The following is a 141480-nucleotide window of genomic DNA, read 5'->3' on the forward strand; positions in this document are numbered from 1 at the left end:
CAGGATAGTTCGCTATTTCTGCACATTCCAGTCAATATGAAATGTAGCAAACAGGAGTCTTTTCTTCTGGTTTTTTAGTGAAATCAGCGGTTTCTTTGCAGGGCGTTGAGAAAACAATCCGGCTTCAACAGCACGTCCTCTGATTGTTCGGTCCGAAACAGGCAGCTCTAATTGCTTTTGAATCTCGACTGATGATGATGATGATATATATATATATATATATATATATATATATATATATATATATATATATATATATATATATATATATATATATATATATATATATATATATATATAGTATTATCATATCTATGTTGGTTTCGTCATTCAAAGAGGTAAACTTGCTGGAATTTATCCTGGGTGGCAGGATAAATGTATGTGGCGTTACCGAAATACGTTCACGCAATTTGTGTATCCACAATAAAGTGATATTTCATCGTTTCCTTCTCCTGACGTAAAACACTACTTAGATTGGGTAAGATGGAATGTTCTTTTCTTCACATTGCAGACTAGTTCGTATACTCTTGTATCATGATAAAATAGTAATACTTTTATGTAAAAATTGATCATTAACAGGTTTTTATCAGATATTAGTATTACTTATGACCAAATATCACATCTGGCACCAAAATGTTACTTTCCATCACTATTTTTCTTTGGTATATAAAACAAAAACAGAAAGATTGTAAGATGATTGAAAATCTGCGATTGATGGTATTCTTTATGATATATATATATATATATATATATATATATATATATATATATATATATATATATATATATATATATATATACATATATATAAGATTAGTAGCACCACTCATTCTTTTTTTATAAGAATGAGTGGTGCTACTAATCTTATATATATAAGATTAGTAGCACCACTCATTCTTTTTTTATAAGAATGAGTGGTGCTACTAATCTTAGTGGAAGGAAAAGAGAAAGCGGCACTCATGATTTTTACACTTATTTACCACAGAAATGTAAAAGTATTGTGGGGGATAAAGAATTGAGAGTTTGTGGTTTTGAAGTATGTAGAAAAAATACAACGAATTTAACTACTCACCTTAGAACAAGTCATCCAGAAGTTTATAAAAAATTCAAAATAAGTGATGATGAAAGGAGAAATAACAACTTAGCAAAGAAACAGAAACAAAGTGATTTAGTTCGTGGTGGTGCGAAAGTACGTACATTATGGGAGTTTATTGACAAGAGAGCCGGTCAATGGTCTACAGATTCTGTATAGTATAATAACCGAGTTCGCGCAGTTCATGCATGGATATAATATCTGGCTGTCCAATGCAATATGTGAATATCCCTGAATTTTCCTATCATCTGCCAGTGACAAAAGATTTCTAGTTCCAGGTGAGAAGCATTAATGGTATTTGATTTTATGTAAAGCTGTAAAAACATAGAACAATATTTATTAACAAACACAAAGTAACAAGACAACAAGTGATTTAAATATACATTACAATTATACAAGTTTTGTGTAATTGCACTGTACATTTACAATAACACAGATTATCCAATTGAGAAAAATTAAAATAAAACTTGAAATACACTTTACAATTGGATTTAGCTAGTTTATTTAATTTTTTTTCTTGCTTAATTTAGGGTCAGCCACACTAAACAAACAGCTTGTTAAGAAATTTGAAGATGGCAACGCGCTAATAAAAGACAAATTAAAACATGTAAGAAAAATAACGCTATGTATAAACTGCTGGTCAAAAAAGAGACTAAGTTCTTTTTATTTGGGTATATTGGCAAGCTCCTTGACCTTTCTAATGACTCAACATGGCATGCAACTCAGGACGTCATAGAAATGCCTCATTTCCATACAAAACAAGGCATTTCCAAACTTGTTATGAAGTTCTTTAATGAATGGGATTTGTTGGATAAAATACTTTTGATTGTATCAGATAATGGGGCTAATATGACCAAAGCTGTGCGTATTACGCAAGAAAAAACAATACATCAAGATGAAGCTTTGCAGAGTGAAGAGTTAGAAAGACAAGATGATGAAAAAGCTACATAAAGACCCACAGCAAGAATATCTATAATGAAGACAGCTTAGATGAATATGGTGATGAAAGTGTAATAGAGAATGAAGATAACTCTATTGAAAATAAAAGTAGTGAACAGAAAGGCAATACAGATTAAATTTTGTCATTTTCTCAAATGCCTTATTAACATATGCCATGTCTTGCAAACAATATTCAATTATTAGTTAGCCCAGTGTAAAAGAACCATTATTCGACCATTTTAAGTAATGCAAGAAAATTGGTGAATATTGTCAGGAAAAGTTTAGTGATTACTCAAGAATTATTTCGAATGAGTGGCAAAACTTTGATTGTCAAATGCCCAACACTTTGGAACAGTTTATTTCGTATGCTAAGACGTTTACTAGAAATTCGGCAGGAAGTTGAAAAGATATTGACTTCTCATAAGCACGATAAAATACTGGAATTAGCTTCATCGCTAGAACCATTTTCTCAGCAGATAAATATTTTGCAAACCGATTGCAGGTCTTTGTCTCGTATTGTGCCTGCTCTTTTTGTCTTGGAGGATCACATATAACAATTTTCAGTCAAGCCTGTCTCACAATCACTTCTTGATTACATTCTACATCCTGGTATGTCTGGATTTAATCCACTTCCAGCTGCAGCATCATTTTTAGATCCATCAGTAGCAGGTAATAATTAATCAATTATTTATTGATTAGCGGAAAGTAGAAACCTTGATGGCTTTTATTCTTTGAATGAAGCACTTTCATCATTTATGTGGTTTATGCCTATTATTATTATTACACATTTGTAAGCATTGTGCAATTTACCATATTATTATTGATAAAGCATAACGAATTAGTTGTGATTTTTATAGTTATCTTCCTGACACCTGATCTACCAGCTCTGAAAGGAGAAGCCATTTGTTTTATTGTCAGCATGACAGCATTGAGCAGGAGAAACCTTGGTGATAATGGTTCAGTAATGGTTCTGCAACCAGTCCTATTACTGGCAGTAGTGTTGGTGGGGTTGCTAAGAAAATGGTTTCATTTTATTCAGATGAAACAATTTCCACATTTATTTAACAGGGTAACAGAATTCCAGAACATGAAACTGACAGCAAGTAGCTCTACTACTACTAGCACAACACTCATTGATGTGCAAGGAGAAATTAACGTATATGTTAGCGAGATAAAAGACATTTATGTTAAAGATTCATTTGCTTTCTGGAAGAATTGAAGGGCATCATATGCAGAGTTGTTTCCTACAGCTGAAGATCTACTGGCTGCTCCAGCAAGCAAAGCGTATGTTAAGAGAATTTTTTTGTTAACAGGTTACCTTACATCATCTAGACGCAGCCGCATGTCAAAATCGTTGCGTCTTCTTGAAATTGAATAACGTACTGCTGGTGCACCAATGAACTGCGTTACTACGTGAGGCTGTCTTATTCTAACACTTGACAAAGTTATAGTTTTATGCCTGCCTTGCTATAAAACTTTTTGAGACATACTAGTTATGTCTCTTTACACCTGCTCTGCTTAGAGTAACACTGTATTTAGTTGCTTAGTTTTTTAGCATGTACTAGTCAGTGACTGCACTTCTCTTAAACTGAATATAAGGCTTCAGTGTGGGAAATAAAATAAAAAGCGATATCTTTTTTTGAAATTGAAACAAAATAGAAACTGAAATTAATATTCAAAAACGAAATAAAAACAAAAACTAAAATTAGCTATAAAACGAAAACAAAACTAAAACTGAAATGAGATAAGCAAAAACGAAATAAAAACATAACTGATTTAAAATCATAAAACAAAATTATCACAGTATATATATATATATATATATATATATATATATATATACAGCGGAGAAAATAGAATTAGCCTCACCTTTATTTTTTGTTCTAATTTAACAAAAATTATGAAATCTACTTTATTTCTTGTTACTTCTACTACAACTAAAAAGTTTATAAATTGGTATGTTTAATTAATTCCAAATGGAAAAAAAAATTAAAAATATTCAATTTGTGGAGAAAATAGAATTAGCCTCATTAGCGTTATATACAAAAAATAAAGAAAATATTTTGTTTTTTCGCTCATTTAGTATTTAGTATAGCTTCCTGAATTTTTAATGACTTCAAATATGCGGTTTGACATACTAGTCACAAGATTTTGGATAGTTTCTATAAATATTTCATTCCAAGCTTCTCTGATACGAGTTTTCAGCTCCAAGGTGCATTCAAATTGCTTACCATTTTCATAAACCTTTCTAGAAAGTATTCCCCATAGATTTTCAATTGGGTTAAGGTCTGGACTACGTGCAGGCCATTCCATTACGTGAATATTTTTTTCTCTAAACCAAGCTTTTGTAAGCTTTGAATTATGGATAGTAGCATTATCTTGTTGGAAAGTGAAAGTTTCACCCATCAATTCCTCACCATGTTCAAGTAAACTTATTTCTAATAAGTCAATGTAGTCCTGTGAATTCATTTTTGTTGAAATCCATGCCAGTGGAAGTTTTCCAGCAAAGGAAAAAGCCCCCCAAACCATAACATTTCCACCCCCAAAGTTACGACTCATCCGAGTTTCTTTCTCTTTTCGAAGATCGTGCCAGTAATATTGATAGCCATCAGGACCATCTAGATTGAACTTTTTTTCATCACTAAAGAGAACTTGATACCACTCTTCTTGCCAAGACATGTGTTCTTTCGCAAATTGTAATCTAACTTTTTTATGACGAGCAGTAAGTTTTGGTTTTGGTTTACGCTTTTTCCAAACTGTGTTTGGATCTTCATGTAAGATTTGTCTCACACGTTGAACAGATACAGGTAATTGTAAATCAGCACGAATTTGAGATGCAGTCATGTGCTGAGCAGCAGCACGACGTACAATAACTCGTTTAGTACGATTATCAATTTTACGTTTGCCACCACTTCCCTTATAGGCTCCATAATTAACGCCAATCTTGAAGTAATTGTTAACCACTTTTGGAGATCTTTTAATTTTCTTTGCAATTTCCCGATTAGATAAGCCTGTATCTTTGTATGCTTTGATTACTGCTAATTCTTCATTCGTTAAACGCTTACCACGTCCCATTTCAAATAAAGGTATCAAAAACCAAATGTTAAAAACTTTATGAGCACTGATTTCACAGTCTTTGTTTAACTTACAAATAATAATAAAAAACTAACTCACAAATGCGTATCACCAGATCAAAATATACAAGTAAACTGAAAATAAGTATTGATGAGGCTAATTCTATTTGTTACCGCAAATATCAAGTATTATACATTTTATGGTTTTATCAAATGTTCCGCAATTTAATTATGCTATATTATAATCTAAAAAGTTGTTGTTTGTAACAGTAATTATATGTGTGTGGATACAAAAGTTGTACCGCACAAACTTGTTTACAGATTTACAAAATATTGGATCAGCACATGGTGAGGCTAATTCTATTTTCTCCGCTGCATATATATATATATATATATATATATATATATATATATATATATATATATATATATATATATATATATATATATATATATATATATATATATATATATATATATGTATATATATATATAATAAAAGGTAGATTTATTTAATAACATGACTTAGAGCTTCGCACGATCTTCAGATGTTTTATAAACTGTAAAAAACGCAGCGACAAAAATAAATACAAAAAATACTTTGGAGTGTCCGCTAAGTTCATATCAAACTTTTTAACTAGAGTTTTTTTTTTCGGTACTTTCACTTACCAACAAGAAGAGGGACATTAGTACATCGGACCTATCAAGAAAAACTTCAAAGATAGATTTAACGAGGATTTAAAACCTTTACGTGGTATATTCTTGATCAAACGGAGCCATTTAAAACTGGTGGTAAATCTTGTAATTTATGAACAGTTGAAGCTTACTTAACAAACTAAGCGAGCAAAGGTCTAAGCATCAACACTTAAATATCCAGTTTCCTATTTCTTATTTTTCACGTAAGTGAATCTTTAATGAATCTGTTTGTTTAATATGTATTTTTTTAGGAAGTTTGCCCAGGTTCCAATCAAATAAATTTTTAACTCTTAATATCTAATTAACAACTTTTATAAAAATAAAAGTCGAGAGTTATAAAAATAAAAGTCGACAGCTAAAAAAATAAAAGTCAACAGTTATAAAATAAAAGTCGACAGTTAAAAAAATAAAAGGCGACAGTTATAAAAACTAAAGTCGATATGTTATACTTCCCCTGTTTTGCATGATAATTACGGAAAGGTTTAAGTAGGGATGTTAGTTTGTTATCAGAAATTTTCTTTAAATTTATTCGTTCAAAAAAAAATCTTTCAAACAAAAAACCGAAAAAGCTATAGCTTTTCAATGGTTTTGTGTTTTCCTTTTCTTTTTTTTTTTTTCAAAACCTCATTTGCTAAAGTGAAACGGCACTGGAAATTTTTCCGGAACAAATTAGAACTACAAATCATGACAAATAATCGCAAAAATCCAGTTATATATAAAAATATATAGCCGGTTTAAATAAATATGTAACCGGTTTTGTTTTTTAGAAATCCTTCATTAGTAGCACCAATCAATTTTCTAAGATGAAAGATGATTGAATGATGATCTCTCCGATATAATTTTTGAAACTATAAGGAAAAATAAAATTTCTTTCATTTGAAATAGAAGGCATTAGATTGATTATTGACGAACACAACATCGTGTCAAAGAGCAGATCTTTTCAAGTAATTTTATCAAAACAGAATATACATTTATTTAAAAAAAAAAAAAGCTTTTCTCATTAAGGGCCTGTTTACATGGAAAGCTTACGTTTATATGAATAAACGAACTGGCCCGGATAGCGATCCGGGCTAGTTCGTTTATTCATATAAACGTAAAATAAAATTAAGTTGAAATAAGGACGACGTCGAGATCTCGGCAAACGGGCTGGCTCGTTTGCCGAGCCAGCCCGCTTTCCATATAAACAGGCCCTTAGGAATAAACTTTATGCGAAATATTGTTGCGTAATTTAGATGCTACGATTGGTCCGACATAAATAAAATTTTTACTTGGGACCATTCCAACTAGCTTTTTAAATGAAAGCATTGAAGCAACTATATGCATTTCAGAATTTTTTTTTTTTTTCCTTGATAGTTTTAAAATTTTCACATCGAAGAAAACCTTGAATATATATAGACAGTTAACAAAAAAATGCAAAATTGCATCATTTGTTAAAAATTGTGTTGAAAGCAAAAGAATAAATATTTTAAAGTTATATTCAAGTTTTTGTTGATAAATAAAAGTTGATAAAATACATTAGGAATGTTAAAAAATTTTGTATAATGTTTATTTTTGGTTAGGGAGAACCTCAATGAATGGGGCAGTTATAGCAAAATGAATTTTAAACGTAGATAAAATTGTTTAATATATATATATGTATTAAAATATATTTCAAAGTAGAACTTTCTCATTTTAGAATTTCATATTTAGTGATTTTTATTTAAGTAAAATATTGCAGTATAAAAGTGTGTAAATAATACTTATTACCCATGGGGGTAAAAGAAAGGGACTACAGTATTCCCCTGCTGAGCTGTAAATAATACCTTATTAAATTCATTTAATAAGTAGTATTTTGTCCCATTCAATATGCGCATCACTTTATCTAAAAATGATTTGTCACACCATAAACACCATTATTTAAGCTTGAATGTTTTACACACTGTAGTACTAGAGACCGCTATCTATTTAAGCATGGAATTTAATTTTTCATAACTTCAAAAATTACAAAAACAAAAATATTTTTAAAAATTACTTTTTACATTCGAAAACACAATAACATCCAATGTCATTACGGTCATTGCGCAATAGGAAGGATGAGTCGGTCAGTTGAATTCTTGTTTCTATCACTCTTTGTTACAGGAGTTTGAATATCCTTACATCGATGCTTCTATAACAATCTGAGTTCATTAAGGTTCTCCCCTACTTTAAAGGCGATTTGATTGGTTTTTTTTTTAGTGTTTATATTAATTATGATTTACTGACCATTCCCTATGAGATCTAATAAGTTTATTGTTAAGAAAGGTTAATTCTTATAAGTTAAGTATCTTTAGGATTTCTTCTAAATTCTTAAAACTACTTTTTTCAAAATGATATTCATATTTACTTAAAATAATTTTTCGTTTAATTTTGAGAAATACCTAAATTAGTAAGAGTGACGTAAAAGGATATGTTGTTAGCATTACTCAGAAGGACTTCGTGCAATCACCAATGTGCATAACTGAGCTATTATCTATCAAATTTAAGAAAACCATGAGTGCCTTTTAAAGACAACCTGCTGATTTATATATAAATGTTGAAATGTTGAAATGTTGCTGTCAACGTTTTGGCTGCAGTTTGAAAAGTTTTTTACTTTTTTTTTTTTTTTTTTTTTTCTTAACGTTTTAATTGTTTAAAAAAAGTTGTATATTTGATGTTAACTTAAAAACTTTTTTAACCTTCTAAGAAATTTTTAGAAAAAAAATTTTCTGGCCCCTTCCATCGCTTTTGCAGTTAGCTGCAGTTTCTAAGAACCTTGTTGATTTGCAAACAAGCAGTCTGAACATTTTTTTAACAAAATGATGTTAGCTCCACCTTATCATTAACTAATTTAAATGTAGACGAAGTTGTGTATCTATTGCTCTTATCTTCACTTTAACATTAAATAGATTTGGTGAGTGTGATTAAATTAGATCTAAAGTTACACGTCACCGAATCTGATCTTTATGCAAAATACGTCTTAATGCTCTCTATTTGATAACATTCATAATACTTTAAAATTCTTTAGAAAATAAGCTACAGAGAGCTGAAAAATATATCATTAAATAACCGTGTTCGAGTACTCATATTTAAAAATAGATTGAATTTCCTGCAATACTCTTCCAGATCCTTTTTTTATATTGGATGAGTGGTGAGTTATTTGGATAATTGGAGTTAAGAAATAGCTCAATGGATAAAATTTAGTTTACTGAAAAAATTTCTATAATACGTTTGGGATTTAAGTTTTTATAATTCCCATCAGATACTATTCTATAAAGAATTTAATACTGTTTTGTTCAAAATGAATCATCCAATGAAAATTACTTAACAATCATAAGTTATCTCTAATGCAAAATAGGATTTTAAATTGTTATATACGACTAAAAGAGTTTATTGACGCTTTAACATACTTTCTGCGTACAAGAAATCCATTCAAAACCTTATAAAGGATCGATATTTATAAAAATGTGTTTTTTAAATTTTTTTAATTGTTTTTTTTGTGATTTTTATATATTCGTTTACTTTTATTCATTTGTTACACGATTATGGTAGCTATTATTATTACTATCATTATTATCATTATTATCATTATTATTATTTTTTTTGTTATTATTATTTTTGTTATTATTATTATTATTATTATTATTATTATTATTATTATTATTATTATTATTATTATTATTATTATTATTATTATTATTATTATTATTATTATTACTATTATTATTATTATTATTATTATTATTATTATTATTATTATTATTATTATTATTATTATTATTATTATTATTATTATTATTATTATTATTATTATTATTATTATTATTATTATTATTATTATTATTATTATTATTATTATTAATATTACTATTTTTATTATCATTGCCATTATTATTATCATCATCATTACTATCATCATCATTATTACCGTCATTATTATTCTTTTTATCTTTTTATTATCATCATTGTATATAATTTTTATTATCATCATTATATATACTATTAGTATCATTATTACTATTGCTATTATTGTTATTATCATTATCAATATTTTTGTTAATACTGTTATTATTATACTATTAACTTTTGCGTAGAAAACATGTTTCCGATCATGGATGTTTTTTCAATGCGTTTTAAAAAATTTACTCAAATAATATTAATAACGATTTACTCAAATAATATTAATAACGAATTTCAAACGTTTCCTGACCAAGAATAGGAAATTAGAGTATGTTACGGGAAATATGCTAGTTGAAGTTTTGAGTAACATTCGAAACTCCAAGTTCAATGCTTTGAAAACGTTGTAATTTTTTTATTGTCTGCATATCATTAGTTGGATTGTAACAAATCATAAAAATTGTTTTTAATCCGTTAAATAATTAGTTTTAAAGGTTTTTTTCTTACTTATCTTGTTGCAAAATTTAAAAAATAAAAAATGACCTAAATAAAACTGAAAATTGAGTCAGTAGTTGTAACCTCCTGTAGCTCCACTCATGCTAAATCGTTTTAGCATACTCAAGAAGAGATTAAAATTTATCGGAGATAAACTTTATTCATTTCAATGTGCTCTTTCTCTTCTTCGAACAGACATCACTTACCTTCATTACGCGTCAATGTGTGAAGAACGCCCATTTAAGCGTTAATTACTTCAAACAATGATCCTTTTTTGTACTTCAAAACAAAGTATTTTAAATTTTGAAAATAATCACTTTATTAGCTTAGGTAAATCAGTGTTATATAAAGGTGAACGAACCCCCTTCGTTACTTGTGCTAAATATATGTATTATTCAACGTAAATCTTTCTCATCAAAACATTTGATGTTTATAATATTATTATTTTTTTAATGTTAACTATATAACTGTTTAATAAACTTAATCAGAAAATTTCTGTCTTATAACTATAGAGATTAGTAATTCTTTTTTGTGTTCCAAAATTGAATTATAAGAGATGTCAGTTTTAAAATGAATAGAACTACATAAGTAAAGACATTCGGAATAAACGAATATCAACTTTTTTTTTATTATCAAGGTTAAAACATCTTGAACTACAGAGAATCAAAAAAAAAATTTGGGGATATGCATTTTCAAGACTTTCCAACAAAAATACAGGTAACTCATTTGTAACACTTTATTTGAATTTTTAGCTCTAAATGCATTTGTAAAGATTTTGGTTTTTTTTTTTTTTTGAAAGCTGTATATTTTAAACACTTCTTTTTCAAAGCTTCAGAATTTTTAATTTATAAAATCTTGTTTTGGGTGTTGAATCCGTTTATTTTGTAGTTGGTTTTTTTAAACAACCCTTTTTATAAATATTTTTTGAAATGTGAACGATATTAAGTTTTTGTCAGTACCTTTGCTTCGAATTATTTAAAATTAAACAGTTTTATTAGTAAAACTTAACATTTAATGCAACGTTTACATACGCGGCTTCTTGTTTTATTTTAAAAACAATTTTCATACAGCGTTTTAGGTTTTTCTTGGGCTCAAGCAGAGCATGCTTAAAGTTACTAGTAAAAATAAATTTAATTCCTTCGGTATTTATATAGTTAATATAATTAAGTATAGTTTAATTTTACAGGAATTATCTCTCTTTAAACTTACAATTCAAAAAGTAATCTGTTAAGAGATTTTCATAAACCTTAAACCAACCCTTTCAACATTTTTTATTTATTTATTTTGATTTAAAAATGGCTGTACTTCTAAAATCTCCAGGTTTTTCTCACTTATAATAAAATTTAAAGCTTTAACAAGTTTTAGCTGTTTGTTGTAAGTGAAAAATCTAATTAGTGGTCTCATGGTGATAGCGCGCAAAATAAAGTTTCTTTACAAATTCTTCTTTTTTTTTTATTAAGCTACTTGTTAATAAACTTAAATATTTTTATAAGTACCCAAAAAATTTATTATAGTAGTAATGTCGCCGTTTTATTTATGAAAATACAATTTTAATTTATTATATAGTTTTATTACATAGTTTTTAAATAAAAATGATAATGATAATAATAATAGTAATAATAAAAATAATAATAATAATAGTTGTAGCAATAATAATAATAAAAATAATAATAATAATAGTAATAATAATAATAATAGTAGTAATAATAATAATAATAATAATAATAATAATAATAATAATAATAATAATAATAATAATAATAATAATAATAATAATAATAATAATAATAATGATAATAATAGTTATAGTAATAATAATTATAATAACAATAATAATAGTAATAATAATGATAATAATAATAATAATATTAATAATAATAATGAAAATAATAATAATAATAATAATAGTAAAAGTAGTGGTAGTAGAGTAGTAGTAGTAGTAGTAGTAGTAGTAGTAGTAGTAGTAGTAGTAGTAGTAGTAGTAGTAGTAGTAGTAGTAGTAGTAGTAGTAGTAGTAGTAGTAGTAGTAGTAGTAGTAGTAGTAGTAGTAGTAGTAGTAGTAGTAGTAGTAGTAGCAGTAGTAGTAGTAATAATAATAATGATAAGCAATAGTAATATTAATTTTGATCTTTTTAACTTTACATTTCTAAGAAATATTATTTATGTTACTCACAATTTAGATGAATTTTTCTCAAAATTTAATTTTGTTGTGGGCCTTTTAAATTGGGTTTTCATCTTTTTTTTTCGACAGTTTTAGACCTATTACTAATTAAGGTATAACTAACCTAAGTAAATTAACCAAAAGACTAATATTCGTTTAACTAACGATCGACGATGTATTTATTTTGATGGGTCAGCAAACGTAATACTTCCCAAAGAGGCTTGTAACTACTTTACAACTACAAATTAGCTGTCATATGTTTCGACACTTTAATTGTAATGATAAGAATCATTAGGATGAAATAATAACTGAAAAGAAATGTTTATACAAAAAAAATTGAACAAAGCTAGAAAGTGAAAAACATTCCTGTTATTTCAAGTTTGATGATGGTAATAGGAACTCGTGGAAAATAATTTTCCGATAAAAGTGCAAGTACATAGTTTTAGCCGGTGTCCTCGGCGTGACGGTTTTAACCGGTGTCCTCGGCGTGACGATTTTAACCGGTTCCTCGGCGTGACGGTTTTTGAGTTGAAACTTATCCTCCACATGACACATGATAAACTCTGTTCCGTTAATTTAGCTGATTTATCCTTCTTTTTAGATTTTCATAGCAACTAAACGCTGCGTAATACCTTCCGATTTTTCTCGATAGGGTTTTGAAAAAACTAATAAATCCTGAAAAAAAAATAAAAAAATTACAAACTTTTACGTTTTCATTTGTTGCTGCTAATATTGGTTTTTATGGATGTTAATAATAGATAAAAGTTTATTTACATAAACCGTTTCTTAGCACTAGGATACTGACGCATTCCGCGAAGACAAATCAAATCTTTTAATTCTAAACAAAGATCTTTGAGGATTAAACGTTTCTTTATCTCTGAACCTTGAAATGTTGAAGTTGAAAATTGCTTCGTGGTTTTTGTGGATACTTTCGTGTTTGGTTTATGAGCAAGGGATAAGTTTTTTATGAGATACAGCATAAAAGTTTTTTTTGAAGCTAAAAGTTTATCTTATAATATTCTAAAAATTTTTCTCATAACTTAATACAATATTATTATAATATCTTAAATACATTTAAGATTTTTTGTAGAAACGTTTTGTTTTTAGTATTTTAGAAGTTTAGACTAAAAAGATGATGACTGATCTCGTAATTCTAATAGAAACCTCGAAAAAGGCATTTTAAATTTGTATGCTTGCTTTTCTGAGCATCATACTCTCTTAAGAAAATGATATTTTTCGTTTAAAACTATAAATTTTTCGATTAAATGCATAATAGTCATCAATAAAAAATAAAAAATCTGTTTACAATAAACAGCAAAACAAACCCCGCGACTAAACAGCAAAATGTAAAAAGCTTTTAATTTGCAATCAAGAAATTTTTATCAGCACTTTTTTTGTAATCGTTTAATGTTTGAAAATACTGACATAAATTAGCACAATTGGAAATGACATTTTATTCTTAAAAGTTTGTGTATTGTAATAGAGTTGGATGCCATCTTCATCATTTCTAAAACGTATGTCCTGAAGGTATGTTAAACGCTTCTTTCAAAATCATTTCTTATAACTATTAACTTCTTTAGATGACGTCTTAAAACATATCTTATATGATAGCTGTATGATGGATGACAGCTTGTTGACACCAGTAAACATTAATCTACTTAAAACATGCAAAATTATTTTTCTTGAGATGTTGAGCCTGAGAAAACGCCATAGATGATCTGCATAATAACTGTGGCATTATATAGCCGTTTTAATTGACCTGGAAATAGTCTGTGGTGACTTTGCAATGCACACAAGCATTTTCAAATGTTCAGCGCTTTAAGTTGATGGTCGCAGACATGATATTACAATATTAGTAATTGACTTTGTCTATAACACAAGAGCATCTTAGCTGCAAATTCAAATTTTGATAGCTTTTACTTGATTAGTTCTAATCATAGACTATAAACTATTTATTGGATTAAAGTTCTATAGCCTCTTTTTTGCATTAACACTTAAAGGATTAACAATACGTTAAGCAATTTCTATCTTCCCTTAAAACGTTTTGCAAAGATTTTTTTGAACGCATTCCTCATGTAAAAAATGACTTCCAAAGTTTCGGTTTTTGTTGCGGACTTTGTTTCGTGACCTAAAAATTTAGATTTGGTCATAATTAACTTAAAAAACCTTTAGTAACTACAGCATGTCGGTAGTAAAAGCATGTCAGTAGTGGAGTCTTTGCAACTCATTGTGAAGAAAGATTACTTAAAAAAAAAATAGATTGATGTTCGAGGTTTAAAAAAAGTCTTATCAACAGTGATTTAGAGATTTTATTAGAACGTTATTGAAGGGGCTTTTGTTGGAGCATGAGAACTTCTGAAAGTCTAATTAACTTTATTATGCCCTTCTTTTTTTCATAGCGGCTTTTTAAGAAATATTATTTTAGTATAAACCTGTTTGCCTATCGAAACGTGAAATTCTTTTTGCTGTGTTTTGGTGTTTATAGCGTAAGAGTGTTGTGATTTAACGAATTCATGCAGACATTTTGATAAAAGTCAAGTGCAATTAAAAATATTTCTTGAGATGTTTTTATTAAAGCAATTTGGAATTTTTCACACAGCTTTGTCCTGTGCAAAAAAAGCCACCGACGGTCCACAAAAGAACTTTCAGTGAATCAAAAAGGACATCACATCTTGTTGAGATTTAAAACCTGTTACTAATTTTAACTTACAATCTACAGTAAAACTGAAGCTTAAAATAATTTATCTTTATTTGTTAAACGTATATTTCCACAGGTCGGAAATTAATTCTTTTAAGCAAAGTGACACAAGTTACAAAATTTGCTGTTATCTCAGTTGAACTAATTGCCTGAAAATTAAACTGTTGACCATACGAAAATTAAACTGTTGACCATATCCGACACGACGTTATCAAAAATTATCATGTTAACTTTTGATAAGGTTTCATTTCTTTTTTTTTTTTTTTCCATTTTACGCGGCTTACTTGGAGAACATCTATATTGAAAGCGAATAAATACAGAGTAGAGTAAAGAGTAAAGTAATAAAATAAGAATAGAGTACATAATTGACTAACTCATTGTTTTAAATACGAATTTTTACTGTTTGACCAAGTCAAACATGTTTAAAATTCATATTTAAAAAAATATCTATGTATAACAATGTATGCAAGCCTGTAAACTCTTTAAAAGTAATTTGTATTATCTTCTTAAAAAACTGAAAAAACTCGGCCAATATCTTTATTAAATATATTATTGAAATTATTATAAACTATTAGATAAATTTGTGAGAAAAAAAATTTATCTTTACAAACTGATAGTTTTTCATTTTAAAATTCGTGATATTATTCTTCAGCAATACTTCAAAATTCTCTTTGTAATTTTAGATATAGTAAAATACTTTGAAAATTCTGGCTCGAACTTTTTAACAAATAAAAAGTGTTTTGTATATAAGCGGTGCTTTGTATCACACCGAATTACTTTTTCAAACCTTTCGTTAAAAAGTGTTTACATGTGATCACACTTAAGAGAAAATAAAACACCGCTTTTTATTGGAAAATGAGTTTCATATTTATATATATATATATATTTTTTATGTAGGCGCCAAAGTCTTATCTTCTGCCTTAAAATCTTTTTGTGCTTTATCATTTGTTTTAATATAACCAATTTCTAACAAATATTTTATTTATATAGTGGAGTGTGGAGAGATCTGTTCGAGTTCTCCCCATCTTGCCCTACATCTCAACGATTTATTAAATAGTTGAAGAGAAGTTAGAAAGCTTTAGAAATGAGGTTCCATTTCGAAAAAACTAATTGTAAAACTCGTTCTCGTCTTCTTAATACAGGGAAACTTAAAATGGATATCAAGACAAACGATTTTTTTTAAATGAAAGTTTTTAAATTTGACCTCGATAAGCTTTAATATTTAAAGAATCTTATCCAACTTTTCCTTTAAATTTTTTTTTGTGAAAAATTTATTTTATGCAACGAATATTATTTTGCTTTCAGTTTTTGATAATGTGCGCTATGTTTTGGAGCCTCTTAAATTAGCCAGATAAATGATCAGTTCTATTATAAAAAAAGATTAAATAATCGGATCCACACTAAAGTTTTCGCATGGGACTGAAAATTCCAGCGCTAGAGACCTAAATTTGTTAGCGTCTGTGTTAATTTCATCGTTGTGGTTATTGGTGTTATACTTATTCTTATATTGTATTTTTATTTGTGCTACTTTTTTATTCCTATTTTTCCATTCGCTTTTTATTTTGAACATATTTTGTTCTTTACGTTAATACGGGTTCATTGTTTGTTTTAAAATAGAAAAAAAACCGTCAAATTGCGATTAAGCAGTTGTGAATTAATATTTAATAAATATTGTATCCAACATCGATCAAAGCATTTATATTGTCAAGTACACGCAGCGTGAAGCACTTTTTAAAGTTGTTTTTTCGTTTACATTTTTCTTATATAATATTTTATAATTTTAAAACGTAAGCTTTGGAAAAAGTTAAAAAAGAAAACCCAAATAAAGAAATTAAATGAATTTGTTATAATTGGAAAGGAATGAAAATGAAAAGAATACGGCACTCGACAAATTCAATTATTACAAACGGTTTAAAGTGATGTAAAGGAGGGCTTTATTGCCGTAAGCATTTTTTTAGACTTATTCAAAGCTTACTCGTAACCAACTAGTTCGCTGGACCTATAGTTTGCATGGGATAGCTGTTTACAAGAGCATAACCATTGCCAAAAAAGGATTTTCCATAAAATAAATGCGCAACAAAGGTTAGACACAGCAAGCAATAAAAAGTAAGTGGTTTTTGTCATACTTCAAATACATGCACCAACACGATACTTCAGTGGAAAGATTTTTATCTATTCGTTCAGATGCTAATCTTAGATCAATAACTTTGTGGTATGACAATAACAGACTATTCTTTAAACGCTCAAACATTATTGTCCTCTTGTTTACTTGGGTTATTTTAAAAGAATAATCCTATCATTATATCATCATCTAGGGTGCTAAGCTTTATTCAATGTTTTTCATTAAATTTAACATATCTCTCCCCCTTAATTCTCTTAAGTATTGAAGTAATTACATCAGTTTAGGAAAAATGATGGAGGTAAAGGCTTCAGATACCATGCAGAAGTTTAATTATGATATAGAATCTTAATATTATAGCTGGCAAAAATTTGATTTCGCACAAATTGTCTACAGCTTATTTGTATTGAAACGTTTTATGAGATTAACTAAAAGATGTCACCCTAAAATCTAATGATAAGTTATAACTGAATTGAATATTAAAAAAGATATAGATACACGCTTTTAACATAATTAGATATATTTATGAATATTAGTTGAACTTAAAATGAAAAAAGCAGAGCGTCGAAATAGATCGCTAAGGGCGAAAACATTTAGCGGAATATCGAGTGATACTTTACAGCAAGTAGGAGATCTGGGGGTAAGTCACGTGTTCATGTTTGCATGAAAAACTTGGCATTTTATGAAAAATAGAATTTTTTTTGGAAAATTAGAAGAAAGGTTTTCATAGCTGACTAAATGAATTCATTCTTTAGGTTACAGATGCCGATGAAAGAGCATACAGTTCCGATGGAGATATGTCTTCTCCCGAAACTACACCAGAGCCAGACAATAGAGTAGATCAAAAAGAGTCTAAAAAATTAAAGAAAGTTAAAAAAAGCAGACAACAAAGAGTGACTAAGGCTGATGACCAAGTAAAAGATGTAAAAGCGGCACTAAATCCTAATATGATACTCGGGACACCAACACTTGCACCCCAAAAATTAGAGAAATCGAGCAGTTTCAAAAGGAAAGATAAACTGCCTAACTTAGATGTTAAAAATAATAAAGAAAATCTAGAAGAAAGAAAAGAAAGTGGTCATAAGCGCACAAATAGTAGAAACATACCAACGCCTGACAGGTTTACAGAATGCAATATAGTTTTACTTGGCGATTTGGGTGTAGGAAAAACCGGTACCGTACTTTTTGTAAACATTTTTTAAATCTATCTTTAAATTTAGAGAATTTGGGCAATTAAGATCTTTAAAGAAAAAACGTCTTCTTTTTTTTCTTAATTTTAAAAATTAAGTTTAGAACTTAAAAATTGCAGGAGTACGACACAAATAAGACGATAACCTGTTTTAATAGTTATATTTAATCACGATTAAAGTTATCATAATTAACATAATTACAATTTTAGTATTTTTGTAATTTAGCACTCGCCGTGAGATTCGTAACAAGACGCTACCTTCATGAATATGATTCAAAGTTAGGTAATAACTTTTTTCCTATTTCCTCGTTATCATTTCATAAAACTTATAAAAATGTATAAGAATCTAAACTTTTTTCAACAAGTGGAAAGGGGTAAAAGGGCGTGAACATGTAAAACATTGATTTCTCGCACATTTGGTTAAAAGTGAATTTTCTCGTACAATTAGATTGGTTACAAAAAAAAATGTTTTTAAAGAAAGACCTTTTTGTTTTTTATGCCACTTTTGACATTTGATAAAGTTTTGAAATGTTTAAAAATATTCAAGCCGAGTGCGCTTCATTACTGATAAACACAGAATGATTCATCTAAGGAATTCTCGTTTCTATTGTTCTACATAAAAATAAAGCTTTACGTTCTTACATCACTTCAAAAGGATTTTTAAAATTCTATGATAGGAATGCTATTAAATCAGAGAAGATGTGCAATACCGACAAATCAAAAACTTTGTGGGATGGCCAGATTATTTACTAGTTAAAGTAATTCTTTAAATTTTTCTGCAAAAGTATAATAATTTAAATATAATCGATTAACACAGGCAATTGAAGTCTTGACGTTTTTAAGCTTAGAAAACTGAGAAAAACTTAGAAACTGAGTTAGAGTACCATGACTTTACAGGTATAATGTATTGGTGATGACGTAGCAACTGTCTCTGTAAAATCATTTGAGCAATATCATTATTTCAATCATTACTATTATTTCTTACAATTTTTATTATTAATTTTGACAATTATAATTTCTAGTTGAACTTTGAAATAGGCACTTATATAGTTAAAGATAAAAGTCTTTGTGATTAAAAGCATCTACTGATATGCATATTTATTAAAATTTTCATTAAAATTTTTCCTTAAAAATATTTTTAGAACGCTCCTATGAAAAATCTTTACAGTGCTCTGGAGAGCAAATTACTGTGAGGTTATGGGATACAGTGACAAAGGTATTTTTTTTTTTTTGCTTATAGCAGGTGTGGTTTTTTTCTATTATTATTGTATTCTTTATATATATATATATATATATATATATATATATATATATATATATATATATATATATATATATATATATATATATATATATATATATATATATATATATATAATATTATATTCTCTCATTTTCTATAGACTTGGAGCAACTACACTGATCAAGCTGATGCCTTTCTTGTCATGTATTCTGTGACATCAGAGAACAGTGCAGTTAACGCTCAAAACATCATTAACTCAATACGTTCTTCTCCTTCTACAAGAAACATTCCAATAATGCTAGGTGGTAATAAATTTGAACTTGACCATGCCAGAAAAGTATCGCGAAAAGATGTTGAGAATTTTGCTTCAAATAATGGCTGTTTGCATAAAGAATTCTCAGTAGCTAATACATTAAATGTAGATCCTATTATCAAGTTATTGATTAAAGAAGTCACAACTCAAGAAGGTGGTCGTACAACTCCTTCTAACCTTTCCAATGATCCAGTTGAAAAAACTATATTAGGTAGAAAAGCCAGCAATACAAAACAAAATAAAATGAAAAGATTCTTATCCAAGAAATCTTCTTAAATACTCATGAATAATTTCTTAAAGGGCTTTTCAAAGTTTACAGAAAACAGGCTGATTAGCTATCAAATAGTCTCCTCTATCACGACAATAAAAATTCATAATAACAGCATAAATTGTGTCTGGAGCAATTATTTAAATTTACTTTGTCATTTGCCTAGACTAAATTGTAGCATGCAGAACTTGGAATAATGATGTTCTTGTTGAGTGTTGAGTCTATAGCTCTTAAAGCTGTGTTCTTAAATATTAACAGCTTTTTTGAGCTTATTGCACCAGCCAAGTTTATCTTCGATATGAAGGCTCCCAAATGAGTATAATTTTTGGACTTGCAAAATGTTCAAATAAGTATTGTGGAATATTGAGGAAAGGTTTTGTTTGTTTCATCGACTTTGTAAAATATGAATTTTATATGTATGTATGTATGTATGTATGTATGTATGTATGTATGTATGTATGTATGTATGTATGTATGTATGTATGTATGTATGTATGTATAAATGTATGTATGTACTGGTGTTAGAGACAAGTCTTGATTAATTTTTATTACAAAATACAAAATCTCTATGAGAAGTTGCAATCATTATTTTAATAACAACCAGATTTTACAGTTAAAGATCCAAATTTTATTCCTTTGAGCAGTCACCCATTTACTGTCTTTAAGGTAAAAACTCATTACTATTGCCTTTAAATTTCAACGTTAGGTAGTAATATTGTTCATTTTAAATATATGATGCCGGATAAGAAAGAAGAATTATAAACAGAAAAAAAATTTTTACAAAACATTTGTTTATAAGCAAAATAATTTTTTTTTTTAATATATATAAATATATATATAACCTAATTGTACCATTAATGTAACTTTTTTACTGTTCTTTTCTCTATTAATGGTCATTAGTTGAAGAATTTAGGTTCTTGAACATTAAATTTCTGTCTTTTTAGTCGAATGTTCCATGCAACAGATTTGAATTGTTCTAAGATTTTCGTGCTCATTTAAGATTTTCGTGCACCAAAGTTAGTGAATCATTGTTTTGTGTGGCTACTAAATAAATTTAAATTTTAGCTTCGTTAAACTTGGTTAAAAAAGTGAAACTAATCATGCAAATAGAGATCGTAAAATTTTGTTTTTTTTATCCCTCTACGACGTCATTTGAAACAATGATTCGGCTGTGTTAAAAGATAAGAATTAATAGGTTGACCATCTTTCTTAAATGATGATCCAATGTTACTGTCATCTATGAAAAATATCAATCAACGCACTAACATATCTTTAGCCGAACCGTTGTCTAAAAGAAGAACAGGTGTCTAAAAGCTCATGGTATTCTTAGACTTGCCTTGGTTCGTTAATTTGATCGAGGATATTCATAAGACTCCTTAATTGTACGAATTCTAAGCTACACGAATACTAAATCACTTGTGTTTAAATTAAAGTTCAGAATCACAAAAATTTTTTTTTGGTTTCGTTTTTTCATTATAAAAAATGTTGGGTACCTAAATATTTTTTGCGTGGTCACTTGTGCCAAATAATAACTATTCAGTATATTTAAATTCACGTCAGTGATGTGTAATCTTGCAACTAAGTAAAAAATGAATCATAATTTAATTCCCATTCTTCATTTAGTTAATAAATGCATGCTGGTAAATGAAATAAATCTAGCAGATCAACCTGATTGAAATGGCAAATCAACAAAGTTACTAGAATTCATTCGATATAGGAAAATTCTATTACCGAAATCCGACAAACAATACATTTGTTTGAAATTGCTCAAATCACATCGCTTTTCACATATATTTTCCATCTGTGGAGGTGACACAACGACTTGAAGAAAAAAAAGAAAATGAAAAAACAGCAACTGATGTGATTGATGATGATGATGATGACGACGACGACGATGATGATGATGATGATGATGATGATGATGATGATGATGATGATGATGATGATGATGATGATGATGATGATGATGATGATGATGATGATGATGATGATGATGATGATGATGATGATGATGATGATGATGATGATGATGATGATGATGATGATGATGATGATGATGATGATGATGATGATGATGATGATGATGATAACAACCCCGCTTAAATTTCCTGTGCAAGGAAATCGAACTTCGAAGTCTAAGGATTTATCAAACAGGTTTTTTTAAAGTTAAAAAAAGCAGCACCATTTAAATCTAAAAATTATTCAGCATAAACATTAAAACAAGTTGAAAAAGTTAAAACTGAAAGGAGTTGTCACTTAGCAATCCAACTTGTTTCCAGTCTACCTTCAAGAGATATGTTTGCAGTTGGAGTTTTCATTATTCTAGTATCACTGGACGAAAATATCATCGAGTAATATAACTAAAAAAAAATTTTTGAAACTGTTCTAAAACTATTTCAGTTATTTGCTATTTTAATGTTTTACGCGTGTAATAACGAAGTTCATGGAACGTATATCGGAATATACGGTATATTTAGTGGTATTAACAGGTTTGCAGATATTTAAAAGATTATGTTTAAACTCAGGATCTATTAAACATTAAAGTTGCAAAAGTCTGACTAACCTTTATGCTTAACTGGAGTTGAAATCGTATTTGCTGGCATTGTGGTTGAACTGCTGGTAGCTGGTTTGTTTAATTACTTTTTAGCAGCTGAAGCAAGCTTAAAGGACGGCCTTCACTGATAATTTCAATGTAACCACTTGTTCCTAACTTAAGAGATTAAATTATAAATCAAACGAATCAAAGCTTTTGCAAACAAATATAAATGTTTGCATGTATGTACGTAAGTACAGTATTGGACAAAACATTTGCAACCAAATAATGCTAATTTAGTTTCTTTATATAAAAGTGCTGCATTTTTTCAATTTAGAGAAATAACTATGTAACTTTTTAGAGATAAAGCTTTTCAAGTTTTACTCATCACAAAATTCATTATTTGTACACGAAAATTAATCAATTAATCAAAAGTATAAAAACGGTCTTATGGCAGTAACGTAAATCGAGGCGTTTTCCGGCCGGTCGACGTACATGGCAAATGCCATCGCTCCTAATGATGTTGAACTTCGATTCATCACTGAACAGGGCAGTTCGCTATTTCTGCACATTCCAGTCAATATGAGATGTAGCAAACAGGAGTCTTTTCTTCTGGTTTTTTAGTGAAATCAGCGGTTTCTTTGCAGGGCGTCGAGTTAACAATCCGGCTTCAACAGCACATCGTCTGATTGTTCGGTCCGATACAGGCAGCTCTAATTGCTTTTGTATCTCGACTGATGATATCCAGGGATCCTTCTTGACGGACCTGACGATCATAGAATCCTCTCTAGAAGTGGTGGAACGCGGTCTTCCACCTTTGCTATCTGCTGCCAACTTCCCTGTAGAACGATATTTGGAACATAGTCTTGATACGGTCCATTTTTTCACGCGATATTTATCAGAAATACTTTTTTGTGACATTCCACTTACGTAATCGCCGATAATTTTCTTTCTTAGTTCCAATCCAAGACTGTCGGGAGCCATTTTTGCACTTGAAGTCATAAAAATAATAAATATTTCTGGATGCTACTGGATGTTTCCAGATGCTTCTTCTGGAAACTTCTGGAAGCTTCTGCATGCTTCTGGAAACTTCTGGATACTTCCTTTAATTATTAAAAAACTTCCGTGACGCTGACACGGACCAGACTTAAGAAAATGAAACAAACCAAAAAAGTCGCACTTGTTTTGCCCGCTGCAAAATGGCACTTGTCAACGAAATTCTGCCTGTGTGCTGTCATCTGTCAGCTGATTGCTCATGTCATGGCATGCTATGACTCCAGACTTTTGAACTGTTTGCTGTGGTAGTATAGTTCGTTTCGTTTTTAAGACATGTAAAATTAGGAACACTTTTTAGCATTGTTTGATGTTGGTTGCAAATATTTTGTCCAATACTGTATGTATGTATGTATGTATGTATGTATGTATGTATGTATGTATGTATGTATGTATGTATGTATGTATGTATGTATGTATGTATGTATGTATGTATGTATGTATGTATGTATGTATGTATGTATGTATGTATGTATGTATGTATGTATGTATGTATGTATGTATGTATGTATGTATGTATGTATGTATGTATGTATGTATGTATGTATGTATGTATGTATGTATGTATGTATGTATGTATTTATGTGTGTATGTATGTATGTATGTATTTTCTGTACAAGCATATCGAATTTCAATCGAAAAATTAACGTTAGTTTAAACTTGAACTTTATAGTTTTTTGAAAGTTGAAAAATGCCATACTGTTATTTTTTGTTGTTTTTTTTTTCTTCTTATAGAAATAGAACTTAAAATGCATAAGTCTTCTTTTTTTATGTTTTTTTAATCTTTTCTTAGATATTAATAAAAAGTTATTATAAAAAATAAAAATACTTTAGGATTAATTTTTTTGCTCACTCTAAGTTTTCGCTATAAACCAAATTAAATCTAAAGTGCAGTTTCAAGACTTGGGGTCCTGGGGGGGCTGGGGTCCTGGGTTTTAATTAACATGATTCTAAGTTCTTTATTGAATATTCATTTTATATGATGATAATAATTGTAACGATGATAGGTTTACAATAATAAACCAGAAGACTATTAGAAGCGTCAATTGGTTTATGTGCAACTCTAGTGATATATATGGAAATAAAAAACAACAAAAAAAAACAATATTTCGTACCCAGTAAAACATTTTTAAAATCAGGCCTAATCACTCGTATATCCAATGTCAGTGACACGAACTTCGGTGATACAATACATGCCAAAACAATTTCAATAACTGCATTTCTCATTACAACAAGTTAAAAACTTTTTTTTTTTTTAAATATTTTGCAAATATATATAATTAGATATAGGGGAAAGGTGCCTATGATGGCGTACTTAACTTTAACGTTGCTCTAAGTCATTACCTGAAAACTTAAAAAAAAATTTTTGACATGAGTGTACTCCTTCTAGCATGCAGAATAATAATGAACCTCAGAATTTATACTATTTGGCTTTTTTTATAAGTTTATACCATTAAAAAAATACAAGTATGCCATGATAGGAAACTAACTGTTCCTATGATGGCACACTTTAAAGAAATTAGACAAACAAGAATTTTTTTTGTTTTTTATTAATGGAAACACAATTTATCAAAAAAACAAAATTAAAAATAAATATTTGGTCTATAAGCATAGTTCACATAGAAATTTTTTTCTATTTCTCTTTATGCCTGCACATAAACAATGACACCAAGATCTGCATTTTTGACAACAAATCCATGGTTCTTTAGAGCAAGACAGCGATTAAAGTTCATAACAATACAAAAATGCTGTGTCAGATTCGAAATTCATTTTATTATTACTTCCTTTAATCTCCTCACAACAGTCGTCTTTCTTTTTGTTTTTCTAACAAATTTTTCTTTTTCTTTGTTATCTTTTTCTTTTGCCTTATCTTTTAATTCTTGAATATCCCGTGTGGTATTCAGAGGTCCAATTTTCCCACGTTTTCGTCCCCTTTTAAATTCGATTTAAGGGGTTGCTAAAGGCACCGGACACAACTTTTGCATACTAGATGATCTCATCCTTTCGTTGAAACAGAAGATCCAATGCATATGGAAGCTTCTGATGAGGGAAATCTCATTTCCAAATGTATTGGTTTCTCAACCTGTTGTATTTCATCTTTGTTCTTAGCCTGATCACCTTTTTATGCGCATTAAAATTTATTTCAGGCATTTTTTTCAATTCATTTTGCAGAATTTCCTATGATGGTAACTCCTCGGTATGCCATCATAGGAAAGAGTCACCATATTTATTAAAATAAACTGTGTCTACCTTATTCTATACATAGCATTAAAATAAGTATTCTAATAAATGTACAAAGCCGGCAGATGAAATGCATGAAAATTTTACTTCTGTATGATGTATAATAAAATCGTAATCCTAAATATATGATTACGCATTAAAATTACAACACCACATGTTAAAATTTATGTTTGTTGATTACAAAAGTACTATTTATGTCTGAGGGACGAATTTTTACCAGAAGTAATGATTTTCTTACATACACATGTTGATCTAATCACTTATGCACCAAAACTAATATTTTTGGAAATATGACCAGTATGCCATCATAGGCGCTATGCCATCATAGGCACCTTTCCCCTATAATTACTTGAGCGTTTCGTTCGGTAAGAGCAAACAAAAATATTTTCTATTCAAGTAAAAAGCCAAAACGCACTCATTGAACGTAAAGCTTCTTCTTTTAAAGTAAAAAAGTCTTCAAAGCATTTATAAATTTTTCCTAATTCAAAACGATGACGCTTGTCACGACGCATTTAGTTTTTAGTCTCCATGATTTTTGTCTTAGTTCGCGCTAAATTTTCTAAATGTTACATCCACGCATTTGTAAATCAGTTGTTGATACATCACAAGTGCTTGAAAAAAAGAAAGAAAGTAAGGAGAGACTATGGCTTTCTTCTGTCATTAAATTTAACAAATCCGTTCAAGTGTGTCAAACGGACGTATCAAAAATCTTCAATCAAACTAATATGAGTGAATCTTTTATGTTTCAAATCTTCTAATAATAGGTGATAATTAAATAAATGTTATTGATGCCGCTACTTATCCTATATTTTATTCGGAAAGCGACAGTTTTTCTATAGTAACTGAGTTAAAATATTACAATAAGTATTCTAAAAAATATCAGAAGTATTTGTATCATTATTATTTAAAATGACAGTAAAAGCTAACATGATATTCGGGCAATCTTACCTTAAAATCTTTTTGCTAACTTTAATTCAGCATATACTTTAGGCAATTTTTAAAAGCTTGTCAACCTTGTTGTCTAAGCAACTTGGATAACGGACAGTTGATCAATCTTGGCCGAATCCTATAAAGAATGTTTGACGTACCGCGTGTCGTCTTTGTATTTGGACGCAACCGTTGCAAAAACGGATAGTACCTCTTAAAACCTAATGTGTTTCCATAACAGCAATCAACAACGTCTCTAAACAGTGGCATTTGTTTTGCTGGTAGTTTTACTTTTCTGCTTGGAATATTTCGTCATAATTGATTATTGCAATAGATTTTATACTTTTATAAAAAATCATAAACTTTTATGCAGTAGTTATTGAAGAATTTTTTTAAAATTTTCATATATTTACATCTAATAAGTTTTTTTGGGTCTCTGTTTTTTTTTTTTTTTTTGTTATATTAAATAGCGTATATACCGGTGTGTAACTCAAGACTTAGCTGTTTAGAATGAATCAAAAACGTTCAAAGAAGAGTGTAAGTAGAAGAAAATATTAATCTGTGGAAAATATACTTCAATTTATACATTTCATACAAAAGATTAAACTACTCTTTCCAGAGATGTTAAGGCCATCAAAATCAGGCTGACAAAAACTAAATATTTTAGCTATAAATTAATTATAACTTTCCCTTAATAATGTATTTAGTTGCTGCGTCTTAAAACAATTTAAATAAAATAAAAAACGTTTTAGTTTTACTCAGCTGCTTTTATAGCTGCATTCTTGTGGTTTGCGGTTTCTTTTTCACATTTTTAACAAGTTGCTTCTTGTTTGTTTTCTTTGTTTAAAGGCAATATCCGCTTACTTTTCCGCCTTGTTTTAAAGTGCGCTATCCTAATAGCATTCACATTTTCTAAATAAAAAGTAACCGGTTATGAGCCGTGAACAAAGCAGTTTTTTTAAATTCCTGTAGCAAATTGTGACGCCAGGTTCAAAGTCCAGTGTGAAATGTGGATTGCATGTAACAACTCATCATCAGCGCCAGCATGTTTGTAAGGCACTGTGAACCACAGTTTATTATTTTCATGCTTAAACAGGAGTAACAACAAATCATATTGAAGCAATGTCCCAAATTAAAGCATTGATGGAGACTTCCAACAGTGAAATAATTCTGGCTGCTTGTCAGAAATTGAAGGGCAATGTTTTGGAGAACACCATTCTTTTCATTTTTTGGGAGTGAAATTGTTTTAATTTTTTTTTTTACCTGTTTACAAAATGAAGACCTGTTATTAAACTTATTTTAACCTAGCAGAGAATTATTTAAATCGATTTGAAAAACTAAAAATTATTAATTAAAAAAGTTTAGAAAGAATAATAATTTATAAAACCGTGTATTTTTGCAGCAGATATGTGAAAAAAGTACTATAGTTATTTGAAAAAAATGTTTAGTTTTAAGCAATAAAAACCAGCGCATTTGCTTATTTTTCTTCAAGTTAAAGCTAAAGTGTTTAGCGTTGGTTACAAAAAAAGTTTATCATTTTCTTTATTTTAAACGAGGATCTTTTATAATCTACGATAATTAAAGAAGGGGTGGGGGTGGGGGTGTGGTGCAAATGTTCACTTGCGCTAATACTTTTCAAAATTTTTAACAGCTACATTAATCAAAGAGCTTGTTTATATCCTAAATCATGATACTTTGTTCTTAAGAGTAAACTAGATGTTAATTGCATGTTTAAACAATAAATTTTTCTTTTGATAATTAATTGCTTCTTTTCATATATTATTACAGTTGAAGAAAATATGGGTGTGAAACCCGTAAATTAAAAAACGTTCGTTGGTTGCTCTTGGTTGATCGTCAGAATCTGGCAGCTTGACACCTTCAATAATTTAGTTTCTTGAAAGATCTTAAATCTATCATAAAAGTAGTCACACTTCTCAATTAATTACAAAGGTCATATAAGTTCCGACGTGTCGACCAATGTCCCTTAAAAAAATAGATTCACCAGAGAATCAGATATTCCATTTACAACTGTTTTGAAAGGTCGTAGATAATATGGCGGTGTGACATAATTCACTCTCAATAACTTGCTTAAAAATCCTTTAAAATTTTCTTCTTCTTTTCACGTAAAAAGGCTACTACCTTTCATGAAACAAGTTACGTCATACGTTTCAGGAAATAAGTTACGTCATAACACAAAATAACATAAGCATCATTGAAAGCATCAAAGGTACTTTACTTTTAAAAATGAATCACCTCAGATTTCCAATTGCAAAAACTGTAACTGCCATTCCAAATAAAACGAAAAGATACTGTTTAATTCACTGTAAGTCTTTAAATAATAGAAAAAATGAAATAAAAATACAGACAAAACTATTTGGTTCATAAAACAACTTTAATTTGCTTTATTGTACAATATTTTGTTTTGCATCAAAGTTAGTGAATTATTATTTTGTGAGGCTACTAAATAAATTTAAAATTTCAAATATAAAAAAACCCACAATCAAAATCAGCCGAGCCTCTTACAATAATATCCCAAACAATTTTATACTATTTTCTTAATTGGTCTCCATCAGAACTAGATTTTTTTGAAATTTTTTTCGAATTTATTTTTCCTTAGCTGCTTAGTTGTGTTTTTAAAACTATGTCTTTATAATTACGCAATTTTTCTCCTGAGTTGCATCTCATTTGTTTCTCGTTTTAGTTTTAGAGAAGGCGTGAGATTGCATGCTCTACCAGTACAAGTTTGGCTAACACAACTTTTTGATTAAATGTTAATATTTATTTTTAAAATGAACGTAGCAAATTTAAAAAATTTTTACTTTATTGGCGGTGTTCAGTGTTAAGCGCATTTCAAAATTAAAAAGAGCTTTTTTTTTTTTCTTTTTTTTTTTTTTTTTATACATAATCATCTTTTAAGGTGGCTCACCCCCATTAAAAATCAAAAAAAAAATATTTTTTTTTTTTTTTGAATTATGTTATATTAAGCATCGAAGTACAAAATTCATAATATATTTTTACTATTATATGCTTAAAAAGTAACAAAAAATACCGTTATTGTGGTTAATACAGTTTCCTACTCCTTAGCAACGCCATAGCAACGGTGTAAACAACAAATTTATTCATTACTTCTTGAAGGTTTTAACTTAAAGTTTTGAACTATTTTTCAATGTTAGATCTATTATGCTTTTCTACTGTTCTGTAAAATGTAATATTTCTTAAAAATGTGCTCTGTATCATTAATTCAATGTAATTTAACTGAAAACTATCTATCTGGATATGGCGAACAAAAGGAATAAAATTAGAAATTTAAAGAGAAAATATCATGGAAATAGGTATACAAGGAGAGCAGAGGAAGTAAATGGTTGTAGCAGGAAATCAGAAACAACAAGTGCATCAAAGCTTAAGAAAAAACATAACTTTAGTGCTGCAACAAATTGTGATTCCGAAGTTGACAATTTTTTCTTTATTTGTAACTTTAGAATTATTAAAAATATATTTGAACAGTATTCCACATGCAGTGAGTGTAATAGCAAGCTAACTTTTTTTCATAATGAATCTATGCGTATGGGATTTTCTATTGGAATTATAATACAATGTTCAAACTGTGACTTTGAAAGTACATTTTATTCATCACCACCTGTAAATCAAAGTGTTTCTAGTTCAAAACCATATGAAATAAATTTACGTGCTGTTATGGCATTTCGTGAAATTGGACGTGGTAGAGAAGCTATGTCTACTTTTACTGCTATAATGAATATGCCTCCACCTCTTACGAATCACAGTTATAATATTACAAACAATAAACTACATAAAGTTTATAAAGAAAGCAGTTCTCAGAGTATGAAAGCTGCTGTATCAGAACTAAGGGAAATTATAAATGCAAATGCTTCTGATGATGAAATTATTGACTGTGGCATATCAATAGATGGAACATGGCAACGTCGTGGGTACTCCTCCCTAAATGGTGTTGTTGCTGGTCTTTCGCATGAAAATAAAAAGGTGATTGATGTTTGTTCTTTATCTAAGTTTTGTATGCAGTGTGAAGTACATAGAAGAATTAATAATCCTATTGATTTTGAATATTGGAAAGCTACACACACTTGTCAAGTAAATCATTTTGGCTCAGCAGGGTCAATGGAAGCTGCTGGAGCTCAAGAAATATTCCATTCGTCCATACAAAAGTATAATTTAAGATATACTAAGTACCTTGGAGATGGTGACTCAAGTTCATTTTCTAATGTTGTTAAAAGTAAACCATACGGTGATTATGTTATTGAAAAGCTAGAATGTATTGGCCATTATCAGAAAAGAGTAGGCTCTCGTTTGCGTCAAAAAATTAAAGATTTTAAAGGCAGGTTGTTAAGCGATGGCTTAAAAATATCAGGAAAAGGAAGGTTGACCAATAAAACTATTAACACAATGCAGAACTTTGTTGGAATGGCTATAAGACAAAATAAAAATAACCTACTGAGTATGAGAAATTCTGTAATAGATGTACTTTACCATTGTACAAACTTTCCATATGAAGTCACTCGTCATCAATTTTGTTTAAAAGGGAAAAGCAGTTGGTGCAAATGGCAATCAGATAAAGTTACGGGTAAAACAAGCTATAGACAAAAAATAAATTTACCTGTAGCAATTATGGAGGAAATTAAACCTATTTTTCAAGAATTATCAAACCCTGAAATGCTAAGAAAGTGTTTACATGGGATGACACAAAACTGCAATGAGTCATTTAATGGTTTGATATGGCAGCGATGCCCTAAAACTACTTTTACTGCAAGGAAAATTCTTGAAATATCTGTTTATTCTTCTATTTTAAATTACAATGATGGATTTTCTTCTTTAAGTTGCATTTTTAAAATGCTTGGGTTTTCTGGAGGTGTTTATTTTGAAAAAGGAGCTTTCAAAAAAGATAAAAACCGACTATCAAATATGTCAAGAAAATCGACTGATGTTAGTAAAACACGAAGAAAACATATAAGATCAATAAACAAAGGTTATTTAGACATTGACAAGGAGAATGATGATATGAAATCTTATGCTAGTGGCAGTTTTTAGTAACTTTTTATAAAAAAAACTTTTTGTTTTTATGTTGTTTTTTTTAAAATGTGTTTTTTAAGACTTTTATTTTAATATATTTTTCTTACGAAAACGTTAATATCTTCAGTTTGGTTAAAGCTTTTATCTTCAAATTTTCACAGAATGTTGATTAACTTATTTATGAGGGCTGGGACTAGAATTATAACATTTTAAGCATAAATAAATTAGTTTGAATGTAGTTTGTTAGACTGACACAGGCACTAAATCAATTTCTGCACCTTTATTGCTGCCATTTTAGTTTTTTTTAACATTTGAAAAAAATTTTAGTTCCAGCCCTGGAGCAACTATTTAGCTACCATTTGGCAAAATATGGTGTATTCAGTGCAAATTTTACTCAAGATATCATTGTTTTAGCTAAGGTAAGATTTTAGACAAATTATGCTGACTCAGCATCAAAAAATGGAAATTTCATTTTTCTTTTAAGAAGTTAAAGTTTTAATAGAATTTCCTTATATAAAAAATAAAAAACAAGTTTTTAACCTTTATAAATAAAAAGTTAGATTTAGAGGGGGTGAGCCACCTTAAATATTTCTTCTTGAAACGGAAAAACTCAATGGAATTTCATTTCCTTAAAATGTGTTACAATTTTATAAAGCAGGTTCATTGCAATGCACAATCACAGAAATATTCTCAAAACTACATTTATCACGTTGGCCCATTTTTCTAAACGGGGCACTATTTTTTGAATAAATTCTAAATTAAAGTGAATTTAAAGGGATCCTAAAGCTTTTTAAACACAGTTTTGACAGGTTCAAAATAGGTAACGAATAACTTTTTAAAAAACACTGAATATAAATACGATCAGAAAAATATATACTATTTACAGTAAATTTGGTCCGGAGGCCTGAGGTTAAACAGCCTAAGTCTACTCAAAATCTCTAAATTTTCACTGAGTCCGGGAGTGAAAAACAAGTAGAATTCCCCTTAAAATATTGAAAAAATGAGTATTAGAGGTGGAGAACAAAAGGAGAGTGGTATTTTTAATTTGAACATTTTTACATGAATTCAAAACAAGCATAAACGCGCGAGCAAGTTCAATTTTTGGGAGGTTTTAAAATTCTGGACCGTCAACTGAGATGACTCTGGTTACTATTTGTAATTTTATTTCCTTGCAAATTATTTTCTTGCTCACTTGCAATCAATAGATCGGAAAAAAATTTATTAGGCAAAATTTTGTTAAAAGAACTAAGCACAACAACAAAAGGAATCATTTACAAGGAAACAAAATCACAAATAGTGGCCAAAGTCACTCTAATTGACGTTAATTTATTATCAGCTTTTAATCTCAAGTCTATTAATTTAGAATTATGTTTATATATTATTATAGAATTATATATATTTGTATGTATGTATGTATGTATGTATGTATGTATGTATGTATGTATGTATGTATGTATGTATGTATGTATGTATGTATGTATGTATGTATGTATGTAGGTAGGTATGTAGGTATGTATGTATGTATGTATGTATGTATGTATGTATGTATGTATGTATGTATGTATGTATGTATGTCATTTTAAATGATGATATCATCTTTTTAGCTCTTTTTTTAATTTAAAAGTTGCTAGTAGAAGTTATTAAACATTTTATGAATTTTTTAACAAAAGTAATAGTTCTTAATTATTATTGTTGTTTTATTTATGTGTCATTTTTTCATATTAAACACTTTCAACATAGCAATTTGTAATGTTTTTAAATGGTATCAAGAGCAAGGTAATATTGTAGCAAGAAAGGTTTAACAATGAACTTGACTGATCAGTAAGATAGATAAAAGTATCATCATGAAGCTCTAAAAATGTTTTATGAGAAATCTAGCAATCCTAACTATGACAGAATTGTTGAATTTGAAAAATAAATTGGTTTTTTTTAAAAGAATCACAATACCAAAATAAGTTTTGTCAAATGTCATCTTCACATCTCAAAGTTTATGCTGTTTGGATCGAAGTATCAACTATCTGCAGTTATACAAAGTGGAGGAAGTAATGATTTCAGGCTGCTTTAGTTACAACATAAATGATCAGATTCAATTAATTAAAGGTTCCTTAAGTATGCTATGAACAAAGAAATTGTTGATAAGGTAATACTTAAACTTGCAGAGAAATTGATGTCACTTAAGTGAATATTTAATATATATTACTTCAGTGAACATTTGTAATGTGTCAACAAATGGGAATTAGTCTCAAGTTACTTCAAATTGTTTTACATTGATGTTGTCAGTGTTAAGACTCAAATGAGGGCTAAGATAATAATTAATCCCAATCCAAATCTTATCCCCAACAAGTTCAAAAAAAAACAATTTTAGATAAAAAACCAACTTGAAATAATTTATGATGATAAAATTATTTTTTAAAAAAAATAAGAACATGCAGAGAGGATATTCATTGACATTCTCATTTAAAAAGTGGATGATGGCAGTTAGAGATTAATGCAAGTGGAGCTTAACTAATACTAAAGGCATTTAAGCCAGAAATTGATAAAAACAACAAAAGCTTTTTTTTCCTTTGGCTGTTGCAACATGATTCACGTACTTTCTTTGAAATAGTAAAATAGAATAAAAATTGTTAATAATCAACAAGTTATATCAATAATTATCTTTCTTTAAAATTTTATCATTTTTTATAAACAAACATGAGTTTCAAATTCTATTAGTTATAAACAAAATTGTATATAGATATGTTGTTGTAAATTGTATATGTGCTGTGAATGTTTAACTTCAAAAAAATTTGGTGAAAAGTACCATTTTATGTGTTATTTTTATTTTAAATGTTTATGTTTCTTATGATCTTTAGTGCTTGTTATAAAGCTTGTGCTAATGCTCATAACAAAAATACATATTGAGGTTACGTTAGTTTACCCAGTGTGTTGATGTTGCCTCAGATCTTGTTAAAGTTTTTAAAAAACAATAGTTTTTTTGGTAGATATTTTTTGTGCATATAAATTTAAAGGAAAAGTAGTTATAGTAATAAAATTATGTTAGTTATTTATTTTAGTGTAAAGTTAACGATTTGGAATTGAATTTTGAAAATTTTCTTTGTTTGTGTAATTTAATTAAACAAAATGAAGTGACTTTTGAAACCGTTGATTTAAAAATATGAGGAAATATCATTACTGTAAAATAAGAAGAACAGCAGTAGTCAAAGCTAAATTAAAGCTAATAAATAATGTTAATATGATACAAATGTCCATTGAATTGGAATGACCTGAAGAAACCACCTGATACCAAAATAGTTTTATATTCATTATGTGTTTAAATGACATTATGTGTTTTAAGACATTTGGACTGAAGAAATGTTTAATCTTATTTTTTGTAGGAACTGGTCAACTCAGAGTTTTGAAATCAAAAGATTGTTTGAGAAATAATCTCAGTGTTGGTCTGTAGTTATAAATTGTTGTTTGGAGAAAACCTTTTGATAAAAGCAAGGGAAAGTAAAATGTTGATAGAATATTAAAATCATCAAAAAATACTCTGCCTATTCTGTGCTGGACTGATTTTATCCTCAAGTTTATGATCCAAATTTTTTGCCAGAATTATAGTACTTGTCCACAAAATAAGTCCTATAACTGGTCACCATAAAAACCTAAACAATAGGCTTTGTTTGAAATATTTATACAAAATAAAGGCTGAAAACAATCCTAGAAATGCTAAATGTTCTACCAAGAGAACATAATTATAATTCATTTGACTTTATAACAGATTGTATGAATCCATATCCAGAAGAATAACAGCCATTTTAGAAGCTAAAGTAGGGCACACAAGTTTAATTTTCCAGATTATAAAGCATTAAAAAAGCCGAATTTTAGTATTAATACTAACATTAAATTTAAAAAGTTAAAGTTTTTGATGAATTATTTTGCTTCTCACTTGTCCCCTTTGTTTATAAATATATACCTATTTTTTAGTACATGATAGTAGAGTATAAAACCCAACTTTCTAAGCATCAGCAAATGTTTAGTTTGCATTCAGATGAGTTCTTATTAAAGTAAGTGTTTTCTAGTTGATATCTAATTTTAGTTTTTTAAGTTAAGTGTTAGTACATACATACATACATACATACATACATACATACATACATACATACATACATACATACATACATACATACATACATGATTACATTATTACATTTTCTGCAATATAAATTAAAAGTAAGAATATGATTAAATACAACAACTATATACGTAGTAAAAGTGTATTAATATATAGGTAGCTAACCATTTTTAAAGGGTAGTCCTCTGTGTAACAAAAGCGTCTTTACAGTTTAATACTTTTAAATTGATTTTAATTATGTTTTTTAATTAGTAACATTTTTTAAAAATCTATTTTAAATTATGTTTTTTAGTTTATATCGTTACAATAACATCATATTGTAATTTTGCAATGAACTATGGCGTGCCCAAAAACACTTTTTAATTAAGAATGAGAAAACTTGATAAAATAATATGATAAAGATTGCAGGAAGGAAGTCATGAAACAGAGAAGCAGCTAATTGACATTATTTCCATAGCTTACAATTTAGATTTCAGCTTCTATGAAACAAATTATCTTTCATAGAAAAAAAATTAATCAGTGCAGCACAGAAGCAGCAACTGTTAATGCTTTTTTTTTGTACACAAGTGAAGGAACCTTGGACTACAGATGAGAATTTACTGTTAAACTATCAAAATGCAAGTTTTTGATAAGGGACAGACTACATACATATTCACTGTGAAGCAAGGCATGAAAATTATCTGACATTATTTATACACTGCTTTAGAAAAGGTACTTTCAACCTAGAAGACCATACAACCTGGTGTAAAAATAGGAGCATCTTGTATAAGATAAAGACATCTAATAATTTATTTTTAATTTTTTAATTCATAAAATGAATTGTAAATAAATTAATAGTTTAAGTACAGTAGGAAGTTATTGTAAGGATTTGTTGGATTTGTAAATAATCATCTAATTTTTTTTACTGTGAATCTATATAAAGAATGAGTGAATTCATAAAATGTTGTATACAAGATATGCAAGATATATACAAATTAAAATATTTAAAATGTAAAACTAATAAAAATGAACTTACAAATGAATTACTGAGAGTTAAATGTTATTTTATGTATATAATATAAATGTAATTTAAAAATATAATTTTTTGTGGTTCTATTAATTTTTCTTTAGTGTTGGTCATAATCTGACTCCTTTCCATATTCTTTTTTTGGAGTCAATTCAAAGTTTTAAATTTAAACTTGAAAAAGTTCAAAAATAAGATAATGGAATATAACCAAGTTGTTAACATTTTAAATTATGATTTTTTTTTTTTGTTATTTAGAGCTACTATGCACACAACACGAGTTAAGAAATTTCACTTTATCTTTCTATGTTTTGGGTTGTTTTTTTTATGGTTTTTGGTACACACATTCTATATAAATCATAAGAGCACTAAAGACCTTGATTTGACTATAGTGATCCCTGAGTTTGAGCACTTTGATCATAATATTGTTGAGACAATTAACAGTATTAATGTATTCTACCCAGATGTAAAGATTCTTGTTATATCATCATCTGTCCCTTATCCTTTTTTTAAATTGCCTGGTAGAAATTCACAGTTTGTTGTTAAAAAGAAAGATCCGAGAAAACCAGGTTACTTGTCAGATCCTTTACATTATATAAACACAAAATATATACTAGCTATTCCTGATGGATCTAGAATTGATGTAAATCTCCATGAACTTTTGGAAAGATTCAGAGAAATCACAGAACCAATTATGGTTTTACCTATAACTAGTGTGCTTTCTTCTTGTAACTCAATGGAAGTTGATTTTAAAAGATGGACATTGAAGTATTTTAAGAAGGAAAGTGTGGAATCATGTGATTCTTTTAATCGCCAAGTTGTCTTACTATTTGAAAGATCAGTAATTAGCAATTTTAGCGATGCTTTCCACTTACCATTTTTTGACTCATTTTTTATACAAGCTAAAGTTCGAGATTTGAAACTTCATTTATCAAATATGGTTTATTTTTCTATTGGAAAAATTTTACATTCTGATACTCATTTCAATAGTAAACACTTGAGACATGTTCAGGCATTGCAAAGTGATTTGTATAAAACTCTGGGAATTAAGTACACTTTAAGTCCTAATGGTATTGAAGCATGGCACGGATGCACAAAGAAAACCCCTCGGTGTTTTCCAACTGTTATTGATGTTCCAGAATATCTACATGAAAAACGCTGGACACCTCCTTGCTGTCTTGATGCTTTACGCAAAACTGCCCGTCATGTGTTTATGACTTTTGACCAAGCTCATTTTAGTTACTGGCTTGAAGGTGGAAGCCTTCTTGGTGCTGCTCGTTTTGCTGATATTATCCCTTGGGATTATGATGTTGATATAGGTATTTTTATGGAACAAATTAATGAATTTCCTATGCTTTCAAAAGTCTGGAAGGGTGAAAAGTATATAGATCATGATGGTTTTGTTTGGGAACGAGCAGAGGAGGGGGAGTTTATTCGTGTTCAATATAGCGAAATTAATCATTTGCATGTGGATATTTTTCCCTTTTATGAACGCAATAATGTAATGACAAAGAACACTTGGATGAAAAATCATCGTCAGGATATGGAGTTCCCTTCTCACTATTTAAAGCCCCTAGTTCCAATAAGATTTGCTGGGGCAGTAGCATGGGCTCCAAATCATTATAAAGAATTTCTTGAGCTAAAGTTTGGAAAAAACTGTATTAAAAAACCACAATATCCTTTTCCTGAGAAATTGGAACAGTTTTGAATGTGTTTGCTTAACCTCATTATGTTATTTATTTAGATATTCTAAATAAATTGATCGTTTATGAGTAGCATTTTTTTTTTTAAATATATGTAGATATTATCTTATTTATTTGCATGTTGTATTTGTATTTTTGTGTTACATATAAACTATTAGTGGTGAATTTTTTACTTACTCATTATAAAATATGTTTTCTTTTTATTTTTATTTTTGTTATTATTATTATTATTATTATTATTTTTTGAGCTCTTAATCAAAGGCTTTATTATACTAGATTAGCTTAAGATTAGTTCATATAACAGGTTTTGTCAACTTTTTCATCTAAATTCATCTTTTAATTTTTACCAAGTATCAAATGCTTTGTGGTTTTTTATTTTTCTTTTGAGGAGAGAAAAACTCTCCTCAAAGGAAAAAGATGGAAAACTTTTATTCTAAAAAAACTATAACAATAAACCGTTTTTCTATTTATACTTTTGTAATACGCTTGAATTGATCTTTAAGACAATAACTAACAAATGAATGTGTATTTGCTTAACTTTAAATGACAAATCGATGCAATAGTTAAGCTGTTGTTTTTTTTTTTTTCAGTATATTTATTTTATTTTTTTTGGTTGAATGAATTCTATTTTAAAAAATGGTCAGTTGGGTCGATATGTAAAGTTTATATAAGCGTTTGTAAACTTTCTTTTTGTTGTCATTTTTTTATGATTTTGTTTATCATTTTTTTAGGTTAATTTTCTTTTGTAATTTTAATTGCTGTTTATTAATTTGATCATAAGGCTTTTTAGAGATGGAAAAATTTCAGCCATTAACGGGTTCTTTTTATTTAGATGCTACTGTGTTTGCTTTTATCTACGATATATATATATATAAATATTCTTTGATATCATTGTTATTTACTGAATTGATTATATTTAAAATAAATACTTTAGAAATTTTACTTAAACCTTTCGCATAATAAAGCGATCCTGCGCTAATAAATTGCTATAATCGTTGGGTTGTTTAAATCGTTTATATATATAAAACAAAATTAATTTATTATGCAACAAATTGTTCGAGCAAGAATTTTTAAAATCAAAATCTATGGCTAAAGAAAAAAAGGAATGCTTTTAATCGGACTGCTTTTCGCTTTAAAAAAGTAACCTTATCGTAAAATTTTAGTAGAAAAAATTCCAATGTCAAGATTGGAGCCGTAATCAAACGATTGTGCTAGCTTGCTTAAGTTTCGAAGAAAGGGGCGATTAACGTTACCAAGTACATCAGTACATTTTATTAGTTCGCTATAATCTTGACGTCCGCTTTTTTAAGAAGTTTTATCATACGTAATGCATTTTGTTTAGGTGAAAGATGGTGAACATTCCTGGTTTAATTTCTATTATAATATTCTATATTTTGATCTTTCTAATTGGGATATGGGCTGCATGGAAAAAGAAGTCGCAAAAAGGTAGCAAAGAAGATGAATTACTTTTAGCCGGTCGGAACATCGGCTACGTCGTCGGAGCATTTACTATGACAGGTGTTTTTAAATTAGGAAACAATTCCACTTTTTTTGTTTTTAATAAAAGTATTTATGAAACATAGTTAGTTTGTACACTGAAGATTTTATTAGGTTTTTGTGTTTTGTAGCAACTTGGGTTGGAGGTGGATATATAAATGGTACTGCAGAGTCCGTGTATTTAACAGGGCTTGTCTCTGCACAAGCTCCGTGGGGTTATGCTTTAAGTTTAGTTGTTGGTAAGTTGGTACTTTACTTCATTTAGACATTTTGCCAAAAAGAATGAACTTCATTTTAAAATTACCATTTGTGATGTAAAAGCTTTTTTTAGGAGATTTATTTACTCTTATATTATTTATTCGTATATTATTTACTCGTATAATTTGGTTTTAACTCTTTCGTAATAGAAGCAGGTTCTTAGCGTTCAATGAAAATCAAATTTTTTTTGCAGGTGGAGCTTTGTTTGCGAAGAAAATGCGCGAAGCTAATTACGTTACTATGCTAGATCCATTGCAGGAAAAGTACGGCATGGAGATGGGAGGTATCTTGTACATCCCTGCGCTTCTAGGAGAGATCTTTTGGTCTGCAGCTATACTAGGCTCGCTTGGAGCAACTCTAAGCGTGATTCTTGGATTAAAAATTGATTATGCTGTAATAATATCAGCTATCATTGCAGTTGGTTATACATTTTTTGGAGGTTTATACTCAGTCGCATATACCGACGTAGTTCAGTTAATATGTATCTTCTTCGGCCTTGTAAGAATTCACTTTCGTTTTTATTAGAAATGGAATTTTAAATCTTTTAGCTGCGTCATTCGTACAAAAAAAAAACAGGAGCAAAATAATTTTTTTTCATCAGTTTATTATTTATTATTTTTGATATAAGAATAAAGTTTATTTCATCTTTAAGATATTTAGTAATCAAATAACGGCACCAGATAACACATGTGCGCTAAAATGCCTTAACGCAATTAATGCAGTTACTTTTTTTATAGTGGATAACAGTACCTTTTGCTGTTACACACACGCACGTACAAAAAGTGGCTAATACAAGGACTCAATGGATTGGGAATATAGAAAACCACAATTTAGGTGCTTGGATTGATAGCGCTCTGTTGTTGGTAAGCAATTTTATATGCTCTATCTTTTTGACTTTATTAATCAGTTTCTTAGTTTAAAAATGCATGTCTAAAGATGAGAAGTTACACAATTTTTAAGTCAGAAAAATATTTTTTGTGCTCGAGATTAAACTGCTCATTCAATTACCTCATACACTCTTCAGTAGAGTTTAGTGGAGCCACTAAATTATTTATTTTGTTACACGTTTGTACCAATATTTGTTTATTCTAATGATGCTTGCGTAATCTTTTAAGGTGACTCTCGTTATTGAACTTTATTTTCCGTTTATGTTCGCATTCGCTGTTTTAGATTTTCGGTGGAATACCGTGGCAAGTGTATTTTCAGAGAGTTTTATCAGCAAAAACAGTAAGAAGTGCCCAAATACTTTCATTTTCAGCTGCAATTGGCTGCGTTATTATGTCAGTTCCATCTATTTTGATTGGAGCCGTAGCTAAATCAACAGGTTAATTAAGATTAATGTTTGTTTTTAATTTTGTTCTGTTTTTTATTTTTGTTCTGTTTTTTGTTTTTAAATGTTACAAGCTAAATGTAAATTACCTGAAAAATAGCTGCTAGGGAGTTTTCCTCGAAACAGAACGATATTCGTTGAAATACATTCTTATCTTTGAGATTGGAAAAAAGTTTTGCCTGTCAACTCAACATTATTGACTCCAGATGGTGTTATTGCTGATTCACGTCTAGTGTTACCTGTGGTGCTTCATTATCTCACGCCGACGTGGGTTTCGTTTTTTGGGCTAGGTGCTGTTTCTGCAGCTGTTATGTCTTCTGCTGATTCATCTGTACTATCTGCGAGCTCAATGTTCGGGAATAATATATACAAGGCGTTATTTAGGCAAAAGGTTTGTAAACTTCAAGCATATTTTTGAAAACTACTGTCTTTCAAATGACAATAGTAATTTAGGAGAACGGATTAGAATTTTCCTAGTATTTTTTTGTGTTTTCTTTTTTCGCATAGGCCACTTCTAAAGAATTTTTATGGGTAACACGCGTCGGCATCATTGTAGTTGGTGTTATTGCAACTGTAATGGGATTAACTATCACAAAAATATACGATTTATGGGTGTTATCGTCGGACTTGGTTTATGTCTGCTTATTTCCGCAATTGTTATGTGCAGTATATTTGAACTTTGTAAATGTGTATGGCTCGGGATCTGCGTTCATTGTCGCCGTTGCTCTACGAACTTTAGGTGGAGAGGAAGTGTTAGGAATTCCAGTTATTATAAAATATCCGTATTTTGACGGTACCAAGCAACTGTTTCCATATAAGACGTTTGCCATGAGCTGTTCGTTATTGACTTTAGTGGTTGTTTCTTTAATTTCAAATTACGTGTCAAAGGTTTATTCTAAAAATAGTCTTACTAAAGATATTGACATTATTCGTTTCTCTTACAAAGAGCCTGACAGTAACAAAGTTCAATCATTTTCCAAAATTTCTAGATGGTCTGGAAGTTATAACAACATCACGGCAAGTGCCACTGAATTAAGGAATAGAGACGAAAGATTATTGTTAAAATCAACGTCAGGTACAAATAAACAAACAGATAAGGTTCTGCTCGAAACTCAAGAGTTCTAAATCTCTTTTTCGCCTTTAAAAAAACATGCCGCCATTGAGCATTGAAAGAAGATTTCTCATTCATAGTTTTACACAGGCATTGAATAATGTAATAGAAAACTGTAATATTTGAAAAAGTTTGTCATTATGTATACCAAGATGATCCAGAGGAAGATTGGAGGTGTTCGTTAACATGCAGCGTATAAAAAAAATTGTACTAATATTTGAGGAAAACTCAAAAGTTTGTTGATTCTGACAACAACAACCATATTTTAAGTATTTTAAGGTTTAGTAAATGGCTAAACTTTTGAGCTAGCTTTAATATTATTGGAACTACATAAACAAAAAATTTCTACTCACAAGAGTGAATAGGATTATAGTTTATTTTGTATTATTTTGTATGTTTAACAACAATAAACTTTATTAAGGTACTCCATCTATATTTCATATTTTATTTTAACTCATTGGCTAATGCGTTAATTCTCTGAGATAAAAATTGTACGCATTTAAATATGCTCTCTTTGTCCTTTTCGTGGAGTCTGTGGCCACATTTTTGTAAAAATCGGTCTGGATGCCATCTTATTTGTTGCTTTTTCATGTACTTTATTTTATCTTCGTTCGTAAAGCCATACGTTAAAACCTCTATCATTTCGTCTACGTGAGAATTAAAATCACTAAACAATAGTTTTGATTTACTGACGGGCCACGGAATCCTTTCAAAACAAAGCTTGGTGTTTTCCTGCTCCCCGAAAACACATCTACAGTCTTCTTCGTATGCTTCACGTAGCTTTAATATTTTCAGTTTCTTTTTCAATATATCTGTAACATTAGAAGAGTCGATTTTTCTTTTTTTTGTTTGCGGCGAAATTTCGGCTCTATCATTTTTCCCGCAGTTCTTTTCGTAGAATTCTTTTCTAATGCGATTACCCCAATCTGAAAAGCTTTCCTCTTTCTCCTTTCGATAGGTATCAGCATGTTCTAAATCGGCATATGTATCATTGTAAAAGTTATCTTCACTCATTTCGAAGAAAATCTTTTCGTTCCAGTCACAATCTTCAATTCCTTTGTCATCATTTTCATTTAAATTTTCACTTTGCTTACTGATAAACAAATCAACTACTTCAGCGAACAAATCATCGGCTGTCTCCCTGTATTTGTTCTTCTGTGATCGTAATTCTTCACTAGCATTACTATAAAGCTCTATCACAACGTCATTAAAAAAGTTAGAGTCAAACTTATTAAGAGTATAGTTTAACGCAATGTGTAAGGAGTTACTTCCATGTTTATCGCAAATACTAAGATCGGCACCAAGGTTATAGAGAACATGAACCATTGATGACTCGCCTTTGGCACAGTACTTATGAAAGTACCATTTATTTCTTTTGTATGGAGAATTTATTTCTAATAGAAGAGAATCTGCAACGTCATAGTAATCTCTGAAAAGTTTGTTTATAGCTTTTATTCGACCAGTAGAAATATAACGATGCAGCTTCTTTTTAGCTTTCTTTAATCTATCCATCAGCGGAAAGCTAAAACGTTTTCTATGAGAGATAAAATAAAGACAAAACTATTTAAAAAATCAAAACAAACCTTAAAAAAATTAAGAATAACCCTTTCATAGAAAAGTTTATTGCAAGAACTGATGATTAAATTTCAAAAGGTAAATGATAATAGATCTTACCAAGCTATAACAGAATAATAATGAATAAAAAAAAGTCATGCTTTTAAAACACGGGCAAAAAAAATTTTTTTATTAATCAAAATTACAACAATTGTATGTATAAATGTAATAAGCAAATTTACAGCTCTGTAACTCTTTACAAATCTCTATCTTCACTAAGTTCAAGAAATAAATCATAGGATTCACGGTTACAGTTTCCTTCTTTGGTAAACACATATCTGTGAAAGGATCCATTATAACTTATTGCTATAACACTTGTTCCAGTACCAAATAAACATAAGCAAGGACACTCTGCTTGCACAGAGAAGTTAGCAAGCCCCCACTGTGATTCTGTATAATTTCCAAATAATCCCACTTTTGAGAAAGTTGATCTTTTGTTTTTTGTAGGATCTTTTACAGCAAATATATGAACAGTTCCCTTATCACTTGAGGCACACAAATAGGATGAGTCAGAGCTAAAACTGATACAATATAGTGTAGCAGGATCAGTGCCTCTTCGCAACTCAATCGTCTGTATTTTGGATTTTATTTCAAATACTCTTATAAGGGTACCTGTTTCTGATGCAGTTGCTACAAGTGTTCCATGCTGATTTATTGCTACACAAGCTATTTTGTGTTGATGAGCATTAATTATACAAGGAGTTGAGGACACACCAATCTGTTTTACATTTAGATTCACAAGTCGAATGCTACCACAGTTTGGTCCAGGAATTGCACACCATTGATTCTCCATAGAGCTTGATACTTCACAAATTCCATTTGGATTATCACGTGTGTTGTAACAAAACAACATATCTGATGAATTAGGAAAGCTATATGCATACACTTTATTATGCAATGTAACCAAGATCATATCATTGCGTAATTTAACATTTAAAATAGGAGTGCTGAAAATATACTCAAAAACATTTGCTTTCTGTACAGCATCCCATATATAAACTTTATTCTTTGGGTATTTCATATGTCTTCCATTCCCAACAATGGCAATTAAGTTTGTTCGCTTAAGCATTCGAACTATGGCAACTCCGCCACAATCATCAAGATCTTGATGTAAAAGTGGCCATAATGGATCAATATTATAGCATCTGAATCCAGTGTCTGTTCCAACAATAAAACAACTGCAGTCAGAATTGACACTTAAATGTAGTATCTCATTATTATTCATATCTATTACATATACATGTTGTAAAAGCATATAAAATTTTTTTATACAAAAATCTTTAAAAATATTTTCTTTATGTTCTTATTCTTTTTTTATTTTTTTTTCTTATTAAAAAGTCTTTAATCTTAAAGTATAAAATTTAGGCTTTCCTCAAATTATAAAATTCCAATTTACTGTATGTAGATGATAAGAAAAAAAGAAACATAAAGAATAGATAAAAATATAGATAACAGGTAAAAGTATGTATGTATGTATGTATGTATGTATGTATGTATGTATGTATGTATGTATGTATGTATGTATGTATGTATGTATGTATGTATGTATGTATGTATGTATGTATGTATGTATGTATGTATGTATGTATGTATGTATGTATGTATGTATGTATGTAGTATGTGTGTATGTATGTATGTATGTATATGCCTATCTATTTATACAAACATACATAAATACATGGTTTTAATCCAAAATCAACCTAAAAATGAAAACACTAATGTGTAACATATTTATACTTATACTCACACGTTATTAATACACACAAAACTTTAGCAAGTAAAAATACGGATAAATAAGAAGAACTAACTATTTACAAGATAAATAAAACACTGATAGACAATAAATATTGTGAAAAAAAGTTATAAACGGAGTTCAAAAGCCGTTTTTTAACTATTTACAAAAGAAAAATTTGAAGTACAAAAAAGTACACCATACCTAATTATTAACAAAATAATATTGAAATTAACTTATCATTATAATATTATAAAACATTTTTAACTATAAGATATTTTTAGCGTTTAGTTCAAATTGGCTATTGGTAAAATTTTGGTTTATTTTCGGAATTTTCTTGATTATCAAATTTATTTCTATCAAAGATATTACAACTTTATTAATAGTCGAGACATTCACTTTCCGACCAGTTTAATCGATAAAAAAAAAAGTTTTTGAAGAGCAGGATTGATTTGTATGATCAGTGGCGCTTAGGCTGTAGTGGAAAAATGCGGGGAAGGGGGCGGCAGAGCTGCTATATACTGTTTGTAAGTCTAAATTTGTCATATTTTAAGTATAAAACAAATTTAAATGCAATAATTCTAAAATAAATTCAAGATAAATTACGCGAGGCTACTTAACATATTTAGAAAAAAGACTATGCCGGTATGATAAAATCTTACCGGTGCTAAAACTTATAACTAAGCTTTTTTTTTTTGAAAAGGGGCTCTGGAGATGGTGGGCACAGAACAAAATCAAGTAATTCTTTCCGCAAATAGTTATCATCTCAAAAACCATTTTTATTCGAAACACAAGGATTTTGCCATAAAACTAGTAATCTTGGAAAGGAGGGGAGTTCGAAACAACAATCATGAGGAGGGTGACGGTTATGAAAATACTGTTTTTACTTCATGTAAAAATGTTAAATATTTCTTCGATATAAACGATACAGCATGAGATTTCATAAAATAGGTTCTGATGAGAAATTTGTCTATGACAGTCGCTGATGATATGGAGAAGAATAAAATGATTAAAAAGGCTAAGTTAAATAAGCATCCATTATTAATGTTTGACTCATTGCCTCAATACAATTTTTTTTTGTTTTTTTCTGGAAGTATTTGGTATACAAAAAGATGGAAAATTATACAATATAACTTTGAGAATGTCCACTCAGCACGAACGGCAATTTGGGGCGGTTTTAGCTGATCAGCTGATTACTCTGATGGTGAAAGTAAGGAAAAAGGAGCAGACAGTATATACTCAACTTGTTTGGATCAAGGTAAAAACATGATCAAATTCTAGTGGGTACACTGACGACTTTAAGACGTCTTTTTTATTTTTTTGGTATGGAAATAAAGAAAGACGTCCTGCGTGGAACGTCTTAAAGACATACCGTGAGAAACGTAAAAAAGACGTCTCGATCGAACGTACAAAATTGGTTAAGATTGGAAATACAGAAAAATGTTATAGATGGAACGCCAACGTCTTATTTGTTTTTGTTTTTTTTTTTTAATTTTATTAATTTTTAGATTAAATATTTAATCTAAATTATTTTTTCTAAAAATATTTTTTCTTACATAAATTAAACAAATTTAACTAATCTAGCATATTCATTTTGAATATAAGCAGAAAAATTCGAATTCAACACAAAAATTAGTAAAGTAAAATTTATTTACAGAAATTTATTTACAAATTGGGTTCGATGCTGCAAATGCTGCGAATCATCACTTCCACTAAGATCATTAACGTCATCCGAGAGCGAGGCGGAAAATTGTTGAAAACAACACGACCTTCATGTGTTCTTCCGCCACCATTTTTTCGATCTGGAGCACGTTTTAGAATGTTCCCAACAACTAATGAACTTCATTCTCTGTTAAAGTATTTGGGGCACAGTCTAAGAAATGAGTTATAGTACTTTATAACAATCGTAAAATTGAATTTATGCAACAGATTGAACTCTTTTTAATCTGTTAATGTATGACTCAGTTAATTGTGCATATGTAGTATAAATGGAAAAAACAATCCAGCACTTCAGAAATTATAAGCATAAGAAAATATATTAATAGGTATACCTATAATTACTTTCATTAAATTTATTTTTCAAAAATTCTCTCTATTGGTACCAGCCAAGTTAAATAAACTTATCAGTTTATTTGACATCAATCTAAATAAATAAATGATAAAAATAAAAATCAGACCCAATCATAAGCAGTTTGAAAATTATGGACATAAGTTTTTAAATTACATTCTATTAATATGCATTATGTAACAAGCAATTATCTTAGAAATAAGGAATAGTTAGTGTATCTGATAGGGTAAGCCAGGGAAATTGGTTTGGGCATGTAGAGCATAAAGATACAGATAATTGGGTATCAGCATGTAGAGAGTTAGAGATTTAAGAGGGCTAGAAGTGAAAACTTGAAAGAAAAAAAAAAACTTGGAGAGAGTGCGTTACAGAAGAAATGAAAAAGCAAACACATACTTAACAAGCATCAATGTCATTGTGGCATAGCTGGAATTACCACCAAGATTTGATAATTGACGCTTCTAAAAATAATAAACTGTGCAAATAATTAATACTAGCTCCATTCCCCAAGAGCTGCCACATTTGATGCATGAATTTTGTTCCATAATACTTGTCCCATTTGATCAAACTTTTATACCTATAGCTTCGCTTGTGTTAGACCGATTTTCAATAGCTCGTTGAAAAGGGCTACTCAATGTTTTCAAACAAGCTTGGGCACTTAAAAATAGGTGATCAATAGGTGAATAAAAAATTGCAAATTAGAAATAAGTTCTTTATTAATTATATAGTAGTAACATTTATTTCAGTTATTTAACATTTAAAAACTTTTCGTATTCTCCATGGGTTTGGTATTACATTTTAAATTTATGGGGAGTCGACTTTCTCTTCGAAGTTTTTATTTATATGAGTAATCCTATAAAAGTTGTTGCACTGTAATACAACTAGTATTGTGTTGTGAGTACTAATAATTTTTTCTTAAATTTGACTTTTAGAAAATAATTAGAAAGGTACAATTTTAGCAAATCTTTAAAAAAATTACTATACAGATTAGATCAGGTCTCAGTATTTACATTTTCTTTCTCTTGCTCTTTTTATTGTTGGAATCTTCTTTTTCAAGCACCCCATTTTCAATTTCATTTGAAGTAGTAAATTCAAAATTTTTTTCATAACTCTCTTTTATCTTTTATTAAAATTTTAAAAAGTATAACACACTAAACATAAGATACCTATCAAAAAACCTTTTAATTTAAATATACAAACACAGACTATTTACCATCTCTAACTTTCTCTTTTAACTTAACAAACTTGTGCTATGATGAATTAACTGGAGTCAGTTTTTTGTATGCTCTGAGGACATTTACTCCTAACAACCAATATATATAATCTTCATCTAACCAAACTGACAGTATAACACCTTCCTCTTCCAAATTTTCTTCCACCCAAACTGCTCTGCACCAAGCCATTTTTGTTAAAGATGTGTCTAAAAATATATATTTTAATAAAATAAACAAATGAAGAAAAAGATTATTCCTTTGAAATAATAAAACAAATATTATAGTGTAGAATTTATAAATATCATTACTTGACATTGACATTCAAACTAAATATTTAAAATGAGCTAAGTTCATTCATTGTTAATGACTCCCTTGATTTAAAAAACAAGACAATAAAGATTTATCTAAGGAAAATCACTCTCTTTCTATTTCATGCAAAAATTGAAATATTGCTAGTCAATGTCTTTCCCGGAGGCATACACATTTCCTAAGCTCTATAAATGATCTTACTCTTCAATTTTACAGGTATGAAGACTGAATCAGCGTATTGTAAACATCTTCCAAGTGTCTAACTTTAACTACATCACATAAAAAAGAATCATCTGATATAATTTCTTTAACAAATGCAATGTTATTTTTAAGAAGAAAGGAATTATCTCTTCTGCTGGTAGATATCTTGGTTGAGGGTTTTTTTTTCACTAGAAACCCCAATGAACTTTCCCATTGAGTTTGTCTTTTTACAATCAGTGCAATTTGGATTAAAAGAACTTTTTACAGCTTTCTTTATTCACTGAATAAAATTTTTATAAGGAAAACATGATATTGTGTTTAATGAACTATTATAGTTTAAAAATCATCAGCCAAATGTAATAGATTATGAATATTGTACACTGTATTTCCATAGATATATTTGCAATTATAAACAAATTGTGATATTACTGACTAGGTTTTTGTTTTTTTCTATATCAAAAATTAAAATATAGTAATCCAAGCACTTTTTTGTTTTTTGTTTTCCATTTTTTTACATAAGATGCCATTATCATAACATTAATTGTGCTTTTTAAAAAAATGAGTGGCATTTTTGTAAAATATATATTTTTACTAACTAAAAGACACCTAATGCTTAATATATATTAATCAGTTAAAGTCTTAAAAAGTCATCATTTACTATACAAATTAGTTTTAATCAATGGTCGTTCCATCAACCAAAGTAAATCAAATTAAATCAAATTGAAAAAATTATAAAAAGTTATTAAAAATATATAGTTATATTAACTAATCTTGAGTTTGTTATGTGATATAAATAATTATAAGATGTAAATAAAAATTAAAGTAAGAATTAGATTGATATTAATAATGATAACAACAAACATAATATAGAACAGTGTATAGGTTATACACTGTTATTTTAACAGTAAATATAATATAATTTTAAACTTAAGTGGTATGCTTTTTTCATTTATATGATATCTTTTTATGTTATTTGACAGTCACCTAAATAGTAATTGTGAATTCTTCGACGAGTTCACAATTCTATTAAGGTAACTGTTAGGTGACATAAAAAGGTAACATATATATAAAAAAAAAAACATACTCAGATCCGAGTATAAGAATCGCCATTTCTGAAAAACATTCTTTTCTCGCGTCTAAAGGCGAGAAGCCGCTCATAAAACGTTCTAAAAAGGTTATGAAAACTGATAGTGATCAATTTACTTATTTCGTTACATTTTTGGGACTGACAAGAAAAAGACGTTTATTAGACGTTCTATTATGGTTCAGATTTTTTAAAAGTCGAGTGGACGTGAATTGAACGTACATAAGACATCTTTATTCCGTCCCGAGCCCACTGGGAAGCTACTCATGCAAACAAAAAAAATGTAAAATCAAATAATCATTTGTAATGAATTTATTGAGGAAGCACAACAGTTTGATCTCAATTTGCTCGACCAAGTCAATCATGTAGATGAGGTTATTGAAAATTCCAAAGATATAGATAATACGATTAAAAATCATTTACATACTCAAGAACGAGTGAGAACGTTAAATGTGTGAAAATAAAATTGGTACAATCTGCACCAAGATGTTTTATTAAACCCATGTTATTATTTATTTGATGGTTTCAGAAAAAAAAAATCACTCTTTGACAAAGTTATACTTCTGTTTAAATACTTAAGATTTGACGATTGATATTATCAAACGCAAGTAAAATGTAAAACCAACTTAATTTTTAAATTGCTTGTTAATTTAAAAACAAAAACGTTATTTTTTTAATGAACTCTTAGCCGGTAAGCAGCCTTCAAATTATCTTTCCTACAAGATATCTTCTTCCGGCGACCGCAAATGGCTTCCGCCCCCGCCGATTGGCAACGGCTTCCAAAACATTCTGCCTCAAATAAAAATTTCGATAAAAGTGGAGGCGAGAAGATTTCCGCCATTTATCAACTCTGCTGTTAGCTAAATAAATATATTCAGCTCGCATTAACATTTCTAATTGCAACATTCCAAAATAATAACATGACAGGCTATTGATTAATAAAAAAAAAAGTAAAATTAAAAATACCGCCATGAAAAGCCATCAACGGTACTTTGGTGTTTAAGGTCGTAAAAAAATACTTAAATATCGAATTTGAGAAAATCGATTTAAAGTTTTTTTTTTTTACTATGTAAAATTTTAAGTTGACAACATACATTTTTTTATGGTTTGATTTGTAATATAACTTACACATGTTAATGTGTAAGTTATATTACAAATCAAACCATAAAAAAATGACTATTTAATTTTATCTGTTTTAAAATGAATAAAAAACAAAACCAAAACTTTAAATCTTTAAACATAAAAAAAAAAATGATTGACTTTTGTTATCTGACATCAAATTTTTTGCAATTATCTTTTTTTTTAATTTTGAAAATTTTAAGTTGTTATCAACTTTTCCGAAGTTTTTCCGAACAGCAGTTTTGAAATTCATTTTTAATTGCGAGGATATATATTATTTTTTTACAAATTTAAAATATGAATCATGTAAATATGTTTAAAATAAACATTTTGTAGCATAAACATCATTCCATCAAATTCTCAGACTTTTTATAGATTTACAAAAAAATAATGCAACCTTTAATTTTAAAAAGGATAGAACAAATCGTTTACTCTTAAATACTCAATCGAGAAAAAGCTTTCCTTTGTAGCTCTTTTGTTTGTGAAATTCTCCTGAATCATCTTGCTTGATGCTCCAAAGTAGTCTGCACCATGTGTATTTGTAAACGTTTTTAGAAACGATCACCCGTTTTCCTAAGATCTTGTTGGAACCGCTCTTTTTTAAATAGTCATTTGACTATTTCGATAGATGACTATTTTGATAGATGACTATTTCGATAGATACTATTTTGCATCCAAGATCGCAAAAAACCTTCAACATTCTAACAACTGAATTCGTATAGTCTTCTGCTTTTTAATTTCCAAGAGAGTTTTTTACAACAGCCATAAACGACAACCAAGCCTCAATCGACAACCAAGCGGTTTTCTCCGAGTTATCCATTTTTGACGAATTTCTTATTATTTTTAAGATGGAGAATTTTGTGTCCATCAATAGCTCCTACTTTTTTTTTCCTAATTCCGAACAGTCCCTAATTCCGAACAACTTTAGGTCACTTATAGTTACATCTTTTAATTTTGTGGGATTTTAAAAAGGAAAACTGATTAATAAATTGGAAGACAAGGGTAATGAGAATATGAAAAAATATTTTGAAAATATATATTGCTACCATTAAATTTTTTAATTGCAAGCAAAACACTTTTTAAAACCCTGAAGAACCAACAATATAAAACCGACTTAAAAAAAAAAGGCAATTTAAATTGCGTACTGTTCGATGTAGAATTTGATGGTAATTATTTATCTGAAAAAAAAAAGTCAAAAATTAGCAATACTTCGTAAGATATCTCAAAAACAGTACTTTTCTGCATAATTAAAATGTTTCCCAAATTCCGAACAGATTTTGGAATGCACTTTTTTTTGTAAAAGTTAGCGTTTTTACGTGCAAGTAATTAACCGCAATATTTAACGATGGTATTTAACGACATTAACTTAGAAACTAATAAACGCTTTTAACCTTTTTATTGAATTTCTAAACGTCTTGTTTATCTTAACGTTTGTTAATAAATAAAAAAAATGTCAAAGTTTAAAAAAAATGAAGATCGCGAAAGAAAAATTAAACTCTGTATTGAGACTATCAATAATAAGGTGTCATACTCAGAATAATATATTTCAGTGAGCAAAATTACAATGAACAATTTTTCAATCTTTGAATACTGCCATTTCAAAATACAACTGCGTAAAGGATAAAACTGCATTGCTATATGATTAAAAAGCACTACAAGCTTCCTATTTGATTAATGGGGAAGAATTCGCTAAGGCTGCAACCAACCTGATACTAATAACTGAGATTTCTTCTGGTTAACTGACAGAAATAGGCAGTGACCGTGAAGGTTTTTTTTTGACTGATTACAAAAAAATAATGGAAGACAGGATCTAATAAATAGATAATGCACACTCTACACCAACACAATTTTATACCCTTACATTAAAACAAAAGTAATTTTAAATCTTAAAAATCTTTTTACCTTACTCTAAGCTAGAGGTCTACACTAGCATAAACTATTTACTTTTTTAAACTGAATGCCATTTTTTGGGATTTGATATGTACGTTCGGAATTAGGAACAAGTGTTCCTAATTCCGAACAAAAACTTTACTTTTTAAATTTAAAAATTAACAATATTTTTATAATAAATATACTTGTTGCTTAATATGGTTCGACTCAGTTTAGGTTTCAGTTTATTTATTCAAAAAAAATAACATTAAATTCAAAAAGCAAGCGGAGTTATTCAACTTTAAGTACGATTTTGTTCGGAATTAGGGAAATCTACGGTATGCCGCGGGCAAAAAAAGTTGTCGAGAATATTTCTGCCGTTTCTCGACTGGTTTCTTCTAATAGTCTTTGATTGTGCTTCTGAGTGGTCCGCATTTTAGATCAAACACAGATATACCTTTCACATTACTGATTGGAAAGATCCACTATGCATATTACAATTATTATATTGTGTTATAAAAGAAAAATTACTAAACGACACTCATTTTTTGAAAGTTTTTAAATCTGCTTTACAATTCAATATTTTTTTCTTCAGTTATGAAAAAAAATGAACGAAGATCTTTCATTTGATTTTCCAGTTGAAGAAGTTAACCTTCCGACGCTAGAAAGCATTTTAAAGGAAGATGATGAACTACTTAACTTTGAAGACTATAATTCTGTTAAAAGCTTTGGTAGCTCTGAGATGAATTACAAAATTGATGATAGTACTCGAAGCTTAGCAAGTGTTGCCTTACCACTTCCCAAAATAAGTATCAGTGAACTATCAAAACCTAAAAAATCAAGGATCCATGGTTCAATTTTGCGTCATGTTATGCTGAAAAAAATCTCTTCTCAAATGACAGATGCATGTAATCGCAGGGATGCAGGCTTGCCAACATCAATTGCAGTTTCAAATCTTATTGCTATTGGTATGTCACATGGTTTGGTGTTGGTTTTTGAGCCACGTGATCAAGCTATGAAGTTTGTGCTAGGAAGCACAGCTGATGGTCTAAATTATGGTGCTGTTACGGCACTTGGTAATTTATTTCTCTTTTTTAAAACAACTTTTTGAGTTCATAATATATTTTTAGTATATTATAACTTAAAAGAATGCTTCTACTTTTTTATATATATACGGTTGAAATAGTTTTTACAGTAAACAGCAATATAATTTTATAGTAGATTTGAAGTAGAAAGTTTTTAGAAATCTTTAAACAATTGTTGAGTTGCTTTAGAAAGTTCAGCAAGTTTTAGGAGCCTCATATTTTAAGTCTTAATCAAAATCTTTTTCTAGAGATTCCGTATGATTGCAATTCAATTGCTTTCTCTAGGGTTCCCTATTTAAGCTTAAGGAATATTTAACTAATTTGAATCTATTGTATTAAAATTATGAATTTAAATTTTTTTCAAGTAATATGACATTAACAACAATTAAAGTTCACATTGTTGCAAATAAAAAACTATCATTTAATGAATGAAAAGGAAAAACCTTGTATAATTAATGATAGAATAGTGTTAGTTTATTCATGTCAGACAGTTATTGCGTCTATGAGAAAAGAGGGGGAATGGAATTAAATTATAACTTAATTGTAAGCTAACTTTAAAAAAATAAAAATGCTAAATATTTCCCATATTTTTTAATAGTTTTATTCATTTGAGTTAGTATGGAAAATGGTATTTCTATTACATCTAAACTTATGTTTATTTTTAGGCATTTATTTCCAAAACAATTTTTGTATTTTCTTTTTTTATAATAGAAGCAAGCTGGATTTTTTTCATAAATACCCTAAAATAAGAAATAGTACAAAGTTGACATATTCTGATATAGTTTCAGCAAACTTGCTCAAGATTTCCAGAATTTTAAAGTATGCCAAAACTAACATTTTTATGGAATGAGGGTTCTTTTTATATATCTCTATGTGAAAACTACTTTCAAAGATTGATTGAAAAATGTTTTTATTTGATTTATTGAACATTATTCAAAAGTTTTTTTCATAATATTTCAGATCAAAGTATTTAGCAAGTTCCTTAAGTTTTTTTTTTTTCAAGAAAAATCAGCTGGTTAGTTAAATTTTTCTTTCCTTTTTCTTTTAATAAAAGTAACTGTTTAATAAATGCTGTTTCACATTTAAAAAAGTCTTGAATTAGAATTAAATTATGTCTAATAAAATTTTAGACACAAAATTTTAATCTAATTCAATATTTTGATTTGTCTAGTAGGTCATATCTTGTGCTGGACAGCATATTGAATAGCTTTCAAAAATATTTCTAACCTGGAATACATATTTTTACAGCATCTAATAATTTTATTCTGCTAAATGATTGTTGAATTACATCCTAGTTTATTATCACCAAGTGAGGATGTAAATACAAATGTTTTTAATGTGGCTTAATATCAATGTTTGTTCACTTACAAAATTAATTTACTTTTATTATGTTTGAATAGGAATTAATGTTGATTGTACTCGTCTATTATGTGGCTATGCTCTTGGGCAAGTTACAATGTGGGATTTAACAACAGGGAATTGCTTGCGTCTAATAAAAGATGCTCATCCAGTTGGTTATGCTGTCCTTCACATTCATTTTACTGATGACCCAACGGTATCATTATTAAGTGACAGTAGTGGGTCTGTTTATATACTTAACTTTAAGCGGTTGGTTACACGCACTTGTGAATCAACTTGTTTTTTTTCAGGAAGTAAAGGGGAAGTCTGCACCATACTTCCACTTCATATAAGTTCTATGTTAAAAGCTAATTTTTTTCATAATACATCACTTCTAGCAATGGCAACTTTGACAAAGTTGATCATTTTAAATTTAAAGCCAATTCCAAATGCAATATTTACTCAAAAGCTAACTGGACCTAGTGAATGCTTGCCTCTATTAAGTTGGAGCTTTAAAATTTCAGAAACAGAAAATAAAGTGAAAACTGTATCTCCTGTTTTATCATTTGGGCGTAATCAAATCATCTTATTATACATGGTGTCTAAAACTGAAGACATGTTTTGCTTTGAGGAATTACCAAGTATCAAACTGAACCATACACTAGTGGCTATGTCATGGCTAAGTTCTCAAATTATCATAACTATTGATAAACTTGAATGCATACGAACAATTGATGTAAAAACTCAAGAAGAACTTGAATGTTTAGATTTAGGCAGTGTGAACTTAGTTTATGGTAGCAGTTTCTTTAAGTCATTACCAACTGGTGGAAATGTTAGTCCAGCATTAAAAGCTGCTAGTGCTCATGCGTGTTACCAGTCAGTTCAAGTGTTTAACGGGCAGTTAATTCTATTGGGAACTAAATCTATTCATTGTTTGACAATGCGTTTTTGGAGAGATCGGTTGGATTTTTTTGTTAAGCAAAGTGAATATGTTGAAGCTCTACAACTTGCCAAATTGTTTTTTGAAGGTAAAGGTAAAGCTGTTATTGGTCTGACAGGTGGCATTGAATACAGACATAAAGTAGTTGGAAATGAAATTATAAACATCCTTCTTTTGTATCTTGATACGGCAATGACTATTAATTGTCCAAAAACAAATGAAAATAACTCTCTTACTGTCTATTTTCAAAGTCTAATACCAATAACAATTGAAAGTTGCTTACTTATAGGGAATCTTGAAATTCTATTTAATGATATCTATGAACGGTTTGTTGATGATGAAATAGCAAGAAATGTATTCCTTGAAGGGCTGGAGAATTACATACTGGATGATAAGTTGACGTACCTTACTGCAATTGTTATGCGTGATTTAATAGAACACTATGAGAAGTCTGGTCAATTAGAAAAGCTTGAAAAATGCCTTGTTCATTTGGAATTGAGTAGTGTTGATATTAATTATATGGTGAAGCTGTGCTGGAATTATTGCTTGTATGATCTACTTATATATGTCTATAATAAGGGTTTAAAAGATTATTATACTCCATTTGAAAAGCTTATAAAGCTAGTTCAAGAAGGATTACATTCTGGAACTCTTAAAGAAACACATATAAAGTTGGGAAACAAAATTTTAGTTTATTTGAGTTGCTGTTTAGCAGGTAATCAATATCCTTTAGGGAGAATTGATGATGATCTTGTTGCTGATGTTAAAGAGAATATTTTTAACTTGATTGTTAAAAAGAGATCTGATTTGAATATCAATACCGAAGCCTACCCACATGTTAAAACTCTTTTATTGTTTGACACCCGAGAATTTTTAAATGTTTTATTTATTGCTTTTGAAGAAAAAGAATTTGATGCAAAAAATGATATTATTGTCAGTACATTATCAAAGCGTCAAAAAATTGTTGATATTTTACTTGAAGTTATGCTAAATGATAAATCTTTCTCGCCTATTCAATTGGGATATTTGTTTACATTTATTGCTCGACAAATGGCAAAGCATGAAAATTCTATACATGTCAGCAAGCAACTGTTTAAGCAGGTTTTGTTTTAACTTAGTTTTTGATGTTAATAGGAAATTTGCTGGTTTGTTTTTTTTTGAATTAGTAATTTAGCAGTGATATTTCAATGGAAGTTGTTGTGCTTCCACAGAGTAGAAGTTAGTTTTATATTTTTCTTTTTTTTTGTAATGGAGATGTCGGAGATTAAACTCCTTTCTGGTCACTTTAATTTGAATTCCTTTTTATGTTGTAGGTGCTTGAGTTTTTGACAAACGGAGACAATCAAAAAGGACATGAAGAAAGAGAACAAGCATTAATTGAACTTTATTCTGTTGGTGGGCTTCGTCAGTTTGATGATGAACACATATTGGCTTTGGCAGAGACAGCTAAGTTTTATCGTGTTTGTGAGGTGATTTTTTTACAAAAAATGTAAAATCACTTCTTTCTTTTTATTTGGAGACACAAAAATACTCTATCCGATGTTTTAGACGAAAATTGGATTTTTTTTTACAGATTTGTGTTTAAAACATAAATGATGACTTTCAGTTTAAGATAAAACTGAAGTTTTCAGATTACAGATCAAGTCAGATCAGGTCAGCATCTCCAAGATAGTGCAACAAATAATGATTAAGGAGTTAAATAGTTTTAAATTTAAAAGAAAATAAAGTAATAAAAAGTGAAAAGAAAATTTAAAAAAAAACAAAGTTTTCCCTTTTTATTAAGAGACAGTTTTTCTACTTTTATTATTCTAATCTCAATTAAAAAAATCTAAGTTTGCTTTGCAGCTCTCTTTGGCTCAATTATGTTTTACAAAACACATAAATCTTTATGAAATGTTGCATAAAATGCATAAAAAAATGTAAAAAAATATCCTAAATTATAGTCAATTTTCTTTTTCAATTTCTTCTTTTAAGGCAAGTTTGCAATTCTATGCAAACTTGCCTTAAAAAGAAATTGCAAGTTTTTAAATTTATATTTAGATGATCTATAGCAAAAAGAAGCAGTATCAGAACGTGTTATCTTGCTATTTGCGTGATCCAGCCAGGAAACCCCTAGCATTTTTATATATAGAAAAGATGCTTTCTGACGACTCGTTTACTGATTTTGAAAAAGAAGAAATTTCTGTTGCTGTTCTTAACTCAATGGACAAGCTTGTGGAAATAGATAGTCTAAAGTTTGCGCGACTCATTCTTGCCAATTTTCCTTCTTCGTTTAATAAAGTAGCCAGCAATCTAAACGATCGTCCGGAAGTTCAGTATGTCTTTCTCAAAGGAGTTTTCCAAGCAAAACCTGAAATATTAAAGGCGAACAAAAAAAATATAATTAACTTAGAGTCAAGTGTTCATATGAAGTTTATATCGTTGATGTGTCAATATGAGCCGGAATCCGTTTATAGGTATTCGCATTAATAATCCAATCTGCTATTACTATAATTTGTTAGTTTTTACTCGCTTCTTTTTTTCGTTTTTTTTTTTTTAAAGAATATTATTACATAAACTCAATGGCCTCAAATCAAACATCTTTTTCATAAGACATTTTTTATTTGTAATTGATTAAACTGGGAACCTATTTAGATATTTACAAAGCGTGGAAAACTACAATCTTCAAGAAGTATTGTCGATAGTTCAACCGAAGAATTTGATAAACGCAACAGCTTATTTGTATGAACGACTCGGAGACGTACACGGCGCTTTTAAACTGCTTTGTGATGACTTGCGCGCTAAAGTCCAAATATTGGATAATTGCTTTCGAGAGCAGCATGCAGATGAGGAAGAAAGCGAGGAGGTAGTGTTCCTTAAAAAAGTTATTCGACAAGAGAAAGAGCCAAAAATATTTTAAATTTAGTTTAAACTTGCATTAAACTTTCTTTCTCTTTTAAGCTAAAGAACGCCATACTAAATGTAGGCTCAGCATTGAAAGATGCTCTTTGCTTGTGCGAAAGGAGTTCGCGAAGACTTGAGAGTGACCAACGTGAAGCGATTTGGTTTCCTCTGCTAGAGGCTGTCATGGCTCCTCAGCTTCGTATTGTTGTAAAATAATTTTTAAATAATTTTTTTGATTTAAAAGCTGCTTTTTGTAGTCTGCTAAAATCTTTGATTTTTTTAATTCCACGCATTTTTTTAAATATGCTATCTGTTTGTAGTATGAAACAATTTGTTAATATCTTCTTTCAGAATACCAGTTCGAAACATTTTCTTGTGTTCAAAGAGTTTACTAGAGACGTGTTGACCAACATGATGTCTTTTATATCACTACCAGCAGTTCTTCAGAAAATCATCAGTGATCCTGCTTACAGTACGGGTAAGTTTGGTGAAATAAAACAACTGGTTCTCGGCATGCTCGATACTTATAATTATGAACTTACGCTCCTCGAAACAACTAATAGTTTACTGTGTAAAGATCTACACGGCCAATATGACCAAGAACAGAAACTCTTATCGCGTGGATTTAGACCTTCGCAAAACAAATGTACACTTTGCGCACGTGATTTTTCTAAAGACAATATTTTATCAGATTTTAAAGCGATATTATTTCGTTGTGGTCATGTTTATCATAGCTCGTGTCTGCAAGGAACAATCGGTTTTGACGAAGACGTTATATGTGTTCAGTGCTGTAAGTCTAACATCGTGAGAGCGCGGAATCGCCGCCGTTCTGAATTCGACAGTCTTAAAACTTCAACAAAAATAAAAGTAAATCAGAGTAAAAGTAAATCAGATCAAGTTTTCTTGAATCAGCAGCAAACAGATGCCTTAAACAGTTTATATAGTAACCAATCGAATGTATCTAAGTTGGCCATTTTAAATGAATTAAAAAATCAACCAAATCGAACTTTAAACTTTAACGCGTCTTATAACGCGAATTCAGTTTCCCGGTATACTTTGAATAAAAAGAAGAACATTACTGTCAGCGATACTTTTCCACTAAAGTTATCACCACCTATTTAATTCTTTTGTGCTTAGTAACTTATGTTTTTTTTTTTTTTTAAATCTCCTAACGAATTCTGCTCTTTAAAATTTATTTCGTGTTTTAAAAACAAATGTAGCTTCGACAGTACTGTTTTTAATTTTTAAGTGCTGTTTTTTTTTTGTTTTTTTTTTACGACGCTACCCTGATTCTACAAGGTAATAAAACAGTTGCGCAGCAAGAGGGCTGAACACTGGAGAAGGAGTGCAAAAACAACAAAATCTTGTTGTTTTTTTTTTTATTAACACTCGTGTTAATATTAAAATTTATAGATTTTCATTAGATGTTTCATTAACATGAGATTTTGGCCATCGTCTGATTGCCCCATTGGTGATAACTGATACAGTTGTTTACCTTTTTTTGAAAAGTATTTCCCGTCTTAAATTCTTACGATCGAATCTTAAAAAACTCCACGTCGAAACTTTCTTCAAGTTTAAAAAACTATGAAAGAAAAAAGGGAATTAACTCAAATCGATTTCCAAATTCAAATTATGTTTTCTATTATTCAAAGGTTTGTTCAATGAAGCATGTACAGTAGTCAAATAAACAATCAAAACATGCTGATCATTATACTCAAGAGGCCTTGGTAATTTTCCCGTCATTTATGAAATGGATTTTTCTTAATAATCTAAGTATCACAATTTGAAGAATGTAGGGTAATTTTTTACTGTGGGACAAAAGTTTCCCAGGTTAATATATGAAAAAGAATATTTTTGTAATTTTATTTCATAATTCGTAAACTTATTTGCAATTTAAATCTACATTTGTACGCTGAGAGTTTTTCGTATTAAGTCGACGTTTTAAAGAATTAGGATTAGTTTATGAGAAATTTAATTATTTTAAATATCTTGGAGGAATATTCAATATCTTATTGAATTGAGAATTTTATTTTCATTTTTAATTTTAGATATTAAAGGATGATGTACGAAACGTATATATTTTTTTATCTTACTTACGCATGCTTAGGTAAGCCAACTTTCTGCGAAGAATCATCTTTAATATATTATTTTAAGCGTTTATTTTATCTAGAAACAAGTGAAATACGTTAGCAAGCTGTGTAAAAAATGTTTTTAAAGATTTCTGTAAACGTTTTGCTAAGATTTATGATTTAATGTTTATGATCATATTTCTAAAAATTCTGCTCATAGTTAGCTCCAATTCGCAAGAAAAATCTCGAAAACTTTACCTTAACAAAGCTCTAATAGCCTTGAATCAACCACGCGATGTTATGACTGATGTAATTAATCAATTTGCATTACCCGGACATAAATCATCTAGAACATTTGACAAACCTGCAGTAGATTATTTTAACAATGGCGCCTCATGGGCCAATTACATAAGCTCACCTGTTCTCTCTAAAAATTACCCAGTAGCACATGGTAAAAACATTCGTGCGCAGCTAGGCTACGATGATCAATATGCTTCCAGAGCAAAAGATACTTCTTTCAGCTTAATTCATGCAGAAACTTATCCTGAAGAATACAAATCAGGAGATAATACTTTATCGGGGCTTATTTCAACCCCCGTGTTTGATGATGCTACCTCGTTTAAAAGTGATGTAGTAAAGCATAAAGCTTACCCCCTGCATACTCCACAGAGTGACAAAATAGAATTACATAATTCCAGGAGTTTGCTTCATAACTTGAACTCTATGATGACTCCGTTAAATCACCTTTCTAGTTTCCACTTAAAGCCTACACAAACCAAAGCTGAAAGAACTTCAATCCATGTTGTTGGAAGAAATAAAGAAAATCTTCAAGGTGAAAATAGAAAACATGGCGATGTTAGGGGAAATCTGTACAATAATGAATTTAATACCGCGGGAAATACATTTGGAAGAGCTAGTAGTAGCAGACTTGATCAAAGAAAAAAATCTGCTAGAGTGAATTATTTACACCATCCTGTTCATAGCTTAAGCAATAATCGAAATTTACACAACGATAATGATGATGATGATGTTGATGATGAAAATCGAGATGATGAAGGTGGAGGTTTTATTAATCATCCATCGTTTGATTTTGAAGGAGATCGAGAGAAATTTCACGAAGATTTTGATGAACAAAAATACCTCCATGAAAATCCAGAGTTCAATGAGAAACCAGAAGATCAGGAAATAAGAAATTATCAGCACAACTTCCGTGCTCCATTTGATAATCCACCACCAGACCTAGGTGATGAGGATGAGGATGATGATTGGAGATTTAAAGGTGGTCGTCACATCCACAGAAACAACGATCTTTTTGAATACGGCAAGCCAGACTTTTTTAAACAAACTTATAATGAGAAAGAGCATTCAGACAGAAACCATGTTGAAAATCGTCTAATTGTTGCGAACAAAATGTTGAGCGTATTGCCAGTAAATGCAATTAAAAAATTAGTGCTTTTTAACAAAAATACAAAAAACCTTCCTGCTCCAGAAATCTCTCTTCCAAATCCGTTCAACATCGAACAAACGTTATAAATAAAAACTTGTATGATATCTCTAACAGTGGAGTTTATAAACGGGCCGTCATCTTAACATAGCGTTCCAGTAAAGCTATGATAAAACTCGTAAAATGACATTCCAAACGCGACAAGAGATTTTAAATTTATGTATTTTTATCTGGCTTTAACTCTTTAATTGGTGCTTAGCAATTTTCGAGTTCAGAAGTTTTAAAAACTATCATTCTTATATGCAACTAACTTCAAAAAACAAAGGTATAATGTAATTCCATCCTATCAGCCATTTGCGTCGTAGTAGCTGTTTTTTTTTTTTAAACGAACCTGCGAACTTATGCATTTATTGTTTCGACTCCGGAACGAAAAATACATAAACTGAGCAAATATTTTAAACCTACGATTAATAATGGGGAAAAACTTATAAAAAATCATTTGATTTTAACAACTAAAACGCTCCCGCACATCAAACTGATGGTGCTATGCATAACTAGACCACATGATTTTTTTTTTTTTTTGAGTTATAAATTCCATTTTACGACAAGAGACCAGACGATAGCTAATAAATTGATTATTCTAAAGATCAAAAGAGTATGTTGCAGATTTTCAAATCATACAGATTTTTAGATTACAAATCCTTCTAGAAAACATTAAAAAACATGTTGGTACCATGAAAGAAAATGCGGAAGAACTATAAATTTATAAGAAAATATATTTGAAAATATATTAAAAAGATAAAAAATAATTTAATTATATCTCAAGAGAAACAGCACAAAAAATTGATCCCGTTTAACTTACCATGCCGAATTCTCTTGAATTATTTATGGCCAGTGCAAATACGTTTTCCTATTCGCGACGTTAAACCAAACTTCTGGATTTTCTCTTGAATAATAACTGAAATTTTTATTAGTAACAAAGTAAGATGATCTTTTTTATTATTTTTTTTTAAATTTCTCCTTTGAGTGTCGACATTTTAAATAATTCTACGGATTGGCATAGTTTACGATTATGTTTTAAAAATGGACGAATATATTTTGAAAAATAGTCTTAAAAAGTGGGGAAAAGTGTAGCAGCACGGTACGCGCGTGCGTAGTTATAATTTAAGTTTTTATAACGGATTTTCAAAACAAAAATATTTTTTTTTTTTTTTTTTTTTTTTTTTTTTACCAAACGTAACAATAAATAATATTGAGCAGAATTCTCCTTTTAAAATTTTTTTCTTTTCAAAGTTCAGCTTTCGGGTTTTATCTTGAATGAAAAAAAAAAAGCTTTTATTTTATCAATGTTGTTTTACAACAAGAACTTTTTTTTGCATAGAAAAGGAAACGGTCAAAAACTCTACTGAAAAATCACACAAAGCAGTTGACGTTTGATCTCTTCTCGAAAACTTTAAGTGAGGCGTAAATTACGTCATTAAAAAATTGAGGCTGGTGTAATGGGCTTAACTTCCTCTCTTTTAACGATGAAAATTGGAGTGAATAATTTAAAAGACTTGTTTAAAATATATGTTAAAAAGTATGCATATTGTTTTAGAAACTATTTATTAACATACATTCTCTTTGAGATACTACTGTAATACTAAACAAAATGGATGTGCCATAGAGCTTGAACTTAATACTAAAATATTAATATCAACATAAATACGTTATTATTATTATTTGAAATACGAATTAATCAATATTAATATTATTCAAATCCAGATTGAAAAGACGTTTCCTTGATCAGTTTTACATTAAGCTCTTCAAACATAAACGAAATGGTATTTTAGTGGGAGCGCATGGTTAATCTAATCAAGGTTTCTTATTGTTAAAGGTTAGAGGCTATAATTTAGGTTCGCATTGTTTTCTTTTTTCTTCTTTTTTTTTTTTTTTGAAATACTTTTCCCAAATCAGCTTGTAGATCCTAAAAATTCCAAGAAAGCACTTTTGATTTTAAGATATTTGTTAATTTTTTTAACCGAACCTTATTTATCCAGTAATTATTCGTTTCCAATAAACCTTTTGCCAATATCACATTGAGTACTTCTAAATAAATTATACAGCGGTCGCTTTGTAAAATCTTTGCTCAATGTTTTTAAGCCTAGTTTTGTTTACATTTGAAAATGCAAACAAAAGTTTAAAAACACTAAAATTTCTCTCGATTGGTTTTAAATTGTTCAAGCATTACTTTTGAAAGTTCTTTCTGAGATAAAGTTGTAAATATATAACTTATTTACATATAATATGTAATATATAACTTATTTACAGTTTTGTCTCAGAAAGAACTTTACACATTTCTTTTTCTTCTTTTTTCTTTTGCTCGTTTATAACAATTTATTAGCATCGGCTACCGTTCATCTTATATGTTAGTACGAATGTTTGGTTTTGTTTTTAAAGATTCGGGTAGATACACCTCCTTGTAAGATTTTGTTAATTTTAAAACATCGTTGAATATTTCTCAGGATTTAGTTTAACCTTTACAGAATGAAAGTGTTATTTCATAACTGAGTTTTTTTTGAGTTTTACAATGACTAGCTTCAAAACTAATTTTAATATTTAAACATCTTTTTGTTTGTTTGTTTATTTATCTTAGTAATAAAATTTCGGCATTATAAAAATTTTATTTTTATTGTATCGAAATTTTATATGTTATAAATATTATTTGTTTCAATATTTTAAGTTTAAAAACTAAAACTGTTCAAATGAAAGAAGATGTTAAAGTGGCAATCCCGTCCTAGATCTTCCTCTTTAAATGACGTAGAGAAAAAGGAGTCGTCGATGAAATCCCAGAATCCTCTTGTAGAGATGCATTGCTTACCAATTAACGGGGAAGTTAAAAATGTCAACATCGAGATAAAAGTAGAAGACTGGGACTTTAATAAATTCGAAGACGAAAACGCAGATGAAATAATTGTTTCAAAAAAGACAAAAAATTATTATGTTCGTCAAAGAGCGAAATCATTGAATACCTAACAGGGTAGTTTAAAGGAATCTTCTAATGACGACATGTATAACTCCAGCGAAAGTCTTCCATCAATTGCCGAAGTTCAAAAATGTGAACTATTTCGGTTTTGATTTTATAAGGAAATGTTTAGTTGACTACAAAACTTAAATCATAAAGAAGATAGATTTTAAAAAAGGACGGCTGTAGGAAATATAACAAAACAATCTTTTTCCATTAAAAGCATTTTTATAAATTCTATGAAAAATCAATATGAATTCAAATTTTATTATGCAAAATGTTTAGGTTTTCTGAAAATTCAATTGAAATATATAAATCCTTCAATCATTTATATGCTTACATTCCTTTATTGTAATTATTTAGGTTATTAAATTTTTTCATAGACAACGGATGCCACAAGATTGTTATTAAATTTATCATATATATATATATATATATAACTTAATAAAACATTTAACATGAAAAGATATGTTAGGAGTCATTCGCGACACATCTTGCAAAATTAATAATTAGATCCAAAATTATTTGCATGAAAAAAAAACACCTACGAAAATTTAGTTTAGAGCATATGTAATTAGATACTTTATGTAGAAGAATCTACATGCACCAGTGAAATCTTAGGCTAGATTCACACTTTATATTAATCTATTTCAAATCAACCTTTTCAAAAACGTAAATAATTCATATTTAAAATAAAAAGAAAAATTTTTGAAAAACGAAAACTTGAAATTTAAAATAAAATTACGGACTTATTTTTGTAATTGAAATTATTGCATAAAGCAAAAAAAAGCAGTTTGAAAAATTCAAAATTTGATTACATGATCGCATTAACTTAATTCAACTGATAAATTCTTTATTCTTAATTAAGAGAAGAAGAATTAAGTCAAGATTATTAAGAATAAGAGAGGATTATCAACACGATAAACTAGTTATCATCTTTATTCTTCATTTAATAATCTTCATTGAAAATAGGTTCTATTGAGCAAAGTAATTTCACTTGCAAAAAGTAATTACACTGCATAAAAACGCAACTTTTCTAAGAAGATTACCATGTGGAAAAGTTGCTTAAAGTTACTTAAACTTTATTATTAATTAAATGTGAAAAAGTATATATTTTTGAAAAATTCTATTTAATTAAGAAATTATTTAATGAATAAATTTACTTAATAAAAAGTTACCAGATTTCTATAAATTCAGGATTCTAAACTCAGATCTGTAAATCGCAGTAAAGTCGGAGCTACATTTGATCTTTAAACATAAACAACTTTGTTTTAAAAGCAAATGCAGCTCCGGTTTTACTTTTGATACTTTTTAGATGCCATTTTAACGATTGTCACTTCAATCCGTAAGTCCTGAATAGCCCGATTTACATTTGAAACGGATAGAAATAAATATTAAAGAATAAGTGGTTTCTATTCATGTTTGTCGAATCCAATAGTTTTTGGCTTTGAATAAAACTTTCATGTTATATATTCCCCCTTTCCTCCTCGCCCACGTCCGTCGGCTCAGATGAAATACCAATTTATATTCAGGATATTTCTTTTCCCGAAATACGAAAAAAAGCAGCTATATCATTGAAAAACTTTTAAAAGGAATTTGTCAAATAAATTGAGAACTCGATCTTTTAGGTAAGTTTTTTTTGGGTATCTTTTCCCCCGGGAAGGTTTGGTGTTATTTAACTTTTCTGTTAAATTTAAACAAACTGACATTTTGATCATTTGTTTATTTTAATATTTACAATATTGGCAGTAAAAAGTTACAATTTTTCATAACCTTATTTTTCTTAACTTTTTGAATGTTTTAACCAGTAGTTGAAAATCTTAAAAATGATTCTTTTGAGAAATATATTATAGAAGCACCCTCGATTTTACGCCCTAAATTTTACGCCATCTAGCAATCCATTTGTATTTCAATTTTTAAATTTTTTGACCGAGATATTTACTTAGAATGCAGTTTTACCTAAAGTTTTTCAAATACATTTTTTGCTCAAAAAACATCATTTAGTTGCTCTACCAGCATGATAGGTTAGGAGCAGCATGAAAGGTTTGGCTTTAGAAATCTTTTTGTTTTTTTTTATTAAAAGTTACATTTAACTGAAATTACGATAAGGAATTGCAATATATAGTAGCAACATGTAACTACTATGTAATTGAAAGTTGCTGCAATATTGCATCGATGAAAGGTCCAAAATATAAATATTGAATTGAAATTAAGATTGTTCTTGCGAAGAAGAATACGCTTTCTCTTTTACAAGAAGGACTAAGATAAACAAAAAAAAAAAAAAATAATAACAAAAAAAAAAAAGCAAGTGATAAAACTTACCTAATTTTTAATTCAACTCCATCACACAAAGTGGAAAAAGGAGTTGACTTATCTTTATACAACAAGTGACACAAAATAGCTACCAGACCAAAATAGCTATAAAATGTCTCTAATTCCACCAGTTCTAATGCAATGGGTTTTCATAACAAATAACCAAGTAAAACTATGTGTAACCAAAATATGAATAAAAATCACGAACAAAAATGAAAAGCTAAAAATGTTTTCAATAGAATTTTGCCTACATTACGTATTTCTTTAAAATTTTATTAAATCCTAACACTAAATAGTTTACTTAGTTTAGTGGATGGGTTATTTATTGTTATGTAAATAATCTACTGCTAAATAGAAGAAGATTGACGCTCCGTACAAAAAAAGCCCTAAAAACAGTCCATTTGTGTACAGGCAATACCACGTGATTTTTTATATAAAATGGTGTTTTATTTAAGGTCTTAAAGCACATAATTCAATAAAATCAAAAAAGGAAGTTGATTGATCAGCGGCAGGACAACATTTGATTTACCATTTTTGAATTTTGTAGTGGGTTTGATCCGATGATTATCTTTTTTTTAACATTATTAAAATTCATGATACGGATACTCTTGCAAAATAATCTAATGTGCATATCAAAAACTAATTTCGTCAATAGTAATAATATCTGTCTATCTTAAAGAATGTAACTAACAAATTAGATATTTAGTTCATTTCCGAATTGATTGTTGGAAACAAAGCATCCACACTGGTTATTAGTAACAAAGTGTTATTCTGTGATGGGTTTACATTTGTTAAAGTTTTTTGGGATAAAAATTATCTGGTTGTAAAATAATTATCGGAATGCTAAAGTGGCGTACGCGCTCAAAATCTTCATCCATTTTTGAAAAAGAAGTTTCCGAAAAATTAAAAGTACTATATATGGCGAGTCGACGAATACCGATTCATGACGACCAAATATGTTTACCAAATCATGACGGCCATAAATATAAAGCTAACGATATTAATATAGACGACGAAGATGATAAATATAATGACATTGAAAATAATGAAGAAATAATTGTGTCTTCTTCAGAAAATACAAAGACATATTATATGCGCCAAAAATCACTTTCGCAAAAATCTACACAGAGCAGTTCGTTTAGCAATAAATACGATTCTTGTTACGGGAGTATATGTAGCTCACCAGACTATAGTCCAGTCGACTGTTGCTTTGAAAGTCCAGTTTTTGATCAAGAAGAAAGCGATACACTATTAAAAGATCAAGACGAAAAATCCGAACTGATTTTAATTTATTTGTTGGAAACTCGAAATAAAAAGAGGCTATCTGCAAATGATATAAAACGAAAACTTCACGAGTTAAACGAAGGAATATTTTTAGATGATTCCAATTTAACTCGTTAAAACACTTTTTTTTTTTATTTTATTTATTTTTTCTTGTATAATTCAAAATTTTTACTATATTTATGTAATTATCTTTTATCTGAAATCTGTTAAGTTATGATTTCCTCACTCGGATCAAGAGAAAAACTTTTCGTTTTAATGCCGCGTAAAGCAATGATTAGGAAAAGCCCATAACTTTAAGATGATATAACACAAATTTTCTAATCGAAAGTTGGGAAAATTTTGATTTTCAGTCCTAATGAAATGAAATTGGAAAATGATATAAATAGATGAATAAATAAATAAAATAGAGACAATTTGATTCGTTACGTAAAAAATTGTCAAATAGGCAAAAATTAAAAAAAAAAATCGACATCATGACGTCAAAGAAATGGTTGCACTGATACATTTGTCGCTAAATAATATTTACTTCCTTGGCTTTGATCCAAAATTTAAAAAAAAACGCTTTTGTATGAAGTTAAAGAGACTGTTCTTAAAGAAAACTTATGACAGAACTTTTTGGGATCTGCCGCCAATGCGTGAATTACGTTTTTAAGCTATTTTATGTATTTAGTTCACTTGAATGATTCAAGCTATCTTTGAGCTTCGTTACCTCTACTTGGTTCATAATTTAAAACGTGGTTTTATACGCATTTAATTCAAGTAGAAGCCTCCTAAATATTGCTTTAAAAAGCACCGCGTTTTGAACTCCCCTCCTCCTTCGCATTGGTTTTCGTTAGTTGATAGTTTTATAATTTGCTAAATCTTCTGCTTTATTTTTCAACTTATTTCAATCTTCAACTAATTTGAATGCCATTCACTTAGGAAAATCAACTTTTTCACAACTTTCTGATTGTTCTCTTAAAACATATCTAATGCTGAGGATTGAGAGATTTTTTTTTCCCCCTCTAAAATCCTCAACATTCACTAAATCTTCAAGTTTGCGTTTTGAATTGGAAAATGATCAGCGAAAATCTTTTGTATACGACTGGCCTTAAATACTGCTTTTTGAAGATCACATTTTTTTAACTGTTGGAACTTTATACACTTTAAAATTTTTCCAAGCAAAATTCACTTCATATTTTCATTTTTGGCTCTTTGGCTCGTTATCAGTTAACAGAAAGTTAATTTTTTGTTAAAGCAAACTCTAAATTTGTAATAAAGAAATTAAGATAAGGAAGTGGGTGAAGGTGGGAGGTTGTTGTTTTAAGAAAAATTTTTCTTAGGGTTTTGTTTATTTTCTGTACGAATTTTAGTTTTAGAAAATAATAACAACTCATATTTAGTGGAAAAGAATATTTCTGGACAGTTTTTGGAAAAAGTGTACCCTTGTGCATATCAAAAATGTCTAAGGATGAAAATTTTGATTTTTTTTTTTACCTTTTTATTTATTCTTCTTGTTCTTCTTTTACATTTTCTTTTATTTTCTTCACATACTCATATTTAAATTTTTTTATAATGTATAACAAAGTTAAGAAATGCAGCAGATTTACATTTCCGAAGGATATTCACTTTTTAATGCATTTTTTCATGACCTCTGACTTCGTTAATTACTCGAGTAGATTTACATTTAATTTTAAAAGTCAATGTAAATTTACTCAAGAAATTTCAGCGCAGTTGTTTATATTCAATGAAAAAACATTGATACCTATGAGAGAATCAATAAATCTTATTTATGGTTTACTGAAAAATTTAACAATAAAATTTTATTAAAAAAAAATATCAGGTTGATATATATACATATTTTAAAAAGTGATATACAAAAGTGTAAAAATTTGAGATAAAAGCTTAAACGAAATTTAATTCAAATATGAATATTCAGGAGACTTTCCGATATATTAAATTATATATTAAAAACTTTAGATGGCACGTGAAATTTTTAAACAAACTTAACAAAAAGACAATCCACCTTCTAGCTTTTAAGAAATATACCTTGCATATTTTAAACGAAAGAAATTAAATTTTTAAGTTTTTTAAACGAAAACTTTAAAATATACTGTGTATATTTTAAAATATACTGTGTATATTTTAAAATATACTGTGTATATTTTAAAATATACTGTGTATATTTTAAAATATACACGTTATATTTTAAAATAAACACAGTATATTTTAAAGTTTTCGTTTTTTTTCGTTCAGAAAAAACCGGTCTTTACACTGAACATGTAATGATCGCATTTCTGAATTATCTGAGTCTGATTTTAGTTTTCGGTCTACAGCGGCAGTCGTTATTTAAATGAAGACCGAATTCTATTGGAACACTATAATTGCTTTGATAACAAAAATCGTTATTGTCAATGTTTAGTAAACAATTTTTTGATTTATATCGAACATGATAAGTTCTCAAGTCAGATGAAGAAAAAACTGTCTGTTTAGAATCTTCGTTCTCAGTGTTGCTGTTGCTTTCAGCATGGTGCTTTATATTTTCGCACTGTGTCAGTTCTTTTAAAGTTGGCACGTTAAATTTTTTTGGCGTTGAGGTAATGTCAATATCATTCAAAAACGATGATCACATTTACGATCGCCACTTTAACATTTTATTTAAGAAGTTTGTTTTAAAATTATCAAAATTAGATGACAAAATTAGATGACAAAACTAGATGACAAAACTAGATGACAAAATTAGATGACAAAATTAGATGACAAAATTAGATGACAAAATTAGATGACAAAATTAGATGACAAAATTAGATGACAAAGATTTTTATAGAAGTTCTTCAGTTTAAATGCAGTTTAAGTTTAAATATTGCTGGTGATTGCCTTAGGAAATATGTCTGAATGCTACTAATTATCAATATCTATTTTTGACTTTTTTTTGCAGTTTATACTACTGCTAATTGTGAAATAGTTCTTACAGCAAGATCATGATCACGATTTCCAAACGTAAAAGTTCTTAAGATTATTTAATGCGTGTCTTGCATCATTTGAATAATCAGCATTCTTTGGCAGTGATTTTATTTCTTGATGCCAAAAGTTAAGAACCTACATTTAAAAATGGTGCATAAAATCAATTTGAAAAATAGTATATACTTGCTGGAATATAAATTGTTTAGGAACTTGAATGGAAACATGTACGTAGACAGTTTTCGCGTCTGTGCACATGTGTTTCCATCATGTGTTTCACATTGTTTCCATCTAAGTCTGCGAAAGTAAGAGCTGTAAATTTAATTCTATGACAAAAACCAAACGACAGAGGAGTTTGGGTTCGGCAAGGTAATTAATAAAGTTATTTTAAACATATTCCCCTTGTGCACATGTATATTTGTTACATAACTCACTGCTATGCCATTTAAGAAAATGGGACAATATGATAACACTGATGATGACACTAGTGGATGAATCGTCAGCTATTAGATCATAAAGTTAACAACTTTTTAAAATGTTTTTTTTTTTTTAATCATTACATGCGACTTATACAAAGTTTATTTTGTAAAAAAAGCCTAAAAAGCAAACTCAAATTATGTCCCGTAAATAATTCGATTTTATCTTTAAAAAAAAAAAACGGCTGTGCATTCTCTGATAAGCATTAGTTGTGTATGGGCTTCGACATTCTTGTTGCTTAAGAAGTTTGAAATTATCTGCAAAAATTATTGTACATCTTTAAGTACCACGAGTAACAGTTGCCTTATAAATTTTTCATACACCTGTTGGTGCAACTTTAATTTTGCCAAAGTGTACAATTTTTCCTCAAACAACAATCTGATTGTCAAACAACAATCTGATTGTCAAACAACAATCTGATTGTCAAGTAAAACTATTTGTTTAGAGAAAAGATTGTATCGGGAGGTTCGAGAGACACAAATAAAAATCATTTTTAGTCTTACATTTTTCTTCATTTACATTTTTCTATCTCTCTTTTTACTTCTAAAATATTTGAAAAATTAAGTAGCAGTTTAAAAAAATTAAAATGTCCAAATAAAAGCTTGATAAAAAATTTATATTACAATCATTAAATATGTTTTTTTTAACTCAATAACAATGAACAAAATGGTATAAACTTCAAGTAAAATGATTTTAAGCTGGAATGCTTTAGCCTGCACCAAACTATGGTATAACTTTATCTAGACTTTGTTATAAAAACAGACTTTATTGCGATGTCAAAAGCATATCTCAAAGACATTTCGTAACAAAAAAAGTCTGATAAGAAATAGCCGACAAGCTGCTTAAACATGGAGCTTGTAACTTGTGGCAAATAACTTGTAATTTGCAACTTGTAACTTGTTGCATGAAACTAATAAATATACGGATCGAAATTTAATACACTTTATGTATGTGGCAGAACCTTTTACTTTTTTGAGTTCATCTAATTTTCAGATAAAAGCAATAACTGAGAGAACAGTTAGTTTTTTATTTTGTTTTCGTTAAGCATTTCTCTCCCCTAAAAAAAAGACTGACACTCTCAGCTAGCTACTAACGAGAACTAAAATAAGACTGACACTCTCAGCTAGCTACTAACGAGAACTAAAAGGAGTATTAATCTTATTTAAAACTATAAGTCATTTAGCTGGCTTTTCTTTAAGAGACAAATAAGATTTTTACATAATGATCAGATGGTGATCACAGTATAATAACGATTATGCTTTATATAAATATTTTACGACTTTTACTGCTTTTTTCATTTAGATTTGATGTTATCAAAAAAGTATCTTTATTTATATTTACAAGCTATTTATATATATATATATATATAAAAAAAAGCATTAAGTCTAAATTTAGATTATTTACGGTGATGTGCACGGCATCATAAAGTGGTTATTACTGTGGAGACATTCGTAAATTTAGAACATTGGTGGAAATTGCAGGCTTTTATTGAAATTACTTCTGAATACACAATAAACTTATAAGATTTCGATAAGTGTTTGCTTTGAAACGTTTTTAAAAAATTTTTGTTTCAAAGTTCAATGAAAACGCCTAAAAAACAACTCCAGTTGATGTTTATTTATGGAATAAAAATCCTTGGATTTAGTTACTTTGTATTTATCATGTAAACTTATTAAACTTATTGACAGCTAGTTTTCAAAGACACCAGCATACGACACATACCGTGAAAATCGAAAGAGTCTGTTTCGATCAGTCGATGGAATGAATTCGTTCTCTCCCATCGGAGCAAACAAAGTGAAGGCTGATATACATATCTATTCAACTTTTTTTGTTTCTACCCGGTGAGAATTGTATTATATTCTGTTGTTCCACATCGAGCAGGTAAAAAGTTGCTAAAATTCCTTCCCTAATTAAAACTGTTACAAAGAAATAAGATAAAGGTCTTCTCAACATAATTACAAAGTTCTTTAAGAAAATTTATTTTACTGAAGATCAGTTTTAAGTATGAAATTCTTAAAAAGATTTTTAGGAAGTAGCATTACTACTTTAAGTTCGCTAGCTATTAATAAACGTAAAGAGTTTTTAATAATACAAGAATTGGCTCTTTCGACAACTACACCCTTGAAAATATATTTAAAAATTTACAACGCATTTTTTTATCTCTTCATCTTTTCACGGTGATTGTTAGAAAATATCTTTGCATGACAGATTAGGATTAATTACTTGTAATTTGTCTGAACATGTTTTATCTAAACATAGAAATTCTTGATCAGTTATCAGAATTTTTTTAATTCTGATAACTGATCAAGAGGTTTGATTAGGCGGATATTACTAAAATATCATCTGATTTTAGCAACAAGAAAATGAAGTTCTAGAGGCGGATATTACTAAAGTATCATCTGATTTTAGCAACAAGAAAATGCAATATAAAAAAAAAGCGCGATACAAAAAAAGTTTACTTACCTTTCTAATGCCAGTAGTGTTATAAGTATCAACGAATGACAGTAAAGTTTTGATTTCATTTACCTGTTAAATCTTCACCTGACTAAACTTGCAATTCAGTAGTAAGACTGGTACTGAATTTTTAGAACTGGTACCAAATTTTAAAGATTGAAGGATTACTAAAGTTATATAAATCCTATAAAAGGTTTTAAGCTCTAAAAAGAAAATTTTTCAAAATAATTAAAATATAGTTAAGGGAAAAACTTATCGCCTAAAAATTTATTGATTGGTTGATTTTTTTGATTATGTACCTCATTGAATGCAAACTGCTCTGATCAGGCAAAAAAAGTATGACTTTGATTATAAATCATGTTATATGTGTCATAGTGGATTCCTTACTTGGAGCCAAAACTTTTAAAACTTTCAAGCTCAGATTTAGAGATTTAAAGCTTCTTTAAAAACTAACAGCTGAACACGTTTATTGAAAATCATTCTCTGTTATAAGAGGGTTGACTTGCGTCTTGAGTTTTCAGCAAAGAAATGCTTTAAATCAGCTTGTACTATCAACACTTCAACATTTTTATTATCTTTAATAAAATAAGGCTCTTACTTTTTTAATTCTATTGACGAAATCCTGGAAATTTTATTACTGGGAAAAGTTGAAATTTCCCGAATCCCTGGAAATAATGTCCGAGATCCCGGGAAAGACTCGTTGATTTTCCAGCAAAATTGTTGGAAATTTCAACTTTTCTTTTGGAAATCAGAAGTGAATATTTTTGTTAATGTCATGAATCTTTTATATAATTTTTATAAGGAAACAGTTGGAAAAGAATAGGATTCAAATTTATTGTATGTTTAGATTAATATTCAAAGCACAGCAGATGATTTATGAATATAAATCTTCATTTTAATGGAAGAATTCTTAAACTTGGCTTAGAAAGAATGAAAGGATAAATCAAAGGATTCTCTTGATCTACTGGCTCAAAAGTAAGATTTGGTTAATACAAAGTTGTCCTCTGATTTAGTATAACAGATGGTGCTTCTGTAATATAAAAAATGGGCAATGGCTCTCCTGTTGGATATCATTTTTTAGATAATAATAATACTAATCAAAATCTCATTGATGAATATTCTAATGATGATTTCGATGAAAACTTTGATATCTTAAGTGATGAAAATAAGGACAAAAATGAAGTTATTGAGCTCGCTCAATAACTTCATTTTTGTCCTTATTTTCATCACTTAAGATATCAAAGTTTTTTTTCAATAACTTTTTTTTTTATGTTACTGAGGTATTTCACATGCGATCTTTGATTTGATCTTCCTAAGCTTCAAAAGATTTTGGTTAAGGTTAGAAAAACTGTTTTAGCTTTTAAAAAACCATCTTTAAAATATTATTCTACTTTTACCTTTATGCCACATTAAATATTAATCTAAAGATGATTTTTGACTAGATCTAACTTTGATCTATGTGCTCATAATCTAGTTCTAACTTTGAATTCAAAAACTCGTCAGAATTCATTGTTGACTATGATTCTTAGATTTGTTAAAATAAAAGAATCTGTTACTAAATTCTTATAAATTTTGGATTACAAAAACTAAAGGTGTTTAATGATAAACTTAAAGTATTTGGAAATTTAGAAAGAAGCCTTAAAGAAGTCTAGGCTCAGAAATGATTTGTACAAGGAAAACAAACTATTAGTTTATTACGCACATTAATTCAAGTATCTAAAGACATCGTTGCAGCTTTCCCATTTAATACCTTGCAATTTTTATTTTTTTCCACAAACATCTTATATAACAATTCCACACTGATATCTATTTAACCAAAATAATGTTTGGAAATTTTTGTTAAAACTTTTTGACTTGATATTTGAAATAGGGACAAAACGGACTCTGCTTTTTTTTCCATTAAAAAACTGTAAAATCTCCATTTTTCATTTATATTTATTGAGAACACCCATGTAAAAACATAATAAAGATAATAAAAATTAACCTTGTATCTAATAGGTATTATTTATTATATCTCTAGTTATACATGTACTAAAGTAGTTAAGTAATGTAAAGTAAACCAACTTCTTTATTTGTGACTTGTTTAAACTTGTTCAATAAAGAGTTGTTTGATTTTATTTAACAAGTTATTTCAATTTGATCCAGCTTAAATGAAAAGAAAAAAAACCTTGTGCATGGCTTCAACTTTTCTTGGATATTATAATTAGTATTTTTGTTTCCTCATCATCCCAGTGCACCATACCTAATAGGTACATTATAGCAACAAGTTGATCCAATGCACCATGCCTAGAGATTTATTCTTGTCTACCATGTTGCATTTTTATATAACTGCCTTAGCCTCACGTAAAAACCAAACAATATTTCATAGATCCAGCCGTAAGAACCTTGAGGCTCGTACTGTGATGACTATAAAGAACCCTCAGATCTGTTATTCTTTTATCACTATTTCAAATATGTAGTTAGCTCTTTTTGAAACAACATCAATAAGCATGGAATAATTTCAGAGAACAATAACTTTAAACAACAAAGCAAGATTTTTTTCGAGCAAAAGAACTATTCAACAGATAAATTAATAATGGTTCAAACCATCCTGTTCAACTTTGTTGTTATGGTAGCGAATTAAAAAATTCAGATTTATTTGTAAACTTTTTAAGGACCTGAAGATCTTTAAATTAAGCCATTGATATACAATCTTTCAGTATAAAAATTTAAGGGGTTTTTTAAACTTTTTTCTGTATTTTTTTTTTCTGTCAAATGGACTTAAATGATGATTAAAAAAACATGTTGTATTGATGTCACTTGATCTGCACCCTTTTTGGCAAAAGTTTCATCATAACTATAGGTAAAAACATGTTTTCTGTCCAACATATGAACGTTTAAAAAAAAATGACAGTTTTCTTTTATAATGAAAATCAATGCTCGAGATTTATCAATTAATTGATTTATTAATTCTTATTAATTTATTAATTATCTATTAATCACATTTGAATTTTTTTGCTCTTTTAATGCATATAATCTTTGATCTCTTTTTCTTCAATAAAAGGTCTAAACTTTATTTGGTGCAAATCTCTTTCAAGCTCAAATTTTTTAAATTTAAATTTCTAATCTCGTGTTTTGGGATCAACTGAAATATCTTTAAAATAAACACCAATCCTTAATTTTTTTTCCTCACGCTTAAAGCGCATGCACATTCAATGATAAAGATTTTGAACTCATTGTAAAATAATGGGTAGAAATCATGAACATGTATCATTATCTGTATTCTTAAATTTTATAACAAAAATAACATTTTTTACAAACTGATGTTTTTCTCAAATATTAAAACTGTTATGCTTTCACATAACATCCCTACGAATAAAAACACAGTACCTATAGTAAATATACCTTTTTATTGTTTACACTTCATCTTTTTAGATTCCAAATATAGAAGACAAGGTTTCAAAGCATACTTAAACAAATTGAAACTAACAATTGTTAACAAACCATTTATATTTTTAGCTAAAACTGTTATATCTGCGTGGCTTATATTTCTATTTAAGGTACCATTATTAATCCAGCCAGAAAAACATCTTGCATTTGTTTGCTTACTATTGAAGTGAATGATTTAAGTAAATAAGCTCTACTTTCTTCTTTTATATCTTTAAAATATTTGAATCTTTTGCAGTTACAGCTTAGATCTGTTGTATTAGCAGAAAGTGTCAATTTTTTTCTGAATTTGAGACAAGCACGATATTTAAAATAAAACGATGTGACTAATGAAGGTGTGCCGTTCCCCCCCTCCCCTCCCCTCCCCCCTGGACTCTTCATAAATCCACCAAGTTAAAGATCAAATAAAACTTTTTCTTGTTTGAATAAAAAACTTATCTATTTTCAAACATTTAACAATAAATGTTGAAGTGGGTTGAGAGTTTTTCATCCTTGTGAAAATAAAGTTCCAGTGAAGTGGTTATTGCTATATCTGTGTGTGGAAATATTATGACTATTCAGATTAATTACACATAGCGTTTTTAGGATTGATATAGATTTATAAACCACAAAAAAGCATATAGTTTATATGTTATAGTTTATGTAAAAAACCTTATGTAATAAGAAAAATGTATTTTAGTTTTATATAATTATCTTCAAGGAGTTCTTTCATTTCTATTAACTCAACAATTTCAAAAAGTTGTGATGGTGCACATCTCTTAAAATGTTCCTGCATTCTTTGAATTTGAATTTCCGTTTCTTTTTTACGCGCATTGCAAATTGCTCAACACACCATTCTTTTAGGAATAGTTAGTTTTGTATATTTATCCAAGTGTTGTTAAATTTTTTCAAAGTGTTTTTTTTATACTTTACTATTTAAATATAATTAATTCTACTCTTAATGCTAAATTACATGCATAAAGGGCATATTAACTAAATTATATGCATAAAGGGCATATGAACTAAATTAAAAAAAAACTTTTTGAATACTTGCATCTATAAATGTTTTAACAATGAATGGTTTAGTAATTAAAATCATGTTACAATTATAATTGTTTTAAGTCGTTGTTACATTTTTGCCGTCACTGTGTTTGACATTGTAATTTTACTGTAAACTTATTGTTTAAATTGGTTTTAACCAGTAGTTTTTTTAATGGCTTATACAAGTTAGTTTAAACCTATCAACCCTCAAGGCACCAATATAAATTTAGCAAAAAAAAAAAATCCAATATGTTTTTTTTCATTGATGACTAAGTGGCAACAGAAGTTGATAATTTTGATAATAACGATAGCAATCTTACTACCGATGAGTCATCTAAATCTATGGCTGAGTGAAAAGTTTGTCAAAAATAATTCAATTCTACATAAAAAATTTTACTTTTTTTGAAACTACCCACCAAAGATCTTATTATTTGATATTGCTTTATAATGCTCTTTTGACTATTTGTCCATCTGACGTTGAAACTGATAGAGTAGATAGTTAAACTAGTTTTTCTTTTACAAAATATAGAACTGGTTTGACAGGCTGTCATTTTGATGCTATAAATTTCTTAAGAAGCTACTTTATTTTACAAAAGTAATTTAAAAAGTGCACTTTAGATATAAAGAAGTAAAGTTTTGCTTTGGTTTAAAGAAATACAGAGAATACAGGGAAAAATTTTTTAAATTATGCGTATTCTAGAAAATGTCAAAAACAATTGATCTTTTAAAAAATATTATGATCCACTGTTTCAACATTCGAAAAACATTTTCCCATAAGTTTTACAACAATAAATAGACTTATTTCGATAGTAAACAACTGATAATGATTATGATCATTTAAAGTTGGTTTATTATCTCATAATTGTTCTATACAATTCAACATTTATCACGCCTGACCTCTCATTTGAATTCGAACTCAAACCTTTTTTAACTTGAGTTTTAAAAATCATAATTTTTAAATTTCTTTTGACAATTTCCGTGAGCTCAAATTTTAAATGAGCCGGCTCTGCACTGAACACTTGTGTTATGCTTTACATTTTCACTTTTCGCTATTGCAACGTTACGTTCTCCAGCTATATGCTAAGGATCGTTGTCCCAGAGTTTGACTCCTTTTCAGGTAGTAGGTGAAAGACATTTGCTTTCAGTATTTCCTTCAAAAATTCTTTACTTGAGCGGTGTACAAAATCGTATTTATTTTGCTTTGATTGTCGTTACTTCTACGTCGGACTTTCATTGGCTTCCACGTGCAGCCTCCCATAGAAAACAAAATTCCATCACTAAAATTATATAATAAAAAAATTTTCATAGATATTTATTATAGCTACATATCTTTTTAAAGTATCTTTTTATAGTTCCATCATTTTGATGTTTCTTTCTTTTTTATACCATTATATTTTTAGTCATTTCATTTTAATTTAAAAAGATAAAATAAATAAAGTTTGATAAAAATAAAACGATTGCACGGGATTCAAAACAAACTAAATTCGATAACTAATTCTTTTCCACGCGGCCCCTAATAAAAATTGGTTTCTTTCGCAGCCAATTACAATGAAGAAAATAGACCTTCGTTATATAGGATGAATAACTTGTTTATATGGATTTAATCTTTGATAAATACTTTAACAATATAAAATATATTTTAAAATTAAATTACTTAATTACATTTAATGTAAGTCTTAAATTTTCATAAAAGCAAATGACCTTTAAAAATAGTTAAATATGAAATGTTAATATATATTATATAGATAATAGTATTAAAACGTAGCTTAATAGAACGCAACAGCTGAAATGTTTGAATGCACTGAATTGTTAGGGGCGTAGTGATTTGACCTAGTTTTGAAGAAGTTCGAAAAGTGGTTCTCGTAATTTGATATGAACGCTTAAAGTTCGACTCGTTTTTTAACATCTTAAAAGTTCGGTAGTTAAACTGTAATTAAAAAAAAAAGAAAAAAATTTTTTTATTGTTAACAGCAAAATGAATTAATTTATCATTTCCATATTTTTTTTAATTAAAAAAATTTTAAACAGTAATACTCCCAAATGTATTAGTCTTTTTTTTTGAGGATAAAGACTAATTCAAATTATTTAAAAGATTCCTTAATGAGAAAGCGTGATTTTTTAATATGATTTTTAATCTTATTCTGCGGTCAGTTTTTTTCTTTTTCCTTTATTCTTTTCTTTCTTATTTAGCAAATTTTTTTCCTCTGTTTATGTCTGTGTTTAACCGAGAAAATTGATTTTTTCGAGAGAAGTTGTACCCTAAACCAAAAATTGGAATATTTAAATTTTAACTGTCATTGTAAAAAAACGTTACATAACAAAATCCAATCAATCAATAAAAAAAACAAAACAACAACAACAACAAAAACATTTTTACAGGATTTTGAACGGTTCCGTAGTTATTCATTTTTTTTGACTAGGAATTCAGGAAGATATTATCGTATTCAATTTTATTTACATGTTTTTTATTTGAAAGCCTTTATAAATGACTTGTAAATGATATTAGGTAAAGGAAAGGAGAATTTTTCAAATGAAAGGTGGGGATTTATGAGATTTATTGTAAAGTAGGTGGTCTATGACCTCTACTTTAAAAATGATAACGTGCCACACACGTGACAGTTAATTACCAGATAAAATTAAGAATGACCACCTTTTTTTTTATACGAATAACTTTTTAGGTTTATGACGAAGATTCAAGACAAATAAATTTGCATGTTTTTCCTAACCGTTTGACATGATTACAAAAATATTTTCTAAAACAATGTGACTTTGATTGAATGGTAAAGTTAGGAATTATATATTTCAAGTATACGTCATAGGCTTGTGAAACCCATACTATTAAAATTACGTAATGCTTTCAAAAACTGATATGGTTTCTCTTTTAAAATTCTGTTGCCAACCATTTTCTTTAAAGAAAATCATATTATGATATAATAATTAAAAAAATAATAATTCAAAAGTCAATCAATAGATAAATAAGTTGCAAACGACATTGTTATAATAAAAAAGTTGTTAATGACAATTTGTACATTCAGTAAAAAACAATAATAAGAACTTCAGCTAATAGAAGCCATCAAAAATATACACCCGGGATCGAAGCGGAAACCATATGAGTTAATATATCTCCTTAACCACGTTACGTACAGGTATGTATTTTAAGTGTTAACATTAAACAAAGATCTTCAAAATATAAACAGAACAGTTGTATATTTTGTTAAGTTATCCCAGCTCTTCAGCATTTCTTTCCAAGAATTGTAGAGAAGGGGAAAAACAAAGTATTTTATATTGCATGAATACATGGTTTTTTACATTATTGATGTTAGCAAAATAAATATAAATATCTAGATTATAGCCTACAGCACATTATATATATATATATATATATATATATATATATATATATATATATATATATATATATATATATATATATATATATGCACATATATACATATATAAACATACACATATATTTTTAATACATATATATACAGGTGTATATATAAACATGTGTGTATATATATATGTATATATATACACACACACACACATATGTATGTAAATATATTCAGTTTCACTAACTGTATCACAGTTCCTTAAGACATAAGCATAAAAGGAAGATAAGTTGACCAGATTCCATTAGTTCCATGGACATGGTATGAACAGGTTGATTTAATTTAAGGGATGAGGTAGAGCAAGGGATTGATTCAGGATCTGCAGACTAAACAGCAAGAACTACCATAATATTGTATGGATTTACATCATTGGGCAAAAGAATGATGTTATAAAAATGCAACATTTCTCTTAAAAGTTGCATCTTTGTTATGATGTAAACAAATGAAATATCAATGTGAATCCAATAAAGCCAACAATTGAGCCATTAAAACCAAGAGTCTGATGTCAGAATTCTCAATATCTACTGCTTTAAAAGTTCACTGAAAAGGCATGCTAGTAGGAGACTTGATGTTGCATAAACATCTTCTTTTTCTTGCTAGAGCAGAATAGTTGCTGTTCATTCCAAAACTGTTAATTATATCAAGCAAAGCACAAGCATTTGCAGCCATCCATTGTTTTAAAGAGGGGACATTGAAGATCATATCACAGCTTTGTCTTTTGATACAACTGCATTAAACACAGGTTATTGCTATAGTGTTGGTAAATTGGTTGAAAAAAGAATGAACAAAGATTTTCTTTTTCATAAGTTTCCAGTGGTAGCTAGTGGATCTTGACAATTTTCAGTTCCCTAATTGTAATAAAAGCAAACTTGCAGCTAGTACAACCAAAAGCTCAAGCAATATAGACTGTTAAATATAGATAATAACAGACAAAATACTATACTGAACTTTGCAATTTTTTAATTTACAAAATAATTCAAGTAAAGATGAAGTACTGTTGGTCTGTTAGTGAAGCAACTGTGTCTTCAGTAAAACTTGTGAAGTTGGAGCACCAATCCTAAATGTTAAGAAATAATTATAAATTTTTGCATGATTTTGGTTATATAATTAGAAGAGATTAGAAAGATTTAAAAGTTTAATATGCCTATATATTTTGACAGAGTTCTTTATTTTTTTAGAAAAATAAAAGAAAATGGGTCTTTCTGGTGGCAAAGTTTATATTAAATATATAATGTTTATATTTAATTTTCTTTTTTTTGTAAGTATATTAGTCTGTTTTATGTGTGTATGTTAAGGATGAAAACAAAAACTAAATTTAGGGTACTTGCACTTACTCTAAACAACATTTTTTAATAAAAATATTGTTTCCAGTAAGTGCAAGTACCCTAAATTTAGTGGCCAGACTCATAAAAGTTCAACTTTGAAATTTTTGCAACCCTAAAATTTTTAAAGTATGGACCACATATTGAATTCTCACAACTGCATAACTCAAGCAAAATTAATAAATATTTCATAAGATAATTAATTTTTTTTTCAGACAATGATTGCTTGTATTTAAAGTTTTATTTGATAAATCAGGCATTTTTAACATTAGTTAATTTGTTATATAGTTGTAATAAGAAAAAAAAGAAAAGATAAAACATTGAAATATGTGTGTGTGTGTGTGTGTGTGTGTGTGTGTGTGTGTGTGTGTGTGTGTGTGTGTGTGTGTGTGTGTGTGTGGAATAAATTTTTAAAAGAAATTTACCAATTTATATATATAAAAATACAAAAACATATAAATTAATTTTAGTATAAAAAAATGGCTATTAAATTTAAACAAATTGAATATTACAAAAAAAACTTTAATAAAAAATGACAAGTTAATATTTAAAGTAGCTTCCTTTTGCTTTAATTTATAATCAGATGCATTAAGGCATGGAGTCAATCAATCTCATGCAATAATCTTTTGAAAATTCAGTCCAAATCTCAGCTAGCTTTAGCTTTAGATTTTCAACTGGTATTATTCTATTCGGCAAGTTTTGAGTCCATCCAACACCAAACATGTTTGATTGGATGTAAATCAGATGATCTAGTACACCAAGGAATGACTTTATATCCTTTCTGATAAAACCAATCTCTGATTGAATGAGCTGTATGAGCGGAGGCGCTGTCTTGCTGAAATAACCAATTTTTGCTTCTGCCATAAAATAATAAAGCTGAAGGTTTCAAATACTTCCAGAGTGTCATTGTAGCTGAATTGGTTGATTTGTCTAGTATAAATGTTGATGAGACTAGGAACTTTGTGAGAAATGCAGCCCCAAATACCAGCAGAGCCTCTGCTTCCTTGTAATCTTGGTACAATGAAGCAAGTTGAATACTTGTCATGATCAAATCTTTTTACATTCACTTTTCCTTTATGATTGAATACCTCAAAATAAGGTTTATCACTAAAAATTACGTATGTGACCATTGTTCTATAGACCAATTTATTCTTTATTGGCACCATTTCATCCGTTTCAGGCAGTCCTTTACAGTCAAAAGTGATTTTTTTGTTGCAATGTACAAACCAATACCTTAGGTGCATAAAACCTTTCTGACTGTTTCTTTGCATATTTTAACATTTTTGAGCAAATCATTGAAATCTCTGGTTAAATCACAAATGCTTATTCTAGGATTTGCTTGGACTGTTCGAAATATGAGGTTTTTGTCACTGTCAGTTAAATTTGGTGGGCTACCAGACCACCAAATTTAACTGACAGTGTTAAATCACAAATGCTTATTCTAGGATTAGCTTGGACTGTTCGAAATATGAGGTTTTTGTAACTGTCAGTTAAATTTGGTGGCCTACCAGACCACCAAATTTAACTGACAGTGTTAAATCACAAATGCTTATTCTAGGATTAGCTTGGACTGTTCGAAATATGAGGTTTTTGTAACTGTCAGTTAAATTTGGTGGCCTACCAGACCTTGGAGAATCTTTGACAGTCTCAGTTTCATTATATCTTTTTAAAGTATTTTGAACGCAGAACTCGGAAACACCAACTAATTTTGCTATAGCAACATTAGATATATTATCTTGTTTTTTTAAATCATTATTTGCCATTTGATGCTTTCAGGTATGCTTTTCTTGCCTATTTGACTAAAATTTTACTAGAAAAGGTTTAGTGTAAATTATTTAAAAAGCTATTGAATATTATATAAAAATTTTTTTGCTAGAGCTTTATTGATTGTTCATGGTACAAGTATATTCATTTTCATAGAAAATTGAAGTTGGAAAGATTAAACAAATCAGAAATAAAACAATTTGATTAAAATTAATAGCCATGTTATTATAGGTAATATATTGGAACTCAATCAATTCATTATAAATAAAAGAGAAAGAAGTGTTGCACATGGATAAAAAAGGTGTTAATAAATATATGAACTAATACTCTAATTAATCAAAAATTGGCCTCGTTTAAACTTTGTAGATGCACTATATATATATATATATATATATATATATATATATATATATATATATATATATATATATATATATATATATATATATATATATATATATATATAACTTACACATTTAGATAATGGGTTGTGCTTTGCTTGGGGTTGGTATATGGTTAAAAGTTGATAAAGGACAGAATGAAGTAGTAAATCAGTTTTTTTCAAAATATGATTTTGTAACAGCATCAAATATAGCCATTGGAGCTGGTGCAGTTATTATTGTTATATCGTTTCTTGGATGTTGTGGAGCAATCAAAGAAGTCAGAGCAATGTTAATTGGTGTATGCATTTTTGTTTGTGTCTTTTATATATTTTTTATTCTTCAAAAATCTTTTGGTAGGTTATAATAAAATCATAATTATTTAGAATTAAGCGTCATAGCAGAGTGTAATAATCTACAATAAAATGTCAACACCTTATTTACTAAAAAGTTTATATTTTGAGCTTTCTTTAGCAATCACTATCAAACCTAATAAAAGGTTAAGAATTATGTTTTAGTTTCTTACATGCTTCTTGAGCACAAATTATTTAGTTTTTGACAAGATATAACATTCTACTTTAGTTTTTCATTTTGATGCTGCTAATATTTATTGCAGAAGTTGTTGCTGGAGCCCTTGCTTACACTAAGAGAAATGAGGTAAGTCTCTTATATGTTAAAAATGAGTATGAGTGTTTTTGATTGTTTTCTGACTCAAAAAAAATGTAAAATCTTGTTAAAATCTCTTCAGAGATTTGATTTGACGTTTAAAGAACACTTCTAAATGCAACTGTGCAGTATTTATAGAATGTTTTAGGTCTAATATATGTTCTATTAGCACTTATAGTTCTATTAAAATCTTATCTGTACTGCACAATTTTTACTTTGTTGCAATTATTATTTCATAGCTCAGATCTTTAGCTATTTGAGGAATGATAACTTTTATATATGTTAATTTATACGTTAAGACTTTATGTTGTTTTGAATGGTTCAAAAATTGACATCACACTGATTTGATGCTTATAACAAGTTGTTAAATTTTATAATCAAATCTTTAGGAGGATGTTTATATTTTGTTAAACTACTTATATAGTAGTTTAACAAAATGTAAATATATAAGTATATGACTAAAAATGTGAAAGTCTGTCATGTAGAAAGGTTTGAAAATTAGTGGCCCTAGGTACAATTGGCTTTTTTTTTATTGTACCTAGGAGTGCTCTCTGAAAGGAAGGCTTAACTCCGTAATCAATAGACAACATAGACACATAAATTTTATTAATTATTTCTTTAATCTTAAATTATTTCTAGAAATTTGTTTAATGGTATATAGAGTGGTATCTTAAAATTTTCAACATTTAAAAATGTTTAACGTTGCTGATTCTATTTGAATCAGAGATTAAACAGGATTTCCTTTTTTTGACTTTGTAACTTTTGTTGCATATTGAAGTGCAATAGCATTCCTTTTTAGAGTGTCAGTGAGAATTCTACATCTACCTGGTTTTCTACCTCCTTTTTTAGATGAATGAGGTTTTGTGTTTGGAAAAGGTCAGACCTGTTCTGGCTTTATACATAAATTATACAGATTTCGATAGAGAAAAGTCTATTTCCATAGCTGACAAATCATTTTCTTGTATAGGAATATAGCTATTTTGTGAGTTTTATTGATGAATCTTTAATTAACTCATTTTTTTTTGTCAAAAATATAATTATTTGGGCTGTAGTGTTTCTTTAAGGGTCTAAACACACCTCTGTCTAATGGCTGAAGCTTATGGCTAGTATGTGGAGTAAAAGTAACCATTATTATACTTTGTTCTTTAGTCAAAGTAATTGCTTCAATGCTTACATAACTTTTATGGTTATCCAATAGTAATAATTCTGGCTGATCTATGGAACATGTGGTAAATAAAATGTTTCAAAAACTCTAAAAAAATTTTCAGCATTTAACCATACACTTATATGTGCTGTTCCCTTATTTCCTGGAGGAGCTCTTTTCAGCATATGATTTTTGAAGTTCACCCTTGGAAAAATTATCATAGGGGTATGTAATTTCCAATTGCATTCACATAGCTAATAATAGTTATTAGTTCCTGGGTTACTAGAAGTTTAGCTCCCAATCCTTTTTTTGCCTTTTGGGGCAACAACCTAAACCAGTGTGTGCACATTTTTAATACCTGTTTCATCCAAATTAAAGATGCATTCAAACAAAAACCTATATCTTGATAAGACTTCAAGAGGTTTTGAAAAAAGAAAAAAAGAAACATTTGCTTGCGGCTTCCTTAGTGAAAGAAATTTATTATTTCTTTACATGAAATCAGAATACCCTTGCTCATCGGCTTTACTATTTTAATCCCAGGTTAGATACTTTTTTATTATTCACTTTTGTATACTCAAAAGCAAGCTGTGGTTTTGACATTTCATAATGCATATTGCTTGCAATGACAAGGTTCTCAACTAAAGCTTTTTCTTCATCTTTAGTGAATACATTCCAAATAGCACATCGGTTAAAATATTGGCATTTTGTTTCATTATTTCCAGAACTATTCTTCTGAAAACCCATCTTTTATTACTGTTTCTGCAGCAAGAGTTACACTATATGCATTAGGTTTTGATCACTTTTTTCCAATATTATTCCTAGGCATCTAAAAAAATAGTTTAGAAATTAAAATTATTTTTAAAGAGAAATAATTTTAAAAGAGAAATAATTTAAAAAAAATATAAATAAAAGATAAATTTAGTAAATACCAGGTTATATTCAAAATTAATAAAATTTAAAATACCTGGTACATTTACAAATATACCAGGTTAGAACTGCACTTATGTGATTTAATGCACTTAGTAAACACCAGGTTAGAACTGCACTTATGTATTTAAAAAGTAAAAATAATAAAAAAAGAAGTTACTTCTTCACTACTACTGGTAACTACTATTACTATGACTACTATTGCTGCTGCTGTTGCTGCTACTGCTACTGCTACTAATACTACTGTAGGTGGTTTTTTTAAAGAGCTCTCCTCATTATTTTGCATACTGGTTTTGTTTTCAAGTGTACTAAGTGTAAGTGTACACAATATATACTTAGTATTATTTATGGTTCATTTAGTCTGCAAAAATCACAAATTTGTCAATTTTAAAAATTGTCTAAAATTGGTATTTATGGACTGATTTTCTATTTTCAAAGGTCTAGACAGGAGTAAGTCATGAGCCATTTAAACCCATTTAAACCCATTTTTAAAACCCCCTGGCCTTTCCTGTAAGAAAAAAATAGCAAACACTTATAAAAGTGCTAAAAATCCAACCAATTCAACAAACTTCAACCAGTTTGAGGACTGAAAAATCCCAGATTAATCCAAAAAAAAAAAAATGCATACACAATACCAATAACTTTTTATGAAATTTTGGTCATTTGGGTAAAAAATTGCAAAAAATGAAATTTTTCATGGAGATCCAAAAATTTTGAGCTTACTTTGTTTTTAGCCCAATTTATGTGGGGCGCTAAGGTATGGTTCAAATTTTCCCAAATATTTCTGAAAATGTCTTAAATTTTTAGACGAGAACTGTAAAATAACTTTTGTAGCAGTTAAAATTCTGTGAAAAAACTAATTTATCAAATATTTTGTATTTTCAATATATCTTTTATTTGTATTTGCTGCGAAGAAAGCAAATTGTGAGAAAATAACAATATGGAGATCTTGAAGGGGATTTCAACTTTAATTTAGGGCAGCAACCTAAGAACTAAATCAGAGATAACAAAATTGCACACTAGAAAATATCAAAAAGGATTTTAAATTTTGTATAAGTTTATTGGCGTTACCAAAATCTTGAATATGCTACAAAAACAAAACATTTCCTCAGCAATTAAGACTCTTTACAATAACTTAAATATGAAACAAAAAAAACAAAATAATTCTTCAGCATTTGAGAAAAATTTCAAATAAAACTTGAAAAAACATGTTTCAGTTAAAACTGCATGAATTATACTAAAAATTAGATTAAGTTTAAATAAGTAAAAAGATCTATTAGAGGTGCTTGCTGTTGTATTTAACAGCTGATGTCAGCAGCTGGTTGGAAAAATCTGGATGACCCATTTTCCTTTTGAAGCTTGTCCAAGAAAATCCTTTCTAAAAACTCTGGAACATGTTAAAAAAAGGATGTGAAGCTTGGAGGTGATTGTGACTGGAAGTCATTGCTGAGAAGGATTGAAATTTTTGATGCCATTGAAATCCTGTCTTACATGATATGGTGAGTTGTGATTTAAAGCTGTCTGGACCAAGATGTTGCTGACTTCCAAACCTTTTTCAAGGCTTTAACTGTGGATGACTGGCTGATTCTGCTGCTTTTTCCTGTCTCAGGAGTGAAACCTGGCGACAAGTACAGATCTCTTGAGAGACACTGACATCTTCAAGTCCACACTTTGGCCAGAGGGTTTTTGAATTCTCTTAAGTGCATCAGAAGTTAGCTTTTCTTTGCTTTTCCTCAGGATGAAAACCTTCTGACTGTTGCAATGATTTCTGGCTTATGTTGACATAGTAGACCTGTGGAACTGTACATGAAAAAAGAAAAACAGTGTTTGGCCTTGCCTACCTTCCTAAAGTCTCTTTACTAAAGAGATTTAAATTGAGGAACCTCTTTTTGGTTTTTAAAACAATATTTATTATTATTTTTTAATCCACTTCAGTTCTCCTATTTAAAGTTCTACATTCTTTGAATTGTTTTTTCAAACTTTCATCCAAACCAAATTTCCTTATTTTCTCTAAGGAAATAATTGTATTTATTATGTTTTGTTCAATAAACTTACGATCTCTCAATTTTTAGCTAAACATGACTGGCTTCGACTTATTATTATTAGATAAGCATCTGATTTTACTTTTAAAAAATTAACCACAACAACATTTTCTAATAATTAAAGTAAAACAACAGCATCTCTTTTTTTTTAAACTCAAGAGTGAATTGTCATTTTATGTCAACTGCTGTTACCTGACCTAATTGTTTACTATTAGTAATGTTAATTGTTTTCATTTTTTTTTAATGTAGGTAATATAAAGTGATTTGATTTTAGCTGAAATCTGACATTGAAGAGGATTTTGAGAAAGCTATTATGAATGATTATGGGACACCTAACAAAAAAGAAATCACCCAGACTATTGATACTTTCCAAATAACATTTCAATGCTGTGGTTATAATGATTATAATGACTACCGTAAATCAAATTATTCAAAAACAACTAGCACACTTCCTGCATCCTGTTGTAAGAAAGAAACCACTGGCAAATGCCCTACAGACGATCCAAGTCTTTTAACAACAGTTTACTATCAAGAGGTAAGCAAACTTGTTAATTTAAAGTGATGTAATAATATCCCGTTAGATGTCTAACTCTTGCAAATAATTGTGGTTTATAAGAGGTTACTACTTCAGAATTACAAAGATTTAATGAAACTTTTTTACCGATTTTTTTGGTCTATTGACTTTTTGATGGTGTCTAAGCAAAGAGGTTGCTCTTTGCTTAACATTATGACTGTTCAATGGAATGATTTTATTGAAGTTTGAAATTTGTAAGTTTGTAAGTTGCTGTGTGCTTGTAACATCTTGTTGATATCATCTCTAAAGAGAATACTTTTGTGCAGTTCTATTATAGCATGCAGATTGCTTAAAATTGAAAGAAAATCCAAATGTACAAATTTTCTCACTCATTAACTCTACTTTTAAAAAATGATACCTCAAACTGTGACATTAAATAAGTTAGAATTAACTTGGATTCTTGTACTGCATCTGTATATAATGAAGCAATGCCTGGATATATTTCCAAGTTAATAGTGAGACAGTGATTATTAATGTTAACCTGTATGAGCTGATTCTCGTGTAAGTTTTAGGATTGCATTTAAACATTCCTATAGAGCAACATGTACATCTTTGGTTTATATAATAAAGAAGGGGTTGCCTTATTGTCACTAAAAATGATGTAGTCACAATAATTATATTATGTGTAAACTATTTTTAAAGAGTAAGAATGGTTTTAAGAACTCTAAATTTGACATTTAAATGGGTTTGCAATGGTATCAATACGTTTTTTAGTAATGAAGTATAGTATATTTTTACTTGAGCTGTGTGCGGTGAGCAAGAAAGTTTTCCACCAGCAGAGTTCAAAACCAGCCACAAAAAACAGTAAGTAACAGTAAATTGAAAGGCAAAAAGTTATATATAGAGAATAATATATTGCATGCAAGAAAAAACATTAAAAAAAACAGTTCTTGAAGGAACCTCTGAGCTGTGTTTGTATCACAGAGCTTAGTTATTAGTAAAGTCAGCTTTACATACAATGGTTTACGATATTAGTTGTCTAAAACTAAAATACTGTTTACCGTGCAGTTGTGTTATCATACCCTTCCAGCATTATTGCAGAGAGCAAATGGTGACTTATAGATACATAAAATGCAGCAAAAAAATATATAAAATTGAAAGAATAAAAATTGGCAAGAGGAAAACAAAGAAACAAATTTTCAATAGATTACAAATGAATTTATAGTTTGATGAATAGTAATTTTGAAGCTCTTAAAAAACTTTACGAAACTCAGTTGTTTTAGCTATCCAAATAATGCACTTTAGCTTAATTTTTACTGCGATATACCGGGATATTTAGTAAATAATATGTAATTGGATTTTATTTCAACACTTTTTTTAACGAAAAAACATCTAAACGTGTTTATTTCAATTTATTTACAACATTTGTTTCGTTGTTCTGCATCATTACGAATCGTCATCTTAATAAATATATAAATGTGTTTGAAATTTTGTTGTCTATTTTTTGTTTGCTTTGTAATTTTAATTTCTTTGTGTTTTGTTTAGGGATGTTTTGATAAAGTTAAGGAGTTTTTAAAAGATAATTTGCTATTGATCGGTGGACTCACAATTGCTTTTGCCATTATTCAGGTGGAAGTTATGAATAATTTTTCTTACATCTTTCACTTTCATTTATTGTATTGAAATATATGTAAATGTATAAAAAAAATTAAGATATATGTAAATGTATAAAAAAATAAAAATATACGTAGATGTATAAAAGAATAAAAATATATGCACATGTGTAAAAAGATAAAAATTTATGTATATGTATAAAAAAAAATATATATATATGTAGATATATAAAAAAAATAAAGATATATGTAGATGTATAAGAACAGTCATGTAAATTACTCAAATAGAATTATGTAAATAAAGACTAAAAGCTTTTTTTTTACAGTGGCGCAGTTTTTTCAAATACTTGCAATATTACATTTAGATCTTGGGTATGGTGTTTTCTATTATACTTTTCCGTGCAATTGGCGGTCAAGGAGAGTTTGTTTAATGGACAGGATTGGCAAACTAAAATTGTTCAAAAGATGGATTTCGTCATTTTTAAAATGGGTGCTTGTTGGGAGTTTTTATAAGATTTGTTATATAAAAAGTGATTTTATTTTCTGTGCATTCTTAAATTAATTTTTTTTTCTTAAATACTCTTTCATGTAATATATATAATCTTAAACTTAAAAACTACATTTATGTTAATTGGTTTTAGTTTGGTTTTACGATTTTTTTTTAATTGTAACTTGCTTTAATGATTTATTGTGAATAATTAAACTTGTAGTGAAAAAAACGCGCTATAATTGTATGCTTCATATACTTCCTATAAATAAGTTCGCATATACAGTATTAGACAAAACATTTGCAACCAACATCGAACAATGCTAAAAAGTGTTCCTAATTTTACATGTCTTAAAAACGAAACGAACTATACTACCACAGCAAACAGTTCAGGAGTCTGGAGTCATAGCATGCCATGACATGAACAATCAGCTGACAGCACACAGGCAGAATTTCGTTGACAAGTGCCATTTTGCAGCGGACAAAACAAGTGCAACTTTTTTGGTTTGTTTCATTTTCTTAATAATTAAAGGAAGTATCCAGAAGTTTCCAGAAGCATGCAGAAGCTTCCAGATGTTTCCAGAAGAAGCATCTGGAAGCATCCAGTAGCATCCAGAAATATCCAGAAGCATCAAAAAGAAGCATCTAGAATCTTCCAGAACAGGTTCACACAGGTTCATTTTACAATATAAGAGACATGTAAATCGACATGTAATTCAGTCAGTATATGGAAGTCAATCAGTCAGTATTATCAAGACAGTTTATCGAAGTGAGTTTTATCAAAGTGTTTTATCGAAGAACATCAATGCAAGAAGTGAAATACAACAAGTGTTTCATTACATCAATACAGTCCACATCCAACCAAGACGTTGTGTTCCACAGAGCATTATTGTATCATCACAAGGTAAATGTAACACGGTAAGCCTTGAGAAGCGTGATTATTTATTTTTATTATTTTTATGACTTCAAGTGCAAAAATGGCTCCCGACAGTCTTGGATCGGAACTAAGAAAGAAAATTATTGGCGATTACGTAAGTGGGAATGTTACAAAAAAGTATTTGTGATAAATGTCGCGTGAAAAAATGGACCGTATCAAGACTATGTTCCAAATATCGTTCTACGGGGAAGTTGGCAGCAGATAGCAAAGGTGGAAGACCGCGTTCCACCACTTCTAGAGAGGATTCTATGATCGTCAGGTCCGTCAAGAAGGATTCCTGGATATCATCAGTCGAGATACAAAAGCAATTAGAGCTGCCTGAATTGGACCGAACAATCAGACGACGTGGTGTTGAAGCCGGATTGTTTTCTCGACGCCCTGCAAAGAAACCGCTGATTTCACTAAAAAACCAGAAGAAAAGACTCCTATTTGCTACATCTCATATTTACTGGAATGTGCAGAAATGGCGAACTGTCCTGTTCAGTGATGAATCGAAGTTCAACATCATTAGGAGCGATGGCATTTGCCGTGTACGTCGACCGGCCGGAAAACGCCTCGATTTACGTTACTGCCATAAGACCGTGAAGCATGGTGGAGGCAATGTAATGGTCTGGGGTGTTTTTCTGCTAACGGTCTAGGTCCAATACATCGAAACGATGGAATAATGGACCGTTTCATGTATAAAAATATCCTGAAAGATGTTATGTTACCTCATGCTGAATGGAATATGCCAATAAAATGGGTTTTTCAGCAAGACAACGATCCGAAACACACTGCGAAAGTAGTCAAGCAGTGGTTTCAAGACAACCACCTATCGGTGATGGATTGGCCGCCTCAATCTCCGGATCTCAACCCTATCGAGAACCTGTGGGAGATCGTCAACCGCAGAATTAATCGTGAAGGTGTTCGTAATAAGGATCAACTGTTTGAACAAATCCAAAAGGCCTGGGCAGCGACTCCACAAAGTTTCAATGATCACCTCATCGAATCTATGCCTCGAAGATGCAAGGCTGTGATCGACAAGAAAGGATTCGCCACGAAATATTGATAGAGAAATACAGCTTGGTCAACATTTTGTCGAATTGCACTTGTTTTGTCCAAAAGGAAATCAACTTTTTTTTAATACTTTTGATTAATTGATTAATTTTCGTGTACAAATAATGAACTTTTGTGATGAATAAAACTTGAAGAACTTTGTCTCTAAACAGCTACATAGTTATTTCTCTAAATTGAAAAAATGCAGCACTTTTATATAAAGAAACTAAATTAGCGTTATTTGGTTGCAAATGTTTTGTCCAATACTGTATAACAAATACAAAAAATAAATCTTTCACAAAATTTGCATCAAAATTTTATATGTTTCTAAAACCTATATTCTCACAAGCTTTAACAGTTACAAAATAATCTTGCTAAAAATAATTTCACTTGTTTTAGGGAAATTATTTTTAGCAAAGTTATGTAATTTAAAAGAAAAAACTTTCATATTGTGATTGTCTTAAAAAGTAGCTCAAGAAAAATTACTGAGTGCTCCGCGTACGCACAGAATCTCATTAAGACCGTATTTTTTTTGTAGTTCCGATTTTCACTGAGTTAATTGAAAGTCTCATCATTTATCACTCGGTCTGTAAACACTCCAAGTTATTAGTGCGGTTTTGTGATAGAAATAACCTAAAAATAAAAAATGCGAAGAGAGATCTTTGATCTTTTGCAAGCCCAAAAAAGCCTATTTCAGAGATTGCGGAAATTTTGATAAAGGTTTACGACTCAAATTTATGACTGTTTTAAAACCTTGGAAAATAAAAAATAAGGAAACATTTGAAACAAAAAAGATCTATTTCTCAGGTCTAAATCAGGATAGTGTATAATCTTGTGAAATTCAAGAGAGGTGGTCAAGATGCTCGAAGTATCAGAGGCAACCATCAAAAGGGTGGTCAAACTTGGGAGCCAGTTCCTAAGCCAGGATATCAGATCATTTTCTTACTGTAACTTTAAAAGCCTCTACGCTCAATAGAGGTAAAACAATTAAAATTCAAATCAATTTATTTATAAACTGATGTGAATAAGTTTAATATACTATAAAAAAGAATCACTGCAGCTGTATTTATAAAATTTCTGGTGTCTTCTTTAATCATGTTCAACTTTCAAACTTATTTCAAATTTTTATGGAACATTTTAGATGGAAAACTAGTAAGAGGAACCAACAAATCCCGTACATTTTTAAATTATCATGTTGTAAAGGTTGAAGTTTGTATTTTTTTCCTATTAAGAAGTTGTCCATGTCATGTTAATACTTTACTCAGTTAAAATTTTACTGCGCAGTAAAATTTTAATGTTAAAAATTTACCGTATATATTCATGTATTAACCGCATGTAAAAATTAATATTTTAATATACTTTAAAAAAGTCTTTTATAAAACTTTTAAAATATTTTTTACGTAAAACTAATATTTTGTGAGCATTTTAATTTTCTGGCTCGTGCATTTACTGTAACCATGGTTTTTACCATATTTTTGGGTAAAAAATTGCGGTTTATACATAAATATATACGGTACTGCTCTCGTTATTATTTTACTGTCATTAAAGTCACAAGAATACATAGTCTGGAAACAAAGGCCGTTTCAATTGTTCACCCGCTTTATGTTGAAACTCGTATCAACGACCCGTTGAAGGTGCACAAAAAGAAAACTTACCGTATATACTCATGTATTAACCGCAGGTAAAAATTAATATTTTAATATTCTTTAAATGTATTAAAATATTAATTTTACCTGCGGTTAATACGTAAGTATATACGGTAAATTTTTAACATTAAAATTTTCTGATTTACCCCCTTATAATTTATTCTCTAATAAACCAAAAAACGGCTGTTTATGATTATATATGTGTGTGTGTATTTTATATATGTATATATATATATATATATATATATATATATATATATATATATATATATATATATATATATATATATAAATTTTATATGCTATATGCACAATTTGTGTGAGTGCTATGGACAGTTTTCCATAAAGTTGTTTTCTAATTTAAATATGACATTATTGAAGTTTAATGTCATATTAAAATAAGCAAATATGACATTATAGAAGTTGGAGGAATTTATTACAATCGTATGCCCTTCCTGATGTTAACTTGGTTTTGCAGATCAGAACTGAGTTTTTTTTTATTTTGATACTACCTCCAGGAGGTCAACAATCAAAAGCTTACTAGCTCCTCCTTACATTACCCACAATTAAATTGGGAGTTTTATCGAAGATTTTTTGTTCTTCTAAGTAAGTTGTCTTTACCAAGGCTAATGAGCCTTGTCTGCCCTATTATATGATCAGTTTAACATCATGTTATACATACATAATCTTCTGATTTACCCCTGTAGATCTAAGTTTACATCGATGCAGGTAAAAAAAAACTAAATAAGAAAAGTACTTTATACTGACCTAATTAAACTAAGAAAATAAAGAGTGATAATGTAAAAGATATTTTGCTGTTATAAAATAATACTTGTTGCTTGATGTAACTTTTGTAATCTTCATCTTTGACTTGTTAGAAAATTTTTTTTTCATTTAATACTCTTAAAAATTTATTATAAGTAGTTTTTTATAACAAATGAAAAATATTTTTTTTTTAGATTAATAGCAGTTTTAAAACATTTTAATTTACACAAGTTTATTGCTGCAGCTAAGTTTCTTCATTTCAGTTTGCAGTGATCTTTTTTTGGAGTCTTACTCTTCAACTTTGTGTTTTTCATATGTATCTTTTGCAAATGAAAATGTTTGAACTCTTACAAACAAACTGATAGTCTGCTCAAGCACATTTGTTTTAGCTTTGTTTGTAACAGAAGTATCAGTTGACATACAAACATTGTTAAAATTAGATGTAACTGATATATTTGTAAGAATTTCTTTTACAAAATCATCTGCAGGAAACTTTGTGTTAAATGTTGAAGTTTTTTTTCTAAATAATAGTTTACATTGTACAAATATATCAATAATTTTAGAATTCACTCTCCATTAACCACCTCTATCACGAGAGTTGATGAGTGTTTGTATAGTGGCAAGTTCTAGTTTACATGCTAGAAGTAAAAAGAACAGCATTGAATGCTATAAAAAGAATTAGAGTTTTTTGAGTAGTGTAATTTATTGAACAGTTTCTGAATAATATAACCAGGTAAATATTGGAAACTTCATTTCTGCATCCTTTATGGTCATGGTTTATCACTCGCATTTCTCACCATTGAATTTGTTTTTATCGGTAAGGTAGTTTAAAATATCATTTGCTACGTCATGTAATAGAGTATTGGAAAAAGTGCGTTCTTCATAATGATTAGGCAGGTTTCAGGCAGATTATCCGACAGGAGTCCAAAAAATGTTGATTAATAATTCTCAGGATCATCCTTAAACTTTTCAAAAACACTTTTTAGTTTATGCCACAACTCACCTGCATCATTGGGGGAAATTTTAAAATCTAAAAGCTGAATATAAATTAAAGGAAAATTGAAAATTTAAGAACTTTTGCTATGCAGTTTTCTTGTTTGCGTTACTGTGCACCTTCGGAAGCATAAGAGCGAGTAATTTCTTGAACAATAACATAAACAAAGCGCTTTTTTTTTATTTCCAGATTATATATTCTTGTGACTATGCTGTCATCAAATAAAGCGGAAATATCAAAGTATGTGGGAGGGGCGGATAAAAATATGCATGTTTTATTAAATTAAGGGTACTTCAATTTTTCTTCCAATTAAACTTTTGTTATTTAATGCATAAATGATAATAATAAATTATTAAACATAAATCATTAAATGGTAGTTTACTTTCTTATGATTTTGATTTACTTTTTTATGCAAAGTTATGCATTTTCCCTTATTCTTAGCATTAGAAGACTTTACCTTTAAGAACACATATCAAATAATTTCACCAATAACTGAAGGCCATAAATTACTGACGTATATATCTGACGAACGGGTCCAGATATACTTCCAATAGGACTGTATATACTTGTAAAATAACATGAAAAACAAGTGCAACCAACAATTTTATTTCAGTATAAACTTTTCTCACTTCAAAGTTTTTGGCAAAACAACATTAAAATGATTATTGTTTTTATTTTTTAAAAGAATATTATAAGAGGTTAGTTGGTAAAGTTTATTGGATGCTGGATATCTGAGCCATGTTTGTTTCTGTCCTGTGAATGACCACACAGCACAATGTGTGTGACCACACATCAATTCCATTAAGATTTACAGTACCAAGGATCTCTACATCTGTAGCCCATATACCATCAGTTTTGAATGCATGCATTTTCAAAGGTACATCACTTTCTTTTCCAACATCATTTTTTTTGCAATAGGATCTGGCATAACAAATATTTTGAGCCCTAGTTTTTCAGTAATTTTATGGTGAATATCTTTGGATGGATGTTTCATTAGGTGGAGGTGGAGTTGAAGTTCATCTTTTTTACCACAACCTAATGATAATTCACACATTTTTGAATTACTTTTCTTTTTAACAAATAGTTTAAGATAATGTAGAGAGTATTTTTTTTTTGCAATGCGTCATTCCCTTTACTGTTCTTTAACAAGCATGTGGAATTTGATAAAATAACAAGAATCTTATATGGACCCAGCCACGAGAGTCCTTTTTGCACCTTTCTTATCACCTCTTTTTAAGATTTCTTTAAAGTACTTTCTGACCAACACAATATTTTAATGCAGTTGCGTGCTTTCTGTCTAGTCTATTTTTTGTTTCTTTTGTGAACAAACATTATTGTTCAAGACTTTTTCTTTCAATTCCTCTTTCATTCCTAAAGCTTTTTGTAAAAACCTCTTTATCATATACAGGATTGCATTCATCATCATTGAGTCTATCTATGTATTTTTCATCGATTGAAAGGCAGGGTTGTTGGTTATACATAAGGAGAAATGAAAAATACCCCATTAAATCAGGCACTTTAACATGTAGACCAAAAAGGATTCCATCTATAACTGACACCCAATTTTTAACATTTTCATTTAAGACCTTGATGATTGCTCTCTTAATTGTTTGATTCTGTCTCTCTACAAAACTATTGGCTTATGGATGGTAAGCCAAGGTAACATGTAGCTGAGTACCTGTCATGTCATGTAATGCAATGGATACAGAGCTTAAAAACTCACAACCTTGGTCGTTGATTTTTATTCTAAAACAACCATGTCTGCATATAACCTTATAGAGACAGGATGCTACTGATACTGCTGTTTTGTTGCAAAGAGATTTAGCTTCAGTTCGTTTAGAAAAATAATAACAACAATCACAAATTTGAATCCATTTGATTCAGGTAATTGAATTAAATCCACACTAACTTGCTTCATTACTTATTGTTTCACTTTAAAAGGTTTTCAACCTGGAGACAATTTAAGATTTCTGTCAGAGTTTTTTTGACATCGCTCACAATGGCTAATGCAACAGCTTTCTCTGAAGTTCTCATGAACATCTATATCTATGTTTAGTTGCTCTTTTCGATCTATTACCAGAATCACCTACAAGAAACAAAAGTTTGTTTGTAGGCATTTAAATAAAAGTAATACCTAGAACCAAATAATTTTTAAAATGTTAAAATTGTTTTTAAAAATTTAGATTAGTTAACAAGTTTCCCTCACCTTGCCAATATTTCTTTTGCAATACATCAATTTGTTATCTAGAATAGCAAAGTTTTTACATTGCCGTTTAAAGCTTGCTTTTTGTCCTTTCTCGTTTACATCTTCAAGTAATCTACAAGTTAATATTTTAATGCATCTTGAAAATGCCAAAAAAATAAACGCCAAAAACCTTACAATAAAAAAGCCAGTAAAATAATAACAAAAACAGTAAAATTCCAAAGTTAAATTTTTACTGGGCAGTAAAATTCCAGCGTTGGAATTTTACTGCCCAGTAAAATTTCAACGACAGTAAATTAAAAACACTACAGTCTATATTGCGAGAGAGGTAGTCAGTAGGGGCTAGCTCTGACGAGTATTGAAAATGATGAAGAAGTTCCAAATCCAGTAACGTCGTTACAGTCATTGGTACAGTGTGTGATCTAACGCCGATCTGTCGACCAATCTGCTTTTCTTTTCAAGGCTGCTTTTCTTTAAGCTTTTGTGTCATTTTGTCCATTTGGTTGTTTGCTACTACCAAACTTCCACAATAGTTATTAAAATGAGCTTTAGTTCGCCATTATTGACTGTTATTCTGGACCATTGCTCAGCTCAGTTATGTAATCAGAACCTGTACGCCATTATTGACTGTTATTCTGGACCATTGCTCAGCTCAGTTATGTAATCAGTACCTGTACGAGTGGTAAGTTACCTGTACGAATTTTGTTGCACTAGTTTGATACTGTCTGCTGCATTTTAACATTGGAATCAAATACACAGCTTATATTTCGTTCAACTTATATTTCATTTTAGTACAATTAAAAATTTTTTTTATTCGTTTAAAAATCTACAATGATTTCTTTAAATAGACGAGATACGCAACTCTCTAACAAAAGAAAAAAAAACAAAAAAAAAAAAAGACAAAAAAAAAAAAAAAACGAATAGTAAAATATTATGAGTATTCCCAAATCAAAAAAACTATATTAATATATACTCTCTGTAAAAATTACTCACTACTTTTAAAAATTTAAAATAAAGAAATTGAAGCCCAATTACATAGTAAAGTTTCTTTATTATGTAACTGGGCTCCAATTTTTTTGCTTTGTGAAGTATTGAATTAAGATGGATTGGGCTAGCAGTTTTGCACTCCAACTTGTAAGTAAAAAATTTTGAAAAATTATAAAAATGGGAAATAAGGGAAGTCGAAAATGTGTTTTTTAGCTTATTTAAAAGTGAGGGTGACAATAGCCTACTTTGAACCTCCCCCTCCCTCCCCGCTTCTAAAAACCTTTTTGTAAGTAAAAGGTACGGTTAACGAAAGAGAATAATATTTCTAAAAAAGAATACGAATTCATCTATCAATTTTATTGGTGCTGAATTGGAAAATTTATTAAGCAAAAATATACCAGAGTATAACCAAATAGAAAAAATAAAAGAATTAAAAAGAGAAAGAAATTTTTGGTGTGTGCACATTTAGTTACTCTGCTTTAAGCTAATATTATGAATAGATTACTATTTATCATTGTTAGCTTTAGAAATAAAGACTCAACTTGTTAAATTAAGTAATAGGTTAAGAATAAATAAAGATTATTTACAGGCACCACTAAATATGATCTTTCTTTTAGCATCAGTGGAAATTTCTTTTTAGTCAAATACCAATTTTTTGCAATAAACATTCATGAAAAATTTATAACATTAACAAAATAAATTTTTTTTTTTCTCTAAATACCATAATAGAAAATGTTTAAAGATGTATTGTAGGAAATAATTACAGTTCCCATTACAATAAAATAGTTATAAATCTCTAAATAGCCATTGTAAATGATTTATCATATCAAAAGTTTATAGTATGTAACTCAATTGTAAAGTTTAAATATTCATTACACGCAGCAGGTTTAAATTAAAATTAGTGGTTAAGTCTCTTGCTGTTTTTTGTGTTTTAGATTTTTTTTATTTTAGTTTCTAGGTTTTCCTTGTTAAATGGTTGTATATTTATTAGTTTTAGTAAATTTTAAAAGTGTTTTCCACTGATTTATATCTCAATTAACTTGGATATATTTAAATTTGTTAGAAGTTTTAGTAATCACTTAATAAGTCTTGATATGTCTTATTTTTATTTCATTGGATTATTTATACTATGTGTTAGATAAAAACATTTTGAAATATGTTAAATATTGTGGATCACATCTTTGTATCTCTGATTCAAAAAATCATATCATTTCTTTACAAATTTAGAAGCTGTGTTATGAAGTTTTTCAATTTTAAAGTAATGCAATACAAACTATAGTAACCTATGATAAATAAATTTTTACTCATGGCTTGAAAAGATTTATCTTTCATTTGGTTTCTTACATGTCTTTTCCATCTATTTAAACACATTAAAAATGAAGCAGTTTTTTATACAAAGGTATGAAAAACTGCTGCTTTCAATATATTCCCTATTCAACCCTATAATACCCCCTTAACATATGGCTCCTTTATTAAATGATTTGTATGTTTTTTCCATCCTACAATTTAGAAAGTTTGTATCACTTAGATGCCTCTTCTTTTGTGAAACTTTTTCTTGTTTTTCATTTGTTACTTGGATTTTTGAATGTATCTAGTTTTATTCTTTTTTGTTGATTTTTTTAGAAACCCTTTGTATTCTTTATGTAAGCTTTTCATGCATTGACTTTTCATGAATTGACTTAAGTATGTCATGTAATTCTTTATATTATTACAATTACTTACCTGGATAATAGGTTTTCAGTTGTGGAAGTAAACCAGATAGGCTTTTTTTACAATATACTGCTTATATACTTGATTAAACTCCATTGTCACCTAATATTCTATAATTATATGGTCAGTATTTGTATGATTGTTTTAAATACAAATCTTTGATAGATTTGTTTTTGAGTTTTCTTGCACCAAATATTTTATAAACAAGTTCTAAACTATCTAGTAATATCTTTGGAAACATTTAGCATATCTCTTTTATAAAATCATTTTGACTTTTGTTTGCCTCACTTTTTTTGCAATCTGTTTTTAAGTTTTCATGAACCTTCATTCTTCTTAAGTAATTTTAATTGTCTTCAGTTTTCTTTCTAAATTTTTAACTTATTTTTGAGTTAACCAGCATCTTCTCATTTGCTTCATGAAACTGCTCCTAAAACATACAAGTCAATGTTATTGAAGTTTTTGCTATGTTAATTTGTTCCTCCATTTGATCTATTTTTCTTTTGTCAACCACATTGACTGATTTTCTGTTGCTTAACAAGTAGAACTTTAATTTGGTGTTTCTTCATTGTTGTAGATCAGTAAAGTTTTTAAAGTTTAGTTTTACTACTAAAAATAATTATATCTGGAAATGAAATTGTTTTTAGTTACTAGTTTAGATAAGTTTAGAACTAGGATTGAAGCAGTATTTAATTCCTAAGCTTGAATAGTGATGTTTACATCTCTTGATGTTAAAAGACTTATTGATGCTGCTAACTGGCCAGGTGTGTATCTTATAACCTACATTCCTAACTGAAAGCCACAGATATTAGTTTTTACAATAGAAGAAAAATAGTTGACAAATCTTTTTGACTTAAGTTAGAAAAACTTCCATAGTTACTTGTCAAAAATCTACTTAGACTTCCTAGCAATAAACTTTAATTTTGGTCGATAAAAGTTTGCTTTAAAATATACTCACTTTTATATATATATATATATATATATATATATATATATATATATATATATATATATATATATATATATTTGTTTTATACATAAAGGGTTTAAAGATAAGAACATTCTTTATCCTCTTCTATCAAAAGCTGAAAGACAGGTTTGTTCTATCATGTTTTTCACATCCAAATTTCTTTGTTTCCTTGAAATGTTCTATAAATTATAGAGTAATTTTATGCTATTATTTGTTATAAAACATTCTGGTATATTATGTTATGGATATTTAAAAAAGTATGAAACATTAAATTCAATAATGGTTTGTTAAAAAGAAACATAAATAAAAATATACACTTTATCATTTTCAGAATGTTCTTCAAAGTAGTAAACCAGACTTACAGAGTAAGCAAATTGCAGCTGCTGTGGAAATTCAAAGAACATGGAGAGGATACAGAACTCGGTAAGTCACTGTAAAAAAATCACAAAAAAAAATTTATATTTAGAGTTTGCTACCTGCTACTGATGTTAAAGTATGTTATAATGGGCATTAGAGAGACCCTTTTAGAAGACATTTTGTATCTCACAAGCTGTTACAACTAATAAACTTGGGTGTTAGTTAACCACATTTATGAGTCACTTTCATGTAAAAAAGTTAGGGTTAACAAAAAAAAAAAAGTATAATTAAGAAATCAAAATAAATTTTATTTGTTTCATTCAAGACCCCATTATCAAAAAATGCAAGTGCAACTAGTTTCTCTGAGGGATACCATGTTAAAGAACATTTTCCTTTAAACAGCAAGTATCCACTATCTTCATGATCATTACTGGAAGCTAAAGGTGAAGATGATGGTTGAAAAGTCAAATTTGCTTCAAATTTCTTTTCTTATATTTTCACTCTCCAAATATTTTTTATCCATGCATCTCAGATTTCTTTAGTGATATCTTCATATGATGTCTTTAGAACTTTATTTAGCACATAAGGATATTATTAAAGAAAAGCAGAAATATGATCAATTGTAGTCATGACCATACTTCTGTCTCTGAAAGTGTATGTATGTATGTATGTATGTATGTATGTATGTATGTATGTATGTATGTATGTATGTATGTATGTATGTATGTATGTATGTATGTATGTATGTATGTATGTTCCAAAAAATTTATTGGGAGATAAATTTGGAATTTGTATTTCTTTATATAAACAAATATATTTGTTTATGTATTTACCTCTACTTTTTTTAGAAAGATCTTTTCGTTATTGGTCAACTCTGAATCTAGTTCTAAAACAACTCTCTCCTATGAAATACCTTTGTCATCTAAAACAGATTCCACAGAGAAACTAAGCCCATTAATGCAGGTTAAGTGCAGGTTTTATATATCTGAAGTTAAAGTTCAACTATGTCAATGGCTCTAATCATAAACATGTAACTGTGTTGTTTAAATGTATAGTTTTTGTTATGTTTTACATTGGTAATTATGTTTTATATTGTTAACAAACTATGTAAAGTAGCATTAAAAAAATTTTAAACAGTAAAGAAAGTCAAACAAAATCCTGATAACTCTTTAGAAGAATTGTTAACAGCTTGAAAGTAAGAAGTCATAAGTCAAAGCTAATCAATTTTTTTTAATTTTTCTACTGACCCTAAATGCAGAAATACATTTTAATAAAAATATAAAAAAAGGATCTTAGTTGAGATTCAATTAAATATATCATAGAGAAGCCATCATGGATTACTACTTTTTACCTTCTAATACAAGGAGATCGATAATTTTTAAGTAAACCTTTATCACACCACAAGCAAAATTGAAATAGATTTTAAACAAGAGCATTATAATGCTTTATACAATGGAGAAAAAAAATGCTAAGAAGATATGAGTTAAAACAGATTAACAATCCCAAACTCACATCTTAAACAAATGCAAGCATTTTTAAATTAGCCTTTGAGTTTTAACTTAGATCAATTCCAGAAGTAAATCCATTAAAATACCTGTGTTAACTTTCATATAGTTAAATAATCCACCAAAAATAAGCAAACTATAATCGGTATGATCAACAATGCTCGGGAACAAACAAACATAAATGTGCTATCCAGCTGTAATGGGTTAAAAAAGCTATCCAACAAAGTGCTAGAATATAATTTTTTAAACAGTCCACTTCATTTTTTCATTTTAAAACTTAATTCTTGATTTGTTGTAACTAGTAAAAAGCTAAATTTTTTTTACTGTTTATAAACAATTGAGTTGTATGTAAATTTAAATCTAATCTTCAACCAAATATTTAGCAGATATCTCCTCCAGATATTTAAAGATTTTTTTGTTTGTCCTTTTCAGAAAACATCACACGTAAAACTGAAGTATGAAATGTATGCAGAAAATTCAGAAGAATATAAATTACTGTAAGTGCTTATGATAGAAGGAGAAATCTAAGGTCTTTTAAATTTTTTCATTGAAAAAAAAAATTAGATATAAATTTTTTAAAATATACAGTGGAGATCTGCACAAAAATAACAAAAATTTTTGAATGTTGTATAGATCTGTTATCTTACAGCTGATTAGTTCTTTGAAATAAAAATAAACTAGATGTTCTTTAATAAATCAAGTGCTTACAGATTGTACTTATCAAAATGAAACTAAATCTTTAAAAATGTGGAAAATTAAAATTTCCTCTTAAAGTGCCTGTGGTTATTTCCACTACTTGTACTGAAATGAAATGAAAACTAAAAAAAATTCTTAAATAAGTAAAAAACTCTTACAAATGAAAAACAAAGAAACCAACAAGTTGAAATTGGTGAGTTGTATTGAAATAAAAACTAAAGGTTGAAGAAAATCACAAAATATAGTTTTAATCTTTTTTTTTTTGCTTGTTTTTTTGTTTTTTTTTCTAAACGATTTTTTTTTATAAAACTTTTAAAATCAATTAGATCCTTCCAAGCTTTTTGTGCATATGTAATTCAAAAATGGTGGCGTGATAAAGTTTCTAAAAAGAAGAAGTTGCAAAGCAATGCTTTTCAAATTACAGCTAAAGAAAGAAATAAACCTTTGAGTGCCAGTAGAGCTGCAAAAGTTATTCAAAAAGCATGGAGAACTTATATTGTTAGTTTATCTTTTTTTTGGCTCAAATAAATATAAAACTGTGATCCTCTTCCAAGATTTAAAAATCAAATTACTTTATTGTTTTTTATTTGTTGTTTAAACTGATTTTTAAAAATGAAAAATTTATATAAAATGTTTTGTTCAAAAAAAACCTTCAGTTAAATAAAAAAATAGTTTTAAGTCATTATTTTATGATTCTACTAACAAAAGTTTTATATTCAGGATTTGAAAGTTTTTAAATACTTCAAAGATTTGATCAACTTTCGCAATAAAGGAGATGGAAAGTTCATGCTCAGGTTTATCAATCCAAAAGAGGTTTATTTCAATTTTAAAGCATTGATAAAACACTTTTTCTTTTTATTGTATATTATTTCCTTATTTCTTTTATTAGTATATATAAATCTTTATTTCTTTTATTTGTCTGCTTGTAATCATGTTTTATTCTTTTGCTAAATTATGTGTTTGAAGTGCAAAATAACATTTATTCATAAATCTGACTGTTAAACTGCCTTTTACTATGAGCATATTCATAAATTTGGCTGATAATGACTGGTCTTTTATTACGGTCACCTCTTTCAAACCTTCATTTTGTCATCTTTAATTTCATTTCAGTTTCATGATATTTTCAAGTTGTTTATAAATAAACATTAAAACTCTGGCATTTATTTTTTTAATGCTGAAAATTCTTTTTGTTTAAAAAGGCTGCACTTATGGATAGTTCAATTGGTATGCATGTTCGATTTCGATTGGGTGGAGTAAGTTTTTGCTTTTTTAATAGAGATGAATTTAAAAGTTGAAGGTAATTTCTGGGATTGTGTGTTTAAGATTTTCCTTTTCAAAACAATTTTAGGTATACAACTAAGTTACTCTGAAATTTTTGTAAAGTTTTTGAAAGCTTGTTAAATTTTGATGATGTCATATGATTTTGATAATATCATATCATTTTGAAAATGTCATATAGGTAACATTTCCCCCAAGTGTCTATTATAAAATCTTCACAAGCAATGTTACTGATGTTTGCTCATTTTCACCCAGAAATTATGCAGGTTTGTTTGTTAGGACTTTGACAATAACTTCACAAACATTCGCCATTTTTGTTATGCATTCAAACTTTCTAGAAGATTTATTAATAATAAAGAAAAGTTTTTTGATATGGTTAGGTTTTTTTATAATTACTATTTATTTCTTTTTTTTTAATAAAAATGATAAAATTTTAAAATAAAATAATAAAATTTTATATTAAAAGACAGCAGAGAAGGTTGGTACACAAGGTTTGAAAACAACAGTTGGAGACCTGTGGTAAGAAATGTTTAAATGTTTTTAAATTTATCTTAATCTATGATTGAAACTTCTGATTGAGATCTTACGGCAATTTGATCGTACAAATTTGATTCTTGTCTTTAAACTATAAAAAGAATTACAAGTTTACCCCAAGTGTTCAAGATCTTCAGTTTTGCTGCTATAGTTCATTTGGAACTTTTTTTTGACTAACTTCACAAACATTCCCCATTTTTGTCATGCATTCAATGTAAAGAGTTCATGAACAATTGAGTTAAAAACTTAGCGTTGATATTGTTGGAACCAATTGCATGCTTTATGATATTTTTTCCTTTTGTAAAAAAAAAAAACGTTCTTTATTGATAAATACGGAGATAAAGCAAAATAGTTTTCCTTTCAAAAAAAAAAAAAAAAAACAAACAAAAAACAACAACCAATAAAATAAAATAGTTTTAATAAAATACTTTGTAAAAAGTTGTATATTTACATGTATTTCTCATTGTATTTATGTAGTGAGATGAGAGAAATTTAACTATAAAAAATTTATTAACTATTATTAACTTAACTTTACGCAAATCTGAAATGTTTTTTTAAGGTAGAGATTAGGATCATCATTGAGTAGCATGGCTGCTAATCAATCTCATTTGACTTCTTTTTCAGATGTTACAGTGTTTAAAACAAAATGACAATTCAGAAGAAACATCTTGTCAAAAGTCTGTTTTTTCACATGTAAAGGTTTGTTTTCTGTTAGTTTGATTAAAATTAATACATTCTCATACTTAAAGATTCAAAAGTATTTTTTCTTTCTACAACTAGATTATGAGGAAACAAGAACTTGCTCTAAAACGTAAGAAAAGGAAAATAGAGTGGATGAAAAAACTGTAATTATTTTCTTACATAGTTTTATATAACATGCTATAAAGAAATGATGCTAAAAAGGTTTATTTTTAAACTTATTTTAAGATTTTGTTTCCTCATTTAAGTTCTTTTGCAGTTCAAATTTTTTTACAGTTTGGAATTAACTTATCATAGTTTATTATGAAATTGGAATATGTTATGAAAACAATTAAAATTATTGCTTTATTTTAACTTTTAAATTAATTTGTTCATTTTATTTAAGATATATGATTGGTGTTTTAAAACCAAAATCTGGCATTGATACTGATATACATAATAAGATTTCTCAAGATAATTCTATAACAGACAGGATAGACAAAGAGTGGGAAGTTGATGATCTCTTGAAATGGACTGCCACATTAGATTATGAAAGGTTTATTTTCTAGTATTTAAAAAAAATTGAAGTGCAAGTGCTACACTTAAGCTAGTTTTTCATGCTTGTCACAGTATATTTTGCTTTTAGCATAGAGTTTATTTTAAAAGTGCGTTTAAAATCAAAACCATTCAAAAATTGAAGAAACTCACACAATTTGCATATTTTTAGTTATGTTGAAGATTGGCTCTACTATGGAACTTCTTTCATACAGGAGAACCTATTTGGTAATTACTTTGGCTATCTAATAGTTACTTAAGTATGTTGTACTATGTTTATGTGAGTTTGTATTTTTATCAGGCTTACACATACTTAAGAAATGTTAAAGTAAAAATTGCATTTGTATTAACAATAATTGTGCTCCAATAAGTAAGTATTATTGTGAGATCACTTAAAGAAGCTTAAGATTCTTGAGCATCAGTGTCAAACATGAAAAATGTTCTCCTTAACAATAAGAAGTTGTTTTTTTTTGGGAAAAAAAACAACTTCTTTTTGTTAAGGAGAAAAGTTTTCGACAGAAAAAATTGTTGATCTATAAAGAATATACAGAGTGGGCCTAAAGTCAGTTTACCATTTTGAAATGACGTTTGTGTATAATGAAATAGGTGTGAGGGTCAAAGTTGTTGGTTTTGATGGAGGATTTTTTTCATTAAAGTGTTGTTTGCTCTTTGAGTAAGAACAATGCTGCTGATGTTCAAAGAAAGTTTCAATAAGTTTTACACGTTGTTTTGTCTTTAATTTACTCATAAATTATTTCCAGGTTGAGCATTTTAAAAATCTTAAAAAATTACACACACACACACACACACACACACACACACACACACACACACACACACACACACACACACACACACACACACACACACACACACGAGTGGTGGTTTAATATATTTTAAATAGTGGTTTTGGACCATCCTGTATATATACGTTTATTTACAGGTCAGCAACGTATTTACAACGTTATTAATTTAGAATAGCTCAACATTTTTGGAATTCTTTTCTTTTGAGTGCATTTTAATAATTAATTAATACTGATTATTTTACATGAAACAATTGATGTTTCCAGGTACAGGAAATTTTTACTCATAATCGAATTCATTTTTTTTTCTAAATGATGTAATCAGATTTAACATTCAATTATTTATTCCGCTTTTCTTGCTTTTGAAGCTTTTTTACTCGCTGTCGCTTAAAATTATCATTAGTTTTTTAAAATTGCATTTTACTATAAAATTTTTTTTGGCAGGAAGTGAACAAAATGATTTATAGATGGAATAACATTCAAACGAACCACTAAATAAATGCGTTAAATTTATTTAGTGGTTCGTTTGAATGTTATTAAGTACTTTGTTTAGTTTTGCTTAGCTGTCATTGCTTCCTTTTGTTCGCTTTTTTTTATTTTTATTTTTGATGTACTTTAGAATTGCACAGTGATTCTTCGCCGTAAGATTCGCCATGAAATGGTTTGCTGTTGAAATTACACTTCATTATTATTATTTTTTTAAGTTGTTTCAATTATATTTTAATTTAATTTTGAAGTTGTCTAATATTTTTTGAGTTGAGAAAGTTTTTTTTTTGTTTCGGTACTCTTATTAGTTTGATAGAATAGAGTTCTGTAGAGTCCCGTATTATTTTTCGTCATACTATGTAACAATTTGAATACTATGTTGAATTCGTTATTTGCTTTATAAATATTTTGCATTCAAATCGTCAAATGTTAACCTTAAATTATTCCTTTAACTATTCCTTTTCCTCTCAGTTTGTTTCTATTTGTTTTTCTATTTTTTATGACAGTTTTTGTATTTCTCTTGCTTAATAACCCTTTATCACCTGCATATTTTGTAACGTGGTTATTCTTTGAGGGGGATCTATTCGTTTAATTTAGTTAAATATTAAAAATTATGAATGAAAAGACTTATGATATTATTGATTGGAAATCGTGTGAAAGTTATTCAGTTTCTTCCAAAGATGACGAAGGTTATAATAGTTACCATTTGCCACGCTTCAATCCATTTCTTAGAGATGAAATAGCTTCGACCACTGACATCGTCTTTCCAACTCTCTTTCATGAAGAAGTCAGTGAAACAAGTATCGTTACCATTGATGAAAATGAAATGAGTACCCTGCACGCTTGTGATACGGTCGTGGCCGATCCCGATCAACTTGAACAACAAAGCATGTATCAAAAGGTAGCTAGCTGGGTGCATACTCAGCGTAGATACTTTCGACATATTGAGAATGTGATAGAAGATGACGAGCTGGAAATGATAGATCCTGTGGATTTATTTCACGAATCCATTCTCAAAGACTATTGGCTTATCACTGGTATATTCATAATGTGTAAAATATTATTCTTTGCTTAATGCCCCCTCTTCCTTCTTTTCTCAGCACAAATATTAAAACTGTTTTTCTTGATTGCCTCCTTTTTTTACTGAGTGAAGAAAAAATCGAGGAAGATCCAAATGAGACACGATTATAAAAATAAATCAAACAACTATTAAAGTGATATTTATTAATCCATATTCGATTAGTTATTTTTAGATTCTCTAGTTCGAAAGAATTTTCTGTTGCACATTTTTAACAACATATTCGCGTCCTCATTTTTTTAAAATACTAACAGTTCCACTTTTACACTATTATCTCACCTTTAAAATTTCTAAAATGTTCTGTTTCCTCATAGAAACTGAGTCCGAGAGACGAATTCTACTGCGTGACTTTTATTCTCATCGACATCACATTGAGTCCATCGAACAAGGTATGCTGACTAACGAATTTAAGTTTATTAGAGAGCCTCCAATGAAAAAAGAGATGGAGCTTGTTCCTATTAAAGATTTTCATTTATTTCATAAGTTATCCAAAAAAAAGAAGAAAAAACACGACGGCTCCTCGTCTTCCTCTTCATCTTATGTTGAGAAAACGGAAGAGAGTATCGATTTTCTCGGTGTTCCTCGATTATTAGAAAATTACGTTGTTCTCAATCGAGAAGGCTACGTCGTTAAAGTCGACGAACAGAAAGATATTTGGCGCTCTCCTTTGGAAGAGAATATAGTTGACAATAAAAAAGATGATGACGATGAAAATTACGATATCGAATTTTTATCGTCGTGGTTTTCGGACGTCTATCAAGATATACTTACAGACGACCAAAGGACAACTTTTACAGTTACTGATATATTTGAAAAAGTTACAGTTATATCGGTAAGCCAAGGTAGTGATGAAGAGGTATGGGAAGACGCTCCCGACATTCCTCACTGGCTAGATGATGAAGATCAGGACTTAGAGTTGTTTAATCAACCAAGTAAACCTTTATACTATTATCGAGATCGAATTAAAGGCTGTTATCGTATTATAGGTGTTGAGGATGAAACAGTGGTTTTATTCTCAGGAAACGATGACGATACAATTTTTTACCCTAGTGAGGTATGGTGTGAAACGACAAATTTATCCAACGGTACTGGCAGATTAAAACAATTCCCCCTATGTTGTAATACTACGTCTCGCATCGATACAAAGAATGACTCAGGTATAGAAGATGATTACGGAGCAACCGAGGAAGTTGCTTCATCGTTAATTTCTTGCAAGATACCTGAAATATATGACTTTAATATGACCCCCAAAAAAGATTCAAAAGATAAATATTCTAAAAAAAAAATTGATTGGATTTTAGTTTTGATGGCTGCATTATTTGCATTTCTAGGTTTAATATTATACAAACGTACCCATGATATTTTAAATAAGGGTGGCATTTTTATTGGTTGGTACTCATCAAATACGAAAGAACAATTGTTTTGAATTTTCGTTTTTTTATATACTTTTTTTTCTGCGCGCTAGAAAAAAAAAAACGTCCTAAAGTTTATTTTCTCCTTTAAAAGTATGGAAACAAAATATTTAACTGAGAGCAGCATGAACGTGGTATATGCGCGCTAGCATTAATTTGAACAAGCTAAATATGAACGTCATAGGGCGTGACTGCATTTGTTGTTACCGATGGTACTGCTGCAGCATATAATTGATTAATCGTCATTTTGGCAGTTTGTTTTATAGAGCTATTCGATGTAGAAGTAATATGTTTTGACCCGATTCCTTCATCTATTCCACGGATATTTGCATTTAAAACCAGCACCGTACGAGTCAGTTGCTTTCTTCTTCTTTGCAATAATTGTATCCATCTTTCTAGTTAACTTTTATCCCATTTTCTCTCACATTCAAGGATTTCCATTTTATTTGATTAAGCTGACTTTAGTTATTTTCAAGATTTAAGATTCTAAAAAAATCTGAATTTTTTATTAAGTTGTTCTTTACACAACTGGTCGGGTTGTGAAACAGTAATATTACCAGAATGTAATCAAAATTGAATTTAATTGGAATGAAATAGCGAAGAAGACGATGAATATCCTAATTTTTTTCATGTTATTGTTTTTTAAGAGATAAAAATAGAAAACAAGTTTCCGTAATCAAATATAACCAGCAAAATTTTTTTCTGTTAAAACAAATTTAAATTCAAAACAAAATAATACTAAAAGAATACTAGAAAAACATTTTTTTTTTTTTAATTGAAAGAAAATATCATTCAGGACATGTTTTTATGTTTATACTTTTTGTATTTAAATTTTCTACGCGTCTTCTATACTCATAGAGAAGTTTTGAGAAATAGGAAAAAACTTTTGAGAATTCGGAGAAAATGTTTTATTTCAGGAAGAAAACGGCAGTAAGTGTTCCCCGAATCTTTGAAGAGAATAAAAAAAACGTGAGAAAAGTTAAACAAGAGAGCTCATCTTTATGAACTGACTCAATCACAGTATTTAAATATTGTACAGGGCGACGCAAAAATTCAGTAATCAATGTAATCAAATGAAATATCCTAATCTCTGTTTGATTTTTTAAATTATGTTTTTTTTTTATTTGTCCATGTTTTAATCTATACTTATCTGTACTCTCAATCTTTTTTTGGAATTATTTTATAGATAGCAAAAAGTTCAGAAATTTTGGTTTTACACAGGCGTAGTTACGAGATTGCACAATCGCTCATTATCGTCTCGGCAACTGTTTCTCGGACCATCAAGCGATATCAGAAACTTAGTCATAATGGTTGTCGACCAGGAAGTGGTAGAGAGCGAAGCACAAGAATTCTCTGAAATTGTAAATTCATCCATAAGCGAATCAGAATGAAACCAAGAGTCTTAATAAGAAAAATAGCTCGTGAGACCGGAATAAGTCATGAATCGGTTGGTCGAAATTAAAAAAGGTTTTTATTTCAAACCCTAAAAGCTCGAAAAGGTTCAGCTTTAAAAACTGAAAGCAAACGCGTGAGACTTGAAAGATCACGAGATTTTCTATGTAGCCACACAGATCGCAACTGGTAGAGAACTTCACAGATGAAAGCACACAGCAATCAAAACGACAGAGTTTGGTTAAAAGAAACTCCTGAACCGTCTGCAGTAGTTGAGAAAATCCACAGCCCATCATAGTTTGGGGTGGAATTTATGCAAAAGGCAAACCACCTCTTGTTTTTGTCAATCAAGGCGTAAAAATCAATCAAAAAGTGTATTGCCGTGACATTTTTGCATCCGTAGTACTTCCGTGGTCACAAGAGCACTTTGGCATTGCAAGTTGGACCTTTCAACAAGATTCCGTCCCAGTTTACAGGGCAAAAACTATGCAAGAATGTTTTGAGGCTTATTTTCCTGATTTCATAACATCTGAGAGTGGCCGCCTTATTCGCTGGATTTAAATCCGATGGACTACAGTGTGTGGCGAATCTTAGAAGCAAGTGCTTGCATTAAACGCTATGAAAGTTTGACTGAGTTAAAGCTTTTTTTGAAGCGAGAATGCCATAAAATTTTGATTGAGGAGCTTTGAGGAATTGTTCACAATTTTTCTAAACGGCTAGCTGTCTGTGTCAATGCTGAGGGGGACCACTTCGAAACCAGCCGTACATAATATCACTACTTATTACAGCCGTACATATTACTGCTAGATCATATTGTTTTTGTTTACTGTTAATTTTCTGATTTTCAGCAAAATAAAGTTTATAACATTAAGCTTAATGATTGTCATCCTGTAAAATCGGTATTGAACTCGTTGAGATGTTAGGCGACGTTTTTTGGCCAATGTCTCAACAAATGATGACAAAAGAGGGTTTTTGAAGAATTAAAGACTTTAAATCAAAATGTAAATATAGAAGATTTTCATGTAAAGTTTGTTTTTTCCTGTGAAAACTCAATAGCTATGGATACCATTTTGAGCGGTTGTGTATTTGCGCTCACTTTAGGTCTAAATATGAGGCCAAAAATAGCAAATCATAGTGCTAACAATTATGTGATAATATTTTTAAAGAGTTGATACATTACTCTACGTATTTCTTTAGGAATGTCTTAGCTTTTCCATTTTAATTTAGAAACATATTCATTTAAAACCCAAATAGAATCCTCTTTAATGTTAAATTAAGAAAATATAAAACGTTTACCAAAAAAAAACTGATTCATACTGGTTAGTATTAACAATGGAAGCATTAGAACAATAAAAATCATTGTATAGATTACTGTTCTATTAAGTAATCAAACAAATTAAAAAGCTAAAGCTATTTTTATTTTAATTTTATGATAGTTCATACAATTTCTTTTTAAATTTCATATTAATTTTTTTTTTACTTATCCACCAGCAAGATTAATCTCGAGAGGATTGATTAACCTCAAAAGGATTTCATTCATTTAAAGAAGATTAGTTAATCTTAAGAGAGTTTATTAACTTTAAGAAGGTTCATTAACCTCAAAAAGATTTTTTGCAATTAGCTGAGTAAATCCTTCGTTCGCTTTCATTGTTGAATTTTGACATTCATATTTTAGTTTGTCAATCATCGCTAAAAGCGTATTCGCCTCAACTGCCTCGGATATCACATTGCATTTATGGTCTTGCTTTGCATGCTGAAATTGAGATTGGGTCTTGTTCTCAATTATTTTATTCATTTCATCAAGTTTTATGCTAATTTCTTGCATCATTTTCATTAACTCGTTTTCATAAGGATTAATTTTAGCCTCATTGAAGTAGAAGCTTTGAGGTGCACAATTTTTATCAATCCACTCACGGTGTTTAAGTCGCTGATTTTGAGACATGCTATTCTCTTTATTTACTATACAAACGGCCCGCTGCATTAATGCGTTTGCTTTCGCGTTGTCGTACACGCGTTGAAAAGTGTTTGACATCATAGCTACAAATAGATTCAAGCAAACTATACCAGACAAGAAAATATATGATGCACACAAAATCTCTGCCATTATTCTATCGTGATTGGCGATGTTATCAAAACTATAATCACCCACTATAGCCATTTGGAACAGGTTATAGAAAAGCTGAAGCTTCCCTACTGAATACCCATCAACATCACTCATTCCAAAATTTATCCAGAATGCTGCCATATAAGGAATAAAAATATGCGCTGCTAGAAATAATATCTTCAATGCGTCACCCACCACATATCCTGTCATGACAACAAAAACACCGAGGGCCTTGAAGGGTCGAGCATATTTTAGCAGACGCAGCCACATACAAATCATCATAGCTGATGTTACCCCTAGGGATGCATTCATAGTGTAAGTATTTGAAATTTGGTATTCGAGTAATTGTGAAAACACATTCAACCCCATTAAAGAGTAAGTAATCCAATCGAAAATATTCCAATAATCTTTCACATAAGATGGCCTATGACATTTAAGCTCTCGAATCTCTCGCTTTAAATAGATTCGCTCTTCTGGCCAATAATCGTGGCAAAATTTTAAATCTTTACGAATTTCTTTTTCCCGCCACTTTTTATAACAATTTAATTTACGCAGAGACTTAAAAAAATCTAACACTTCCAGGACTACATATATATTCAACGTGGTAGCTGCTATTCCTTCAAGAATAGAGCCCCAATACATTCGACTATCAGCATACATTTTATCTTTGTCTGTTGGCCTAGTACACATCAATGTTGTCCAAAATATGGCAAGTGTTAAATTGACCACAACGCTTATGAGAGCGTTACATTTCGCAAACTTTTTCCATTTTATTTTGATAAGTGCTTTCATTACTGGATGTAGTAGGAGTTCATACCGCTGTGTTTCCACTATTGCTTCTAATGGTGATTTTGCAAAACAAGATTTGTCTTCGATTAGTGGTGAAAGACGATTTAAATAAAACTGTTTTTTACGTGTTTTGCGATCCATGCTGCAGAACTGATCGAGAGCAAGCAAAGCCTAAATCAAATAAAAAAAAAGTAAATAAATACTTTTTTCAAAAGCGTAAGTTAAAAAAACAACCTTAAAAAGTTACTTACATTATTTGGCATTTTTTGAATGAGTAATACAATTGCAGCCATCATGCTACTATCATGCACACCAGCATCTGCACCTTTCTCAATCAGGAGTTTTGCAGAAGTTGGCCTGTCAAACTCTGCTGCTAGCTACAAGAAAAATATTTTTTATAGAGTTATTCACATTTAAAAGACTCATTCACTCAGATTCACTCATTCAGATGTTATTTACAAGCATTCTTTGAGAAATCGAACAATATTTAAGTTAAGGCATTGTTATCACCTGTAAGGGTGTTCTCTGTTTATAATCTTTATTCTCTATATTAGCTCCACAGTTTAGTAGGATTTTCAAAGAATCTACTGCATCATTTTTTGCTGCGTAATGGACAGGTGTCTGCTCATCTCCATAAGTTTTGCTGTCTATATCTGCCCCGTTTTCAATAAGAAAAGAAACCATTTCCGGGTAATTTACTGCGCTTGCTACGTGTAGTGGAGTTCGCCCGTAATCATCGCGTTGATTGACATCAGCTCCTTTATTTAAAACGTAAACAAAACTTATTAATTCGTAATTTTAGCTAAAGCAATAATAAAACAACAGCAACAACAATAAAACATTCCTTTGACTAAATTTTAATGAGTTTCAACTCTTTTCGTCAATTGTTTGTTATTAATGTTGATATTTATTAATAAATATCAACATTAATAACAAACAATATAACAATTAGGCTTAACAAAAAATATATAACAATTGTTATATATTTTTTGTTAAGCCTAATTGTTATATGTTACAATGTTACTATTCGGCAAAGCAACTAATAAAAATGCGTTAAGACAACAAAGTGAAATAAAAAGTTTGTAGAAAAATATCCATGATTACCATGCATTAGCAAAAATTTTGCAACTTCAGTTTGCCAAACTCTAGCCACTTCATGCATAACATATTGCCCGTATTCATCTGCAGTGTTGATATCTGCGCCTGATTGGAACAAATAAGTCAAATATTGGTAGTCGACTGATACTTCATGGTCTTTATCTTTCTTTTTCATATTACAGAAATATTTAAGGAAAATATTTGCGCCTGATTTAGTTATTGTAGTTTTGTCAAAATGGTTTTTGCTTTTTTGAAATAATTCACTTTGCTCGTCCAACAAAAAGTTTGTTGCTGCTTTAACAAAAATGAAGCTGTTCGATTTACTATCGGGTAAAGTTCCATTTTTTCCGTGATAAATTTTTAGTTCTTCCATTTCATCTTGCTTGCTGGGGATGATCCGAACCATTTTCTAAGCTTCTAATAAAGTTGATATTTTCAAAAAGATTGCAAGTGTCAATAAAAATTCGTAAAGTGTTCCTACGTCATCGGTTTATATGAATTATATTTTAAAATATTAATAAAAAAAAAACTGCAGTTATGAATTGATTAGATTTCCTTCGAACTTTCGTTAAAACATCGAGATAACTAGAATTTATAAAAAGCTCGTCCAAAAGCTTGCGATAATTTTACCCTGTTATATGGATCCTTTAAATTTGTCCCTTGGCTAGATTTTCTTTTTAACGAGTGAAGTGCAGCATAAGTAACCCCAAATAAATTTTGTGAAAGATAATGGTGAGAATTCTTCTGAAAATCTATTACGATGGAAACCGGCATTTCCCTGCTGGTTCACAAGATAAACGAGGATGATTTGAATTATTTATATGTTTTTGGCTAAATTTTATAAAACTTTCAGTGACCGTAATCTTTTTGTTTCAACCTGCTATAAACAGGATTTATTGAATGACGTTTAAATCAAAGTTATATTTAAGTGACATTGAATGACGTTTGCATACGGCTTGGTTTCCACAGTACAGGCTTTTTTTTTTTTTTTTTATAAGAAACTTGTTTGTATGAAACAAGTACTAGAAGCCCCGAAATCTTTAGTACTAAGTTACTTAGTACTAAAGATTTCGGGGCTTCTATAACTAACTTATCTTATTAGGAGTTATAGAGATAAGTAACTTATCTTATTAGGAGTTATAGAGATAAGTAAGTTATCTTATTAGGAGTTCGAGGAATATTTCCTCACTTGTGTTCTGTTCAGGGACAAATCTGAGGATTATATTGCATTCAATAATGTTGATGGAATTCAAATAACTTTAGTTAAATTACTGTAAAACATTTTATCTTACTTGCTAACACGTTTTCAATAACATTTTACTTACTTTTTCTCTCTTTTGATAATCGAAAACTTAAGAAACTCTTAAGAAACTTTTAGTACTAGAGTTGTAAAAAAGTACCCTTAAAACAAGAAACTTTCTGGTACTAGCTCATTTGCTTGGTTTTTTACAAAAAAAAAAAAAAAATAAGCATAAAAAAACAATATAATGTTCCGTTATTTTTATTTATAAAATTTAGCAAAACAGGAGTTCAATGTTATAATTTGGTGTAAACACATTACAAATTATTATCTAAATGATCAGCACAATATATTTCTTTTTCTGGAAAGATCTCTTATACATAAATTTAATAATTACCAATCTTCTTTGATAGTGACATGGGTATTAGCATTCCTGACACCATTCCATTGCTTTAAATAACCAGAAGTTTCGATTTAAGAACTTGCTAATGATTGCGTGGATTTCTTGTCATTTTTTTTTAAGAATAGAGCTAAAGTTTTATAGTGAAAAAGTTTTTAAAACTTTTTTTACTTCTTTAAAATGGTATTTCTGCAAGATCTTTACTTCTTTAAAATGGTATTTCTGCAAGATTCGTTCGACTTAATGAGATCTTTTAAAATTATTCCAAGTTCTGTAATTTCTGCTCTTATTTCTGATGTTGATTTCTGATACTCTTCTTTTAATTCGTTAATAATTGTCAACAGTGACTTTGTCTGATTAAGTTCTTCTTGTGCCTTGCATTTATTGCCGTGAAGAAACTGTTGAAGAAGTTGCTCACATACTGTAGGATTCTTGCATTCGATTGTTTCATTCAATTTATCCAGTTTTTCATTTATTAAGTCTGTCTTTTTTATGAACTCATTACTCTCAGGGTTGATTTTACTATCGTTGTAATAGGAGGTTTTAGGAGCACAGTTTGTATAAATCCAGGCCCGGTGTTGAAAACGTCTTTTTTCAGACATGTTAGACTCTGCATTAACAATGCAAGCTGCGCGCTGCATCAACGCATTGGCTTTCGCGTTGTCGTATACGCGTTGAAACGTGTTTGACATCAATGCTATAAACAGATTCAGGCAAATTATTCCTGACAAGAAAATATAAGACGTACACAATAACTCCGCCATCATTCTATCTTCGCTAGCAATATTGTCATAATTGTAGTCACCTACTATTGTCATTTGGAATATGCTATAAAAGAGCACAAGATCTTTCATTGTGTATCCATCAATTTTACTTAATCCAAAATTTATCCAAAACGCTGCCATGTAAGGAATAAAGATGTGTGCTGCAAGAAATGAGATCTTTAACACATCCCCCACTACGTGTCCTGTCATGATTACAAAAAGTCCTAGCGCTTTGAATGGTCGAACATATTTGAGAAGACGTACCCACATACACACCATCATGGCTGACGCTACCCCCATCATTACTCTATTTGCATAATTATTTTTTGCTTCATCACTTTTTGTATCATATTTGTATACAAATATGTGTAAGCAAACATTCAACCCCATTAAAGAGTAAGTAACCCAGTCAAAAATATTCCAATAATCTTTTACATAAGATGGCTTATGATCTTTTAAGTCTTGAAGTTCTCTTTCTAAAAAGAGTCGTTCGTCAGGCCAGTAGTCATGGCAATATTGAAACTCTTTGCGAATTTCTTTTTCTCGCCACTTTTTATAGCGCGTTGATTTTTGAAGGGACTTCAGTAGGTCCTCAATTTCCAAGATAACATTTATTACAAATGTGGTAACTGCTATTCCTTCAAATATAGGACCCCAATACTCTCGATCACCTTCATAAATTTCACTGTGGTTTGTTGGTCTAGTACACATTAATACCGTCCAAAAAATTACAAGCGCAAAATTGACTGTTATACTTTTTAAAGCACTAAACATTGCAAACTTTTTCCATTTCATTTTAATTAGCTCTTTCATTACTGGATGAAGTAGGAGTTCATGCTGCTGCATTTCAACTGCTACTTCTAAAGGGGATTTTGCGAAACAAGATTTATCGTCAGTTGGTAGAGTAAGACAATTCAAGTAAAAGTGTTCTTTACGTGTTTTGCGATCAAAACTGTGGAACTGATCGAGAGCAAGTAAAGCCTAAAGTAAATTACCAACCTTCAACGTTTCTTTTCTTTTCTTTTCTTTTTTTTTTTTTAAAAATGAAACTCCAACAACAGTTTACTTACAACAATCGGCATCTTTTGTATGAGCAGTGTCATTACAGTCATATAACTATCATCATAAGTACTAGCGTCTGCACCATTTTCAATTAGCAATCTCGCAGCGGTTGAACGATCTTGCTCTGCAGCTAACTACAACGAAAATTTAAAAAAACAAGCATTCGTTTTTATGTAATAAATTTCACAGATGATTTTATATAAATCATTAAAACTTTAAATGTTAGCAATTTTGAAATGAGAAGCATTCACCAGTAAAGGAGTTCTCTGTTTATAATCTCTGTCTTCTATATTAGCTCCTCGGAGCAGTAGGACTTTTAATGAAGCCACAGCATCATTTTTAGCTGCATAATGAATGGGCGTTTGATCTTCCCCGTAGGTTCTACTGTTAACATTTGCCCCATTTTCGATAAGAAAAGAAACCATTTCTGAAAAATTTACAGCGCTTGCCACGTGTAGGGGAGTTCGTCCAAAGTTATCTGATTGGTTTACAATCGCCCCTTTTTTTTTTTTTTAGAAAAAACAACAAACAAAATAAAATGAACTTTAAACTTACAATTTTTCTTGGATACATACGTAAATAATTAAAACATTTATTATCTACCGTTTGTTAGCAAAAATTTTGCAACCTCAGTTTGCCAAGCTCTTGCAACCTCATGCATAACACTTTGGCCGTACTCATCTCTAGCGTTGATATCTTTTCCTGATCTGATCATGTCACTCAAATGTTGGTAGTCTACAGATGATTTGTAATCTTTATGATTCTTCTCTAGATTAGAGAAATAACTCATGAAAGTAGTGCTCTCCTTAACATCAGCAATGTTGGGTTCGTTGGAAAGATTTTTATGTGAATGATTCAGCGTCGAATATTCATTAAAGCAGGTCCCAAGGGTCCCGAGTACCATGAAGTTTTCATTCTTAATTTTATTGTTGTCAAAGCTTAAATCCTCTTTTCCCGAATAATTTTTTTTGTTATATAACGTTTCATCTTCATCTTTCTGGTTTTGTTGAAAAAAAGGTACAGGATTTACTCGCGTTGTCCTCATTTTATTATTAATTGCAAAAATTTTTTCAAAAAAGTTCAACTTGAAGGGATCTTTTTTTTTTAAACAGAAAACTAGGGGGTTGTTCATGATTTATCGATTTATATGCATTGATAAATAAATTATTTATTATGTAGTTCTATTTACTCAATTTATCAACTTTTCTACTAGCATTCATCGATATTTAATATTAATCAACAAGTAGTTTCGAAAAAAAAATTTATATACAAAATTATATATTATTAAATATATATAACTTATGAAAAGTTATAAAAAAAGTATTGAAAATAATTTGTATTTTTCACTAAATAGTGATAAATACAAAGCTATTTTTATTACTTATGCATTTATTAGCAAATGGCTCACTTGGTTATTTTGAAAACGAAATTACAAAATATCATTCAAGATCACCCAAAGATAGGCTTGAACTTAATCACAAAAGGATGTCGAAAGTTTGCTTTTTGCCAAAATGCGGTCCATTGTCAAACGAAAAAATGTAGCTCATTCCAAATAGTAAATAAGTGATCCATTCCAAAAGGAGAATTAATTTACTAAACAATCAATTTAAACTATAAAAACACTAAAGCTTACTTCCAAAAGAAATTTAGAAATGTATTTTGCTTCGCTAAGAAAAGTTTTTCTGATAAAAACAGATAAAGTTGGTTAAATAAATTTTTAGAGAACTTTTTGTTGGATTCTAAAAGAATTCCTACAAAAAAATCAAACAGCAAAATGATGCTGATTGAGGATCTGATTGAGGTTTGCGCATGATACCCATAAATTAAGGAGTATGCTCCGTATATCATCTTTACTTCGGAACTGTAACTCAAATTTTGAATTTCTGCCGAAGCTCCATTTTTAGCCGAGAGATTAAGAAGTTTGTTGTTTTAAAATCTTTTCACTTAAACTTGTCCGTAAAATGCTCGACGTTTGGTTCAGAGAAACGGGATTGGACACCTCTGCTTAGCTGCTGTTGTACATTTGAAAAATCATTTATTTTCTTCACTCTTAGAGTTAATAGATTCCTAAAAACACTATTTAAATTGGTTACAGGCCGAATTTTGTAGTTAGGCTCCTCGTAAATGCTTCGATCTGTGAAAAAAAGGTTGAAAAAGTTTCTTCGAGCTGTTAGATAAATAAGTAATATATCTTGAAATCATTTAATCTTCTAGCTAAAGAAATTGTATTCAAACAACTTTCTTTCCTTTTTCTTTTATTCATTTTTAAATGGATTAATTTCAAAATTTACCACATTTACTTAAAATTGCAACAAGTAGGCTGGAGCTACAGGTATATCATCATGTAAAAAAATCCGGAGTGCAAAGAGTTAAAGGTTTAACATAGAAGGAACGTAATAGCATATATTATTTTTAAAGTAATGGTCAAAGTGACCAATCAGAGTTTCAGAATATAGTAAATATGAGAAGAGGCGTAGATGATCGCAATGTGTATAGTATAGATTTTGTACTATTAAAGATTTGAAGTGGAAAAAGGAAATATGGAAAAACTTTAATCCAAGCAGCCCAGGTACAACCCATCATTTTTTGTTTTGTGAAAGAGGCTTCTGGTTTTATTCTGCAGATTTTGAAAATTTGTAAAATGAAATTTTGCTTTTAGAGAATATTGAGTTTACATTCCAAATTTTTTTTAAATTCAAGTTAGTCAACTTTTAGTCAACACTTTATACCACAATGAATAATGGTAAAACATTTAATGATGTGGTATCAAAAATGCTTAAAGAAAATATGGCATTTTTGTGCTCTCATGTATGTCTAGCCAATTTTATGGAATTTATTAAGGAAAACATTTAAAATAAAGATAAAAATGTAGACAAGAATATATTGAAACTTGAAATTTGCAGTCTTCATTTGTGGATACACAACATTGAGTCTTCACAAGAGCGGACCTTCAGTACTACTTGTAAACTTCCAGCAGAGAATCAAAGAAGAAAATTTATAACAAAGAACAGCCCAAAAATTCATTGAAACAAAAAATTCAGCTCTCTCTCATTCAAAATACAATTTCACGAAATGTTATGTATTGCACGATATTGTAGTCCAATATATTGAATGTATTACTTCCTTTCCTTTTGTCAGTGATACATCCAATACAAGCATGTTGTACGAAATTTTTTAATAATCCTGCTCTGACTGTAAGAATTTTAAATTTAGATTTTATACCAGTATAATTAAACTTTTTAGAGGCCCGCTCATTGATTTGAACTGTTAAACCACAAGGCCAGATACAAAAATTTTCAAGCAGAAACCTGAACATCGGTTTGGTATGATTTCAAGCAATCAGTTTTTAAAATGTGTTTCAATGTTACAGTCTTTGCACAGGATGATTGTTCATAATGTTTCTTCTATTATTTATTTAAAGTATCCAATAGGTTCTTTATCTGAGAGTGCATTTGAAGCCAGGAAAAGACCAAAAAAAGTGTATGAATTGTTCATCCATGTTTAACCTCTTTTGCCAAAAAAACAGGAAACAACTAATTATTTATTTATGGCATCTAAGATGTACCTATACTAATGGTATATATATATATATATATATATATATATATATATATATATATATATATATATATATATATATATATATATATATATATATATATATATATATATATATATATATATACATACAGTATTGAACAAAACATTTGCAACCAAATAATGCTAATTTAGTTTCTTTATATAAAAGTGCTGCATTTTTTCAATTTAGAGAAATAACTATGTAACTGTTTAGAGACAAAGTTCTTCAAGTTTTATTCATCACAAAGTTCATTATTTGTACACGAAAATTAATCAATTAATCAAAAGTATTAAAAAAAGTTGATTCCTTTTGGACAAAACAAGTGCAACTCGACAAAATGTTGACCAAGCTGTATTTCTCTATCAATATTTCGTGGCGAATCCTTTGTTTTTGATCACAGCCTTGAATCTTCGAGGCATAGATTCAATGAGGTGATCAATGAAACTTTGTGCACTGTAAAAAAAAAAGGGTTTTTTAAATAGCTCTAAAAGGTTTTTTACTTTGTCCCGAGGGTGGAACCCTTTAAGGGTTTTCTAGAAAACCCTTTTTTTAAAAACCTTTAATCCGAAACTGGAGAACCCTTTTTTAACTTGTACTTTCGTTTTTAATTTGAATTACAATTTATTCAATAATTTTTCATATTACGCAATAAGGATTTCAAGCACGTTTAAAGTTGGTTCAGTAATATTATACTTAGGAGAGATTGAATATACACTTTAGTTGAAACATTTAATTTATACATAATATTGCTTATATGCAAATGTTTAGATTCTATAACTCCACTGTAATTTTGCATGCAATATGAAAACTCAATAAAGAAAATTCTGTAATAATGTCTAAAATCTTATAACATCAAAGTAATATACAGTAAAGTTTAAATTAAATAAAAAAACCTTTACAATAACCAGAGACAGGTCCGTAAATGTTGTACAAAAACAAACAAGTTGTACAAAACGAAACAAATTGGAAAATAAAGTTAAAACTATTACATGTAATAGTTCATAATAGTTTCATAAATAAAACTATTATTAACAAATTGATACAAATTTTCTGCTACAAATTGAACTATTACAACTATTATATTCCTAAGTTAAAAGTATTTTTCTATTTATGTAAATTTATTACTCCTACGTTAAGAAGTTTATTTACCGTTAAGACCTATTTTCAAAAATTAAATCAAGAAATCGCCTAGTAGCACAAAATATAATAAAATTTAGAAATATTGCAAATATTCAAATATGAGTTTATTCGAATTTAGTGACAAAAAAACATAAATTAATTATAAAGATTAACAACAAAAACATACAAAAAACAAAAGTCATAAATGTCAGTGCAAAAGGCGGTTGCCCCATTTGCTACAACATTTGGCACTTTTCCTTTACCACCAAGAGCACTTAGGCACTTTTCCTTTACCACCAAGAGCACTAGCACTTAGGCACTAGACAAAATTGACATGTATTGGTCAATCCTTTTGGGAATTCAATGCTGAATATCCAAAATGCTGCAAACCATGCTTGAAAAGCCTTGGAAAATGTGCAAATAGTTTTAGGAAACAAAACTTCCTTATCGACTGATATATTCCACTCGTCGTCTTGTGGCAATATGACTGGACTGCGTGGTATTTCCTGTATAAATAAAGAAATAAATACAATAATTCATTTAATCAAAAAAACAAACCTGAAACAACTTAAAATCCCTCTAATACAAAGCTCTTAAAACCATTCAATTTTAAAATTTCTTAATTGATAACATTTCAATATAATAGAAATTATTGCAGACTCCTCACCTAAAGGACATCATCAGTTTTTTAAATTGTGTCCTTAGTATGAGAGTATTTACATGGACTTAAAATATTCAATAACTTATTTCCTCAAACCAGTAAATTTTTGCATTTCCTTAGATCTCCTTCTTAATATTTATTATTACTTCTCAGATCTTCTTGTTATTAAATATATAGTAGTTTATACAGTTAAATATATAATAAATATATTAGTTTTTATAGTTTAATATATAATAAATAAATTAGTTTTTATGGTTAAATATGTAATAAACATAATAATTCGAAATGGACTATAAACAATAGGCTATAAAAAAATATGATCAAGTGCAATTTTCTAAATAATGTACAATGTACCAATAAACATCCTACCTGCTTTGGTAAGGGAAAAAACAATTCTTCCTTCTCCCCAAATAATGAGGGTAAGAGCAATCTAACAAACATCACCATCCAATCTAAAATTATTTATATCTTTAATTGTAAATACATGCATAACAATACATTTGATAAAACTAGTAAATATAAAATAGCAGTATTAGCATACATGTGTAATGTATTAAAAAATGATCAAATGTTTTTGAGTTAATCAATATTTGCTAGAGTTACTAAACTCATGTAATTTATTGCCTTCTATGACTAGTCTTTATTGTTGTTGGAAATAAAATAAAAATAAATAAAAATTACCCTGTCGTTTACCTTTGTCCAAAGTTTCTTCTAAATGTTTGTTTATCATTCTTGAATATTCACAATACTTTTTGCATCTTTTGGCTGCTTCTTTGATTACTGCATCATAAAGGGATAGAAACTTCATTTCTAATTTGGTTATGTCTACACCATATAGCAAAATCACATCTGCTGTAAACTTTAATTTATAAAAGTCATCTACATTATGATATTACATTAGAAATAAGCCTATACTTTATAATTCAAATGTTCATAAGGTAATTTTTAAATAATCTTTCATAACTGTCAAAAGAAAGTCAACGGAAATATTGAAAAAAATAAGTACATTTCATAAAAGAACAATAGCTCTTCATATAATCTTACAAAGTATTTAGTCATAAATACGGAAATTCTTCCAGAACTTCTGCAGCTGTGTGTGCATGGCAGAAAAGTTATCTGTACCCACAAGTTCTTTTCATTTTATCTTTGATCATATAAAAGCTTGGTGTCTGTTTTTTCATTTCTTTTTTAAAGCATCTTGATGTTTTTTTATGCTTATGTGATCCTCACCTTGTACCACATTAGCCAACTAATAAAAAGAAGTTATAGTTACAGCTGTACATATAGAAGTATATTATCTTACATCAATCAGCTACAACTTGTGAGCAGTAACAAAAATATACATTTTTGACATTTAAATAACATCATATTACAATAATTTTACAAGGTTATAGCAAGTAATATCTATATACATTATTACATACCTTAATTTAAGCTATTTTTGAGAGGGTGCTGTTGTCAGATTGATCAATTTCAACTTGATCTTCTTTTCGTTTTCTTCCTGAAACACCAGGCCTTCCAAATTTTTCTCTTGTTACAGCAATTGAATTTTCACTACAAAGAGGTTGTCTGTATTTTTTAAATTTCCTTCAAAGAGCTACTCTAATAGCATTCTAATTCTTTGAAGAACTACTCTAATAGTATTCTAAACTCAAAATACCCATTTAAAATGTGAAATAGACAATAAATTAAATTCTAAAATATAATTTTCTTATAAAATAGATGATGACAAGTAAAAGTATAATCAATAATATATAAAATGCTAATTGCATTACACTACTTCCATCATAATCAGCCAAAAAAGGATATTTTAATGTAACTGCTAAGCTAACAGCAAAATATATTCTTCTGGTTGAATACCTGTATAAACAATTTGTGATAAAACATTACAAAATAATTAACACTAATATTATAATATAAATGTAACAAAGTAAAGAACAAACTATTTTAAAAATTAAAAATCAATGTAATAGAAATTGAGAAATGGCAAACTCAGAGTCAGCAAAGTATAAAACAAGAACAATAATTTTCAACTTACAAAATGTCACGTCTTTTTAAGTCATCAAATAGTGCATCAATTAAGAGCACTTTGCTTTTTGAGCCTAAACCAAATCTAGCCTTGTCTTGACATTGTAGCTTAGCTATAACATTATCCGGAAAATGTGGCAACTGATATACAAAAGGACATTCTTGCACCTGGCTAAATAAATAAAATAAACTATCACAGATATTCAAGCAAACCAGAATAATTTCCTTAAATTACTCTGATTTGAAATATCTCATTGAAATAATAACCTCTTAACTCCAAAGGTTTTATCTATCAAATAAAGTAGATCAATACAATAAAAAATTAAATGGTAGTTATAACGCGACGATTATAATATTCTCAAGAGAGTAGTAAATTGATAATTAGTTATAATTTATAACATTCTTCCAATCAATAAATTAATTGTCCTCAAATCCAAACCTTTGGGGCGCTTTCCGATTTCGTTGAGAACGTCTGGGAAAAGGTTGTACTTCTGATAGAGTTTCCATTTCAGATACCCTATCAAACAAGTTTTCTCGGTCTGTACTTAATGGTTTATTTAATTGTGGGGTATGCTCAGAGTGAACGGAATCCTCTTTGTCGGCATTTTCAGGATTAGGATTAGGGAGTTTTTTATCTCCTTCTAATGGTGCTAAATCTTTAATTGATACAGTAGATTCTCGTCCGTTTGGGTATTTGATGTGGGCGTACTGTGGTTCTGCTTCTATTAATTGCACCTCTTCTACCAGGGGATCGTATTTACTAGATTGAAAGTGCTTCTTTACAAGTACTTTCCCTTGTTCTAATAACCAGGTTGGCATAGATTGTCCTTTCGTAGATCTCCGTGGAAAATTGCAGAACCTTTCGTGTGGTGTTGCATTTATTGCAGTACAGAGTAGAGAACGTATCGAATGTAAGGCATCTTGTAACACGATTTCCCAGTTTTCGACTGGTAGATTTTTCGATTTGAGGGCTAATGTTATTGATTTCCATATTATTCCGTTAAAGCGCTCTACTTGTCCGTTTCCTCTAGGGTTATAAGGTGTCGTTCTGCTCGTTGCAACGCCTCGAGTATGAAGGAAAGTACGTAGTTCCTCTGATGTTAGGGAGCTTCCTCTGTCAGAATGAACATAAGCAGGCATGCCAAATAACGAGAAAAGATTCTTAAAACACTTTATTACCGATGAGGAAGAAGTATCAGGGCAAGCAAAAGCAAATGGGAATCGTGAGTATTCATCAATAATTGTAAAGATGTAACGATTTTTAGTTGATGTTGGAAGTGGGCCTTTAAAATCTATGTTAAGGCGTTCGAATGGTTGGGTTGCTTTTATAAGATGAGTACTGGGTGGTTTGTAGAATCGAGGTTTCAGTTCGCAGCAGGTAATGCACTGGTTTACGACACTTTTAATCTCTTCTATAGAGTATGGTAAGTTTCGACAGCGGACAAAATGGTTCATTCTTGTGATGCCTGGGTGGCAGAGAGCATTATGAAGCTCCTCTAATTTTACTTTATTGTTACTAATATACGAACAAAGTGAGCCTTCATTGTTTGATAATTTTTGAGTCAGTAAAGCGGAGCACGAGGAACGTGTTAAACAATCAGCTGCTTGGTTATACTTTCCTGGTCGATACTGTATGTCGTAGCTGTAGCAACCAAGTTCAGTACGCCATCGCATAATTTTATCGTTTTTAATTTTGCCTCGATGGTTCTGGTTGAACATATACGAAACAGCTTGTTGGTCGGTTACTAAGGTAAAATGGCGTCCGGTCAAATAATGTTTCCACTTCCGAAGAGCTTCTACAATCGCGTATGCTTCTTTTTCAATAGCCGGTTGGTGCGTTTCATGTTGGTTTAGAGATTTCGAGAAGAAGGCCACTGGCTGACCATTTTGGTTTAATGTTGCAGCCAACGAAAAGTCAGAGGCGTCCGTTTCGACAACAAATGGGATTGTTTCATCAATTGTTTTTACAACAGCATTTGCAATATCGTTCTTTAGTAGTTTAAAAGCGTCTGTAGCTTGTTGATTGAGTGGGAATGTTAGACACTGTAATAATGGACGAATTTTTTCAGAATAATTACGGATAAACTTTGAGTAATAGGAGAAGAGTCCTACAGTTCTTTGTAAAGCTTTACTATTTAGTGGTAAAGGTAAATTAAGCAGGGGTTGTAATCTTTCTGGGTCTGCCTTTATGTTGTTATGAGATACAACATAGCCAAGTAGATTTATTGAACTAACTGAAATTACACTTTTGGTGCTGTTAAAAGTAAGTTTGTTTTCCTTCGCTGCTTCGTATAACTTCTTTAAATTAGAATCGTGTTCAGCTTGAGTCATCCCTGCTACCGTAATATTATCTAGATACGCAAAGGTGTTTTTTAAAGAGTTCTCATTTATAAATTCGTCAATTTTCCGTTGGAAAACAGCAACGGCATTTGTTAGACCGAATGGCAAGCGAGTAAATTGATATAGTTTGCCATCAGCTTCAAATGCTGTATATGGCTTGTCTTCTGTTAGAAGTGGTATCTGATGATAGGCGCTAGTAAGATCAAGAGTACTGAAATAGTGGTATTTAGACAATTCGTTAATTTGGTCTTCTATTCTGGGTAGGGGATAGGCATCGAGGTAAGTGAACTTGTTTATAGTTTGGGAATAATCAACACACATTCGTTTTTTGTGTCGTTCATTTGTAGTGATTACAATTTGTGCCCTCCAAGGTGAGTTACTTGGTTCTATAATTTCGTCCTTTAATAATTTCTTAATTTCGGATTGAATAAACAGCTTATCAACGTAACTGAATCTTCGGGATTTAGTTGCAATCGGTCGACAGTCTTTGGAAAGATTTGCAAATAATGTTGCAGGTGATATTTGCGATTTCTTTAAGCTACAAACTGACAAAGGGGGTAATATTCCCCCAAAAGGGATTGTTATATTGCTATGCTGTTTCATAAAAGCTTGACCAAGGATAATATCAGCGCATAAGTTAGGTAAGATTGACAAGGTGATATTAGCATACTTTTGGTTTTGGAAAATCATATTTACCCTACAGTAGCCTTGAATTTTTGTACTGAGTGATGATAATGCCATCGATACACTGCCGCTACTTTTCGTATATGGGATTTGGTAATTATCTACTATGTATTTGTTGATAAAATTGTCCGAGCTTCCCGTATCTATTAAAGCAGAAAAGTTCCACCCATTTATTTCCACCTTCCGAATTGCGTACGAAAGGCAATTAGTTGTCCCAGCACTAATCATCGCTACTATATCATCGGATTCGGTAACAGCTAATGATTTGTTTGATTTACACACTTTTGCAAAGTGTCTTCGCTTTTGACATTTGTGACATGTGGTTTCTTGAGTAGGACAAGCACTGCGTGGATGGCGATTGTTTCCACAAAAGTAGCACAGTTTTGTGGACGGAGGTGAAGTTAACTGATTATTAGTGTATTTTCTTGCATTATGCATTGCATTGATTTGGGGTACGCTAGATTGGTACTGTTCCGAGTGCTTTTGAGCAAGTTCTAATGAGCGTGCTTGGTCGAATGCCGATGTTAGTGTGAGTGTCGTGTTTTCCAGTAGCCTTTGACGTATTATGCTTGAGTTTAAGCCAGTGATAAACGCATCTCTAATAGACTCATCACAATAAACATCGGCTGTTACTGCTTTGAAGTTGCAATCTTTTGCAAGAGTTCGGAGAGCTTGTATAAATTCGTCTAGTGTTTCCCCAGCTTGTTGCTTACGTGTTGCTAATTGATGCCGAGTAAATATTTCGTTTTTTGGTTTAATGTACAACGATTTGAGAACGTCGATCGCATTTTCAAAAGATAGTGAATCGGATATATATTCATAAACAGTTGGTGATACAAAGTTTATTAATATTCTTAGCTTTTCGTCAGATGTAGATTCTGAAGATAAGAAAAAATTTTCGAGAGTTTTAAACCAGTGAGTCCATTCTTTACCTGATGTTGAAGAATTTGGATTCGCGTCAAATCTTTCAGGACGTAGATATTTCTCCATAAAAATTACTTTTTTTTTTTTTTTTTTTTTTTTTTTTTATTTTTTTTTTTTTTTGATAGATAAATTGAAATAATAACCTCTTAACTCCAAAGGTTTTATCTATCAAATAAAGTAGATCAATACAATAAAAAATTAAATGGTAGTTATAACGCGACGATTATAATATTCTCAAGAGAGTAGTAAATTGATAATTAGTTATAATTTATAACACTCATTCAACTGTAATTTAATATGGGTAAAAATATAATTTATAATAAAATTCATCATTAAATGCATAATAGTTCTTAAACACAAGTATTATACAAACATTAAAGTATTAAAGTTAAGTAAAAGCATGCAAATTCTCTCATAAATTCAAATCAATGATAGAGAGTTATTATTTAAAAAAAATATGTATATAAAGTAAAAATACTATAACAAACCTATGTACACATTCTGCTTCTTCAATTTCTGAAAAACTACCACTATTTGTTGTTTCGCCCTTTTCATTATTTACACTAATAACACTTGATACAACTGCAGTATAGGTAGATTTAGAATTATCTAATGTTGCTGAAACAGATTGTTTTGTTGTTTTCAAAAGACAAATAAATCTTCTCTGATCTTTTATTAAAGGTAAAAGCTCTGTTAGCATTTGCTCTGTAAGGTCACTTAAATAGTCACTGGTTAATTCATGCCCTATTGCAAATAAATAATAAGAACATTAATTTTACTAAACATACATAATTTTCAAACAAACAAACCACGTAAAAAAGAGGCTGATTTTCATGTTACAAGATAAGATGTCGCAAATACTTACCAAATAAAAAATAGTTATTGCCACATTCACAAAGAAATTGGGGCATGCTTGGCTATTGTATATTGTAAGGAATCTGCAATGTAAACAGTACAATTAAAATGTTTACTATAAAATGCATAATAATAAAAAAATTACTTTCAAATTCAGACATAATTCCTTAACTTTATTATTATTTCTACTTTAAATTTTAATTAATAACTCTTCTTAAAAAATTTAAAAGAATTTCATTGACCTATAGGAACCTCATAGATAAATCGGTTAACTTAAAAAATATACTCTTTTGCGTATTCTACTTGAAAAATTTTAACTAAATACAATTTTAAATATAATACAATAAGTTAAATACTATTTATTTTATTTAAAATATCATATTGCTAAGCGACTGTAATTCTATTTTAAACCCTTTCTATTTTTATCCTTCTTTAATTATGCCTCGATATCAATAAACGACACTCGGTATTTATTGGCTTCTTATTTTTCACCACGAATAGAACTAATAGAACCCTTTCAAAAAACCTTTTTTTACACACCAAAAGGTTTCCTAGTGGTAGAAAACCTTATGCGAGTGTAAAAAAACCTTTTGCGAAACCTTTTTTTTTTACAGTGTGGAATCGCTGCCCAGGCCTTTTGGATTTGTTCAAACAGTTGATCCTTATTACGAACACCTTCACGATTAATTCTGCGGTTGACGATCTCCCACAGGTTCTCGATAGGGTTGAGATCCGGAGATTGAGGCGGCCAATCCATCACCGATAGGTGGTTGTCTTGAAACCACTGCTTGACTACTTTCGCAGTGTGTTTCGGATCGTTGTCTTGCTGAAAAACCCATTTTATTGGCATATTCCATTCAGCATGAGGTAACATAACATCTTTCAGGATATTTTTATACATGAAACGGTCCATTATTCCATCGTTTCGATGTATTGGACCTAGACCGTTAGCAGAAAAACACCCCAGACCATTACATTGCCTCCACCATGCTTCACGGTCTTATGGCAGTAACGTAAATCGAGGCGTTTTCCGGCCGGTCGACGTACACGGCAAATGCCATCGCTCCTAATGATGTTGAACTTCGATTCATCACTGAACAGGACAGTTCGCTATTTCTGCACATTCCAGTAAATATGAGATGTAGCAAATAGGAGTCTTTTCTTCTGGTTTTTTAGTGAAATCAGCGGTTTCTTTGCAGGGCGTCGAGAAAACAATCCGGCTTCAACACCACGTCGTCTGATTGTTCGGTCCAATTCAGGCAGCTCTAATTGCTTTTGTATCTCGACTGATGATATCCAGGAATCCTTCTTGACGGACCTGACGATTATAGAATCCTCTCTAGAAGTGGTGGGACGTGGTCTTCCACCTTTGTTATCTGCTGCCAACTTCCCCGTAGAACGATATTTGGAACATAGTCTTGATACGGTCCATTTTTTCACGCGACATTTATCACAAATACTTTTTTGTAACATTCCCACTTACGTAATCGCCAATAATTTTCTTTCTTAGTTCCGATCCAAGACTGTCGGGAGCCATTTTTGCACTTGAAGTCATAAAAATAATAAAAATAAATAATCACGCTTCTCAAGGCTTACCGTGTTACATTTACCTTGTGATGATACAATAATGCTCTGTGGAACACAACGTCTTGGTTGGATGTGGACTGTATTGATGTAATGAAACACTTGTTGTATTTCACTTCTTGCATTGATGTTCTTCGATAAAACACTTTGATAAAACTCACTTCGATAAACTGTCTTGATAATACTGACTGATTGACTTCCATATACTGACTGAATTACATGTCGATTTACATGTCTCTTATATTGTAAAATGAACCTGTGTGAACCTGTTCTGGAAGATTCTAGATGCTTCTTTTTGATGCTTCTGGATATTTCTGGATGCTACTGGATGCTTCCAGATGCTTCTTCTGGAAACATCTGGAAGCTTCTGCATGCTTCTGGAAACTTCTGGATACTTCCTTTAATTATTAAGAAAATGAAACAAACCAAAAAAGTTGCACTTGTTTTGTCCGCTGCAAAATGGCACTTGTCAACGAAATTCTGCCTGTGTGCTGTCAGCTGATTGTTCATGTCATGGCATGCTATGACTCCAGACTCCTGAACTGTTTGCTGTGGTAGTATAGTTCGTTTCGTTTTTTAAAACATGTAAAATTAGGAACACTTTTTAGCATTGTTCGATGTTGGTTGCAAATGTTTTGTCCAATACTATATGTATATGTATATGTATATGTATATGTATATGTATATGTATATGTATATATATATATACAGCTGATAACTTTTAGGGTAACTTAAGGTAAATTTTGTAGAAAACTATGTGTATCTTTTATTTTTGATAATGATAATGCTTAATTACATTAATGATACATTTTAGAAATAAACGGCAGTGGCCGGTTTCTGAGGTCTCTTCACATAATCACATAACTTCACATAACAGTTTTTTTTTTCTTATGTTTGCACAAATAAAAAATAACTGATCGTCAAAAAAGTTGAAACCAAACTTTTATGTTTGAGATTTTGAAAATTGCGTCAATGAGCCTCAAGCTGAGTTAATTTTGTCTCGTGTATTTCTTAATCTCAAAAAAGTGTTTTAATTCTTATTTCTGCTTAGTGATGCATAATGAAATGTCTTGAAGGGTTTTTGTAAATATTAAATGTTGCTCCACATTTTGGAATGCTGAGACAAGTTTATGTTAATTTTAATTCTATTTCAGCTCTATATATTTAACAAAAATAGTAATTTGCATCCGAACGCTAAAATTAAGGACATCGTAAAGTATTTTGTTGCCTCAATCACCCCAAAAAAATCATCCAAAGTTTTGTGGCGAAGCGGAAGAACAATGAACCAGTCTTGTAAGCCTGGGTCAGGGAGAAAGTCTAAAATCATGACTGCTTGAAACATCAATCGTCTAAATGGTCTTTTAAACAACAGGCTGGAACTTCAATAAGAAAAATTGCGAATAAATTCATGTGTGATCATTCCTACATTGTATAAAAATTAAAAAACAAAACAAACGCCTGTTATTTAAAGAAAAAACAAGTTCCTGATTGCACTCGCAAATTCAAAAGTAGTAATTTTATTATTGATGATGAGTCGTATTTTACATTTAAACATACAAATAAAAATTCTAATGCTGGATTTTACTCAGATGAACCAAAAAATGCACCAATAAATGTAAAAAATAAACGCAAAAGTAAATTTGAAATAAAAAAATCTTCTCTAGATTGCCATACACCCCTTGTGAAATCTCTCAACCATTTGTAGTTCTTGCGGGAGTGGCAAATGACTAAACTGTGTAATTGATTGTATCATCAAAAGATTGGTTCCTTTTACCAACGAACGTCACAACGATGGTAATTATGTAATTTGGTCAGGCTTTTCGCAGTGTCAGAAGTGTGACCATTTGGTCTGACTTTGGTTTTTCGCACTATGCCAGAAGTGTGACCAATTACCTGGATGAGGAAAACATCCCTAATGTTACAAAAGTTGATATTCCCACTTGTGTTCCAAAATTACGACCTATTGAGGATTTCTGGTTAATTCTTTAAAGCTCCGCGTATGAAAGCAATTGAGAAGCTTCGAAAGATAATAAAAAATAAAAATCAACTGCAAAAAAAGAGTCCATTCTTGTTTAAGAAAAGTTGATAATACAACGTATGTGCGAACATGCATGCAGTAAAGTTGACGCAGTATATCGTAATGGCAAGAAAACATTATTTCAGTCCCAAAAGTAAAAAATAAATTTATTGCTTACGTTTGTGTACTCATTTTTTGTTCGTAAAACTTTTCTTTATACTATTACTGCTTGTGCTTATTTTTGTCACCAAAGGGATGATCACAATGAGCATGCCTTTTTTTAAAGCTTTTTTCTTGAATGTTTAATCATTAGAATGAGAATTTGATAATAATTTCCGTAATTAAACAGTTTGTATTAAACTACACCATTTCTTACGAAACATTTTTGAGCCTTTTTTAGTTTTATTTGTTACTAAGTATTTTAGGAAGTTGAAGAGTTATTGTTTATGTTAAGAAAAGAGATCAAGAAAGTATTACCACGCTAAATAACTGAAATGGATACGCAACTTTTTAAAAAAGGTTATTTTACAGCCACATATTGTTAAAAAAATAATTTTAGCATGAGAATCTTCATTCTGCAATTAAAAGGAATGGAACTAGGGGTGGTAAATTAATCGGTATTTTGAATTATTCGATTAACGATTAATTTTAGCTAAATTAATCGATTAATCGATTAATTTTTGATTAATTGTTAAAAATCTTTACGAGTTTCTAAAAGTATATTGCTACTCATTAAGGATTTATTTCTCTTTTTTCGTCAGATATGATCTTAAAAAACATAAGTTATTATTAGTATCATCATTTAAACTTCGTTCTTAACTTAGTAATAAACAAACCAGCAGCACTAAAACTTCTTTCTGCTTCTATAGAAGATGGGGGAAGGTTTGGAATGGCGTTGTAAGTCTTTTATAAAGACCATGGTCTTTTTCCAGTGCTTTCAAATACTGACATTTCACGTTTATTACAAGTCAAAATTTCTTGAGGGGATGAATTACAAGTTAGTCCTTTAGCTCTTCCTCTTGATGAAGTTGTAGGTGATAGAATTTCTGCTTGCTCTTCAACTTTAGTTTTTTTTCTCATTGGTTC

General features: G+C 29.3%; 14 protein-coding genes, 2 long non-coding RNA genes and 2 pseudogenes across 45 annotated transcripts; 10 read left to right on the forward strand and 8 right to left on the reverse strand.

Annotated features, from left to right (window-relative positions):
- The first annotated feature begins 10760 nt into the window (after positions 1–10760).
- LOC149883140 (ras-like protein family member 12) lies at positions 10761–20754 on the forward strand. 2 transcript variants are annotated; one of them, XM_090100508.1, is made up of 6 exons: positions 10807–10905; positions 17006–17806; positions 17922–18339; positions 18582–18638; positions 19498–19571; positions 19759–20754. In XM_090100508.1, the coding sequence occupies exons 2-6, from the start codon at positions 17714–17716 to the stop codon at positions 20185–20187; spliced, it is 1071 nt and encodes a 356-aa protein (XP_089956634.1). In that variant the 5' UTR covers positions 10807–10905; positions 17006–17713; the 3' UTR covers positions 20188–20754. The 2 variants fall into 2 exon arrangements, with proteins under 2 accessions (XP_089956635.1, XP_089956634.1); XM_090100509.1 differs by lacking the exon at positions 17006–17806 and having other exon boundaries at positions 10761–10905.
- A 307-nt stretch (positions 20755–21061) lies between these two features.
- Positions 21062–24992, reverse strand: LOC149883141 (uncharacterized; annotated as a pseudogene). Its single transcript, XR_016456583.1, has 5 exons — positions 24915–24992; positions 22743–22889; positions 22443–22539; positions 21911–22317; positions 21062–21757 (listed from the first exon to the last, which is right to left on the reverse strand). The product of XR_016456583.1 is annotated as an uncharacterized LOC149883141 (transcript).
- A 4947-nt stretch (positions 24993–29939) lies between these two features.
- On the forward strand, positions 29940–32088 carry LOC149883142 (uncharacterized). The gene has a single exon (XM_090065585.1). The coding sequence runs from the start codon at positions 30210–30212 to the stop codon at positions 31992–31994; it is 1785 nt and encodes a 594-aa protein (XP_089921711.1). The 5' UTR covers positions 29940–30209; the 3' UTR covers positions 31995–32088.
- A 1821-nt stretch (positions 32089–33909) lies between these two features.
- On the forward strand, positions 33910–38944 carry LOC145196441 (ribitol 5-phosphate transferase FKRP-like). 2 transcript variants are annotated; one of them, XM_090099968.1, is made up of 2 exons: positions 33910–34116; positions 37349–38944. In XM_090099968.1, the coding sequence occupies exon 2, from the start codon at positions 37356–37358 to the stop codon at positions 38796–38798; it is 1443 nt and encodes a 480-aa protein (XP_089956094.1). In that variant the 5' UTR covers positions 33910–34116; positions 37349–37355; the 3' UTR covers positions 38799–38944. The 2 variants fall into 2 exon arrangements, with proteins under 2 accessions (XP_089956094.1, XP_089956093.1); XM_090099967.1 differs by lacking the exon at positions 33910–34116 and adding an exon at positions 34296–36019.
- Positions 38945–39884: 940 nt separating this feature from the next.
- Positions 39885–43413, forward strand: LOC145196440 (high-affinity choline transporter 1-like). Of its 2 annotated transcripts, none has more exons than XR_016456290.1 (8): positions 39885–40049; positions 40136–40311; positions 40422–40529; positions 40742–41046; positions 41286–41411; positions 41719–41872; positions 41979–42269; positions 42386–43413. XR_016456290.1 is itself a non-coding variant. In XM_080073610.2 (8 exons), the coding sequence occupies exons 2-8, from the start codon at positions 40143–40145 to the stop codon at positions 43001–43003; spliced, it is 1710 nt and encodes a 569-aa protein (XP_079929736.2). In that variant the 5' UTR covers positions 39885–40049; positions 40136–40142; the 3' UTR covers positions 43004–43413. The 2 variants fall into 2 exon arrangements, 1 of the variants encoding a protein (XP_079929736.2); XM_080073610.2 differs by having other exon boundaries at positions 42040–42269.
- LOC145196443 (NF-kappa-B inhibitor-like protein 1) lies at positions 43402–44501 on the reverse strand. Its single transcript, XM_080073613.2, has one exon. The coding sequence runs from the start codon at positions 44499–44501 to the stop codon at positions 43434–43436; it is 1068 nt and encodes a 355-aa protein (XP_079929739.2). The 3' UTR covers positions 43402–43433.
- LOC149883143 (WD repeat domain phosphoinositide-interacting protein 4-like) lies at positions 43402–45942 on the reverse strand. Its single transcript, XM_090099969.1, has 2 exons — positions 44786–45942; positions 43402–44523 (listed from the first exon to the last, which is right to left on the reverse strand). Exon 1 carries the CDS (start codon positions 45856–45858, stop codon positions 44800–44802), a length of 1059 nt encoding a protein of 352 aa, XP_089956095.1. The 5' UTR covers positions 45859–45942; the 3' UTR covers positions 43402–44523; positions 44786–44799.
- An 842-nt stretch (positions 45943–46784) lies between these two features.
- On the forward strand, positions 46785–48205 carry LOC149883144 (uncharacterized). The gene is made up of 3 exons (XR_016444669.1): positions 46785–46862; positions 47039–47593; positions 47993–48205. It is a non-coding gene; the product is annotated as an uncharacterized LOC149883144 (long non-coding RNA).
- LOC149883145 (uncharacterized) lies at positions 47968–51534 on the reverse strand. Of its 5 annotated transcripts, none has more exons than XR_016444666.1 (4): positions 51209–51534; positions 48797–49820; positions 48387–48478; positions 47968–48208 (listed from the first exon to the last, which is right to left on the reverse strand). It is a non-coding gene; the product is annotated as an uncharacterized LOC149883145 (long non-coding RNA). The 5 variants fall into 5 exon arrangements; XR_016444665.1 differs by lacking the exon at positions 51209–51534 and adding an exon at positions 50125–51055; XR_016444664.1 differs by lacking the exon at positions 51209–51534 and adding an exon at positions 49923–51055.
- Positions 51535–54642: 3108 nt separating this feature from the next.
- LOC145181014 (vacuolar protein sorting-associated protein 8 homolog) lies at positions 54643–61690 on the forward strand. 2 transcript variants are annotated; one of them, XR_016456338.1, is made up of 7 exons: positions 54643–55272; positions 56682–58777; positions 58873–59028; positions 59600–60015; positions 60194–60404; positions 60500–60649; positions 60794–61690. XR_016456338.1 is itself a non-coding variant. In XM_090100152.1 (7 exons), the coding sequence occupies exons 1-7, from the start codon at positions 54804–54806 to the stop codon at positions 61562–61564; spliced, it is 4152 nt and encodes a 1383-aa protein (XP_089956278.1). In that variant the 5' UTR covers positions 54653–54803; the 3' UTR covers positions 61565–61690. The 2 variants fall into 2 exon arrangements, 1 of the variants encoding a protein (XP_089956278.1); XM_090100152.1 differs by having other exon boundaries at positions 54653–55272; positions 56682–58660.
- A 450-nt stretch (positions 61691–62140) lies between these two features.
- On the forward strand, positions 62141–67286 carry LOC145182065 (uncharacterized). 6 transcript variants are annotated; one of them, XM_090100153.1, is made up of 6 exons: positions 62141–62272; positions 62491–62549; positions 62732–64936; positions 65337–65534; positions 65720–65850; positions 66678–67286. In XM_090100153.1, exons 2-3 carry the CDS (start codon positions 62501–62503, stop codon positions 64042–64044), a joined length of 1362 nt encoding a protein of 453 aa, XP_089956279.1. In that variant the 5' UTR covers positions 62141–62272; positions 62491–62500; the 3' UTR covers positions 64045–64936; positions 65337–65534; positions 65720–65850; positions 66678–67286. The 6 variants fall into 6 exon arrangements, with proteins under 6 accessions (XP_089956279.1, XP_089956281.1, XP_089956282.1 ...); XM_090100155.1 differs by having other exon boundaries at positions 65720–65831; XM_090100158.1 differs by having other exon boundaries at positions 62189–62239.
- A 1206-nt stretch (positions 67287–68492) lies between these two features.
- On the forward strand, positions 68493–70807 carry LOC149883146 (uncharacterized). 2 transcript variants are annotated; one of them, XM_090100822.1, is made up of 2 exons: positions 68493–68587; positions 69971–70807. In XM_090100822.1, exon 2 carries the CDS (start codon positions 70113–70115, stop codon positions 70671–70673), a length of 561 nt encoding a protein of 186 aa, XP_089956948.1. In that variant the 5' UTR covers positions 68493–68587; positions 69971–70112; the 3' UTR covers positions 70674–70807. The 2 variants fall into 2 exon arrangements, with proteins under 2 accessions (XP_089956948.1, XP_089956947.1); XM_090100821.1 differs by having other exon boundaries at positions 68533–68587; positions 69952–70807.
- Positions 70808–83772: 12965 nt separating this feature from the next.
- Positions 83773–96975, forward strand: LOC145181630 (tetraspanin-9-like). The gene is made up of 7 exons (XM_090100612.1): positions 83773–84019; positions 85447–85526; positions 87835–88035; positions 88317–88391; positions 92788–93048; positions 94573–94656; positions 95006–96975. Exons 2-7 carry the CDS (start codon positions 85461–85463, stop codon positions 95069–95071), a joined length of 753 nt encoding a protein of 250 aa, XP_089956738.1. The 5' UTR covers positions 83773–84019; positions 85447–85460; the 3' UTR covers positions 95072–96975.
- A 4209-nt stretch (positions 96976–101184) lies between these two features.
- LOC149883147 (uncharacterized) lies at positions 101185–102544 on the reverse strand (annotated as a pseudogene).
- A 1461-nt stretch (positions 102545–104005) lies between these two features.
- LOC145181759 (protein MFI-like) lies at positions 104006–115768 on the forward strand. Of its 12 annotated transcripts, XR_016456446.1 has the most exons (17): positions 104693–106165; positions 106445–106497; positions 106703–106794; positions 107577–107691; positions 108666–108730; positions 109256–109427; positions 109650–109742; positions 110129–110182; positions 110389–110473; positions 110674–110726; positions 111366–111440; positions 111522–111586; positions 111826–111975; positions 112147–112202; positions 113397–113438; positions 114656–114730; positions 114826–114852. XR_016456446.1 is itself a non-coding variant. In XM_090100674.1 (16 exons), the coding sequence occupies exons 4-15, from the start codon at positions 107686–107688 to the stop codon at positions 113420–113422; spliced, it is 900 nt and encodes a 299-aa protein (XP_089956800.1). In that variant the 5' UTR covers positions 104006–104147; positions 106445–106497; positions 106703–106794; positions 107577–107685; the 3' UTR covers positions 113423–113438; positions 114656–114734. The 12 variants fall into 12 exon arrangements, 9 of the variants coding, with proteins under 9 accessions (XP_089956800.1, XP_089956797.1, XP_089956799.1 ...); XM_090100674.1 differs by lacking the exons at positions 104693–106165; positions 114826–114852 and adding an exon at positions 104006–104147 and having other exon boundaries at positions 114656–114734; XR_016456448.1 differs by lacking the exons at positions 104693–106165; positions 107577–107691 and adding an exon at positions 104014–104147 and having other exon boundaries at positions 114826–115768.
- Positions 115769–118541: 2773 nt separating this feature from the next.
- LOC145181111 (uncharacterized) lies at positions 118542–121638 on the reverse strand. Its single transcript, XM_090065410.1, has 4 exons — positions 121143–121638; positions 120549–120796; positions 120290–120415; positions 118542–120209 (listed from the first exon to the last, which is right to left on the reverse strand). The coding sequence occupies exons 1-4, from the start codon at positions 121540–121542 to the stop codon at positions 118725–118727; spliced, it is 2259 nt and encodes a 752-aa protein (XP_089921536.1). The 5' UTR covers positions 121543–121638; the 3' UTR covers positions 118542–118724.
- A 989-nt stretch (positions 121639–122627) lies between these two features.
- On the reverse strand, positions 122628–125714 carry LOC145181110 (uncharacterized). Its single transcript, XM_080056116.2, has 4 exons — positions 125206–125714; positions 124854–125101; positions 124611–124736; positions 122628–124521 (listed from the first exon to the last, which is right to left on the reverse strand). The coding sequence occupies exons 1-4, from the start codon at positions 125645–125647 to the stop codon at positions 122977–122979; spliced, it is 2361 nt and encodes a 786-aa protein (XP_079912242.2). The 5' UTR covers positions 125648–125714; the 3' UTR covers positions 122628–122976.
- A 3353-nt stretch (positions 125715–129067) lies between these two features.
- On the reverse strand, positions 129068–131586 carry LOC149883148 (uncharacterized). Of its 4 annotated transcripts, none has more exons than XM_090100645.1 (5): positions 131387–131586; positions 131007–131211; positions 130644–130742; positions 130332–130414; positions 129068–129807 (listed from the first exon to the last, which is right to left on the reverse strand). In XM_090100645.1, exons 3-5 carry the CDS (start codon positions 130690–130692, stop codon positions 129607–129609), a joined length of 333 nt encoding a protein of 110 aa, XP_089956771.1. In that variant the 5' UTR covers positions 130693–130742; positions 131007–131211; positions 131387–131586; the 3' UTR covers positions 129068–129606. The 4 variants fall into 4 exon arrangements, with proteins under 4 accessions (XP_089956771.1, XP_089956768.1, XP_089956772.1 ...); XM_090100642.1 differs by having other exon boundaries at positions 129072–129807; positions 130644–130821; XM_090100646.1 differs by having other exon boundaries at positions 129073–129807; positions 130656–130742.
- Between the last annotated feature and the right edge of the window lie 9894 nt (positions 131587–141480).

Source organism: Hydra viridissima, unplaced genomic scaffold (genome assembly GCF_058129835.1).
Source record: "Hydra viridissima isolate aposymbiotic clone 2 unplaced genomic scaffold, HvirCarnegie_v1 scaffold_10, whole genome shotgun sequence".
Classification (NCBI taxonomy): Eukaryota; Metazoa; Cnidaria; class Hydrozoa; order Anthoathecata; family Hydridae; genus Hydra; species Hydra viridissima.

Excerpts from the sequence above, each read along its gene's own strand:
- LOC149883140 (XM_090100508.1), top strand. The coding sequence starts at position 17,714 with ATGAAAAAAGCAGAGCGTCGAAATAGATCGCTAAGGGCGAAAACATTT. Across the intron at positions 17,807-17,921 it reads AGCAAGTAGGAGATCTGGGG|GTTACAGATGCCGATGAAAG; the intron begins GTAAGTCACGTG and ends TTCATTCTTTAG. Across the intron at positions 18,340-18,581 it reads TTTGGGTGTAGGAAAAACCG|CACTCGCCGTGAGATTCGTA; the intron begins GTACCGTACTTT and ends TTTGTAATTTAG.
- LOC149883142 (XM_090065585.1), top strand. The coding sequence starts at position 30,210 with ATGGCGAACAAAAGGAATAAAATTAGAAATTTAAAGAGAAAATATCAT.
- LOC145196441 (XM_090099967.1), top strand. The coding sequence starts at position 35,943 with ATGATAGTAGAGTATAAAACCCAACTTTCTAAGCATCAGCAAATGTTT. Across the intron at positions 36,020-37,348 it reads TCAGATGAGTTCTTATTAAA|AGCTACTATGCACACAACAC; the intron begins GTAAGTGTTTTC and ends TTTGTTATTTAG.
- LOC145196440 (XM_080073610.2), top strand. The coding sequence starts at position 40,143 with ATGGTGAACATTCCTGGTTTAATTTCTATTATAATATTCTATATTTTG. Across the intron at positions 40,312-40,421 it reads CGGAGCATTTACTATGACAG|CAACTTGGGTTGGAGGTGGA; the intron begins GTGTTTTTAAAT and ends TGTGTTTTGTAG. Across the intron at positions 42,270-42,385 it reads AGGCGTTATTTAGGCAAAAG|GCCACTTCTAAAGAATTTTT; the intron begins GTTTGTAAACTT and ends TTTTTCGCATAG.
- LOC145196443 (XM_080073613.2), bottom strand. The coding sequence starts at position 44,501 with ATGGATAGATTAAAGAAAGCTAAAAAGAAGCTGCATCGTTATATTTCT.
- LOC149883143 (XM_090099969.1), bottom strand. The coding sequence starts at position 45,858 with ATGCTTTTACAACATGTATATGTAATAGATATGAATAATAATGAGATA.
- LOC145181014 (XM_090100152.1), top strand. The coding sequence starts at position 54,804 with ATGAACGAAGATCTTTCATTTGATTTTCCAGTTGAAGAAGTTAACCTT. Across the intron at positions 55,273-56,681 it reads TGGTGCTGTTACGGCACTTG|GAATTAATGTTGATTGTACT; the intron begins GTAATTTATTTC and ends ATGTTTGAATAG. Across the intron at positions 60,016-60,193 it reads GAGCCGGAATCCGTTTATAG|ATATTTACAAAGCGTGGAAA; the intron begins GTATTCGCATTA and ends GAACCTATTTAG.
- LOC145182065 (XM_090100153.1), top strand. The coding sequence starts at position 62,501 with ATGATGTACGAAACGTATATATTTTTTTATCTTACTTACGCATGCTTA. Across the intron at positions 62,550-62,731 it reads TCTTACTTACGCATGCTTAG|TTAGCTCCAATTCGCAAGAA; the intron begins GTAAGCCAACTT and ends TTCTGCTCATAG.
- LOC149883146 (XM_090100822.1), top strand. The coding sequence starts at position 70,113 with ATGCTAAAGTGGCGTACGCGCTCAAAATCTTCATCCATTTTTGAAAAA.
- LOC145181630 (XM_090100612.1), top strand. The coding sequence starts at position 85,461 with ATGGGTCTTTCTGGTGGCAAAGTTTATATTAAATATATAATGTTTATA. Across the intron at positions 85,527-87,834 it reads TATTTAATTTTCTTTTTTTT|ATAATGGGTTGTGCTTTGCT; the intron begins GTAAGTATATTA and ends TTACACATTTAG. Across the intron at positions 94,657-95,005 it reads TTGCTTTTGCCATTATTCAG|ATCTTGGGTATGGTGTTTTC; the intron begins GTGGAAGTTATG and ends TATTACATTTAG.
- LOC145181759 (XM_080056917.2), top strand. The coding sequence starts at position 113,877 with ATGAATGAAAAGACTTATGATATTATTGATTGGAAATCGTGTGAAAGT. Across the intron at positions 114,301-114,655 it reads AGACTATTGGCTTATCACTG|AAACTGAGTCCGAGAGACGA; the intron begins GTATATTCATAA and ends GTTTCCTCATAG.
- LOC145181111 (XM_090065410.1), bottom strand. The coding sequence starts at position 121,542 with ATGGTTCGGATCATCCCCAGCAAGCAAGATGAAATGGAAGAACTAAAA. Across the intron at positions 120,797-121,142 it reads AAAATTTTTGCTAATGCATG|GAGCTGATGTCAATCAACGC; the intron begins GTAATCATGGAT and ends TTTTAAATAAAG. Across the intron at positions 120,416-120,548 it reads AACAGAGAACACCCTTACAG|CTAGCAGCAGAGTTTGACAG; the intron begins GTGATAACAATG and ends TTTTTCTTGTAG.
- LOC145181110 (XM_080056116.2), bottom strand. The coding sequence starts at position 125,647 with ATGAGGACAACGCGAGTAAATCCTGTACCTTTTTTTCAACAAAACCAG. Across the intron at positions 125,102-125,205 it reads AAAATTTTTGCTAACAAACG|GGGCGATTGTAAACCAATCA; the intron begins GTAGATAATAAA and ends AAAAAAAAAAAG. Across the intron at positions 124,522-124,610 it reads TACAAAAGATGCCGATTGTT|GCTTTACTTGCTCTCGATCA; the intron begins GTAAGTAAACTG and ends AATTTACTTTAG.
- LOC149883148 (XM_090100642.1), bottom strand. Across the intron at positions 130,415-130,643 it reads GGACAAAGGTAAACGACAGG|ATTGGATGGTGATGTTTGTT; the intron begins GTAATTTTTATT and ends AAATAATTTTAG. Across the intron at positions 129,808-130,331 it reads TTTTTCCCTTACCAAAGCAG|GAAATACCACGCAGTCCAGT; the intron begins GTAGGATGTTTA and ends TTATTTATACAG.